The 144,179-nt window shown below is 38.5% G+C and overlaps 8 protein-coding genes and 1 long non-coding RNA gene across 21 annotated transcripts; 5 read left to right on the top strand and 4 right to left on the bottom strand.

The window, feature by feature from the left end:
* Positions 1 to 10,051: 10,051 nt before the first annotated feature.
* LOC119648904 (cell death-inducing p53-target protein 1) lies at positions 10,052 to 23,895 on the top strand. Of its 2 annotated transcripts, none has more exons than XM_038050808.1 (3): positions 10,052 to 10,423; positions 17,507 to 17,792; positions 22,890 to 23,895. In XM_038050808.1, exons 2-3 carry the CDS (start codon positions 17,512 to 17,514, stop codon positions 22,993 to 22,995), a joined length of 387 nt encoding a protein of 128 aa, XP_037906736.1. In that variant the 5' UTR covers positions 10,052 to 10,423; positions 17,507 to 17,511; the 3' UTR covers positions 22,996 to 23,895. The 2 variants fall into 2 exon arrangements, with proteins under 2 accessions (XP_037906736.1, XP_037906737.1); XM_038050809.1 differs by lacking the exon at positions 10,052 to 10,423 and adding an exon at positions 11,351 to 11,489.
* Positions 23,896 to 37,169: 13,274 nt separating this feature from the next.
* Positions 37,170 to 65,600, bottom strand: LOC119649422 (palmitoyltransferase app). Of its 6 annotated transcripts, none has more exons than XM_038051566.1 (11): positions 65,297 to 65,600; positions 60,437 to 60,542; positions 59,972 to 60,377; positions 59,753 to 59,913; positions 58,946 to 59,130; positions 58,747 to 58,858; positions 58,528 to 58,682; positions 58,351 to 58,472; positions 58,116 to 58,287; positions 58,000 to 58,054; positions 37,170 to 38,923 (listed from the first exon to the last, which is right to left on the bottom strand). In XM_038051566.1, exons 3-11 carry the CDS (start codon positions 60,151 to 60,153, stop codon positions 37,953 to 37,955), a joined length of 2,115 nt encoding a protein of 704 aa, XP_037907494.1. In that variant the 5' UTR covers positions 60,154 to 60,377; positions 60,437 to 60,542; positions 65,297 to 65,600; the 3' UTR covers positions 37,170 to 37,952. The 6 variants fall into 6 exon arrangements, with proteins under 6 accessions (XP_037907494.1, XP_037907492.1, XP_037907495.1 ...); XM_038051564.1 differs by lacking the exon at positions 65,297 to 65,600 and adding an exon at positions 64,114 to 64,361 and having other exon boundaries at positions 60,437 to 60,593; XM_038051567.1 differs by lacking the exon at positions 65,297 to 65,600 and adding an exon at positions 64,114 to 64,361.
* A 6,076-nt stretch (positions 65,601 to 71,676) lies between these two features.
* On the bottom strand, positions 71,677 to 109,397 carry LOC119648022 (augmin complex subunit dgt6-like). 4 transcript variants are annotated; one of them, XM_038049436.1, is made up of 9 exons: positions 75,468 to 75,550; positions 74,681 to 74,837; positions 74,132 to 74,272; positions 73,932 to 74,062; positions 73,744 to 73,874; positions 73,482 to 73,679; positions 73,345 to 73,422; positions 71,986 to 73,288; positions 71,677 to 71,924 (listed from the first exon to the last, which is right to left on the bottom strand). In XM_038049436.1, the coding sequence occupies exons 3-9, from the start codon at positions 74,151 to 74,153 to the stop codon at positions 71,715 to 71,717; spliced, it is 2,073 nt and encodes a 690-aa protein (XP_037905364.1). In that variant the 5' UTR covers positions 74,154 to 74,272; positions 74,681 to 74,837; positions 75,468 to 75,550; the 3' UTR covers positions 71,677 to 71,714. The 4 variants fall into 4 exon arrangements, with proteins under 4 accessions (XP_037905364.1, XP_037905363.1, XP_037905365.1 ...); XM_038049435.1 differs by lacking the exons at positions 74,681 to 74,837; positions 75,468 to 75,550 and adding an exon at positions 77,950 to 78,062; XM_038049437.1 differs by lacking the exons at positions 74,132 to 74,272; positions 74,681 to 74,837; positions 75,468 to 75,550 and adding an exon at positions 109,330 to 109,397.
* LOC119648025 (RNA-binding protein 48) lies at positions 78,196 to 86,694 on the top strand. The gene is made up of 3 exons (XM_038049443.1): positions 78,196 to 78,388; positions 86,171 to 86,330; positions 86,395 to 86,694. The coding sequence occupies exons 1-3, from the start codon at positions 78,296 to 78,298 to the stop codon at positions 86,670 to 86,672; spliced, it is 531 nt and encodes a 176-aa protein (XP_037905371.1). The 5' UTR covers positions 78,196 to 78,295; the 3' UTR covers positions 86,673 to 86,694.
* On the top strand, positions 86,771 to 89,276 carry LOC119648023 (mitosis initiation protein fs(1)Ya). 3 transcript variants are annotated; one of them, XM_038049440.1, is made up of 6 exons: positions 86,771 to 86,912; positions 86,982 to 87,206; positions 87,268 to 87,759; positions 87,832 to 88,048; positions 88,145 to 88,882; positions 88,937 to 89,276. In XM_038049440.1, the coding sequence occupies exons 1-6, from the start codon at positions 86,895 to 86,897 to the stop codon at positions 89,128 to 89,130; spliced, it is 1,884 nt and encodes a 627-aa protein (XP_037905368.1). In that variant the 5' UTR covers positions 86,771 to 86,894; the 3' UTR covers positions 89,131 to 89,276. The 3 variants fall into 3 exon arrangements, with proteins under 3 accessions (XP_037905368.1, XP_037905369.1, XP_037905366.1); XM_038049441.1 differs by having other exon boundaries at positions 87,268 to 87,785; positions 87,846 to 88,048; positions 88,145 to 88,878; XM_038049438.1 differs by having other exon boundaries at positions 87,268 to 87,785; positions 87,846 to 88,048.
* On the top strand, positions 105,611 to 107,275 carry LOC119648024. The gene is made up of 2 exons (XM_038049442.1): positions 105,611 to 105,672; positions 105,727 to 107,275. Exons 1-2 carry the CDS (start codon positions 105,622 to 105,624, stop codon positions 106,897 to 106,899), a joined length of 1,224 nt encoding a protein of 407 aa, XP_037905370.1. The 5' UTR covers positions 105,611 to 105,621; the 3' UTR covers positions 106,900 to 107,275.
* A 4,565-nt stretch (positions 109,398 to 113,962) lies between the features above and the next one.
* On the bottom strand, positions 113,963 to 114,639 carry LOC119647468. Its single transcript, XR_005248878.1, has 3 exons — positions 114,521 to 114,639; positions 114,127 to 114,203; positions 113,963 to 114,051 (listed from the first exon to the last, which is right to left on the bottom strand). It is a non-coding gene; the product is annotated as an uncharacterized LOC119647468 (long non-coding RNA).
* Positions 114,640 to 115,180: 541 nt separating this feature from the next.
* Positions 115,181 to 128,677, bottom strand: LOC119648940 (spermine synthase). 2 transcript variants are annotated; one of them, XM_038050854.1, is made up of 4 exons: positions 128,181 to 128,677; positions 117,362 to 117,473; positions 116,202 to 116,324; positions 115,181 to 115,953 (listed from the first exon to the last, which is right to left on the bottom strand). In XM_038050854.1, exons 1-4 carry the CDS (start codon positions 128,460 to 128,462, stop codon positions 115,370 to 115,372), a joined length of 1,101 nt encoding a protein of 366 aa, XP_037906782.1. In that variant the 5' UTR covers positions 128,463 to 128,677; the 3' UTR covers positions 115,181 to 115,369. The 2 variants fall into 2 exon arrangements, with proteins under 2 accessions (XP_037906782.1, XP_037906783.1); XM_038050855.1 differs by lacking the exon at positions 117,362 to 117,473 and adding an exon at positions 116,451 to 116,559 and having other exon boundaries at positions 128,181 to 128,675.
* Positions 128,678 to 133,186: 4,509 nt separating this feature from the next.
* Positions 133,187 to 143,205, top strand: LOC119649730 (inositol polyphosphate 5-phosphatase E). Its single transcript, XM_038052010.1, has 6 exons — positions 133,187 to 133,354; positions 133,445 to 134,567; positions 134,626 to 134,754; positions 141,873 to 142,530; positions 142,599 to 142,852; positions 142,911 to 143,205. Exons 2-6 carry the CDS (start codon positions 133,723 to 133,725, stop codon positions 143,017 to 143,019), a joined length of 1,995 nt encoding a protein of 664 aa, XP_037907938.1. The 5' UTR covers positions 133,187 to 133,354; positions 133,445 to 133,722; the 3' UTR covers positions 143,020 to 143,205.
* The last annotated feature ends 974 nt before the right edge of the window (positions 143,206 to 144,179 follow it).

Below are 144,179 nucleotides of genomic sequence, written 5' to 3'. Positions count from 1 at the left end.
TATACATACATAAGTCTGTTTGGAATAATTGACACTGATATACAAACAACTAAAACAAGCAAAAAAGAGAAACTAAGCTAATGGTCCTCGCCGTTCATATGGTTTCTGTTTATACGATGATGACGTCATACACATCTCAGAGTGCCTTTAAACCTTTCAGAATTAAGTCTAATATTATCACTTATACTGAGGGGGGGGCTTCTGGAAAATGTCTAAAATATGGTAATATGCTATGATTAACTTTATTTGAGCAGATATCGGAATGAAGTGTACTTTGGAGCAAAGATTTCGAATAGATACACCACTGAAATTTTTTTTCAGATTTTTCGATTGGATAGGTTCTGAGGAGAAGACGTGTTACACTTTTTGTAGATCATATTTTGAGTTCCCACTCCCCCACTCACTAGCAATTGAGCGCTGCGGATCAAAGCCGCATTTTGAACGTCTGGTTTAGATGTGTATGTTGTCGTTTTTAAAAATTTTAAAAATCGCCGTCATTTTTAAGGTTTTGTGTAAAACAAAACCTTATTAAAATCGATTCAATGTCTGTCTGTCTGTCTGTCACACGCATTTTTCTCCAAAACGGCTAAACCGATCCGAACGAAATTTGGTGGACAGATGGGAACTATGAAATCCCACGCATACAGTGAGTGGCATAAATTTAGGTTTTGGCATAAATTGCAAAGTGCGTGAGTAAGGAGTCAAAATGTAGAATCGAGACGGTGTCTGTCTGTCCGTCTGTCTGTCTGTCTGTCTGTCACACCCGATTTGTTCGGAAACGGCTAGACCGATTATCACGAAAATTGGTAGGAGTATGTAATCTGTTGTTCCCTTTACATGCAGTACGTGGCGCCATCTTGTGTTAAGTTTAAGGGGAGGCTCCCCATACATATGAAAGGAGGTTGCAAAATTTTTTTTTTACAGAATGTAGCCATGTGGGGTATCAAATGAAAGGTCTCAATTAGTACTTTTCGAAACTGGTTCAATATTTGATGTTGGGAGAGACATAGGTGAGTGAGGGCTCAAAATATGACCCCAAAGAAGTGTAACAGGTCTCGTTCTCAGAACTTATCCAGCCGAAAAATCTGAAAAAAAATCACAGTAGTGCATCTCTACGAAATCTAGGTCTCAAAATATATCCGGTTCCGATATATGCACAAATAAAATTAATAATAGTATATTTCCACATTTTAGAAATTTACCCGGCACCCCCCTTGTGTTCATCCCAGAAGTAAAAAATTTGGCATGCATATAATGAAGAACATAGTGCATAGTTTCGTCAAGTTTGAAGAAAATCCAACTGTTATTAACAAAGTTATAGGGGGTGAAACTTCACATTTTTTTGTGAATTTCGTGCACTCTACAACCTGCATGACGTCATCATCACATATCAATTCGTCAATACCACAACGAAATGAGTTCTTATGAATTGGGTCGCAGAGAATTATTTTGTTTTAGTTTTTTAGTTATTTGTCAACCAGACATGTGTGTATGTAGGTATGTAATATATGCGTGCTAATGAACTTTGCGGGTAGTGCCTAATTCAAATAGATATAAGAAGTTAATCGGAAATATGGGTACGATCCCTTTATATACGTGCATATATGTGTACAGTATTCGGAAATAGACAGTTTGTTTGTTTAGGGTGAGCGGAATATCTATGGCTGTAATATGTACGTATGTCTCGTGGTTTGGAAAAATATGAAATTATGTTGAATTTGCAGTTATACACGGACAGAAAAATGGGCGTTAAAATTTCCTACATAAGATGAACACAAAACCTTTATACCCGAAGCACGAGCTTCCGGTATTCCGACTTGTTTTTGTTTTCTCACGAATTTTTTTGATTGTTGGTTAATTTTATGCTGAATAGAATCAAATATTTCAGTGTGTGAAGCCATACACGCCGTCAATTTTTTGTTTTTAAAAAAATCTGTAGCAAACAAAAAGCAACCTGGACAATTTCATAAATCCTTTTTTTTAACTTTAAGATCATGATAACATATGTGTAAAATGTCATCAAAATATCTGCCTTTTTTTCTCAAAAAGTAAACCATTTGAAAAAAGTAAAAAAATCTAAATTTGAGCCCATTACATCCCCTTAAATAAAAGGATATTAAGTCCTGCGTCCTTTTCTATGAAGTACCGCTTGTAATCTATGGCGCATAGAATTTACCAACTTATTTATAATTTCCGCTGTTATATACTTTATGTCCCTTTTCTGATTTCTCCTGTCTAGTTGGTCCCATGAATGCTCGATTGGACTTAAATCTAGTGACTAGAGAAGACTATGAGTGAGTTTGCACATCATATAATAACCATTCACGAACGATAAGGAAAGTGTGTTCGGACCATTGTCTAGTTGGAAAATGAAATGAGATCCCATTCCCAACTTCGCCGTACAATTCCGCGAATTTCTCTTTGAAATATTTACATATTCAAACCGATCCATAGTGATATTAATTATTTCCAAATTGCCTACCCCTCCATCGACATGCAGCCCCATACCATAACATTTCCTCCATAATGTGATTGACTTTTGAAATCAAATCCCAATGACAGTTTTCTTTTAATTTAATTTCGTCACAATCGAAGATGTTGAACTTGCTTTTATCCGAAAATAATACTTTACCCCAGAAAGATTTGTTTCCTACTAATGTGCATTTAGATCAACTCGAAATGTTTTTCCGGTTAATGGCCGAATCTTTACGGCTTTTATTAGAACTCGGCCAATAGTTGTGCGATGGCAAAATTTTCCGCTGGTTTCTTTCATCTCTTCTGCCGTCAAACTCGGATTTCCCTGCACCTTTTTAATTATGAGACGTTCTTTTCGCTGCGTGAAAACCTTCGGACGAGAATACGATGTGAAGAATTGACAAAATAGTTCCAAGCAAAAATTTCTAAGTATTTTCTTGATTGTAGTTTTTTTGACAGTACTGGGTATTTCACCAAGCAATTTTCCTTCTTTGCGTAACTGGACAACGAATTTGCGTCAATAGAAGTTTCCTTCCAGCTGGACATATTTTCACTTTTAACTTAGCAAAAATTCAAATTTTCGAAACGAAATAAGGAAAATTATAATACATGGGTACTACTGTTCAGCTAAACTGGGCACTCGATCGATTATAATCAACGAATAGACAAAATGCAAAATCGCACGTAGGGATCATGAAATTGATAGTGTTTGTAGACTTCCGTCCTCAGAATTTCTCGCACATAATAATATTGCCGTTAACTTTATCCTTTTCCCGGCAACATTTAAGGGAAAAATGTATGACTTGGAAAGACTGTTCCTATGGCTAACGTAATGCTTAGGAGTTTCAGTTAATTTATAATTCCCATTGAAAACTATTTTACTACAAAGTATTTTTTTCTGGTTGTACGTAGACTTCTGCTCACAAGTGTATACAAGATGCATGTAGTATGAGAAGATCATAAGAAGTTAAATTTCACCAACTCACTCTATTTAGTTAATCTCTTCGACAATGTTCCCCTTCGTTTGAATAGAGTTGCTGGCGAACCTCATCCCACCTTCCACAAAAAAAAATGTGAAGGGCGTCGTCTACAACTCCATTGCAAAACCCACAATCCGGAGATCGCTCTTTTCCAATCTTGTGCAGGTAAGACTAAAAACACCCATGCCCACTTAAGGTAATAGTCAGTCTCACCATGCTTCCTATTCAGCCACGCACCTAAGTCGCTGATGAACCGCGCAGTCCATCTGCCTCTAGTTTCCTTTTTCCAAGGAAGCTGCCACTCGTCTAGGGTGCGTTGCCATTCTTCACGAGCAACAACCTCCTTTGCGCTTTTATATGGCTTGACGCTCCTTAGCAAAAAGGGCAACGGGGATCACTCCCCCAATCACCATTACGGCCGATTCAGAGAGAGTGCGGTACGCAGACGCCTCCTTGCCAAGAGCGTCAGCCCATACCTTTGCGCCGTAGAGCAGGACAGACTGTGCTGAACTCAACGTAGGACCTCCAATATTTGCCATTAGCTTACTTAACGCCGAAACTTCAGCTGCAGCCTTGTACGCTGCTTCTTGGATTTGCTCAAAAAAGCTCATCTTTGAGTCGAGAGTCAGCCCGAAGTACTTTGCCGCTGGTTTTGACCCGATTATCGACTCGCCGGACGATATGGGACGCAGGGTCGGAATTTTTTTTTTAGTCAGGATGACTACTTCGGTTTTTTGCTGTGCAAGGTTGAAACCATGAGTAGTCATCCATCCGCTTACCCGTCGCATCAATAAGCCGAGTCTGCTTTGCGCCTGTTCGACAATACGTCCAGCAATAAGCAACGCGACATCATCTGCATAGCCGACCAGGCGCGGCTCTTCTGGTATGTCGAGTTTAAGTAGACTATCATAGGTAGCGCTCCAGAGGTCCTGCCTTAGGATGGATCCCTGTGCCACCCCCGACGTGACCTTCATCCTCCTCTGACCTTCTAGTGTTTCATTGAGCAGGAAGCGGGTTCCTCAGATAGTCCCTCAATATCCGTAAGAGATTGTTCGGCACGTTGAAAGTGTTGTCTAGTGTGCCTAGTATGTCTTTCCGTCTTACGGAATTAAAGGCTTTTCTGAGGTCAAGCGTTACGAGGAGCACCACCCGTCGAGTTCGGCGGTTATGTATCTCTCTTCTCTTTTATAGAGAAAAGTGGACAGTTCTCTGCCCTCTCCGCGCCGACGTCATCATCTGATACGGGGTGCGCAGGGAATAATGCCCTTACAATGCGGCCTTAAGTGAAGAGGGTTTCCACAGAGCCCTGATTTTTCGGGTTACCAGTTTGTAACCGAGTCCCCACTGGTCTCCATTCACCTCGTCGACCAGATCCTGCCAGCAGCGAGCTTTGCTCTTGTTTATTGCGCTGCGGAGTCTCCTTTTGGATGATTTGTACTCCGTCACTATGGTACATGCTTCCTCTTGGTCGCTTAAACGTTGTGTTAAGCGGCGGAGCCTGTGACACTCCTTCCGGGGCTCTGCGATTTCGTTTTGCACGTCTCGATGCTCCGCAGGCCGTCGCTATCACCTGTTCCGGCGCCACCTGTTCCAAGAATTTCGGCAAACCTCCCGGTGTTCACTTTCGCGACGTTCCATGCACAAAAAGGGCGTCGGGGTGGCGCACACCGAGAAGTCTTCCAGAACTCGCCACCAATCCACCATCGACACCAATGATTCCGACGCAAAAGTTACGCCTGGAATGCTTCCCTCGCAGCTCGGGCATCGCAACGTTGGAGTGGATCCTGTGTTTAGAACTACCAGTCCTGTTCTCGTCGCCATTTGTAGAATTCGTTTCCCTCTGGAATCTGTGTGGGACATGCCCCATTCAAGTGCCCTAGCATTGAAGTCATCCCCGACCAGGATTCGTCTATCTCTGTCTAAGATAACGTCCTCCAAAGCATCAAGCCTGCGTCGAAAGTCCGGCATCCTCTTATTCGGCGTAAGATAGACACTCAAAAACGTTATTCCTGAACACCGAATCCAGACAAAGCCGTACCCTCGGCCTTAGGTAAGAACCCTAAGGGGGGGGGGCGTTGTCCCGAACCCAAATGAACGGTACCTGATATGTCAGGGTGTCATGAAACATTGCTCACTGATGAGTACTAAATCAGCTTTGGTCTCCGCAGTGGACTGCGCTAGTAACCCGTGAGCGGTTGCACTCCGATGGATATTGATTTGTAGGATGCGAATCATGTTGACCGCGTCCTAGCTCTTTCCAATTCTGCTCTGAAGACTGGGCACCACGGCCCCTGCATAGGACACAGCTTTCCTTTTCATTGCAGATGTTCGCTTTATGGCCTGCCTAACCGCATTTACGGCACGTTGCCCTTCTGTCGACAGATTGCAGATGTGTGCCCATAGTCCAAACATCTGTAACATTTGATTGGGGCAGCCCGAATTCTTATCCTACACTCTACCCAACCAATTTTTAATTTCTCGCTGTTTTGAAGCTTCCTTGCGTATTGCTCGGTAACTTCCAGCACAGCGATTTTTTGGCCCCGGGAGTTCACAGAGGTGATACCAATCTGGGCATTGGTGACCTCCGCACATTCGCGTTTGATGGCTTCTTCCATCTTGTTCTTTTCTCTAAGTCAAGGCAGCCAAGGTTTCTGATTTCCAGAGAGCACGTGTGTTCCAGGCTGGAAACCAAAGCTTTTTCTCCCAGCAGCCGCTTGACTGCTTCTCAGAATGTAACTTTATTTATTGTCTTTGGGCCTAGTTCGACTAGGAGTCCACCACCCTGGAAGACACTTCTGCTCCGTTGTCTTCGGGTTTAATCTTGTAACGGATTTCACTGAAGACTTCCGCAAAAGTCTTTCCTTCCGTCGGCTTAATAAGCAGAGCTGGCGGTCTAAACCTCCTTCGCTTCCCCACCTTTTCTTTTGCTGCTCCGTCCTTCGTGTCCGCCTTTATTTTAGGCAGAGGTTTTCCAGATGGCGCGACGAGTTGTTGTCTCTTGTTCTTCTTCGCCTTCTTCTTTTGAGTCCTGGAAAGTAATGTTCTCGTCGGGAGGCGCCGTTGTTTCTGCTTTCCTGCGGATTTTCTCTTACTCTCCATGTCCGCCTATAATATGCAATCCTGTCTAGGAGCTCCTCCAGTTTCATTAGCCCGTTTTTCACCCCTTTGCTAAAGTTTTTCTGGAGGAACGTCGCAGATCGCATGCGTTTCACAACTGCCGCGCATTTCTTAATAAGCCTTTCCTCTTCAGCTTGCGCCACAATAGTCGACAGCTCTCCCACCCGGCCTATATTCGAAACCACACAACATTTGGTTAGTTTCGGCAGTTTTCACTGTACCTCTTTCCGCAATTATAGCACTGTGTGGTATGGTCTGGGTTCGTGTCTCCGTTGCAGGTGCCGCACCACTTTGCGAGTCCGTCTCTGCGTCTGCACGTACCGATGTCTCCTCGGGTATTTCAGCCCTTGTTGCGTCCTTCGCTAGTCGCTGCGGCGAGCGGCGCATTTTCGTGGTGCGAATAAACGCAGCAGCTCACTCCACTTTCACTATCTCCTCGTTTGATTTGTTTTTGTTCGCCATTTAAATTGTTTACCAGCGCATCGTGTGGAAGGGAGCGAGCCGTAATAGTCAGGAACGGGTATACCCTCGGGAGCAAAGCCTCTACCCCAGTTCCCTGAGACCTAACCTACGATTAGCTGATCTCAGAACTCACGGACGGATCAGCGCCCGCTCGGGGCAACTCGGTCTACTAATCCCGGTTCAAACCACACTATCCGCCCAGGGTCCCGAAGGGACTGGCTCCTGATACACGCCACAACTTCCACCTTGACAGAGCTAGGCTCACATCACCCCATCGACGTCGACAAGAAATTTACAACGGCCCCGGGGACTCCCAGTGTGTCCCGGCGTGTATCGGTCATTAGCAGTTCGCTCTTCACCGAGAAACTTTCTCGAGGCTACTACCTAGGACGCAGGTATTATGCCAGCTAGGAGGTCAGAACTAATTGCTCGGGCACCTTGGGGACGCCACTCCCCGGTATCGGAAGCGGCCCGTTAAGGATCGTTGACGACCCCTGAGGGGGTAAACTCTATGTTCTAGGAAGTTAATAACTTGCACACTCTGCATTATTTAAAGGTTGTTTTCCCGAGAACCCATCTACAAATGAGCCTGCCCCAAAAAGGACGATACCGGAGGTAGATCCAAATTATCACCAGCAGTGTTGTCGTAGGCGGAAAAATTATGGCATTAAAAAATGTGCCAAAAAGGTACTAAATGGTACTTGGTATGAGCATACTTGGGTTCAAGAAAAACATATTTTTATCTCTATTGTTGTTGTATTTTGTGCCGTGTCCATGTATATCGTGCACTGTAACTCTCAAGGAGAGAGGAGCTTGCAGAATGCACAACCCAACACGGATGAGACAATGTAATTAAAAGGACAAACCATTCATCCCCAAGTAATGCAGATCACACAAGGAACGTAAAGAAAGCGAACCCAACCAAGTGCAACAAAAGTATTGGCACAACACGAAAAATGAACGGATTCTAATTAAAAATCAACGTATATAATTACGACTGTAGAACAACGCTTCATCTGATTAGAATGTATTGAATCACACCGGGGCAATTTTTTTCCCAACTTCATACAATGCCTTCATGGAATCATCTCCTGAGGAGATATGCCGTTTGTGGACCTAGAGTTCGAAGGAATTATACAAATGTTCCGCCGGATTAAGGTTTACCGATTGAGAAGGCATATAGTGTTTGCTTGCACATTATACAATAACCATTCTTGTGCCGAAAAGGAAGTGTACTTAGAGTCGTTGACCTGCTAGAAGACGAATGGTTACTGTGTGCCTAACGTAGCGTATTGTAACGATTTAAAGCACAACACATGTACTAGTCAATAAATACCAATCTACTCACTCTGGTCGCATTGAAGGCCAGCTTCTTCCCACCATGCTTGACAGTTGCATGTATGTCACGAGTTTTAAATTCCGTATTGGCTTACCTATATACATACTGTTTTCTATTACACGCAAACAGGTTGTATTTGTTTTTGCCAGATCACCGAACTAAATATCAAAAATCAAGTACTATAAGCAAGCATTATCACAAACGAAAGCCGGTTTCTTGGTTATTTTCAGAGATGAACGGTTTTGTTCTGGCTGAGCGACGATGAAACTTCGCTACTTACAATACTTTGCGCTAAATTGGAACTGTCCGTCTGTGAATGTCGTGATATATTCCTCCAATGTTATAGCGCTTTCAAAAGGACTTTTTTGTTAGTTACGACATTTTTAAATTACCTACTTCCGCGGGAGTCTGTTCCACTTTGTGTCCAATTTAGTGGACCTTTTAGGACGTGGTGTACTTCATTCGCCAAAATCGCTACTTTGTTTTTGTGATCTTACCGAAATTTTGGCCTATTTCATGCAGCGTAGCGTTACTTTTTAAACTGTTCAATCATTTTGTCATTCACAAGGCATAACATTCGCAAATATTAACTTCGAATCGGTTTCTGTTGAAAAGTATCTTTTTAACTAAAAAAGTACTCAAAAATAAGAAAAAGTACTAAGGTACTGATCAACTTTGAAAAGCATTAAATTTAGTACCTTTGGTAGTAAAAAGCCAACAACAGCCAAGTTTTCTTATAGAAAGCCTAAACAAACAGCAGATCGAAAATGTTAAGACAAATTATTATTGAATAACTTGTATTAAGCTAACATTTGTACCTAAATGCTTGCCTTGTTAGGGGGTTATTCCTGTTTGTAGCCCGTAAAAAGGGTTCTTTACGATTTTTCTGCGGTCGCATTTTTAAATTATAGTTCACAAATACTATACCAATTGATTGAGCGTAATGCTGATCACATTGCCTCCTACAGTTTTCTTGAATGAAGTGCTCTAACACACTTCAAGGCCCTGATCCAATATGGATTGTTGTGCCAACGATTATTATTAATTGATTGGGCAACTTTTTAGGAGTAAGCAAAAAATTTAAAATTTTTTATTGCGTACAAACCAAACAAAATTTGTAGAAAGTCCTCCGCTGCGTGCAATAAGCGCAATAGACAATTAAATGAAGGAGTTACAACTAAATTTTCGTGTCAGTTGGAAGAAAACTCTTAGAGTTCTACTGCTCGTCGATGGTAGTTTCGAGAGAAACGCATTTAAAGTTTGAGAACACTATAACTTTTCAAAATCATGAACCATATTTTTTTAGCTTCACTTTACTATCCCAGTATCTTACAATTGCCCTTCCACAATCATATTTTGCTCTTACAGCTTTTTGGGTACTGTAATGTTTCTCTGTTATCTTTCCAGAATTCCAAACAAATATAACCCCTTAAAAGGACGTGTAGATGCAAGGCAGAATACGAGTCGCATTCGGAAATTAAACGTAAACATATTCAAGAAATTATGCCTTTTTCTTAAGAGATTACACAGAAAAACTGTTGGTAGCAACTAAACACCTAGAACGAAGCCACTCAGAACATCACTTCCGGCTCGTTTCCAATACATTCCATTCTTGACAGTGAATGTCATGATAAGTGTTAGTTACCTCCGATGGTCGTTGTTGGCAGCACTGATTGCCATTTTGGTTTCGTAGAAGTAGAAGTTTACAGCCGCCATCACTCAACATTTGGTGGAGTCTCCTCTTTTGTTTACATCGGGTTTATAGCGCCTTAATTGCAACTCGTAGGCATACAACAATTTCAATCAACACAGAAAGATCTTGGAGTATAAATAATAAAGCAGAAGATAAGAAATTTCAAGGAGCAGCAGTGGAAAAAGATATTCTCAAGTGTTAATTGGGGGCTCTCTAAGAAAACTTGTTCGTGTCGTTTTTGACTTTCCGCCGTGACAGTCCGTTCGAGCTCAGTATTTTCGTGAAGTGAGTGAACGAGAGGTTGCCTCGCCGTCCCGCGACCTGTTTGGAGGAAACCTATCGCAAATCTTTTACAAGGTAATGTGAACACGACGATTTTTCACTTTCACGGAATCAATCTTAAAATGTGTCTGCGCTTGGTGGAGTGATCTAAAATTAGAGCGGTGAATAGTGTCGAATGCTTGATTTGGCATGGGAGTACGTCCGAACATAATGTTTTGGCAGAAGACCTTGACGGGGCGGAATCATAAATCACCGAGCATAAATGGTGGGACGGGACGCACTCTCGTGTTGTATTATGTAAATTTCGAGGTAGGTCTTCCCGTGCGGCCTTTGCAAATTGGCCAGCGGACGTCACTGCTTCCACGCCCTGCTAAAAATGCTTTATTGTAAGCAGCGAGTGAGCAGAATGTTCACGAATCAAGCAACAGTCTCTGCACATCACTTCCGATGATCCGATGTGGAAAACGTTTATTCTCCGAGAAGCTCTTAATTTATGGCTGGCCTTCAGGCCGCTAAATATTTCGGAGATCATAAAATCTTTCAGCGGAGAGTTTCCACGAACTCGTAAAGGCGGATTCGATTTCAGATCGAACTGTGCAAATGAATAGTCGAGCGCAATTCAAGTCAGCTGCGAATCGCCGACCCTTCGTCTAAAGTCCATCTTCGTCTCGAATTCAGACAGAGTAGATTGCACATGAGCCGTGCTTGTTGCCTAATTTGTTATTTGACAATTGTTTGTAGCTGAGCTACACGAAGTTTATTGCAGCCGCCTTCGCACTTAGAATTAAGCATTTCCCCGTTGGTTTGACTGTAAGCTTGCTTATGAATGGTTGCGCTCCACGAATCCGTGGAAAACGTTTGCTCGTCATCCGTTAAATGCGAAAATCGTGCAAGCGCAAGCTACAAAACGTGTTTGCAAATGCATACGACAGAAGTGCATTATGTCACTGAATACTATTGTGGTGTCGAAGTATGTGGCTGACTTGTCTTTATTGCATTCAGCTGGGCTGCTTTAAATCATACGCGTATTTTCAGCAGTTATCTAGGCATCTTTAGCACAACTAGTTGATTGTAGTTTTCAGAGATAAATTTGATGTGCTTCCTCTAGAAAACGATACCATTTTATATTGACATTAAACAGGTAGATTCTTATATTTTATCGTACTTTCCTTATCGAAGTGCTGGTCCCAAAAACAAGAAATATTTTAGCGTGAAATCAGCATCCCATCTGAACGCAGCATTTCATCACTGCACTGATTAGATTGTTATCTGTTGAGATGTGTAGAAATTTGCTGTTTTCTAAGTTGGAATTTCTGGAGCATGAAATTTACAATGCATCAACGAAAGTGCGCGAACAGATTGTGTATTCAATTTTACGCGGTAAAAAAGGGTGAGGTGCTGGGAGGTTTTCCGGTTTTAATATTTTCAAGATTACTAGTAATTTGTTCAAATAAACAGATCAGCCATTGTACCGATATTCGTGGAGGATGGTGCTAATCAATCATTAAAAAGGAAGTTGCAAGTGCCACTATTTTCTGGAAAGCTTAGAAATATCTAAAAGTAAAAGGTGCTGCATATCCGCTAATTTTGTGAACAGAAAATCACGTTTGATACCGGGAGCGTGTCCTAAGATTACCACTTTCTTTACTCTAAACTCAAAAACCACTAATATAGTAATAACAATCACATAATGCTCTTGCAAAGGGTAGGCTCCCTAGCTAGTAGAATCATTACCTTACCATGCCACAAACACTGATTTAGCCTTAATCTAACCTTAATATATGGGAAAAGCATGAAATCTAAGGGCATCACTATTGGTCTTGAAGAAAATTGTATTCTCTTCCCTAAGAAGAGAACACACAGTTGCAGGGGACAGTTGATCCAGAAACTACAGTACTTGTGAAATTGTCAATAAAAAGATTTTAGCCAACATTCTTCTGGAATGACTAGGAATCAGACACCTTTCCAATTTTAGCTAAAATTACATACTGCTTTGGACGCCGGAAATTGTAAAAAAAGTACGCAATAGACAGGTGTGCCTACTTCAGCCTCCAAAGGAACTTTAGGAGCCCATTATTGCGATTTTAATCGGCAGTCGGACGGCTATCAAGGCACTTAGGTCTAAATAGGTGAACTCTAAACGAGTTGAGGAATCTAGTAATGAATTTAATAAAAATTTGTAAGAGCTCCGTCTACTGTCTTCTACGATAAGGGTGGTTTGCAATTGTTTCTTTAAGCTAAACAAGGCAAGATCCAATTATAACTTAAGTTTGTGGCGCAGCAATGTTAATTCGACTGTCAGGTGCCACCACCGGTGTTCTCCGTTCAATCAATTCAATATATTAGTTACCATAGATATTACCACAGCCATCTTCAACACTTTTTTCTCGAAATAAATAACTTACATTTAAAACAGGCTTAATAGAGAGATGTCAAACAATATCTCTAAGTAACAATATTCGCATTGCCGGTGTCCTCGCTCGGCGTGTAACTAATGTCAATTCTCTGTATTGCCGTAATTTTAATGGAAAGTGGGAGTTGGGATATACTTGTCTTAAGTACATGAACTTCGATAATAATAATATAATAATAATAATCGTTGGCGCAACAATCCATATTGGATCAGGGCCTTGAAGTGTGTTAGAGCACTTCATTCAAGACCGTAACGGTACACCACAGTACACTGTGGGAGGCAATGTGGTCAGCATTGCGCTCGCCCGAGATTATTACCCTGATTTGACTCAGGTACTCATTCACAGCTGAGTCGACTGGTGTCCGACATCCAATCACGATAACAAATTCCTCTGCCCCCAGCGAGATTTGAACCGCGACCTTCCGCTACGACAGCCCAGCGCTCTAACCACTTGAGCCATCCGGACACACCATGAACCATGAACTTCGATGCATGCGTTAAAAGTGCTGTTCAACCTTTTTTTCTCCTCCATAAACCTGGATAATGGAACATAATACGAGTGTAATGGCATAGTGGGGAAACTCTGCCAATGCGAAGCGATGCAAATACTTCCAGCCTGTATTTCGAACTCACTTTCCTTCGGTTCACCACACTGTCCACTGCTTCCGCATGTCCTTCGGTCACTTGCTTCCTTCACTATCTCTGCGATAAGAAGCCGGCGACTATATTTTTGGCGCCCGCTGTTATATAATTCACGCTAGAGTAGGATTCTCTGCCATCTCACTAGCATCGATCATCGCCCCCAAGTACTTATTGATCGATTTGAGGCGACTTCGGAATCACCAGCTCAATCAACATTGCCTTTTTTGGTACCTAGACGCCAAGCACTCCACCGTGTATGTCATTCCCCAATACGGAGTATTGAGAAACACAAGTTGCCACAATGTAGTCTTTCGGTCCGTCTCCCTATCGGAGAAGCCTCCCTCAGACATTATTCTCGATTAAACAAGCCAGTTATCCGAAGTGCCTTTAATCCAACCCCAGTTCTTCGAATTAAAGGCATGTTCGACATTTACTGCCACCAGCCGCATTCCAAGCCAAATCCATGATCATTGCCACCGCAACGACCGTAGAGCGGGCTCATTGGAATTCATACTGTCGCTCCTCACCCGCAAACTTGATGAGTAGGGGCAGCCTATTGTATACCACGCTCCCCAACATCTTCTTCATAGTGTTTAAACAGAAAGGGTAATAAGAAAAAAAACGGCACATCAGTTGGTCTTTGCGACTTTGATACCAGAACTAACTTCTGTTTCTTTCACTCCTTTTACCAAGCACGATTCAAATGTGGCTGAACGACTCAGACGTGGCCTTCGCAACCAACTTAAGAGCCATGCTCGGAATCCCAGCAGTTCTTCCGCAGTAGCCTTGCGGATTAAGAAGACTACCCCCTCTCCTCCTACTACAGAAAAAGGCTTGTAATTATTTTCAGCCAGAACTGCGAGTACGTCACTTGCGGCGATTTTTGGGGACGAATTTTGTTCATTGCAACCCTATGGGCAGCGCTTCTCGGATTCGTATTAGCATCGAGGGCAGCTGCCGGTAGCAATCCCATTTGGTTCTTCTGATAGCTTTCTTGAGGTTACCTCGGAGCTCTCGATTTTCCGGATTTTTTCTTGTCCTTTAACAAAACCTCCTTGCAGCACTGAGATTTCGTGGTTCCACCAGTAATTTGGTTTTCTATCCTGGTGCATTGGCATTTTAGCGTCGCATGCTTCCGTTATACGTTGACACATTTGCCCCACCATTTCGCTTTTTTCTTTCGACCATGACCTCGTGGAGGTCCAGGTAGACCAGTCAATCAGTCTGGGTTTGTTTTGTGGAAAACAAATGCTTATCAGTTCCGATTTAATGTTTATGTTTCTGTCTGTTACATCCAATTTACTGCAAAACGGCTGCACCTATTGTCACGAAGTTTGAAGACAATATGCGACTTATTACGGTTTCTTACCACGACAGAGGCAAATCTTCAGACGCTGCATCACCTCTGCCCTGGGAGCAGCGTGACCGTAGCGGCTCGCAGATGTTTAGTGCTCCTGCTTCCGCAAATCCGCCTTATTGGCCAGAGCTGAAAGTATATATTTTTTTTTGAGAATGATGGGGCATTTTTGAAAAGTTTGGGTGCAAGCCCTAAGCAAAGGGTGCGTGGACCAGGAAAGAGGGAGTAAGTTGCTCCCCATTTGATCCGGTCCAGCATTAAGTTGATGCTGACTTAGGACCCCATCATTCTCAAAAAAAAATATATGCGACTTATTCTTTTATTATACATGTAATGAGAGGGATGGAGTTATTTTGAGTTTAAGGGAGGTTTCCCATACATATCAAAGCGGGGCATACATTTTCGTTGTCATATATAGTCACGTAGAGTAGAGTATTATTATTGACAGAAAACGGAAACTGGGATAAAAAAAGTGGGTACTATAAATTGCAACAGATCTCGTCCTCAGAACCTATCCAACCAACATATCTGAAAAAAATCACGAAGATATATCTATACGAAATCTAAGTATCAAAATATATCCCATTACGATATCTGCCCAAATAAAGTTAATAACAGGACAATCATCTGGGGAACGTTATTATTGATGCGACAACTAACATGCTTGGCCCCAGTTACAAAGAAAGTTGGAACGACTGGTTCCACGATGAAAATAAGCTAGCTAGGCACCATATAGTTGCAGCCTCTTGGTTTTTTTTTCAGATTTTTCGTTTAGGTGGTTTCTGAGAATGGGTCCGCGTAAGAAATTATCAATTTCGATCCCCGCACTACACACTTTTCCAATAGATGTCAAAACTAAGACCAGCCTCGGAAAGTACTAATCGAGTCCTTTCATTTGACACCCCACATGACTATATTCTTTGCAAAAAACAACTTGCGAGAAACCTAAGGCTCGAGAGTATTTTTCCTTCTTCCAATTCCTTAATATAGGACAACTTAATGGTTCTTATCAAAGGTTGGACATTGTGGTGGATATTCCGCCTCTTCTTAATGAACTCACAAAGATCATTTGTATGTTCCCCAAATGCTACTACAGTTTAGGAACTTTAGATAAATAGATTTTTAGTAGAGTTTAAATTTCTACCACTGCAATTATAAAACTAGAAAATACTGGTTTGTTCTCCATGTAATAGGCGGCGGGTGATTTTAGTATGTTAACATACCTTTCTAGTATTCTAATCATTAGCGCTTGAGAAGACTTCCCCCAAGACACTTATTCATCGGTCATTTCGGTACTGTCAACCCTCACAAATTTAATAAATATGTCGACTTTCGAGGTTTCCCCATTTATCTATACCTCAAAATGCTTGCGCTATATTCTCTCCAATATTATAGAACGATTTACTTGTTGAGAAAATGTATTTTCATGCTCAATTTTATACTTGCAGAAACTTATATAAACACAATACATTTCCAATGAGTGAATACTATAATATAATTCACAATAAGTTCTGGTGGCATTTCTGCATACATGCAACCTAGTGAAAATTCAATTTGCGTTCCTTTTTAAGGTTTTGTTTGTAGAACAAACTCTGTCTGTCTGTCACAGGCACTTTTCTCAGAAACGGCTATACCGATTGACACGAAATTTGGTGACAAGGTGGGAACTGTGGACCCCCAGACATGCAGTGAGTAATATCCTCCTACGTTGTAAAAGGGGGGTGTAAAAATTTTTTTCACCAAATATAGTCATGTGGGGTATCAAATGAAAGGTCTCGATTAGTACTTTTCGAAGCCGGTCTTAGTTTTGAGGTTAGTTAAAAAGGCGGGGAGTGGGAGGGGTGCAAAGTGATGATTTTTTTAACGGAGCCATTCTCAGAAACTATCCAACCGAAAAATCTGAAAAAAAGGCCTCAAAATAATCTCCATATCGATATCTGTTCAAATTAAGTTAATAATAGTATATTTATGTGTTTTTGGGAAAATTGAGTAAAACTCCCCTTAAGTTTATGTCAGAGTTATAAAAGTTGGTAGTAGTATAAAATATAATATGAAGCATATTATCTCCGAGTTTGATCAAAATCATACTATTAGTAACAAAGTTACAGTAGCTCAAAGTTGCCTTACCGTGTAAATTTACAACCCGAAGTACTAAATCTGATATGCTAAATGCATATTCTTAACGGGCTACGTACAAATGGGATAGGTCTACACTCAAATATACTCACAGAAGAAACAAACAAAACCTTTCATACCTGAAGCGTCCAGCTTCCGGTTTCCCGACTTGTTTTAATACCCTTTTGGAAGAAAAAAATCAGTCTTTGGTAGAATTTTTGTGGAACATTCAAAGAATGTTACAAAAAAGGAATTCACAATGGTGACATCGAGCGTCTTTAGAGCAGAGTAAACAAACACTGTAAAGAGAAACTCGACTGTCATAAGTTGTCTACCTTGGTAAAATGTGAGATCACTTTTATCAATTGCTGGCCTGACTAGGGAAAAATCCTTACTAACTCTTGTAGAAATGTCACTTGATAAATATTTGTAACATCAATTAAAAACGCTAAATGGAAATAAAATAATATCGAAAGCCACGGGAAAGATCTAAATTGTCAAATCTCCAATTGATACCATATTTAAAACGTTATAATTAAAATTTTATTAAGGAGAGCATCATTCTATACGTTCTTTTGACTAAACTATTTGATTGAATCTAAGCTTATCTAGAATTTTTTTTTAATTCCAGACAAGATGAGTAAAGCGAACAATGCACCTCCACAGTATACATTCGTGCCACCTCCGATGGCTCCACCAAGCTATTCGGAAGCAGTGGGGGGCGTTAAACCAACAAGTCCATTCACACCGCAATCACAAACTGCTACATCGACGCACATTGTAACGACGGTTGTACCGATCGGACGTCATTCAACGCACATGATTTGCCCGTCTTGCAACGCTGAAATTGAAACATCTACACGAACCGAGCCTGGCCTAATTGCCTATATGTCAGGATTTGTAATAGCTTTACTTGGGTAGGTGCTCTCGCGGAATATTGAGTACTATATTTGCTTTATTTTCGAAATTATTTAATTCTGCTGGCGAGTAGTAGTCATTTGATTTAAGTTTAATTTTCTTCAAAGCATCGGACTACCACCGGGTTACTATCATATCCTGCCTCTTGACATATCTTTAGGCTGAAGCATGAAATCACTCTTTTTCGCAGCTTCTGTGTTATTTCTCGCTTCCGACAACAATTAAATCATCGCTTTCCAGTTTGTATCGCTCCAACAATTATCTCGATTCAAATTGTGTTTTTCCGTCAGCTGTTCTAGGACCCATCTTGCAGACGGGTTCCGATTTCTAAGCGTTCCTATGATTGTTTCATGTAGCAAAGATTTGGAGATTTGCGGAGAAATCGCAGAAACTAAATCTAACGTCAATCAGCCCTCGTAACGAACGATATTCTCAAATTTGTCCACAAGTTCGTCAATCACAATTGAAGGTCGTTTTTAAATTCGCGACAGCATTTCTACTTGCTTGTACGATCCATAACTCCGTCACAATAAACAGTTTTCACTTCGTTAATTAAATCATAAGTGGAGTTTGTCCCTTGAAAACAAGGTAGCTGATGGCGGCGAGGATTTCGCATTTATTGGGAGATTGGGTCGACCTTTTTTGCGGGAGGTGCTCCTGAGTCAAGAGTTTTCAACACACTCAAAGTGTTCTCGTTTAAAAAAAAAACAGTTCCCTACCTTCCAGCAGTTCCTAGGCTCGTAAATTCCTTAAAACAATCCTCTAACATTTTAATATTAAATACGAAATGTTAAACATTGCAAAAATTACTCTCATTTTACAACTTGTGTCAAGCCTTGTTGTCTGGATCCCCCATGAAATGAATAATAATCGTTAAGGCCTTCATCCATAATATAATGACTGATATACAGCTCAATATTTTCGCTTTTGCTACGTAATCGATGACGAAGTGATGGCATCAGCGTCCGCTTGTCAACCTCGTGTTTTGGGTCTAATCCCCGTTGCGTTATGGATGTTAATGCTTTTTCTGCTGCTGTGTGTAGCTTCGGGTCTTTAGCCGCTCGGCGGGCCCTTTATTATGTTTCGAACCACACCATAATTGTCACGAATTAGCGTAAAAATTCCATTCGAATTCACCATTACACTGCTAACCCAACTAATACTCTATCTTTTCCTTTTTCCTTTCTAAACAATCGGATCTACTAATTTGCACTCCATTTGTGAATAACTTTGTAATTTAGCTATCCCACTCGCTTTAAATCTTCGATCATCCAAGATATTAAAATATTTCTTTGGATGAATCGTATACCTCCCTCCTGGACTATTGAAGTCGTTCCTTCATTTAGGCAATATTTTTCTCCATTGTCAAGTAAGGTTTAATTCAAACATTAATATATGAATATCACTTTGATAGCTATCATGTGTGAGCTAATGAATGGAATGAAATAGGCCTCATGTTTTTTTTAGTGGTTGAAGTTCATTTGGTACAGTATTTTGATTCACCTCATTGTTGTTAAGAAGGCGAACAGGCGCCAGAGGAGAGCGAATCCGTTTGAGGTGATTCTTCCGAAGAACCACTACGAGTGAACTCTATAGAAGGTGGCAACAACGGTGGAATGGTTCCGAAAAGGATTGCTGGACCAATTGACTGAAGGCACGAAGCAATGAATTACTACCTAACACAATTCCTTACGCGACACGGTAGTTCTGGAAAGTATTCACACCGCTCTGGATTGCATGAGTCTCGCGACTGCCCCGAACCCGTTGCTACGCCCGAGAATCCGAACCACGTTAAGTTCCTTTGATCGAGGTTCATAGAGGAGAGAGGAAGGTTAAATGACGCTGTCAAAGTTGATATCGAACGCTGCAACCTTGTAGAGGCGATGCTGAGGTCAGAAGCAAATTACTAATAATAATCGTTGTTGCGATAATCCAATTGGATCAAGGCCTTGAAATGTGTCAGATCACTTCATTTAAGACCGTAACCGTACACTACAAGATTACAGTAGCCAGTAGGAGCCAATGTGGTCAGCATTACGCTCGCTCAAGATTATTACCCTCGCTTGACTCAGATATTCATTCACAGCTAAGTCGACTAGTTTCCTTCGGCAAGTCACGATACAAATCCTGTACCAGTTAAATTTGAACCGCGAACTTCCCTACGGCAGCCTATTGCTCTAACCACTGAACTATCCAGACAGAGGCGAACCGGATTGCGATAAACGCCGCAATAGTCACGATTCAATAGAAATCCCCAAGGAGTGGAATCAACGCGACGTGCCCGTCGAATGTGTGAGCTGTCTCGTCTTCTTTTTCTATCATACATTTTGCTTTTTTAGGCTTTCCTGGCGCCCATCGTAGCCTATTGAGCCAGATTTTATCCACAATCAGACGGTCATGGTATCGTTTATAGATTTTGTCGTTATGTAGAGTACGGAATTGTCCATCCTCATGTAGGGGTCTAAAAATTCTTCGGATGATTCTTCTCTCGAAAGCCACCATGAGGACTGGCAAGATCATTGTCTTGTACAGTAAAAACTTTGATCCTATAGTGAAACGTTTCGAGCGGAACAATTTTTGTAAGCTGAAATAGCCTCTGTTGGCTGCCAACAACTGTGCGCAGATTTCATCGTCGCAGTTGTTATCGGTTGTGGTGATGTTGCCACCATATATTTTGTCTTGCCTTCATTATGTGCAGTCCAAAATCTTGCATCACCTACTGGATCTGGATGATGGCAGTTTGTACGTCTCGGGTCGTTCTTGCCATGATGCCGATATTGTCACCATAGACCGGTAGTCGGGTGAACTTAAAGAGGAAGGTGCCTCCCGCATTTACCTCTCCATTACGAATCACTTTTTCCCAGGGTCAGGTTAAAAAGGGTTGCACGATAGGAAATCTCTTTGTTTTAGACCGTTGTTGATATCAAATGGTCTCGAGAGTGATCCTGCTGCTTTTATCTGGCCTCGCACATTGGTCAGGGTCAGCCTAGTCAGTCTTATTAATTTCGTCGGGACGCCGAATTCTCTCATGGCCGTGTACAGTTTTACCCTGGCTGTGCTGTCATAGGCGGCTTTAAAGTCTATGAAAAGATGGTGCAACTGATGGCCATATTCCAACAGCTTCTCCATCGTTTGCCGCAGAGAGAGAATCTGATTTGTTGCTTAATCGCCTGGAGTGAAGCCTCTTAGGTATGGGCCAATGATGTTCTGGGCGTATGGGGCTATCCGACCTATCAAGATAGCGGAGAATATCTTATAGATGGTACTCAACGTGATAACTCTATAATTGATGCACTGCGTGATAGTTTCCATTTTACGTAGGGAACATATAATGCCTCGTTGCCACGTCAGGCATTGATTCGCTGCCCCACACCTTGAGCATAAGTTGATAAACCGCTTGGTGTAGCTAATCGCCCCCATATTTAACCAGTTCAGCTGTAACTCCATCGGCTCCTGGCGACTTATGATTTTCAAGCCAAAGAATTGCACGGACGGTGGTGGCAGTATTTATCCGTCGTCTTCAGTTGGCGGGACCTCCAATTCGCCGATATTTTCATAGTTGAGCAGTTCATCGATATTCTCAGCCAATCGCTCCAATATGCCCATTCTGTCGGAAATCAGATCTCCCTCTTTGTCTTGGTAGAATAAGCATCGAATTGTATAAGGCTTCCTCCTGTTGACTTGCTAGTAAAGCATCCGCGTCTAGTGTGGTTGGTCCCTATACTTTTCGAGTTCACAGACCTGTTAGTTTTCCCAAGCTTCCTTTTTTTACATGGGTGAAATCGCTTCTCCGCTTGACGGAACTCGCCATAAGTCTCTGCGCGTGCCCGTATAAGAAGACAACTTTGCTCGGTAATTCTGTTCCGTTGCTGCATTCATTTTCGAACTAGCCGTTCCGTTTTTTTCCGCGACTGGGACCAAGTATGTTTGTGGCCGCATCGATGATAATGTTCTTTAGGTGGTTGTGAAAATCATTTCTTGATACTTCATCTCGAGGACCTCTCTTGACTGCGATTATTGCGGCATCCATTTCCCTCTTATAGGTGGTACGGAGGGTTGGCTTGGCTTAAGTGTTAACTTTCACCAGATTGTCAGAGCGATGTTGTTATTCGAGCCCGGAACAACATGCCAAAGAGAGTGATCCGAGTCTATATTGGCCTCCTATATGTTCTGATATTCATCAAGGCTGGAAGGTGAGGTCGTTCAATCAACACTTGGTCAATTTTGTTAAAATTGTTCCCCCGTCTGGAAAGACCCACGCTTGTTTGTGGACTGCTTTCCGCACAAACCTGATACTTCCAACCACCATTTCGTACCACACTGCTAATTGAATAATTCGTAGTCTGTTATCATGGGAATCTTTATGTAAGCTATGGGAGCCAACGCATCGCCTGAATACGGGATCCGTCCCTACTTGGCTGGTCTGTTATATCGCTGTTACGTCAGCCCGATATTGCGACAGGGTATTGGCAGGATTCGATCTGTACAGGGAGCGCACGTTCCATGAGAAAATGCGCAAATCGTTTTCGTTGCCAGGTTTTTCACTGTAAAGTCCATCCAGTCCGAGACTCCTTTTATGGCTTCATAACAAGTTGTTTTCCATGTAGGGTTGTCAGTCCTATCCAACTCATAGCCTGGAAGACCAGTTGGTACAAATTGTCCCGTTTTAGTCGCGGGTGACTCGCCTTCATCTTTGTTCGTCTGCAGTTTTTCGTTAAGAAAGAACTCCCAGTGATCATCACGTGGAGGTGGAGATAGTGTTTGGTGTAGTAGAGCTGTTGGTGATGGTTCAGCAGGCATTTCCCCCGAAATCCCACTGTATACTGAATTTTGAGTTGTGCTCGGTATAGAAGCAAATTACTTTTATAGTCGCACATTTCCATCACCAACCTTGGAATAAGATTTCCCATTCTATTCGTATTAGACTTTTGTAGATCAATTCTGCCAATTAACGTAAGAAGTAGGTGAAAAATGTTACAGGCTGTATCGCCTTTTTGTTAAAGAATCCACTAAATCCAACTATACAATAAATTGAATGTTGTTCTTAAATTTAAAATTCAATTTCTTTATCAACGATTTCTTTTGTCTTTTTACAGATGCTGGCTAGGCTGTTGCTTAATTCCATGTTGTATTGACGAATGTATGGATGTACATCACACTTGCCCCAATTGCAAAGCGTATCTGGGCAGATATAGGCGATAGGCGCATGATTATAACGTTACGACCGAAATATTACGTATTTATTATTTCAATTTCTTTTGTCCGTGTCATTGATTGGAATTCGTAATAGACTTAGACCGCATGCTTTTCGAATAATGTGAAAGAATCTCATATACTTAAAAAAGAAAATGCTCATAATGATTTATTGGCTGCTAACGTGTGCAATGTAAGTCTTTTTTACGAAAAGGGCAGCAAATTACTTTCCTGTTTGTTGCATGTTTAAAGAAATTTCCGAGATTTTTGCTCATACTCAATCAAAAAGGTAATTTGTCAGCTTATGCCATACGTGAATCTCAAATATTGTTTATTTCTTATTTTTTTTGAAAATTCTGTAAACCAATCAAACGGGGTCCAATTATCATCTTATACATCATCTCCTAAGAAAGGAATAGACGCATTTACGTCATTGGTGATAGCTATGCATATCGGCAGCTTATCACTATTATTGATTCAAAACATATCCTACAAAAACACCGGTTGTTTTCATAGCTAGGCAGCTTGGACTAGTCCAGCAAATTTAGTTTTATTCATACTTATCATTAAGTTTTATCCTTATCGAGAATCATTGCAAACCCCGGGTTCTCCCTGAATTGACACTTACCCGCTGACCCCCTATTCCAGCTTTTCTAAAGCCGTTTATTAATAATGTACAACGAGTTCAATAGCACTTTACTTACACAAGAAGAACAATTGGTAAATAAATTTCCGTCGGGTAGAAGTAAATGTGCCTTCAAGTGACATTTTTAAAATGAATTTTCACTTTTTGAATGTGGAATAACATGAGAAACTTTCCATGTGCAAGGTTTTAACAAGATTAAACAATTCTTTTCATATTAATGTATTTGATATATCGTATGAATAATAAAAACTACTTGAAATTAATTTGAATATTTGTTTCATTTTTTTCGTAACGTGGAATGGAATGGCCCCCGAGTCTCCGTTACAACGGACTCGTCTCTTTTTCAATACTGATCTAATTTAACCCAACTACAGCAGGTCAATCGTTTAAGAAATCATTGTGTCTCCAATATGGAATTAGATAAAGTATCCAATATGAAATGTTTTGACAATAGACTCCCCGCGTTACAGCGAAATAATAGTTTCACCTGCCAAGTTACCATATCCATTAAAAAAAACCAATTCGAAAAGCTCATTTGTTAATTATCATGATCAACGGCGCAACAACCGGTATCCGGTCTAGGCCTGCCTTAATAAGGAACTCCAGACTTCCCGGTTATGCGCCGAGGTTCACCCATTCGATATCCCTAAAAGCTGTCTGGCGTCCTGACCTACGCCATCGCTCCATCTTATCTGCCTCGTCTTATTTTTCTACCATAGATATTGCCCTTATAGATTTTCCGGGTGGGATCATCCTCATCCATACGGATTAAGTGACCCGGGCACCGTAACCTATTGAGCCGGATTTTATCCACAACCGGACGGTCATGGTATCGCTCATAGATTTCGTCATTGTGTAGGCTACGGAATCGTCCATCCTCATGTCGGGGGCCAAAAATTCTTCGGAGGATTCTTCTCTCGAACGCGGCCAAGAGTTCGCAATTTTTCTTGCTAAGAACCCAAGTTACCGAGGAATACATGAGGACTGGCAAGATCATTGTCTTGTACAGTAAGAGCTTTGACCCTATGGTGAGACGTTTCGAGCGGAACAGTCTTTGTAAACTGAAATTGGCTGACAACAACCGTGCGCGGATTTCATCATCGTAGCTGTTATCGGATGTGATTTTCGACCCTAGATAGGAGAAATTGTCAACGGTCTCAAAGTTGTATTCACCTATCCTTATTCTTCTTCGTGTTTGACCAGTGCGGTTTGATGATGTTGGTTGATTCGTCTTCGGTGCTGACGTTGCCACCATATATTTTGTCTTGCCTTCATTGATGAGCAGCCCAAGATCTCGCGCCAATCGCCGCCTGCTCGATGTGGATGAAGGCGGTTTGTATTGTGTTCTTCCCATGATGTCGATATCGTCAGAATAGGCCAGTAGTTGGGTGGACTTGAATAGCATCGTACCTCTTGCATTTACCTCAGCATCACGGATCACTTTCTCGAGGACCAGGTTAAAGAGGACGCATGATAAGGCATCCCCTTGTCGTAGACCGTTGTTGATGTCTTGAGAGTGATCCTGCTGCTTTTATCTGGCCTGGCACATTGGTCAGGGTCAGCCTAGTCAGTCTTATTAATTTTGTCGGGATACCGAATTCTCTCATGGCCGTGTACAGTTTTACCCTGGCTATGCTATCATAGGCCGCTTTGAAGTCGATGAACAGATGGTGCAACTGTTGTCCATATTCCAACAGTTTTTCCATCGCTTGCCGCAGAGAGAAAATCTGATCTGTTGCTGATTTGCCTGGAGTGAAGCCTCTTTGGTATGGGCCAATGATGTTCTGGGCGTATGGGCCTATCCGGGCTATCAAGATAGAGGAGAATATCTTATAGATGGTACTCAGCAACGTGATACCTCTATAATTGCTGCACTATGTGATATCTCCCTTTTTATGTATGAGACAGATAATGCCTCGTTGCCAATCGTCAGGCATTGATTCGCTGTCCCATACCTTGAGCACAAGTTGATGAACCACTTGGTGTAACTGATCGCCTCCATATTTAACTTACTTTTCAAGTAATCAATTTTTTAATAGGAAAGTGAAAAATTGATGCGTGAAAGGAATTCTTCAAGTTACTTTACGTTTCGGCAGTAATGATAACAAGCTATATAGCAAATGCTGACATTTTTACCTGAACTTCGATAAAACGTACGTTTCTGAAACTCCCTCGGAACAGCCAAAAAGCTTTGTCTAGGGTTTTATGGAATTATTTGTACAGCAAGGCACGAAACATTTCATCGTCCTCCTTAGCATTTCACGCAGGAATTAATATTGACAGTTTTATGTCTTTATAAGTAACTGTCGGTTGCCGGACTAATGAAGTTGCTTGGATCGAATTGTGACGTCACACGACATGGCGCGGGCTTTTCAGTCTTTGAATTTGGTTGAAATTTGAAATGCTGATAATTTCAAACATAATTTTTTTTTCAAAAACGGGCTTTGAGAGTTTTGTTAGATTGTACAATAGAAGTGATTTCCGGGGTCCAAGATGAAGTGATATTCTTCAATAAATTATAGACTTACGAATTATTATACAAAAATTGCACGAATATAGTGAGTCGTATGGAAGTAATAAGTTGCCAAACGCAAAAATTACGTTTTCCTCCGCTAAAGTTTTCCACACCATGCACTTATCTTCTTATAAAACCGAATCTCTGTTTTACTGTAATAAAGTTTTGTTAACATCATTTCATCCTAAGTACTCAATTAGTAGTAGAGGTTAACCCACCCATTCAAAAGTATCCTAAATACCTAAACCCAAAAATGTAAAATAGGGAAAAACTCTCATACCCGTTAACTTTGACCCATTGGAAGACACTATTAGCACTTCAGTGTAGTTGGTTTTTGATTACTGCAGGTTCGCAAAAGCAGTTTAAATAGTTAAATTAGTAGTAGAAAAACTTCCCAATAAATTTGGCTGCCATTCTAAGTGTAACTTACTAGAATCATCGTAACCTGAAACCAGCATAACTCGCAAGCAATTTTAACAATAAAACATAAGAAAGTTTATTCATGCCATTTCAAGCCAAAGTGGGGTATCTTTTTGCGATTTGGTGCAAGCGAATTAGAGAAAATCTTAACTTCATTAAAAATATTTTATATACTAACGAATGTCTCGATTGTCGCATATTATCGAAACCAACTAAATTCAAAAGCAGGGTGGGAATTATTGGAAACCAATTTACAGGGCCTTTTATTTTTCCAAACCGATTGACAGGTGAATATTTTTTGGATATGGCCCTTCCACATAATTTCAAGAATGTTACATCCCTTCCTAACAAAGAATATGATAAACAGTGGATAGGCCTTTACGATCTAGACGTTAGTAGGAAGGCCTTCAAGGTCACTCGATTTAAATACACTGGATTAATATCTGTAGGGATATTTGAAAAAAATCGTTTACAGGAAGACTAAGGTGCTTAAAATTTTTTTTCTAAAATTACTAGCAGCAGAATCCTATTGTCAATGGAAGGTGCTCACTTAATTAATTTTTTCAGGGCGTCGGCTCTGTTTCACTTTAAATTGCGGCACAGGAGTATCTTCGTGTTTTGTTGTTCAGACAACGCTTTCTATTATATAATAATTGGAGTTCATGGTGTTAATGCTTGATTATATTTATTTTGTCCATTATAAGGGTTTTTAGTTTACATAATATACTGTTAATCTATATAAATGGATGATACTTGTTTCGTCATCGTCTGAATCACTCCTTCCTAGTGGCACTACAGAAGCTCGATACCGAATTATCATATCGCTGCCACCACTTTCATTACTACTATCATTTCCTGAATAATGGCGTCACAATCTGATAGTTTCAATAAAACCCTCTCATCCTATTTTTTTCGTTCATTGCGAAGGGTAAATTTTTTTTAGACCGTAGGAAAATGTGAGAGTTTACAAAGCAACGCAGCTAACCCAGTTGAGCAATCGACTTCAATACTAAATAACAAATTATTTCTGATATAATAATTTGTTTATCGCCATGGTAACCAATAATAAGCTATCGACAAGCCGACTAATAGGCTACCGGTCGGTAAACTGTTAAAAATTAAAATGTCGGTGGCAGTTAAAGTATTAAGAAATCGGAAAAAAATACTTCATATTGGGTTGAGAAAAAAGAAATGTCGTATTTGTGATCGAAATTTGACGCTTTATTTAACATACTTAGAATTATCCGGTTTAAATCAAATATGCGTCGTTTTGTTCGCAAACTTGTTGCCATTTAGAAGGCAGCTTCTTTTGAGGCCAACTTAGTAGCACCAAGAGCGTTTTGCATGGACCGAAAGAGATGGTAATCATTTAGTGCCAGGTCCGGATTATACGGTGGGTGCGACAGGACATCCCATCCGAGCTCCCATAGCTTCTGGCGGGTCATCAAAGATGGGTGAGGCCGAACGTTGTCCTGGTGGAACACAACATAATTCCTATTGACCAATTCTGGCCGCTTTTGGTCAATCGCCTGCTTCAAACGATCGAGTTGCTCACCGTAGATAACCGAATTGAGGGTCTGACCATAGTTGTGTAGCTCATAGTGGATGATTCCCTTCCAATCCCACCAAACAAAAAGCAAAACCTTCCCAGCCGTCAATCCGGGCTTGGCGATGGTTTGCGCCGGCTCGCCGCGCTTCGACCACGATCTTTTTCGCTTGAGGTTATCGTACGTGATCCACTTTTCATCACCAGTCACTATCCGCTTCAAAAATGGGTCAAATTCGTTCCGTTTCAGCTGTACATTGCAGGCGTTGATTCGGTTCAAGAGATTTTTTTTTGCGTCAACTCGTGTGGCACCCAAACATCCAGCTTTTTTTCGAAATCCAATCTTTTGCAAATGGTTCCAAACGGTTTTATGATTTATACCCAGTTCCTGGCCAATCGAGCGAATACTCACATGCCGGTCTACTTGGATGATTCCCACGATTTTATCGGTTTCTACGACGGTTGACCTACCAATACGGGGTGTATCTTCGACATCCACTACACCAGAACGAAATCGATCGAACCAACGCTGTGCTGCGCGAATCGTTACAGTATCGGGCCCATAAACTTCACAAATTTTTTCGGCCGCTTTCGTTGAATTTTTACCTCCCAGGTAGTAAAAACGTAAAATATGACGAATCTTGCTTGGTGGACTCCATTTTTGACGCGCTATAACTTGAGACTGAAACGTACGATCATAAAACTGTCAAAGAGACACCTGTAGCCCAGATTGTCGTCTTCAAATCGCCGTATAGTATGAGCCGATGCGATAAGTACAACACAAGATATGTTTAAGTGTCGCCATTTATTGACAAAATACATTTCTTTTTCCCCAACCCAATATATTACATGAAGAATCATCCGGCATACCGTTTGTCCGGTAGTTCTGAAAAACCCCGTATAAAAGAAGGAAACGCTTTTAAGCTACTGGAACCTGCATATACAACCGAGTTTTTTTAAGTATGCAATGTTTTTTAGTAAATTATCTCCGTTCAAAAAAAAAATGACATTGATTGACCTGATATTTCACGAAATTTAAAATGTCGGGTTCAAATCATTCTATTAATTTGTCAGACTCTTAAATCTTTTAAATACTAATACAATCTTACGCCTCACAATCTTCTGCGAGATGAGTACATTTAGAATGCTCTACATAGGTGGGACATTCCGAAGAAAGCAAAAGTTATTATCAGAATAGCATATGGCGGATGATTATGTCGCTACTGTACCAAGATAGTGTTTCAGAGGAGTTCAAGGTTCAAAGTGGAATTGGCTAATATTGCTTCTTATCACCAATACTTCTCTTTATCAGTGGCACTATTCATGCTTCTTTCGCTGGCGAGCGAGAGGGTTTAATGGGCTATGCAATTTTTCCAAAAACACCTCGACTACACTGACATCATCTGCTTACTCTTTTATCGAATCATGGATCTTGGCCAAATGACTCTGCATCTAAAAAAGGAAGCAAGCAGAGGTGGGAAAAGATAAAATCCAATAAAATCAGGTTCTCAACTTGACGAGTCATTGCACTCTTTCTATTCACATTAATGGATAACGCGTCAATGTTCTCTCTGTGCTACTTCACGAGCGTAGTGCATGGAAAGTAATGACCACTGTGTGCATGGAAAGTAATGACCACTGTGTTTCAAAAGTACCAAGCTTTCATCAATTCATGTCTGCGTCGGGTCATCGGGGTATTCTGGCCTGTAATAATAACTACTGAAGAACTTGGTTGTACGTGCTATATACCCGTGGACTTGTTGACCAGATAACGGAAGTGATAGGGTCACACAAAAAGAGCGACAACCCTGTTGCATGGCAAATTCCGCAATCCACTATCCCAGGATGGCCGACCAGAGGGTCGTCCCAGAAACATATGGCGAAGAAAAGCGGAGGACTGCAATCTTCTCGGGAAATCCTGGAGGGAAACGAAACACATTTCAACAAAGCGGCAACGATGACTCGTAGGTGCAATTGTCGTGATATACCCCATTCAGGGGTAACTGGCAAGCATATATACGTTTCCCCTCGTTTTCATTTACCTTAACGCAGCCCGACGTTTTATATTGACATTGGAAAGTTCTTGCTTCATTCTAGCGAATCTGTACCGTGTATGGTTTTGTTCAGCTGTTTCCGGCTATGAATCTTGACTTATAATTTTTTATCTTCGTTAATCAGAATTACTGGATTTGGTTTTGCTGTTGCCACTATGTACTAATTTTTGGCTTCATTAATGTGCGTTATTCAATCTCGTGCCGCTTGCTCGATCTGAATTAAGGCACCTTCGGATGTTCTTACCATTATGTTAATATCATGAGCATACGCTAGCAATTTGTTGAACTCCAAGACCATAGTGTCCTTAGCGCAAAACTCACCGCTACGGTTCGCTTTTTTTGCTTGGCTGGAGTGAAGCGTGTGGAGTGTTTAGGGTTATCCGACCTAGCAAGATATGAAGAAAATAATGCCTCATTGCCAATTATCAAGCATTAATCTACTAACCTAAACCTTGAACATGCTTGGTTCAAGTGGTTGTCTACATATTTAATTAGGCCGACTTTCATGGCAGCTCGTCGGCATTCTGGTTCTTGAGCAAGTCATCCAAATACTCATATGTCCATCAGATTTCTCTCTTTGTCTCGCAGAATGAGCACCGATCTGTATATGCATTCTGCTCCTCTTTTAGTAAAACTTTCGCGGTTGTACCCCGTTTTCATGGACTTGTTAGTTATCCTAGCTCTCCTTCATCCTGTGGCTGGGGCCAAATAAATTTGTGGCGATACCAATGACATTTTGTTTAGGTGGTTGTGGAAGTCAATTGTTGAGGCTTCATCTCAAGGGCATTTCCCTTTTGTAATTGTCATGTAAAAAGTTCGTTTTGGCGTCATTATTCTAGTTCATACCAAACAAAAGAGGTTTTGGTTCGAGTCTTGCAGTTTTCTTCTGCAAGATCTGAAAATGTATGAGGATGATGATTCAAAATTTGCTTCGGAAGCGTACAGGGCGCAGCTATTCACTCGTCACATGGAGTGGAACTTTAATGACATTGGAAAATATTTTCTGTTTTATTTACTATAATTTGCATCTCCGAGAAAATCAACGAAAAGAACATATTCCATTTCATACAAATTATTGTATTTTGTCTTAAGAATTACAAAAAATATATAAAATCTAATAACATGTTTTGCATTTTTCTCCACTATCAAACGTTACACAAAATAATCAAATACTTAGTACGTAATGGTGATAAAATATAGAATGAATCATGAATTTTGTAAAAAGGAAACAACAGTTTGCCGATCGCACTTGAATTAGAGCACTCTAATGTCTGAAACTGGAAAACAAGGATAAAACTCAACAATCTTTTCTTTTCCATAAAAAAACTGGATTTATATATTAAGTTATGGGATTGGTGGTATGTGTAAGTGTGTTAGTGTATTTAGTTGATAGTGTTTTGTTTATTTGTGTTCTCTTTCCTCCAAATGCATTCATAAATTAAGATAAGCGTATTTTATATGTATATTCATTAAAAACCAAAATGCTTTTGTAATTTTACTTATCTAGAAGTAAACAATACGTCTCCTTGTACGTACGTATTAAATGTTATTTTTCTTTGTTAAATATTACACCTTTAATAAAAACATAAATTAATTTACAATATATACATTGGTTTCATTTTTCGATACAGGCGTGGTAATTGAAGCAGAAAATTATAGGCTGTGTAATTTTTTCAGAGGATTGATCGCCGTTGTTTCCATGAAATGCACGTAAGTTGGTAGTGAATTATTGGCAATGTACGTACATGTCGTCTAATGCAAGAAACCTCTGATTAAACACCTTTAAAACGAAATGTGTGTTAGAATGTTACGTTATGTTAATCTTCAACGCAACGGTGATTCGCTCAATGTTACTGCAGTGCGTAATATTAGAGCTGCGGAAGCAGCGTTATGCACAGCGGTAAATGTTAATGGTTGTACCTTTTAAAGCGTGAATTTAAAGCGCTTGTTGAGACCAGCTCGTTTTCATCATGTCAATGACATAAATACACTTTCTTTTCATAAAAAAACAACAACAAAAAATATTATCTTTCCAAAATGTTGGCTAAAGTGGAACACCATGGGGTCAGGCATGGACCTTATGGATACAAGCAAAGAGGGGAAGATAGAAAAATAATTTATTGCGACTTTGTTTCGATAAGATAATGAAATGTGAAAAAATATATATAACTTTGCATTCATTCACTTTAATACACGGCGAAGTTTATTCACTCAAAATATTGTGAAAATTTGTTGAATCAACACGTTATTATGATATATTCTGATAGTATGGTACATTTTAAGAATTCTTTAATACTTTAAACTAATCGCCGGCATTATAAATACGTCGTATGATTTTTGACAAAAATAATACTGAATGCCCCATTGGACACCGAAGTGAATACTAAATCTTCTTTAAATTGAACCCACCCAACACTCCTCTATCCTAAATGCTGTCAAATACTATCAGTCTGTATAATTTGTGTTTCTTCTTCAGCCTTTGCCCCGTTCAGAAGCGGGGTCGGCTCGTCTTGATCGGTTGCACCATTTTTCTCCAGCAAAGGTTTGGATGCAATCGCGAACCTCTCACATTATGATCCAGCGTATCAAGCCATCGTTTTTTCGACTGGCCTTTTGGTCAATTCCCATCGGTTCGGATGTTCAAGAATTTTTATTAGTATACTATGTTCTCAATATGGCATATTTTAGTGGAAAGTGGAGAATGACTTTGAAATTGGAATTGAAGACTTTCTCTGGCTTAGTTTATGAGTCTCCTAACAATAAATTGCTCTTTTTATGTTTTGTGAGAAACTGTTTGTCAGTGGCATGAAGTTTACCCGCACAAGGATTAAAATTGTTTTAAGATTTTTCTACGTATAAAGAATCCATAAACCTGCACAAGCAACATATTGAGTCTATCATATTCTTATATAAGATGGTACCCAATAGCTCTCTGAAAGTGATTTCAATTAGGAAATTCATTAGAAACCTGGAAAGTAATAATAGTCAATGGCACAATAATCCAATTGATCGTGAAGCGTGTTGGTGCATTCCATTCATCGCAAGTCTGCAACGGTACGTTAGGAGACAATTTGGTCAGTATTGCGCTAATCATCAACAACCGGTGTCCGGCCTAGGCCTAGCTTAATATGAAACTCCAAACATCCCGGTTTTGTGCCGATATCCCCCCTGGTCTACGCCATCGCCCCATCTCAGTCAGGATCTGCCACGTCTTATTTTTCAACCACAAATATTACTCTTCGGGCATCAATCATTCTTCCCCATACGATTAAATGACCCGACAACTGCATCCTATTGATACTAATTTTATCTACAACCAAAGGGGTCATTGCTCATAAATTTCATCATTATTAGGCTCCAGAACCGTCCATTCTATTGTGAGAGCCGAAAATACATGATAAGAACCCAAATGTTCGGCGAGTACATCAGGGCTGGCAAGATCACTGTCATGTACAGTAGGAGCTTGGACCTTGTGGCGAGGTGGTTGAGTTTTTGCAGGCTGAAATTGTCCCTGTTGGCAGCCAACATTCATTCGTGGATTTCGTCGGCATAGCTTCTTTCGAGTGAAAATAACAGGTTGGATGGAAATTGAGATTGTATCCGATTGATCTTCTATTCGCTCTTTTGTGGAGTATAGGTCATCTAGATAATCTCAGTTTTCAATGAGACTCTGTTTCAGTTTCATTATCAAAACACTTATTGCTGTGCAATTGATGGAGATTGGTTAAAATATTAGATTGGACAACCGTTTTTTTCAAGAACTGTTAAACTGAAGATCCGCTGCACCTATGATGCTATGCACTACTGCTACACATAGGACTATATTTGAGTTTTTCAATTCCATATGTTCTCACACAAGAGTTACAGAATACCGATAACTCTCTGTATTCTAGCGATTCACCTCCGAGAAAAAACACTAAGACGTATTTCCGGTAAACTCAATTGGAAACAGCTTCTATTAGCGATGAAAACGGTGTTTACAATAAATCTCCCAGAGAAGGTTTATTATCTAAAACAATATGCTCAAATATACAGTAGGCAGTAGAAGTGCTAACGCGAACTTGTGAAGGTGTGAACACATGGATAATATGAACATTACATTTTTAAACATAGCATATCTCTAATGTGAACAAATTCTACATCGGTAGGGCGTTGCTTTCAAAAGCACTCCTGTGCGTTTGTTGCATCCCAATCTATTCCAAACATATTTCGTGCTTTCTATCAGTTTTGATATCATTTTTTCCTCGAATGATATAGTCCCTCCTATTTGAAAACATGATATTAAAAAAGAAAGTGGAAGATTTTCATGTTCACTTGCTACATGCTTTCAAAGCATGATGATAGAGAAAATTCTCATCGAACCCAGAGCAAGGTAGATCCATTTACAAAAAAATTAAGGGAAAACTTAGAGAGCAAAATCTAAGCAGATATAAGTTGATGCCCCCTTTTGATATCTAAGTCTCGAAATACCCCCATATCGTTATCTGTTCAAATAAAGTTAATAATAGTGTATTATTATATTTTGAAACCTTACTGGAAACCCCTCTTAAGTTCATCCAAAAAGTACAGTCACATAAGTATCACATTGAATAGTCCGACTTACTCAATATACAAATGTAACCATCGAGCAATCAAATAATCTTACAAAAAATCCACAAAACCTTTCATATCAGAAGCTTGTGGTTCCGTTTCGCTAAAGTGTTTCTATTAGCAAGTATATTTGATTAAAGATACAAACCATATTGTGTCAAACTATGTACAGACGGACAGATCGCTGAATTGGTTAAGTGACCGCCTCTCGACCTCATAACGCGTATAACGTTCGAATTCCAGTTCGTCATGGATGTTTATGTCCATCTGTGTTATCCCGCTGCTGTGCGCTTATACTTACACAACTTAATTGTGATAATAGTGAAACTAACGGCAACCCCATTTTGATTTATAAACTAAAGCAGTACAAAAGTTCTGGTTGTTGTTAATGAGTTGTTTGGTTTCACGACTTCTGGTGAACTAACAACACTATCACTGATACCGACTCACAATAACTCTCGGAAAGTGGATTGCAGACCGAATTCTTATGTTGCCAGCGTACACACGAATTTTCAATTAACAACATTTAAAAATACCGTGTAAGTCAACAAGTTCATCTAAACGAGGAAAAAACAGGTCTATCGCAATGAATCAATCATATTCAGAAAGTACCCAACATATGCAGTAAAAGCCATTTATGTTCTGTAAACACACGGCGATCCTTATGAGACTAGTTGGATTGTTAGTGCTCTGCAAATGACGCAAGGGGAAGCGAACCGTATTTCTTGCAATCGAAACGAATAAGAACTTAGCTTTAACAACCCTAAAGTGAAACACCCATTTTAGTTATGTAAGCATTGCATATTAATACCATGCGGCACTGAACACGGAACTAACCCATATACACCACTCGGCAGTAATAATACAAGACACCAGACGACCCCTTCTTTTTACCTCAGTCTACTGCATATATCGGCGGTATATCAAAAGACTCCTTTAGCCATCTCACCGTAAAAAAACCCAGATATTATTGACTCTTAGATTTTTAAAACATAGACCTTTGTTGAATTAGAGCCAAAACTACACCTGACGAAACACACCTGTAATAAATAATGCTATGCAGTTGTGTAAAGATTAGATTACATAAAGTCTGAAGACAACATCTATAAATAGAAGAACAGAATCAGTAGCCCTAATAGAAGTAACAAACACTGTATTTCGGGAACCAACCCTCCATAAGTGTGCTTTTATGAAGTTTTCATTTTTATAGAGATTCGATCGTAGAGATCAACGAAAGGAAGTGTTATGCCAAGTTTCTATGTTTTTATGAAATCTAAAAGATCGTTCAGACATGATGTAAACGTATAAGCCTAAATGTTAATAAGTCTTTCCATTTTTTTATAATAAATTACTCCGGTTTACAGCAAAATTCTGAAATATAATAAAGCCATATCATTAAACCCATTTGAGTAGGTGTGAATTCAAAATTTCACTTAGAAGTACACTTCATTGAATATTTTTCAAGATTTTAGATCTGTTAATTTTGATTTTTAATCATCAACCAATCCTAAATCCAAAATTAAAGTCCTAATTGTGGTCTTTCGTATCATATGTATGAGACGAAAGACTTTCTGCATCTCTCTTTTGTATATAAGGTGTGCAAATATGCCAGTCGCTGTAAGCGCGAAATAGGTTACTTAGTTTTAAAATAAATTGCGAGTGGTAAATAAACATGTCCGCAAATGGGCAGTGAATATATGACAACAGATTCTGTTTTATAAAACCTCGAAGAGAGCCTATACGCATGTGTTACTCTGCACATAGAAGTTGACAGATATGTTGTAGGCGCTCAAATTGAGGCACTACGTGCTTTAAAGATCCTTAATTTACTTGAAGTTTAAAATGTGAAATCATTATTGCCGAGTCTCTAGAGTCATTGCAGAGATGAACACAAAAGTAATTTAACATCTTCCTCGGACACGTTTTGCGAAATGTGGTGACAATTGATGGAACATTACGAATATATTATATTAGCGTTTAACGAAAGATATCACCGAGCGAATTGAATTTGGCTGACAATATTATGACTTGAAATCGTCCTCAGCTAATAGAAATGCAGTCATGAACTTTAGCATATAGTCAGGGTCATAAGGAGAAAAAAATGACCCCGGAGTAAAAATTACCCCCCCCCTCACTGGATAATCAATTCAATCGTGTTAAATTGGGTCAGGGCAAATCTATCCTTTCTTCAGCAATGGAGTGCGAACTTCGTCAAACTTTTTTTTTATCAAAAGAATAGTGTTGGCAGGCTTTAAGCATGACGTACTTTTAACACAGATCTCAAATTAAACGAAATCACCATCTAGGAGGTTTGACACTTTTATACCACTATCCAAATTGCATCTTACTCTATCTCACTCTACAAAAAAAGAAGAAATATATTAAAAGCAGTATAATACAATTGGGAGAGGATGTCCTTTCTTATCTAATCTTGTAAGATTTTATATTTTTTTCAAATATAGTCTATACAAATAAATCAAACCAATCGATTGCAATCATAAAGCTGTCCCAAAAAACAAAATTACAAAAGATCAATGCCTTTGAAATAAATCCTAACAAACGGCTGTACATACTGTGCTGGTTATCATTTGCGATCCAAAAGAAAGAAGCTAGCTTTGTTAATTGTATTTACATGAAGCAAATATAAATAAATATTGGAAAATCACTCCACGCTCATTATCAAACAAAAAAGTGTATAAAAATATTAAACTCGTACTTTTAGAAATGAAAAAGAAAATTGTTTTAAACCTAGAAATAAGCCGGTTTTCGTTGTAGATAATAAACAAACTTCCTTGATCATTGCAGTTAGCTGTGGTGAAATATTTGATGAACAGGATTAAAATGGTGGTTGGTAGCTACATCTTGAACAATGAACCAGTCCTATTTGTATGATACAAGGCCAACTGAAGAAAAATTACACTAACATATTGTGCGATTGAAATTGAGGCACAGAATATATCCCAAACTCAAACACCCGCATATTTCGACATCATTCAAAACATGGTCGATAAAAATTGAAAACATTCCAATTAGTCCTAGCACGCGCAATTTAATTATATAATGTATGTCCAAATGTCTATTGAAGACAATAAATTATAAACAATAAAACTGTTGAGCAGCGTACATACATGTATGTAGTCTTAAAATCGTCGATAACAACACTAAATATAAATTATACATATTGCAAGCTTGTCTTCAAACAAGCGCTGTTTTAAGGCAAGCTTGCGAATTGTTTCCAATACTGGAACCATCTAAACTATCTAAATCTAGTGCTGTGTCAATCATGGTTGTGTCCTGTAACAGTCGCAGTCGGCTCGGTGTTATAAAATTATTGGAAGATTCTCTCGTGGAAGTTGTGATTGATGTTGAAATAGTTGCAGTGGGTGTTATTGTTATCGGTGCGTTTAAATGCATTGGTATTAGTTCAGATTTTGAGTCGGGAGCTGCGCTGATGGGAGACACTATTATTGAGGAATCTTTCACACCAGTTGAAATCGATTTAGATTTGTTGTCAGTATCGAATTTCTTTCGGTTGTTCACAACAAACGCACTCACAGGATCATCTAGATCGAGATCATCACATAAAAGTGTTGATGGCATATTTGTCGTTGATTTACTTCCCACATTCTCAACATCCTTATCGCTACTTTTTCTTTTACTAACAGTATCCATTATATTGGAAGACTCCAGAGAAGGTTTACTTCTAAATGAATTCTGCTGATCTTGCTCCTCTATAAGATTTGAATATACATGCAAATTCGGATCGGTTTTACTACCTTCATGGTTAGCCGCTATCGAAAGGCCAGTATTCGGTATGTTACTATAAACATTCTCACATTCTGATGCAGACTTATTCATACGTCGAAGAGTACCCTCCTCAGGCGTTTCAGCAGACTGCGCTGATGTGTCAAGTGTGCGCAATGTGTCCGATATTTGTTTCATATCGGCATCACCACTCTGTTCGTTGTATTCATCTAAATTATCCCTGAATAAATTGTTGTAACTTCCACTTAGATTATTTGATCGTTTTGTAATTTTCTCCATGGTGTCATCATCAACACTCGTGGGGGTTATGCCGGCATTCTCGCCAGGATTTCCCACGGGGGACTCAACTGTCGACAATGGTATCTCGTTGTCGACCAGATGAGCTAGACTATTAGAATTTCCTGAAAAATAAAAATAAGAAATGATAAAATATTTCATCTACTTCGAAATCAAACAAATAATTTTCAGTATTGCAGAAATAATATTGAAAGGTTGTCATTTCTGTCGATTGCTGTGGAGTTATGGAATATTTTCTGTTCATTTATTTAAGATAACAAATTCATTGAAATAGTAGCTTTTAATAAAATGTAATATATACGTTTTTTAAATTAATAAAAGAAATTAATTGAGTGTTATTTGTAACGTTATTTGCCCCATAGAAGATATACAAGACGAGATCCCCGATTGTAATGGGCTTCCTAAAAAATAAAATATATTTTATTTGATTGCCTTGAGGATTTATTGAAGGTCGTTTCTTGACTGAAAATGATTTACATGCTTCTGAGCAAACACCTGTTTCTTTGTCGTATAAAAGAAAGAAGAAATCGTTGAGGAAAAACGTTGGTTCCAATAGTGAAAAGAGAAATAAGCTAACAGTTCGATAAATGTCAATGAATGCAAATAAATTGATAACTGAAGATTCATTCCTTTATAAGTTTCGATGTAAAAATTCACTGTAACTTTTTCATAAAAAAGACGACAGATTCTTTAGCTAATTGAAAAAGGCAGTCTTTTATGGTGGACGCCTTCAAAATATAAAATTCTCGTACATATTCCCTCTGAATTTGATTAGTTTTTTATGATCAAATAAGAACAGTTGTTAATTTTCTTTGACTCCGACTATTGCGGTTATTCAGCAAATCGTAGAAAAGACCCATATCGTGATTCTTACTGATCGACGTGCAAAGTGCAATAAATAGCAAAAATGCAGGCATATAACACGAAATGACGATCAACATTTTGCACGAGGTAAGAATGCGATGAGTACCACGGTTGTTTACTGTAAATAACGAGCGTATATTCGAAGGTGGACTTGGGATTCTTAAAGTGAAATTTTCGAATATCTTTGCGTCACATTACCACACAAGGCGAAGTCTGAATTCGTTACTGAACTCACTGAACCCTAAATATTGAACAACATTTAGAAAACTGGAATTTTCCAAACCTACTTTATCAGAAAACCCCAAAGACAATTCCATCCTCCTATTTTAATCTTTAATGAAGTTTTTGAAGAAAAAATTCAAGTGACATTACTACTGGCAACTATTGGGCCGATTGGATGATGATGATGAATTGATACAAAAAAGTTTGATATATTATACAACCGAACACTGTTTCAATACAACCCATCAGCAAACTCAGAGATCAACATAGCCCGATCGTAGCTATGCTTCCTATGACTTCTTTCCCTTTCCAACATTAAATCTTAACTAGAAAAATTATATACAATTATAAGTAGCTAGTTATTAAGTCGAAACGATTACACATAACATTAAATAAACCGGAATACCAGAAGCTAGACGCTTCGGGTATAAAGTAAAGTAACATAGTTCCACGTTGAGCTATATACGAGTATAAACGGGGGGTGTAATATTTTTTCTCACCGAATATAGTCATGTGAGGCATCAGATTAAAGGTCTCGATTAGTCATTTCCGAAGTCGGCATTAGGTTTGACATTGGTTGCAAAGGAGAGGAGTACAGGGGTTCAAAAAGGGTCACTTACTCCCGGGACCCGTTCTCAGAAACTACCCAACCCAAATATCTGAAAATAAATATGGTAATCCATGCACTCGCACCCTACGTCTCAAAATACTCTCCATACCAATAACTATTTAACTGGAGTTAATAATAGTATATTACAATATTTATTACAAGCATATTTTTTAGAAATTGCCTGAGAACCCCCCTTAAGTTTATTTGGAATCATTATGCAGTAATATAAGCTATACTATAGAGCATGATACTATCAAAGATTAAAATTATCACTTTTGCGCAAATTTCTTTCATTCTAAGACTTTAAATGTGAGGGTCGTAGTAAAGAGATTGGTCTGATAGACAAAATGCATATTGCATTTACAAACTATGTACAAATGCGACAAATAACCATTCAAATACGCTTATATAAACAATACACAAAACCTTTCATACCTGAAGCATTCAGCTTCCGGTTTCCTAACTTGTATATTATTTATTTTCAACTTTTAATGACTGTGTAAGCGATAATTCTACAGTGGCAGGACAGTCATAAACATCAATGTCGCCTCTGGATTTCAACCCCGGGACATGAGGTCGAGAGGCTGACATTCAACTTCGCATTCTGTTTGATTTATATATTCTCCTCGTCTGGACGATGGTCTCGAGGTATTCTCATTGATTCTCAAATCAATATTTTGTGACTGACCCCAGGCACAAAAAGGTTTTTTTTCTTTTTGGTATATAACGAATTATTCTATTTACGTCATTTGCGGAAACTACTAATTAAGTAGAAATGAATGGCAAACAAGTATCAAATAAAACTTTTCACTCTTTCCTAATGTTGATTGTACATATAATATTTTTCTGCCAATCACCAGAAGCACAACACTTTAGTCGTGACTGATTGGTAAAGAATTACATGGGGAAATGGACTACCTTCTTTAATTAATTCCGCCGGTATTCCATCGGTTCCTATTGCATTTCCAATAACTATTTGGATGGGTTCGATTGTTGTTTGACCGACTTCCGTATCCTATACTGCCCTTGGACTAATTTTCTATTTTCTGTGTGGTTCAACAAGCTACCGCATCCAGCATTTTAGCGGGGGTGTCTGCTGATGGATCCTTTTCGTTCGCATGCAGCTTTTCAACCGATGTGTCTCATTTTCGATCAGGCTTATAAGCTTGCCATTATTAAACATTTTGACATATTGGTCTTCAAAGGCAGACATATTCTTGTTTTTTAATGTTTTGCCTATTTCGTAAAACTCGGCCTGTCTTATAGATTTGTTCTTTGGGTTGGATGAATTTATATAATCTAAATAAATAATAATAATCGTTAGTGAAGCAATCGAATTGGATCAGGGTCTTGAAGTGTGTTAGAGTACTTGTTTCAAGACCGTAACAGTGCACTACAGGATTACAGTACCCTATAGAAGGCAATGTGGTCAGCAATGCACTCGCCCGAGATTATTACTCTGATTTGACTCAGGTACTCATTCACAGCTGAGTCGACTGGTATTCGACGTCAAAACATGATACAAATGCCACTGCCCACTGTGACCTTCCATATGACGGCCTAGTGCTCTAACCACTCAGCCTCAGTTGGTAGCCAACAGAGTCCATTTCAGCTTATAAAAATTGTTCCGATGGGAAGATCTCACCAAAGGGCAAATGCTCCTATTACACAGACATATCCCCATGTAGTAGGCGCGAGGTCTTAGTTGCATTTGTGAGGAAATAGTTATCCGTTCCCCACAGGAGGATGGGTGATTCCGAAGCATACAGAAATCGAAGAAATCTATGGGTCATAATGCGGCCGTTTGGTTCCTTATAAAATTCAGATCAATAGGCTACGCTGATCCGGTTGTCTATTAAATAAACCAGGTGCAGTGTTTTCGGTAAAAAAATGTGGCAGGTCCTGCCTTAGATGGAGCAATGTTGGATCAATAGGCTACGCTGATCCCGTTGTCTATTAAATAAACCAGGTGCAATGTTTGCGGTCAAAAAATGTGGCAGGTCCTGCCTTAGATGGAGCAATGTTGTAGACCGGCACACCAGGCGGAGCAAAACCGGATTGACTGTCGCTCCTGTCTAAGATAGAACCCTGATTTTTGCCCTATTGCTGATGATGATGCTCAAGGAATCTCAGTGTAAGTAGTTCAACTAAAGGCACAAAATTAAAGTTTTGATTGGCTAATAATGAAGAGGATCTCGAGGCAATTGAACACCACTAGAAAATCCGATCCGATCCGAGAGAAACCTATTTTCAGAAGTAAAGATATGTTTTTCGAAATTGTTTGTGATCTGTTTGTTAGACAAATATATTTGGGGCTATTCTTTTTCCTTTTCGAATGTGGATTTGTTTCCTTTCTTTACTCTCAGCCATACCCCTAGCGTCATCATGTCGGCGGGATGTTTTCGGTGACATGCTTTAAGGATAATTCCAATGTCGAGTTTTAATGGGAGTGCATTTAAATTTTCACTCTTTTTTTAAGTGCACTATTACCTAAAATTGATTGTAAATTTTATATCCATGGTGTTGTCCAGTGATAGTCATAATTTTGACATCTTCGCCTTAAAGTGTCTCAAACCAATCACGTCACGTTGTTTCACTAACACAAACTTCACCATCCATTTTTCAAACGTTCGATGTACTTGGACTTTTTACGGAATAAATAGGCAGGACATTAGAAACAGCGATAGTTTAACCTAAAAGTCTACTGTGCTTTGATAAAACTCGACGAAAGGTGCAACAATAGTGCCCCGGAAGAAATAAGTGTGGACTGATAAAGAAATATACTACAAATGCAGGTTAGTTGAAGTTTTCTTGTTTGTCCTCATGCAAATTCAAAGGATGCTTTTAACCCATTGCATCCAAAGGGTTCAACTGCTTCATTGTTAATGAAGCTGTGGATTCTTAGAGTTCCCTTCAACTGTTCAAACAGATTGCACAAGGTGACAAATGTGGGGTTCCTGGGGGATGTTCTAGCTGATCTCAACCAATTTCTATTTGATATGGATTGTATATCCACCTGAAGTCATACCTTATTCTGAAAAAAAATTCAAATGGAAAACACTGCCTTTGGTTTCGATAGCAGATTTTGTTTTGTCCAGCAATTGATAGTAATTAGAGTTTACTGGTTGACTATCCTGGTCTATCAAGAAGTGCGGAGCTATTGGCGTAGTACACGTTGCCCGGTTGATCATGGAGAAACAGGACATGGAGAAGCATTTGACCGTGTATCACCCAAAATTATATGGCATGCTCTACGACACCTAGTGCTAAAAGAACTCATGAATGCTCTACCACGATCCGAAATTAAAGTACGAAATGTAGCGACATATGAAAACCGCCTCGTGTCTCCGTTGGAGGAAGTGCCCACTGACCACTCTTCTTTGTTTTTATTATGAACATTGTCACAAGAGATATTTAACTTCGAGCACTCTATACACGACTCAATACAGATGATGTTTTCCTGGCTTGTCTCGAGTAACTTGTTCAAAAGTGGAATGATCGCGATCGCCTAATGCAACATGGTCTCAGATTCAATTTTTGTTTACCGATCCTAATGAAACAGGCACTATTACTGTCAATAGCAGTGGCCTGTCCAGAACTGAGCGATTTAAATATGTCGGGTCAATGCTATCAGCCAATGGAGAACTGCGTTATGAAATTGCTATACGCAATTTCATGGAAAAGAAGATGTTGCGTTGGACTAGTGGCGTAACACGCCATGATCCCATTCGAAATGAGGAGAGACGTCTTTGATGGTATAGTCACGTAATTAGAATTGGCATGCCAAAGTTGGTCCGAACATCGAAGAACAAAACGCCGACTGATGGTGAATTCAAACCTTCTAGGTGATTGATCATACAAAACAACTATTCAAATCTGTTATTTCGTACTGCAATTTCGATAAAATACTTAAATTTTTCTCATGAGCGATTGCAATCTGGTTTTCAAAATGCATTGGCATACATTCCATAAGCTTGTAAGTCATCATGGGCTTCAAAAGTAAACTCAAAATTCACAACTGACATTAGACATACACTGAAAGTGAAATAACAAAATAAAATATATCAGACAAAGATGACTTTTGTAGGAGAGAACGCAAAAGAAATCACAACAAACACCATCAATAAAATAGGAATATAAATAACTAGATATGACATTCGAATTACCAAAATAGTTCCACACCTAACACATACACATGAAATGACAACCTTTCTCCACAAACAATCAAGCTATGCTATTCTGGTTTTAGTTGCGAAACGCTTGATGTAAATATTAACGATTATTTAAAAATCTTCTTCATTTGGAGATTCATAACACTTGTAATTTTATTATGAAATTCAGCCGCAAACACGTATTACTGTATATAGCTAAATGAAAATATTTAAAACTGTAATGCGCGATACAAGCCATTTTCTATCTAATGCAGAAAACAAACTATGTTTATATTCACATTTTAATATAAATCATAAATGGAGGACTCACCCAATAAAACTATATGTTTATCATCAACAAAAACTCGGAAGAGTATTTGAGTTAGCAAAAAAAATTAAGAAAAAATTATTTATATTCATATTTAAAGACTGACTTTAGTGATAAATATTCTTAAGAGTGTTTCCAAATCATATAAATAAAAGATAGATTGTATTTTAATAAATAGATTTTATGGATCTAGATTTTCTATATAAATCTAAATGGACCTGGTTTCATTGCGCGGATAACAACTGGATAGTACAGTATCTATTCCATTTATCCATATAAAATTGAATAAAATTTGAATTTCAAATGAGATTCGGTGTAAACAAGAACAAAGGAACAATATAATCCGAGAGTTTATCTAAAAATATTGGATTGTATGGGATTTATTCAGAGAAAAAAAATTCTTTAAACATAAACACAACCGTATTTATTTATATCGTGTGATTTTTAATTACAAATCGCATTTTCCATTTCAAAATAGAGATTAATCTAGAGCCCTTTGGTCTTACATGCTCCACTATTTTATCTGATTCCTTAATTGATGCTTCTAACATCGGAAATCCGTTAAAGACAGAATCATATCTACTAGCAATTTTCTCGGGAGAGAAAGTAGGAATTTTCATGCACCAGGAAAATTAGTGGACATCATTAATGGCGTAAAACCATATTGGATAAAACATGGACACAACAACAGCACGCAAGTATCGGTGACAAATTTAGAGATCACAACAAAACTTTTTCTACAAACAACAAATGATCACAATTATATTGTATTGTGCTGACTACCATAGGGCGAGTATAGAGAATGGGGATGTTATTCATATATTTAGTGAGTTCAACTCTGCTAAGGTGGAATATAGTTTATGTATACCTAATTAATAATAACGATACAAGATCTCCGAATTTATGAAACCCGAACCACGGATAATTATGTCTCGTCGTGATATCAAGGGGGAAAACCACTCTAGAATTCGGGAAATCGAAAAAAAAAAAAAAATGTTTTCCTATATTTCAATAAAAAAAGTTGACTGACGGTTTCGTCCAGGGCAGAGGCGCTGCCTCACCTCGGGTCTGAGAGCAGCGTGACCGAAAGTAGCGACAGGTGGTAATCGCTCCATTTATATATGATCGCAAATACGCTGCTCCACATTACTCCATATGAGTGTAATTTAGGTGCTTAAAACTTAAAACACATTTTTCTGAAAACAACAAATTTCCAATTGGCCGGAAAGATATCTCGAACAATTTTTGTTCGATTGACTTAAAATGTTTACTGTATATTCAGAACAACTCAAACTCAACTCAATAACATTGCGTAAGACTTTTCCTTTACATCGAATGGTTCAATTTTTAATAACAATTTTCGACGAATTTTTTACTTCTTTCCATTTTTTTATTAAAAAAAACTGTCATTGCTGGAAAAATAAATAAAATGCAGGCACACTGAAGTGGATCATTTGATGAAGGGAGTTGAAGACCAAAATACACGCCGCCAGTAGGCGTTAGCGTCCTGCGCTAGAACTGTAATATCGGAATATATTTTGTAATGCACCATAACAAGGACAACAACAAATAACTTCCCGATGACCTCGTGAAGGACGTTACGATTAACGGTCATGAGCAGATTAAGAGGTGGAAAGAACCCTTCAACAAGATTTCGCTATACGTCCAGGGAAATGCAACCTCTTAGGGATTCAATGACCAAATACTGGGGTATACGAATACGGATTACTCCTTCCTTCTATCACTTAAAATAAAAATCACGGGTGTGGCTGGCTTCTTGCCGAAGCTTTTTGCACTCGTACATTTCTAAATTCTAGGATACTGGAAGTCATTTTTAACTTTAATCATTGCCATGGAATCAGGAACAGTTCTCTGATATATACTGGAAGACAATAGCGACTTGAGCGATGGAACACTCTATTAGGCCCTGGAATCTTCGAAAGCTGCACTGCATAGGAGCCAATTACTGCAAGTAACAATATAACTCGTTTACCATACATCAAAGATACCATTGATAAAATAAATAAGGTCTTTCAAAAATTGCAGAGTAAAATAAGGCTGACTTTTGTGTTCAGGACCCTTTTGACGGTCGTCTTCGTTGCCAACGCAACAAAGTAAACCTAAAAATGAGCGAACTGTAGAAAAATTAATCTAACTCATGCAATAGGATATAGCAAACGAACGTGCCAGCAATAGACCAAAAATTGATCCCTTAGCAGTAGCAGAACATGCAATCGCCGAAGATTTTTGATCTAAATATAAACAAGACTTCCAACGTTGCCAAGGTAAGTGGACAATGCGAACGAATTGTTCGAGAGGCCTTGGAAACTTGGAAGTATGTAAACCATTTTAAAATGTTGGATTTAATACGAAATAATTTATTCAAATAAGAGTTAATGTAATTTGCTAACTCTAGATGTTGGAGATATTCATAGGAGGAACTTATGTACACTGCCCAAGAAATATCTTTGGAGAAGGACGCTATTTTATTTCGGAAAGAGTAAGTGTTTGCGCGAAGGATAGGCTACAATAAGAATAATAACGGATGTTCCATCAAAATTAGCGCAAAGTTCAAGGCTTGGTAGTATCTTAACTTTTTTAATTTTATACTTTATTGGACATTTTTTCTTGATCTTGATTTCTTGATTTAACAAATATTGAAAAGAATGACTTAAAATGAAGATACCTTTTATTAACATATATATATACAATTTTTATTCCACACACATCTAATGCAGAAATTTTTTACTGTCCGATATTTTGTCGTTGACGGTATAACTAGGACTCTGCACGATATTCTGAAGTGCGATAAAAGCAATGTGCCGGTTATTCGTCATTTTGGTTATAGAGGATTCAACGATAAGCTCAGTAAAAGCGGAATGGGTACCACAAACTGTATGTACAACATATAAAAATGTTATTCCACAACAAGGAGCCCCAAAATGATTCATAAGAGGCTTAAGGACATTTAACCTTGGAATTAAGGAGCTAAAAATCAAAACACCATAAGGAGAAAAACGCGAAAGACAAAAAATAATGACTCTACAGAAGTTTTCGTGGATTCTCAGTGAGAAATCCAATCTTTTTTTGCAGTTATCGATTAACCCTATTTGTGTAAATTTCATTTATTTGATTCGTCAGCTCCTACTGTTTTCTAACAAACAAACATCTAGTTGATTCACATGGACTAAGCCTTTTTTTAAGGAAAACTCCTGATAGCATAGAGCATAGATTTTATTAAAAGAAAAAATGTCATAGAAAATAATTGAGAGCCTCTTGCAAATTGGTATTATTTTTCTTATTTATGTCAATCAAATTGTTATTATATAGTTGATCAAACTTTGTGTAGATTTTAGTGGAAAATCTGTATGTACGGCACGGTAATGAGCCCAAGATTTGTACTCGGAACAAAATTATGCAGCCGTCATCGGGGGTTAAGTAGCCAGACCACATTTGTGAAGTTTTGAAAAAGTTGCCGAAATGAATTGGTAATTTTCAAGAAAAACTAAATTTTCGTGTGTTCTTATAGGCCTAACGCAAGGTCTTATAGCACTAACGGGAGCAGGGTAGATTATAGGTTTATACATTCCGCGCAAAGTTCATACTTTCTTCTCAATCCACATTGCATACTACCATACAATCACATAGAACTAATAATACTCAGACTTCTTAGATCAGAACGACAAATTGCATTGTCAATGTTAGTCACCAATCGTTTGGATGTCTTTATGAGCAAAAGTGTGAACCAGGCGATTGATCAGCTCCTAAACAGCTGATTAAGCAGGGTATTCGAAACGATCGAAACAATCACATAAATAATACTTAGAATAATGAAGTTTATCGATTTTCTAAAATAAGACTTTATATTCTTTCTTTCAAAAATGGGTTTCCAATTCGAATCATTGAACAATGTGAAAACATTGTAAACTCAAAGATTGTAATTGATTCACGATTAGTCGATGTTTAGAGAGAATAGTTTTCATTTTGGAAATTGCCGAATGCATAAACTACAACTCAGCTGATGTTATTTTATTATTATTGATTGAGTTCCTTACGAAAACCGAACAATTGATTTCTATTGAATTTTATATACAGAACACTATTTTATGCTAACAAACTCCATAATTTTATCAACAATATGCTGATATCATTTCAACTACCACAAATCATAAATCTTCAATCTTATAATATATTTTAAATAACTCTTTGTATCGAAAAATAGTTAGGCTATATCGGTACGAATGAACTCAAAGTACTTTCAGAATGACTAACTTCTAAATTAGTACAGAAATAAATTAATTTTTGAGAAACCACTGCTTAATTTTTTATGCCTTTTCTAGAAGAAGCGTAATTAAGAAAAATATGTTGTGTGTTTAGCGTGATATTTTTATATTTTTTAGTTAGGCTAAACAACTTGATTGACATTATAGCCAAAAATTAGTGCCATTCGTAATCTCACTGGACCGGCGTTAACACAGAATTGCCTTTTTTTCACTTCGAATCAATATTTACTTTCGCATTGTAATTCAAAAAAAAAAAAAACAAATGACAAACGTAGAAATTAACTAACGCTAAAATATCGACATTCTTTAACCCATTTTCCATTTGAAAAATAGATTTCTCGTGTAAACGATAGTTCATTTCATATTTTAAATACGTGTGACGTTTTGCTCTAGTAAAGGTCACACTGATTCTAGCATATTTAATTACAACGCTATCAAAAAATATCTGATATTTGGAGTTTGAGCCTTACTATTCTAGGAAACCTAGTCTATGAATAATGTTTGATTATATTTTAATCTATAGCTAGTTTTTCAACGATTCTATTGTCATGTGAGTAGTCTATCTTCTCTGATAGAAATGATTATTAACCGCTTTTATGTGTATTAGAAGGCATTTTCAAATATTACATAACAATTGTATGAACTAATATTTCTGATTTTTTTTCAAATTTGTTAATTTTGGGCAACAAATTTAAATTTTCCATTAGACGATAAATTTGAAAAATCGATTTTATGTATTCAAAACACCAAATACCATACCAGTATTCAGTATGAAAAAATCCACCTGACCACCGTCCAACTGTTGTTTCTCCCCTCATAGATTATCATTATGAGTTTATAAACTATTAACTAGTCATAAGTTAAAACCTACCCCCAAAGCGGGTAAATATTCTGAACCTTAAAAAAGTCTTTTGTTCCAATTGACGCAATCCCGTATCGAAAATGAATAGAAAAATTTATTGCATTGCACAAAATTAGATAATTGAACTACTGCAATTTATGCATGCATGATAAAACCTTTAGAACTGACAAGAGACCACTGAGTGTACGATTTTCCTTGTTTACACAAAAATCGGAAACTGCTTATAATCAATTCAGAAAACTCACTTGCGTTTTGGACACGTTATTTGACCTTTTTAAGGAAACTTCTTGAGAATTTTTTAGATCAATGAATAAAGCTAAAGCTGGTATTGTACGAAGTATACGACGCGCTGGAATAACTTCTCAATAAAACTTTGAAAGTTCCAATTGTCGCAAGAATGGGGTCGATAATCGGAAGAGACAATTGAAATGTTAATTTATACTTGTCGAAAAAACATCAAAAAGATTGACATTGTGACGTTCTGAGCGATAGTTTGCATAGAAATTAGGCCGAACTTATGAAGTTATTAACACATTTTTTAAGAATAGAAAGACCACAAAAACTAAGTGGACGTGCAAAAAATCAAATTCTCAATGCAGCATCAAGCATAAGTTAATTGCGCGTCAGCTTCCTAATCACAAACTCGTATTTCGGGCTCTCGTCCCGGCTACGATAGTGTATGTTTATGGTTGTCTAAGAGGGATGGGCACGTGGTACAATGAGCCTATTAAAAACCTAATAGGTAGAAGTACGGTTCTCTTTTAAAAAGTCGAATTCAAATATTGGAAGTATTGTTTGATTAATACAAACAGTACAGTACGGGAACTGAATCCAACTCTCATTAGATGTCTGATAACATTCGATAGAGCGAGAGATAAAAGTTGCCCATATTGGATTTGAAAACGGTAGGATCAACACTAACTCAACGAATCATTGAATTGGGAGGAAAATATACAACTTCTTTCAGAAAAGATAAGATATCGACCAAGATAAAAAAAAATTCACAGCGAGCTTTTCAGGAATCTGCTTTTATTTTGATTGCATACAAAGGCAGCGCCATCGTCATTGTCGAGAAGGAATACATTAAAATGATGTAAACGGGCACTCAATAAGCTAAATATAAACGAAAAATAATTCTTATATATAATTACTCAAATACATGGTGCCCCATACGAACAAAAATATAGAGTGAAATTAATGCGGTACACACATGTGTCCTGAATATCCAGATCAGGAGTTCCATAAGGAAATAAAGCCCCAGCGATTAGAACAACTAAAATCTTTGTTTTTATTAGAATCGAATCGAGGTCTGTCTGTCTGTCACAGCCGATTTATTCGGAAACAGCTGAACCGATTGTCACGCAAATTGGCGAGAGTGTGTAGTCTGTTGTTCCCTTTACATATAGCAAGTGGCGCCATTTTGTGGTGTTTAAATTGGGGTTCTTCATACGTACGAATGGAGGGTGCAAAATTTTTTTTTTGGGAAGTTTGGAGGAAATCCATCTATTATTAACAAAGTTATAGAAGGTGAAACTTTTACATTTTGTGTGAATTTCGTGCATTCTAAAACGTGTATGACGTCATCGTAACATATCAAAGTGAGCTCACGTGCATGGGAGGTCGAGACAGACATATGTATGTATTTATACGTATATGTAAATGAAGCTTTGGGGTAGTGCCTAATTCAGATAGATATATTTTTACATTGGACAAGTGGTATTCAATATACGTACTTTATATGCGCATATGTATACTTTTTATGCATGAAGTAAATCGAAAATAGTTGTATTTATTTATTTAATTCAACGGACAACAGAGTAAACTCCAATTAATTATTTTCCTCAGGAGAAGAGAAAGCAAAAATCTTATCGTACGTTTAAAGCTACTTAAAGTAGAGAAGTTAAAAGGACCAAGCTGTTCTGCGTTGTAATTTCGGCAAAGCCTAGGAATCGGGGCATGAAAGTAGACTTAGAGCTCTGCGAAGGGCACGTTGAAACTGTCTGCGCTACGTGTGTTATAAGACGTAGGACGGCAGGTGATGTCGTCAGCGGCGGAGCAGTCCATCAGACCCGAGGAAAGTTTAGAAAATGTGCATAGATCCAGATACGGTCTACGCTGTTGTAGGAAGGTTGAGAAAGCGGAAGCGGGAGGGGTAGTTCACACGAGGGAAGCTTTTCTTAAAGGAGAGGGAACGGGTGAATTTACGTTGTACATTTTCAAGGGCAAGACAATCACGGTTACGGGAGGGTGACCAGATCACGGAGGAATACTCGAGGGTATTTTTCACGTGGGAATTGAAGAGATCTAAGGAGGGTTTTGCTGCTCGATTGATAAGAGAGTAGGAGAAAGAAGTGGGTGCGGATTTTAGGGAGTAGCAAATAGAGTGACATTTTCTGACGTTTAGCGCTAAACCATTAGTCGAGCACCGACGAACCAGAGTGTCCAGGTTAGATTGAAGAGAAACAGTTCATAGGCAACGATATAGCGGAAACCAGCTTAAGGTCGTCTGCATAGAGCAAACAGGGACAAGTAAGGAGGGGAGGAAACACAAACAAACAAGTGGTATGGGAATGTTTAGAGACAAGAGTTTGGATAGAAGTATCTTGTCATTTACAGTGTCTTTTTTTCAATGTTTTAATTGAAAACCATTCGGGAAACCGGAAGTTAGACGCTTCAGGTATAAAATATTTTATGTTTGCCTATGTGAGGAACAATGAGTGCATGACGATTTCGGATGTACATACTTATATTTTCAATTGTGCTATTTTTTAAAGAGCTATTTATACAAATAATTTGATCTGAAAAGCAGTGCATTGATAGTCAACATCATACACTTCACACTAATAGCTTAACATTATTAGCTCATGTGAAGAAGTTCAAATACAACAGATACAAAAATGACTAGGAAGAAGTAGATTCTTCATAAATGGAACTTTCATATTTCACTGGATCGTCAATTTGTCTTGTTAAATATAACGTCAGTATCTTATTTGTGTAGCTTAAGGTGCAGTTTATTTGCGCGAAATTGATAAGTTTGAACTTTTATAACAATAATACTAATCGCTGGCGCAACAATCCAATTGGATCAGGACTTTGAAGTGTGTTAGAGCACTTCATTCAAGACCGTAAAGGTACAATACAGTAGAGTACAGTAGGAAGCAATGTGCTCAGCATTGCGCTCGACCAAGATCATTACCCTGATTTGACTCAGGTACTCATTCAAAGCTGTGTCGACTGGTGTCCGACATCTAGTCACGATATCAAATCCCTCTGCCACCAGTGAGATTTGAACCGCGTCCTTCTGATATGATAGTCCAGCGCTCTAATCACTTAAGCCATCGGGCCAGATTTTGTTTTATACAAAACCTTATGAGGTCGACTGGGCGATTTTGAAATTTAATCCTACTTTTCAACCGACCCCGTTAGTTCCCTTCCGGGCCATAACTATATGTATTCTAAACAAAACTGTATTCACACGCAAAAGAAATTTCAAAATAAAAAGGGCAATTTCAACATCAAAGATATCCCTGTGTATAACAACTACAACTAATCATAAGTCGCCAGGAGCCGATGGAATTATAGTCGAATTAGTTAAATATGGAGGCGACCAGTTACACCAAGTGGTTCATCAGCTTGTGCTCAAGGTATAGGACAGCGAATCAAAGCCTGACGATTGGCAACGAGGCATTATCTGTTTCATTCATAAAAAGGGGGATATAACACAGTGCAGCAATTATAGAGGTATCACGTTGCTGAGTAGCATCTATAAGATATTCTCCTCTATCTTGCTAGGCCGGATAGGCCCATACCCCCAGAACATCATTGGCCCATACCAAAAAGGCTTCACTCCAGGCAAATCAGCAACAGATCAGATTTTCTCTCTGCGGCAAGCGATGGAAAAACTGTTGGAATATGGACAACAGTTGCACCATCTGTTCATCGACTTCAAAGCGGCCTATGATAGCATAGCCAGGGTAAAACTGTACACGGCCATGAGAGAATTCGGTATCCCGACAAAATTAATAAGACTGACTAGGCTGACCCTGACCAATGTGCCAGGCCAGATAAAAGCAGCAGGATCACTCTCAAGACCATTCGACATCAACAACGGTCTACTTCAAGGGGATGCCTTATCATGCGTCCTCTTTAACCTGGCCCTCGAGAAAGTGATCCGTGATGCTGAGGTTCATCTTCCATTTATACAAGGGGTACGATCCTCTTTAAGTCCACCCAACTACTGGCCTAATCTGACGATATCGACACCATGGGAAGAACCACCCGAGACGTACGAACTGCCTTCATCCACATCGAGCAGGCGGCGATTGGCGCGAGATCTTGGGCTGCACATCAATGAAGGCAAGACAAAATATATGGTGGCAACGTCAGCACAGAAGACGAACCAAACAACATCAAACCGCACTGGTCAAATAGGAAGAATAAGGATAGGAGAATACAACTTTGAAGTCGTTGACAATTTCTCCTATCTAGGGTCGAAAATCACAACCGATACCAGTTACGATGATGAAATCCGTGCACAGTTGTTGTCAGCCAACAGAGCCTATTTCAGCTTACAAAAACTGTTCCGCTCGAAACGTCTCACCATAGGGTCAAAGCTCTTACTGTACAAGACTATGATCGTGCCAGTCCTCATGTATTCCTCGGAAACTTGGATTCTTAGCAAGAAAAATTGCAAACTCTTGGCCGCGTTCGAGAGAAGAATCCTCCGAAGAATTTTTGGCCCCCGACATGAGGATGGAGGATTCCGTAGCCTACACAATGAAAATCTATGAACGATACCATGACCGTCCGGTAGTGGATAAAATCCGGCTCAATAGGTTACGGTGGGCGGGTCACTTAATCCGTATGGATGAGGATGATCCAGCCCGGAAAGACTATAAAGGCAATATATATGGTAGAAAAAGAAGACGAGGCAGACCCTGCCTAAGATGGAGCGATGGCGTAGGCCAGGACGCCAGACAGCTTTTTGGGATATCGAATTGGTGGATCTCGGCGCGAAACCGAGATGTCTGGAGTTCCTTATTAAGGCAGGCCTAGACCGGATGCCGGTTGTTGCGCCGTTGATGATGATAACAACTACAACCGGATACATTTTTTATTTTGATTTCATTCTTTATATTCAAAATTAGAAAAAGCGACAAAACAATATGTTTTTTTCTTTTTTGATAAATCACAATTTTAAAAACACTACTAATTGCGCTCTGAGTGTAAAAAGTGCCCTTAAGACTATAATCAGGTAAGATAGGTCCGAATTATATCGAACGTAAGTCCATCCACACTCCAAACCAAAGCTAAAATTATTAAGTTATCTAAGTTCATAAGAAGACAAGCGTAAAGTACACCAAACAACTAAGAATATGACGAAAGCAATCAGAGCGCTGAACAACAGGTCACAGGTCGATTGATCCTGATCGGTCGCGCCATTTTACTCTGTCAAAAGCCTTATACCCAGCTGCTAAGCTTTCCGATTACCATCCAACGTATCAAGCCACAGGTATTTCGGCCGGCTATTGGTCGTTTCCCATCGACTTCGATGTTTTGACCAATCTTGGCAAGCTAATTCTCGTTAGCGCGAATTACGTGACCTACCCCCGAAGACGCCTCTCACGTAATTTTCCACGATCGGTACAATCCCATACCGGTCATGGAATAATATTTCAAAATAGATTGAAATGGAATTACTTATTCCGAGGAAAACGAACGGATAAATCAATCTAAATAGCGTAAATAATAACTACAAGCTCTTTTAAATAAAATTATTTGATCATCATTCATAATAGCTCAAGAACACTCTCTTAAGTCATGTACAGTGTTCTGTAGTTTATTATAAGTATATTCTTATCAATCATTTACCGACGTTGGTGATAGTTGCTGCCAGCGGTAGAATTGTTCGAATAGTGTTAAAGAAATCGCTTGTTTAAACAACACTTTATACAACGTTGGAGCAATTAATAAATATGCTGATTAAAAATGCGAATTAGATTTCTTCGCAAAAGAAATGCTTTCAAAAGATCCACGTTTTTGACGACTACGACATAGATTAAAAGCAGTACAAATTCTTGTTCTCCTTTTGAATGGTATTTAGGAATACAATATTGCAAACGTATTTATTGCAGCTAATCGAAATTCGGACCTATCATCGAAAATTCTAAATTTTACCTGGATCTTTATTAATATGGAGATTTGCATTCATTGGGCCGATTGTTAACCAGCAGATTATTATAATTATTATAATATCCGAAACATAAAAGGTCGCTTTTTCATTGATATCAATCAACCAACGTCTAACATCTACCGCAATGTCATCCACACTGTCGCGTGCTGGGCGGTTTTTAAAGACAATTACGAAAATTTGCGATAGATCAGTGCATCAATTGTGATGAAATTACGGGTGTGACGTACTCAACGGTATTATCATGTAACCCGTGCTGACGGAAACTGACAAGATAAGGTAGACCTAAACATTGAAGTCGATGGGCAACGGTTCAGAAGCCGGAAATAACGATGACTTGCTATGCTAGATAGTGATTTGAGAGTCTCTCGACTTTACCCGGAGCAGATCTATAATCAGGCAAAGTTGTGAACTCGACCTAGACGAACTGGCCTAGCTATTAAGCGGGACAAGGTCAAAGAAGAAGATCTTGCCAGCCAACTCATCAACAATACCAATAAATAACAAATCAAAAAACGTTGTCAGTTGTCCTAAAACCAAGTGCAAATCTTGAGTATAATTCAAATAAATCCTAAAACCTCTTTGTTTATAGCAAACTATTTGTACCAACTTTTATAATTTAGAATTATTAATTAATTATAATAGAAATGTTTATTTTATAGTATCCTAATTTTTGAGATTCTAGTCCTACTCTTTAATGTTTTAAACACAATGCGGATAGTCGCATGGTTCACTTAAAAAGTGTTCATACAAGTGTATGTAATACTCGAAAATGCCAAATACTTTTTGAAAAAATCACAGATTGCCCTTTCAAACTGTTTACATACTTAATTTGTTAATACCGATAAGCATATACAATTTAAAACATTTCCAATGTTTTTCTCTTAATTAAATTGCTTGCAAAAAATATACGCTATAATTCAAAAATATTACGAGCGTTAAAAAAATATGGATTGAAGCAATTGTCATCGAATACGTAATGGAAATACCATCTTCTCTCAGTTAAATACGTTAAACGCGTAATACACAATCTTTCTAAGGCATACAAGATAATCATAAGGAATACAAAAACTTACGACTTATAAGATTTTAAACGTCAATATAGCACTATGAGGAGTCACTGGTAACATCCTCGATTATTGAATTCAGATCAATGTTCAAACCGTATTCATAAACGTTCGAAAACCTATTATCCCGTCGTCCCGGGCTACCGTTCTGTTCGTAAAGTGTTCGCTTACTAATACGGAATGTTTGACTGTCGCGCAACATTGTATCGAATTCCGTAGAATCACCGCCACCTCCAAAATCACATTCTCGAATCGTAAGTCGATTTGTAGGACTTTTCAACTCGAAATGAACATCGGGCCGACTATAAAGAGGTCGTTGTTTATATACCCTTTTAAAGGGTCTATTTTTCGTATCACTCAGTTCCGAATTCTGTCGAGGTACTGCACGATTCTTATGATATGGATAACGTGGCAGGTGACTATCGGAACGGTTGCGGCGTTGTGGCGAGAAAAATTTAAATTCAGACGGGACTGGTACAAGGTTAGTGTTATTATTCAAAACGGTCTTATGTAAAAGCGGAAGTGGTGAATTGCGGTCGAAAGACGGAGAGTGTGGTAATTGGAGATTTCTTGTTAGTCGGTATGCTGGAGAAAGTGACTTACCGTTTTGCAAATTGTCATAGCTTCGATGGCGATATATTCCCGTTGCAGAAATAGGCTGTAATAATATTGTTTTTCAAAATACCGTTATCCATTGCACCATTGTATCAATAACTTACTTCGTTGTACAAGTTTTGTTTAGAGCTGATAAATGCATCTCCGGCTCCCAGAATGGGTTGGTTGGTAACGAGCGATGGATGACTTGTTACGTCAGTCAGTTGGTTAAGCGCATGTTGATTACGAAGTCCCGGTTGCATCTGAAGCACAAACTCATCCGTAACTACCCCCCTTCTATGAATGAGGAAAGTATATGTTAACCTATGTTAACCAGAAAATATTGGGTTAAACATTCACCTATCAATCAGCGATGGTGTCATAGGGCCACACAATATATGAAAGCAATTCAAGCAAATATTGCCCCTAGAGTATGGATTCACCGCTCGCTGACCACCTTTTGACGAGAATGATCCCTTTAGCTGAAATTGGACGATAATTATTATAACTCCTCAAACCACCCCGTCATATACAAACATCTTCATTAGTTGTTTGATCGCTTGTTGTTAAATACGTATGGAATCCTGCTAGTCCAATTACAGACCAAATTGAAAAGAAACATATAAATGTAACAATTACGCTAGCTGGTGCTGCTTTGATAACTCGAAATACTTCTTGCTCTTTTTTCATTACTGAAAAAGTTCAATATACGCACTTGATCAGCTATGTCTAAAAAGGATCAAACGTAATACTCACATAAAACTAAATGCGTTATCGAGCATGCGAAAATAAATACAGCTAAGAATGCAAGAGAGACTAGAAACATATAAAAGAAACGATAGTTCCTTTTACCCACACAGTTCCCAACCTAAAACGAGGTAGCAAAATTAGATTATTTAATGAAATCCATAGAACTTTATACATATCTCTTAAGTCTCCGTGTTTAATCACTTACCCAAGGACAATGATGATCAAACCGGTCTACGCAATTATCACATAAACTGCAGTGTGAAGCACGTGGGGGCCTGAATATTTTACATGTAAAGCAATACTTTAATTTGACTGTTTGTCCGCGAATTAAAACCTCTTTCGTTCTCGGGGGCGGACGATATGTTGGGCTGTTTAGTGAATTTGGCACTTCTGAAAAAAGGTTTCATTAATATTTAAAACAGATAAATATCTTCAGACCGTCCCAAATTATATGTCCTTGCTCATTCCCGAATAGTTTTAACTATGTATGCAGTCATAATGAGAAATGGAACCAAGAGGTCCCTACATCATAAAATGAAAAATTTCACCGATGTTTTTTTTCTTATAAATGTTAATGAATTTACCGTAAATCATAAATTTGAAAGAACGCAGATAACTATATTTTAGAAGGATTTTCAGTTTGACGTTAACGATAGTGAATAGCTTCATCATATAAAATAAAAACTATATGTTGGTGATTCAAATGTCAGACGGTAGAGACGAAATATTAAATCCGTATTCTTGCCCTAAATACCAAATAAAGATTATAATTGGCGTTCAGGGACTAAATAACCAACATTGGAAGCGATCCAGTAAGAAGACAGCCTATGTCAGCTCAGGTTTTCAACATGCGAGTAATTTTAATCTAATCCGAAAAGGCGTGAAATTGTGGATTAACAAGAAGGCTTACGTTGCAGTAAGATAAGCCTCTCATCTCCTTGACGACAATCCAAAGGATTACAAAACAAAAACATAACATTTGGAAAGGTTCTTCTAATGCGTATATTCTAACCAATTTGCTTTTCTATATAAGCAGCCTCATCAAGGGAAGCGCGTGGTATAACTCCTGGATCTGTAAATGTTGTACGAAGTAGGGAACTCATGGTGAAGAAGTATAAAATAGCACCGATTACTGGAATAGCGGGTGTGATTTTTGTAGCTAGAAAAGGGCAACTGAAATTAAGAAATTAGATTAGTAATCAGTGGTGCACAAATTATCTAAAGGACATACTCAAATGCGAAAAATAAAGCGCTTGTTCCGGTGATAAGAAAACATGTCAAATAAAATACTCCGGTGTGCGGCGCCGACATCAAAATGCCATCACAATAAAATCTATTGCGTCCAGCGAATAATTCCCATTTGCGTGTAACGCGCGTGTTAGGAGCCATAGTACAACAACACAACAAATTCATTTAAAATAGTTTTAGGTTGGCCGATAGTCCAATATATAAAATTGCTTTCGAAAATTGGACCACTTATTGCAACCACGCATAGACATTGGAGATGATGTTTTAGCTTTAATTGTTTTCGTTCGTTGACGCTGTTGTGGCTAGATGTCGTTACCGTGTGTTCCCAATATACCAATCCTCCTTGTTGTTCTTTTTAATTATTTATCATTATTGCAACTTTTTTCTTCCTGCAAAGAGATTTTCTGTTTTCATATTATTCTTATAAAAATTTACAGCGTAATTGTACTTATTCTACCCACGGCAGTGACACGAAGCTCACACTATGCTGATTGTAATCATTTGTAGCAGACACACTGCTTGTTATTAATTTCTTGCGTCAAATCTTCGTGGATCTGTATAGTGTGTAATTAGAATAGGCTACTCATTCTAGATTCTAGATAAAACTGATCAATAGATCGACTTTAATAACAAATGTATGCTGGATAAATTTTGCATGTAATATGATTAAATGTATAACCTGAACTTCAAGCAAAAATTTCAATTTGAAATTAATTAGAGTAAAAAAATGCAAAAAGCATTTTCAAGAAGAATCCATTCATTTTTGCGCAATTTAAGACCAAGGGTGACAAACGATATATTGCAAAGTGTTGATGAAATTTCTAAATATGAGCAATCTTTACATATGCAAGTGGTTGGGAAAAGAAGAACTTATCGTAAATAGAAACATAAGTGCGCTTCTTACAGAAAAAAATCTAAAGCAATGTAGATGCATTATTCTCACATTGAGTTCAAACAGGATGGCTCGCCGGTAGTTAAAGTTTATAAAAACTACTGCCTATCTTGTAAATATCTTCGCGAAGTAACGATTTCCATTAGGTGTAACGCGTTATCTGCTTTGCTTCTGGTTATTCCTTGCCATCCAAATTGTGGAGTGCTACGCACTAGCGTATATTTCCGATATAATGGAGAAGGAAGTTCCTATAAGTGATATTTTGATCGTAATAGATGATCTGAACGTTCTGTAAATAGCTTACTTGGACATGTAATGGAACGTATGTTCTTACTGACAGTAACAACAACGGTAAAAGGTTTATAAACTTCCACCGCTTTCCATTCACGATGCTGAGCAGTTGAGGAGGAGCACTTCACCACGATTCTGAATCCTATAATATCCGATGAAGTTCCACCTCTTGAGGATGATAGACAAGCCAGCGAAACATGCGAACACGAATCACTCCTCCAAACAGAAGCGAAATTATCTTTATCAACACACTCAAATGGAGTAAGGCCAATGGCATTGATGGTCTCACTGCCAAACTTTTTCTAGTACTACAGTCTCTGCAGAGTGGTTATTTTTACTCATTTCTAAATTCTTGAAATCTGTCATCTTTTCCAGTGAATGGAAGAAGGGGATGATCGCTGAGATTTCGGAGAAGGACACTCGTTTTGGATGCAACAAGTGGACCGCTGTTTGTGAGCTTAATGCTGTCGCGAAGACATTATCAAAAACCATACTGGGCGCATCAAGAAACACTTCAAAGGCTTAATCGATAGGAAGTCGATTTGTATGACTCTCGCTCTCTTGTCGAGCCATAGACCTTGGTCAAATAACATCGGATTTAGGAGCAGGATCGAACTGAAGATAAAAAGCACCAAAATCAAGACTTTCTGGCTGGCTGCAAATCGTACTCTCCCTATCTGCATTAAAGGGCACTGTCTTTAATTTATATATCTAGTAAACTTTTCTATTGGCGACAGCATCAAACTTACTGCCACTCGGGCATTAATAGCGCAAAATCCACTTACTGTTTTACCGATAATATGGCAGTTGGCAGAAAACGAGAGAATATGACAATACTTTGTTTCTCCAATATGCAATTCTTTAATACAGTGGAATCCCAATATTTCATATTCTCGGTTAATTCGTACAAAGTTGCCTGTCCCTGGAAAAAATCCCGATAAATCATAAAAACAATGCATTTGGAGGCCTCGATATTTCGTATTATTTTTATGCTGGAGGGCACTTTAATTCTATGTTGCCAAAAAAATTTTAAGCTCCTGGGAATTACTGTTAATCTGAGACACCCTCTAAACTTTTAGGCAAATAGTGTCGCTTAGAAGTCATATTTTAATAAAAAATATTATGTTTTAATAACAAATTCTCAATGATTTTTTGGCTTCATATAATCATTCTGTTCAAATATATTAATTTTTTTCACTAAAAAACAGGATTTTTTATTACGTTAAATTAACAAATTTCTATTACAAATACTTACAGGAAACTTTTAGCAATCCTTTAAAAACATACACAAATTATTTATAGATTAACAAGATTCAGCAAGATATTACTTTTTTGACGTGATTTTTCTGAGATGTGTCCAAATAAACGTCTTATAATTCGTATCTAGAACATAAAAACCTCGGGATTCCATACTATTTTGAAAAAGGGAGAGAGGACAGTGATAAATGATTCGTAGCAAGTTATGTAATTCCTACAGTATCAAAGCATATTAGATAACTCGCCCACTGATATCTAACCTGAATGTCGGCGTAATTATTTAAGTGAAATTAAAACAGACTAGAGAGTCCGTTATAGACAAGTGTTGATGGAAGAGCCTGCTTCCATCCTGACAACAGCCCAACCAAGAACACGCAGTAAATGTCAGCTCTGCGAGAAATTCGGTGGTTTGGAGCCAGAAACTAAATCATAGAACGTGAATCTATAAACTTGCTTACTTTATTAACCCATGCATATAGTGGTTTCATTGCTATTTCTGAGTTTTCCTGATGCCACTAAATAAGGCTGCTTGATGAAGCCCTTTATTATCTCAGCTCCACACTTCAAAAGCACTACAGGCAAGACGATCCGATGCCGAGAAAGAAGAGAGTAGAAGGATGATTTCAACAGTTATGTCGGCGAAAAGGCAGAAGGGAATAAGTGCCATGGTGATCAAGGCTTTGGTACACACAATGGAGTGACCAGCATATCGTTGATTTAGCCGAGATTCAGGATCTTGTACTTGTCGAGATGATTTACTAAATGATTGCATTTTTCCTACATTTTATAGTGGCGATCTTCTTGAATTCATTAACAACAAAGCCATTTCCTAGGAAAGTTTCGCACCTTAACATCAGCCTTTGATTTCTATCCTACATACTTCTTCCTAACTCTTGCCTACAACGAATTATATTATGCATCGAAAAAAACGGGGCAAATTAAGAATAAAATACACAAAGGTCAAAGGCCAGTTCGGTAAGCAGCGCCAGCGATTCATCAACCGAGATACTTCGTTTTAAAATGATGAAATCCAAACGAAGGGCAGTAAGAAGAAACTCCCCTATCATAAATTTCTCCTCGATAGAACGCCGAGCAATTGGTAAACTGTAAAGCAAAGAAAGTTATTCACTTCACTACAAACACCTTTACCATAAACTGGACACTCAGAATGGTAAGGCAGATTTGTTTCGATTTGTCAAAAGTCGATACCAGTGCACACACGACCGCTTGTGTTAATAATAGGAAAGGCACGGCATCGAAGGAAGACAAACCAAATCGGGCAATTCAACAGGACCTGACAGCACTGCAGCTGACCTGTGGAAAGAAAAACGCCAGAACCCAACACTCCGGCTCAACCTAGGTATTGTAGAGGGCAGAACACCATCTGATTGGCCATACAGCATTACACTGCTCTATGTGGATTATGTTTTCTTAACATCTCCGTTAATTTCGTGCAATTTTATGCAACATGGTCTACAATTGAATCTGAATAAAAGTTCTTCCTAGATGATGCACAGTATCCATGTTCTATCTACATTTAGCTGGATGTAAATTGATAGCAAAATCATGATCGGAGAGTTATGCTTCGCATTCGCAACAGTGATTAGATTCTTATCAATTTAATTATCATAACCCCATGGATAATGGTCCGCACTACTCCCCCGTGAAATTATAGTTCAAAATACCTTACAAAGAATTATGGAGTAACCACAAAACTGCAGCCGGAACAGCAGCATAAATGGTGCGAATAAAAAGCTACGAATTCAAATACGATTTAACTTCGACGGAGACTTTACTACTCAAAGCACAAGTATGCCCCCACTATGTCAATCAATCAATCATCGGTGCAGGATGATTTAGAAAAAAATTCTCTCCCCATATCTCATTTTAAAAGGAAATAAATGTTCTCCTGGAAATAAATAAAACTTCACAATAATTTGACGGTTCAAAAACATCTGAAACAATTAGTGAAGATCCGATATGACAGCGAAGCACCCCCACACTCTTCCGAAACCGTTTCATCGTGAAACGTAACTTTGGTTAACAAATGTGAATCAAAGAGTCAACATCACCGACACAGAAAATAATCGAAAAAGCATTTTACCTGCCAACATTTTCTCATCTATCAGAAATTTAGCAATAAAGATATGATTTCACTCTGACTAATTGTTGGCTGCATGATAGCGCAGTTTCCACCTTATCAGCACCGCGAAGATTAACTGAATTTCTGTTTGCATAACGCAAGAAATCGGAATGATTTATTGGATGCAAGCTGCTCAGACTCTGCTGTTGGTGCCTGGCGTGTAGAGCGCTCGGCGCTGCAATAATGTGATAATCAACGCGCTAAAAGCCCAATGCACGTCATGTACTCGCAATTCGCAATTGTCTTCAATTGGAGCGATAGCGCTTTTAATAGCATTCGAATGACCTTCTCCATGACGTTGAAACGACCGTGAGAAATCTTGGGCTTCGGCTTAACAATCGAGACAATTGGCTCCGAATAAAAGACCACCCGAGTGCAGGGCTGAAGTGTGATAGGATAACGGAGTGCTTCAAGGAGCAGGCAAACACTTCAAAGCAAGTGGTTCAGAGGCTGGGCCCGACGAGACGCGCCATGACAACCTAAAAGGCTTTAAGTGCGTACAGAAGGGATTACCGAATTCGTTAGTCGCCCGACCTACGATTTAGTGGCACTTTTCACTGACCTTCCATAGTTACCTAAATTTGACCTGTTTTCTGCGTTTCTACGAATTAGCCACTGCAGATAATGTGTCATCTGTTTCTAATAGAAAAGCACATAGGGTGACATCCGACCCCGTTCCAAAAAGGTGCTCCCTCAGGGCCAACCAGTCCCATTTCGGTACTTACCCTTTTTGACATTTCACTTTTCACCAGTCGCAATCAGCAGCTTTTTGTCACTTGCTTTATCGGCACCTCTTCACTCACAATTTCAAGGTCGGCCGTTTCAAACCGTATCGTGTACACACGCAATACACTTTATCACGGCACTTGCAGATAATTTAGATCATTTTGCACAAGTATTCCTCACGCGAAATCAACTAAGCGAAATAAAAACAACAGAACTTGCCATCAACTTGTAAAACGTCAGATTCTCGTCAACTATCGTCGCCAAACCATCGATGGTAGATCTGTCTCCTTCTCGCACACGGTTTATTATGATTGCTTGATTGCTTATATGAATCACTCGCGACTTTTCAATAGAGTTGCCCAAAATTTGATGTTCTAAAATAACAATTTCAAGTAAAAAGAAATCATAGTGGTTTTCAATTGGAAAGTGGGGTGACGGTTACTGGCCTGGACAGAATATTTGTTGCTGCTAAAATTTATTCGGTTGTTTGTCTGTTTTTGTAAAAGGGGATTCGACTTTTTTACTAAAAGTATTATCGATGAAATTAAAAGAAGGTGATAAATATTGGAAAATTTAACGTTTCGTAACTGTAGGACCATTTTCAAAAGCAACAAATTTACCAATGGAAAGTTCAAATTAACGACCAATAGACACCTACTATTAATCTCCTAGTTCTCCGGGCAGTTATTAAGCTCGAAAAAGAGGTTTCCTATGATATTTCGTTAATGAGGTATTGTGGAATGTAGAGGACGGTGATATTCAACACTGCGAATGATGGCCGAAAGGCTGTCCTTTTAGTTTGTCTGCGAACAAGGGCGTCCAGGGAAACATTTACTTGTTGACGACTAGCACGAATTGGGTCATTATCTTCTTGGAATGTGAAATTAATTTGTGGACAGTGACGAATGTACATAAGTCTTTAGATTTTTTACGGAACTTTAATATATCCAATGCTAATTATATGCTACTGTTAAAGCTACCATACGATATTAAATGCTATTCAAAACATTCCCTTTGAGTAGAAAAACTATGGATCTTTTAGAAAATCGTCCTAATAACCAGCAAATCTATTTGTCCCTGCGAGGTTCACCTTTTTACACGAAAGAAGATAGAATCGGGCGTTTCCTTTACAAATCGAGAGCAAAGCTATGATTTCCTGTTCCTATTTTAAAACCGTACCAATGTGACGAAATTAGCTGTGAATGATCCCATATACATAATTAATTCGGAGTACGTTAACATTTTCTGAAAAAATCTGGACCATTGTGTTTACTCTTCTCTTCGAATTAACTTCAAATTCCAAGAAGATTATTCTCTTGCTATTCAACGAATAGGTTATTTGTATGCACCCGATTGTCCGCAGGCCTAAACTTAATGGAAACCTTTGGGCAGTCATCGTTTGACCCATTTACGAAAACAATATGCGGTTACATAATGTTAACGTTGAATGTGTAATTTAAGGCAATTCATGCATATCAGCATTTATCTAGATTTTAGGCCAAGACAATTTGCGCCCTAATTGATTGGCACTGCCGACTACATAGCAAAATGTATTTAAGTGTGAAACTTAAATGTAACCAGTGTATAAGTTCGAGGCATTTAAAATAATTCCTTAAGAAACTACCTCAAATTTGTTTAGCACAGATTTTTCTCCCCCACCCCACAAAAAAGAGATCTTCTAAAACCATTGGAGATATTATTTTTCCTCAATCTAGTAGATTAAACTACGACGATTGGCTATTAGGTTTCCACAGTAGGTGTTCATAAAAGAAGCGCCCTCTCACCAGTTCTCTTTCTTCTTGTTGTGGACACTTTCGTACGGACACCCAACGTCTAGCTCCCTGTACACTGCTCAATGCAAATGATGTTTTCCAAGTTGATCTTGAGCAACTTGTCCAAAAGCAGAATATAGCCTCATGCAACACGATCTCAGATTGAATTTGAATGAAATGGCATTTTCGACGACCGATCCGAACGAAGAAGGCACTATGACTACAACTAATACTGACCTGCCGAGAACTGAGCGTTTACAATATCTTGGATAAATGTTGTGTGCCTAGGGTAAGCGACGTTGTTGAATTTGACGTTCTTTGCGATCGACGCATCAACGAAAATGTATCACAGTGCCATGCGCCCTGTCGCCCTTTATAGTTTTGAGTGATGGACGATTATAAAAGACAATGAAAGGCATATCGTAGTAATGGAAAGAGAGATCTTGTGTTGGACCAGTAGCATAAATGCAATGGGGTTGCACTGATTGTGGAAAGATTGCGAGAGATTCGTTCGATCGATGGTATGGATATGTAATTTGCACTGATGAAAACTCACTTGCCAAGACTGGCCTAACAATAGAAGTCAATGGGAAACGGCGACGCTCGCTAGATGGTGATTTAGTGAATTTGAGCCTATTCAGTTCAGGCTTTTACCGAGCAAAATGTGTCAACCGATCAAAAGAGCAACCCGCTTCTGAACGGGACAAAAGGCTGAAGAAGAAGAGATAACGACACCACAACGCCGAAAGTGTGGCCCTTAAAGTGTCAAGCCCGTGAGAATGATTCTGCACTAAGTAGCTTATTTTGGCTCAAAACTTCACAATTGGATATTCGGATAGAGATTTTTTTCTTCCCGGAACAATTGTTTTTATGCGACATTTCTCCAAACCCAACTGCATGCCGATATCCCTATTGAACTGGATGGTGATATCCAGCAAGGAGCGAAGTTGGTTCTCGTCTTTGGCATATAATTTGTGGTCGTCAATATACATTAAATGACTTAATGTACATTTCGACAATATGCCATGGTTGACTTGGAACCCGTATTTGCTTTCATGCAAGAGATGAGATAGTGGATTCAAAGTCAAACAAAACCACAGTGGGCTTAGAAAGTCGCCTTGGAAAATGCCACGCCTGATTGGTATCTCTCCTGATGTTTGTGTTTGTACCGATAGCTTCGTTTTCCAATTCTTCATCATTGTTCTGAGGAGAAGAACGATTTTCGGGTTAGTTTTGTACAAGCGTAAAACTTGCAGTAACCATTTCCACTTGTGTTCGTCCTCCTTAACCTATTCTTGCCTTTCTTGCGGAATAAACCTCCTTAACAAATCTGTAATTCGAATTGAAGGAATTGCTGTACTGTGTTTCAGCGGCTCCCCTCCTAACACCTTCCCTACCTTTGGAGGTAACCATGGAGCATTGTAACATTGGGGCTCTGTTGCAGGGCTGACTGGTTCCCCATTACTCGTGGGAATCAATTGGGGACTTTTGTTTTTTCTTGGGTTTATTTGCGTTGACACAATTTATTTTTTTTTTTTTTTAATTTCCTATTTTTCTATCGCTTATGCTAATCTTGGTAATTTTTAGATTTTTGGCCCTCTTTTTGGATAACATGCAGAGAAGCTGTTTATACCCAACCAATTTTATCATCGAACTGGAATGATCATGATCATGATCATGCAACACGGTTTCAGATTGAATCTGAATAAAACTGAATTTTTGAAGACCGATCCCCGTGAAACAGACACAATCACTGTCAGTGGCCCAGAACTGAGTGATTTAAATATCCCGGGTCAATGCTATCAGCCAATGGGGAACTGCGTTATGAAATTCCTTCACGCATTAACGCAACCTGGATGAAGTCGTGTTCCACAATTGGTGTTCTTTGTGATCGACGAATCAACGAACATCTCAAATCTAAAATTTACCGCAATGCCGTCCAACCTATCGCTCTCTTTAGTCCTGAGTGTTGACCGACTATAAAAGACAATGAACGGGGTCTCGTGATAATGGAAACGAATATGTTACGTTGGACTAGTGGCGTAACACGCTTTTATCACATCCGAAATGAGGACATCGAAAGTGGAAAAATTGCGAGATAGGCGTCACTCGCCAAGATTAGTCTGAATATCGATGGTAAGCGACTAAAAGGTCTGCCAAAACAACGGTAGTTTGATACGCTGAATGGTGATTTGAAAGCCTCGCAACTGCATTAAAGATCAGGTAAATGACAGAGCAAAATGTGAACGGGACAACGGCTAAAAAAAAGAGAAGAGTTTGATAGAGATAGATAGGACCGGAACGATTTTAATATTCTCAAGGCTATTGAGTTATTGAAACTCCTTAAAAGGGATACTGACTAACTATTTATTAGACATCTTGTAAAAACTTTGTCATTTGTATTGAAAAACTCAATGTCTACCACGATCACATTGGGAGGTCCTTCTGGAAAAATTTTACAGAATATTTTTAGCACAATTGTGGCTCTCTTTCACGGATGACGTTTGCGATATTGGTTTTGAATTCTTGAATTATTTCCAAAGGTGTTAAAACAAATGATATTGGGTGACAATTGGCATCACCGCGGTTTGCAAAATTAGATGTCCATTAAATTTGGTTTTTGATAAATCGATTACACTGTGTCGAACTTGGTTGCGACCTGTTGAAATAACAAGTCTTTCACATTAATTTCATTTAGAATAGATAATGTAACGCATTCCATTGAAAGTAACATTTACACAAATCCAAGAAGATTACACACCAGAGAGGCATATTCTAATTAAAATCCCAGATGTAAATAAAAATTTGTCAATGCCAATAGAAAAATGCTTGCATGGTTATAGTGAACAAATTCGAAATGAATTCTAATAATTTCACCTCACTTTGACAATTGCCATGTGAATAAAGGCGTTGGCACAGGCAATGAGGGTGGCGAGCGTATCGTTGACTTTTCCAATACTCACGACTTTGTATATGACAACACATGGTTTACAAAACCGTTTGTAATCGTGTAATCTTTCTAGATTTTATAGTGGCGACAGTAAGATATCGACTATATTCCCATAAGACGTCGCCTTTTCTCACCCTCACTGATAGTAAAGCCGTTCACTTCAACATCGGTCAATTGAGTGCTGTGATGCGACCCACACAAACTCATCTGGAATGCATTGCGGCAACGCTTTGCGCCAGAGGAGATTCTGTGCCGGTTTAAAAAGGTCATCCCGTGTGAAGGCCATTTTTTCGCTATTTTTTTGTGAAGAACTGGATAAGGTAAGGAAGGTACAAATATATACATACATATATTTATTAATATCTTGAGCATCTGTAGTAATTTTTTCAGCCCGGTAGCATTGTGCATTATTGAAATACAGAGCAACTTATACACCCATATCCAAAAAAGGTGTTTTTCTGCTGCCATGCTGGAGGGTGCTGTGATCATTTTAAAGGAAAAATGAAAACGGCATTTTAACATGCGGATTTACAAACAGTCCGCAAACAAACAGTGGCAGCAGATTTTCAACATGCAGTTTCGAGAAAAACGCATTTAAAAATCAGAATGCAATTATTAGTCATAAAATCTTAACTGACCATTAATCTACTATACCTAGTCCATAAGTCTTAGGTTTCTTGAAGAAACACTGTAAAGCCTGACTTCAATTCTTATGATTTTAGCGAAGTCATTCGAACGTCATTCAGACTGATAAATACGCGACATTTCACCTGTTTAACACTGTAATTTCCAAACAACTCCGAATATCAACAAATCACTTTGCGAATATATTCTACACTATATCTAGATACAATTGATGCCAAACAAAATTTGGTTACTCGGATTCGACACATTTGATTAAATTCCTCTACTGCAATCTGAAGAGTAAAGTTCAAAGCTTTGAAGGAAGCACACTTTCGGCACTCCTCTTTTTTATCATGGGCACTGACACGCGGAGCATTCAATATTCAACGCAGTGCTCTCTTTAGATGATGTTTTTCTAGCGTCTCACAATAAAGCTGATCCCGACCAAGTCGTGGAAGTGGAATAATTGCCTTATGCAGGCAGAATGGTTTTCGACTCAGACCACTGATCTCAATGAAACAGGTATTTCCACTGTCAGGTATGGCGACCTGATGAGAACTAAACGATTTAAATATTTGGCGCCAACTGTGAAGCGCGGTATGAGATTGCTTCACTGCACATTCCTCTTATGAGGACAAAGATGTTGCGTGGGATCAGTGGTGTGACATGATTTGATTATACCCAAAATAAGGATATCCACGATTGTATGGTCATGTAATGCGTATTGATGAGAGCTCACTAGCCATGATTGTCCTAAAAAGCGAAGTCGTTGGAAAACGATCAAAAGTCTGGGCGAAACAACGCTGGCTCGAGCGCATGACGGAGAAATGCTAACCAAAGAGAGAAAAAACATTTCCTAAATCTATTACTGATCGCAACGTGTCGTAACCTAAACGATTTTTAGCCAGTGACCAAGTCTTAAAAGTCTAAAATGTTTTCATCGCCACAACGGATATGTTATCGGTTAAATTTCCAGCATATATTCAATTAGGAATTAAATAAAAAATTTACACTTTACTCAGTAGCTATTTAACTTTGAATAAATCTTTATTTAAAATAAGCAATGAGTGTTTAACAAAAAGTTTCAAAACTGATGTCTTTTAGAATACTATCACTAACATTGGATATGGACTCATTAGCAAGATTAATACCAAGTTTCTTTTGAAAATCCGCGCAAAACTCGTTCATCACATTATCAATTTGATTTTCTTTATCGTCATCTCCATTTTGACGGGTGCAATCTGATTTTTCAGTATTTTTCGGAATTGCAATCGGTTTTACCTGAAATTCATTGATAATACAATTTTTGCAGACAATTAAGAATCACTAAAAATAACCTTACCTCAATTTCATGTTCCTCAATAAGTTCAGATTTAGTGATAGGTAAGTCATTGACTAAAATTTCAGGAATACTGAAGTCCTCAAAGTTGACTCTAATCAGAGAATCTAAGCGTCCTGATGGCGACTTTGTTATGGAATTCAAATCAATCTCATGAATAGATGTTCGTTGTCGTTTCTGAAAAATAAGACTCTCTGGAGTTAATTTCATGACGCGATTTTCCACAAATTTTTCCTTAATAACGTTGTGTCGATCAATCGTTTCTTTGATGAATGAATTACTTTGCGTACTTTTAATTGGCGTTACTTCGAAATCGGTACCAATGACAGTCTGCGAGATATTTTCCTTTTCTTTTGCAAACATATTCTCGTTTTCTCTAAATTTGGATGCGAGTAAGGAAAGGTTTGATTGGTTGAAGCGTTGCTGTTGGTTTCTACGTTTAGCTGATTTGGTTACAGTTCGTAAGAGTGTGTGAGGATCGATAATTTTTGAACTGTGGCCGCCAAACGATATATTCTTAGCTTGACCAGATTTCGGGATATACACTGTAGTCTGGTTGGCAAAACTAAATGATTTATCACCGTTATCTTCTAGAAGCGGTAGTCTAGCTTTACATGCATTGTCATTTTGCACATATATAGCGGGTGTAAACAGATACTTCGACTTTATACAATTTTCGGCAACAATGTTCGAACGACTCGGAGTATTTCCCAGTTTTTCAGAATCCCCTGACTTTGTGAGATCCTCCAAATCAACTTTTATCTCATCTACAATGCTTTCGAACTTGAAAATGTCGTTATCAAGCTGCGTTGCATCGTTTTGCAACTGGGCAACCTCATTCACTTCAAATTCATACTTGTCCATTTTCTTTGTTGTTACATCGCATTGTCCGCAAGCCTCCTCCAATGCAGGGAATATGCAATTGAATGCTTCGAATAGCGATTCCAGTTGGATTTTATTGTCCACGGTAATAATACCTTTCGGACATAATCCTGGATAATCGTTTTGAATAGTTTTATATGACGACATCAGTAAGTCTTTATCGCAAGGAAACTGGTGCTTCTCACTGTGAAACTTGTCAATTTCACTGGATAATCTGTCCAAATACTTTTCTGTTGCCTCCGTTTCATTTGCTTGACTTATAATGGTTTTCTCGAACAAATTATAATTCGTAAAAGCGAATTTTTGCAAAAACGCCTCATCTAACTGCTCCGGCGTCATGCTCACCTGCTGGCAAATTTCATTTAATTTATCACCTAATATTTTCGCATTTTCTCTTAAAATCGATTTTTGAGCATCGACTTTTCTGGAATAACAAAAAGCTTAGATGGGATATCAAATAAAGTGTAAATAAGTTCTTACTCTTTATATCTCACAGCCTCACGCATAAATTTTTCGTGACTTCGGACGATTCCTTGGACCTTATCATTCGTCAATGTTCTGGGCGAAATAAACAATGAAATCTGGGTCGTATCTTTTTAAACGCAGTTTTTACTTACAGTTTTCTTTTAGTAATGTTATCAGGCAGAGACTTCTCGACTTTCTTGGTTTCCTCATCGACAACGAAGTTAATCAAATCCGACAGTAATTTCATGAATTTCATTCCGCCTGGCATTACAACTAAGAAAACCTTTATTTCTCCCCAGCCTAAATTGTGCTTTTCATTTAAGTGATTGAGATATTGTACGGTTGTTGTTCTGAAAGTGAACTGATTATAATGTGTCCTTTTTCAAATCAATAAGTTTCTGGGAAATTATGTACCGAAAAGCATTCTCCGATGTGCGGTCTAAAGGCCAGTAAAAACGCTTTTTGAACTCGATTGGATCCAAAATGTTAAACAGATAATGCATAACGTATGGGAAAGCCTTAGTATTCGGTCTCAGAAACATGTCCTAGAGTGGACACAGTAATATTTACGGAGGTTGGTGAGAAATTAGATTCGAACAAACCTGAGTGAAGCAACTATTGAATTCGAAGTTACGTGGATACATTATGTTGAGAAGTTGCAAGTTTCTATGTATTTGCTCGCTCAGATCTCGCTCTTCCGCCTTCCGCATATCTAAAACGGTTTTGTCTCCATCTGTTTGAACGAATAAAAAAATGTTATTTTGTTATGTTATCAAATTATCCAGTAGCTATCAATCTCTACATGAATAGGAAATTCTCCTCATATCGACAGCTATCTTGGTGCTCTCAAAACTCTTCAACTTGACAAATTTTTTGATATTTCGCAAAATCAACAGTTTTTCTATAAATTTTTTCGAGTCTTGATAGTTTTTTCGAAATTAATCTGAAATATTGATCAGATTCTTAATTCAAAAAAATAAAATAAACAAAAAACACAAAATCTATCAAAAAAACCATCTGTTTTGCGTTTGTATTAAATATTTTCCATAAAATGGAAAAATGTGTAATTGTGGGAGTTTTTCTGTCTTTTCATGGTTATTCACAGAAAGCCATAGGCTGTGCTTTAATCATAATCCTACAACAGTAGGTCAGGATGAAGCCGCACACAAACGGGATTCGAGATCGAGAGGTTTATACCGCCAAAATCTTACTCCTAAGAAATTTTACAGTAGGTGGTTCAAGGTGCTTAGAATTTATCTGTTAATATCGAGAAATAATGAGATTTTTTGTACATGTGAGTGGTTTCAGAGGGGTGAATGGATTCAGTACAGAAAGTTAAATTCCTGACTACCTTCAACTCGGCAAATTCCAGTACCGATCGTTGTCCATGCCTGAATCAAGTTGAGTCACACCTCTCAGCGGTAGTTCTCGATGACTAATAGACAACCGTCATGTGGTGAAAAAACGTAAGCGGCGTTCCACACTTTAATACAGAGAGATCACTGAATCTGACAAGAGATATAAATTACTGCCGTCCATATGCAATAGAACAAAACAATGGATATGATAAAGCTGCCAATTCGACCCTAAGGATTCTGGGCAGAACATTTTATTGCATTTGGTCGACCCTTTTAGTAGGAGTTCAAGGATTACAAAATCACCATCATCGATAAAAAACATAATCCAAGTACAGAAATCATCTACCAACAAAAGGAGAAAAACCTAAAGCGACCAATTAGTAATGAACTTCGAAAAAAGTTCAAAAGGCTAGAAAAAGTTACGTTACAGCTTAACTTCTAAATTAAACAACTTCAAAATAAAACGAAGAGAATAGCTCAAGCTAGCCCTGACATTTTAAACAAAAGACTTCAACAATTGATAGTAAACAAACAAAATTTTGAAAAACTTAAGCATTTAACGGTCTGGAGAAGAATTACAAGTTGTGGTGGTGTCTAGAGAAATTATATTTCTGTAAGATACTGTAAACTCAGAAGTTTTTATAGAAACTATAAAAAAGACATTTTGCCTACAACCGAGGTTTCAGCTGAGCATCTAGGAAAAGTGTTCATTTCGATGAGTCTGCACTATTCCATTGGCTGAAATTGGTGAGAACAGCGTGGGCATTTGCTTACACGGACCTTTGTATCAATTTCCACCAATACGCTAACAATATCCAGAGGCAGAACATTATATGAAGCGCAAGGACCACAGAAGTGCAATTTCCACTCCAGCGGTAAACCTACATACTGGCCGACTGATGTGATAATCCGATCGCTCGCTGGTTATGATGCTGTTTAGTGAAAAAGTGAGAAGAAAAGATTTCCTGACAAATAGAAAAAGTCAGCTGTATTTAAAAAAAGTACATTCCAGAAAACGTTTGCATAAATGACCGAATCAACATCAGGCAGGGGTACCTCATTACGAACTAAATATGTAGGAAATAAAATGTCCTACAAATGTCAACAACTAATTACAGAAAAACATAGAGCACGCAAACTGTGGCAAAGAAACCGCACAATGGAAAGGAAAAAACCTTAAAATTCCTAAACACCTAAATGAAGTAATTGGTTTTGACGTCATGTCATTCTAGGAATCGGTGTAGGTCACTTCTCCTGCAAATTTCGAAACTTGCTGAAGATCTGCGTCCCGGATACCGACCCTTCGTGTGCAACCATAACTGTCGAAATAAGGTGACGATTGTGGGAGGGTTTTTGAAATGTGTACATGATACAAAACAACGCTACCGATGTTCGTCAGACTGACCTTTTTTTCTAGTTGATGCGAGAATTTTTGCGATGTGGACTAAACCTTCTTTATTCAATCAGAGTAAAACTGTAAAACTGTAAAACTCTGACAATATAATTTCAAATAATCTGATGTCGACCACTACTTGTGTAGCTGCCATATGTTGTACTAGCAAGTTTCAGATAATATTTCAATCATGAGATTCTGGTTGATATTAAAGTGCATAAAATAGTTGACTGTTACATAGCAACATAGAAGCTTTTCAAAGGGAATATTATGGTAATAAGTTGTTTGAATGTTTAGGTACCTTTTGACAATTGATGCAAAACCATTGTCGCGATAACCAAAGTAGGAGCGACGAATGTGACGGTGGAGTCAATCGGAATTGTTCTGGTTCACGTCGTTTTCTGGTTGGTGCGTAGGTTTTTTGCCGGTAATTCGTGCGTATATTCTGGATCCCGATTTTTCGTCGAACTATTTAGTATATACGTTTTGGATCCTAATTTTTCCGAAAGTAAATTTGTATTCAGACTCACTTCTTTTGCTGGCATTGAGGATAATCTCCTTGGATTCACCTACTGAAGGTAGTTAGAGCTAACAGATATACCGAAAAATCAGTCGGCAGCGACAGCGATTCCGGGCCAGAAGACAGGAATCCGCCGTCGAAATGGGGTTACCCATTACAAGTCTTGATATAGTCTTGTAAAATCTTATCTATAGGAAGGTTAATTTCATATATTGACGAACTTGTTTCTCCCACTCAGCCTTTTTTCATCTTAACGAGCTCTTCTTCTAGGTGGCACAGTGCTTCTTTCACAGGGATGTTGGGGAGCAGAACTTTTACATCGAATTCCCAAAGATCCGTCCGACAAAGTCTTCTCTGTCTTTCAGCAAGTATTTGGTTTCGAGCCCGACAATAGCATTGGTAAACACTGGTATCAAAAATTGCAGAAGGGAAAGGGAAATAAAAAAAAAAGCTATAACACAAGTAAGATTCGAGTCAACGGCACATAATCAAGATGCGCTACTCAACCCCCTCAACCATGCCACCATCTCGATCTCGTTGGCCCGGTTTTGAATTCCGGTTCGTCGTTGATTATGTACGCTCATCGCATGCACAACATTAATTATGATGAAACTGAAACCCAGTCTCGTTGGAAATCAAATAGGAAACATTAAATAATACAAAAAGAGACGATAGGTGATATGTATTCCATAAAGAAGTCGAAAAATCTTCATGATTGCAATGTGGCCGCTCTGATTTCAGATTTGTTGTTGATCAGCAGGAGCTTGGCAGGTCAGGCAAAAATTGGTGAAGTATTTTTACCAAATTTCAAAAATATAGTTTGGTATGCTGTCACCATGCCACCACCTGAACCCATTTGTCTTCCAAAATGCATATATCGGCAGAACTAGAGCGTTATTTATGTATTAGCCGAAGCCTTAGAATAAACCCCGCCCAGTTTCTGATTATTTGCGATCAGTACGATCTAGGATTGATTTTTGCTTTAGGTAAAAGGAAATGATCATTGATATAACCATTACGGGAAGGATTAATTTGATACGCAGGTTTATATCGAATCGATTATAAATTAGCAATGTAGCCATGAAAGGAAGTCATTATGAAAAGAATTCATTGCTACACAACTGGGGAAAGACAATACAAAGTATCCACTTCCTCTTTGTTAGTCTACCATCTTATTCACAGTAACTAGTTATATCAGTACCAACGTAGTAATCCCTTAAGCATTTTCATCAGGTCCTGTAGGAAATCGAGTATTTCAAACCTTTCATCCACATTCACCAAACAGCCAAGCATCTTCTCTGAATCACTTTTATCTTTCCCCTTAATCAGCGTCGGAAAGTTACACTTACCAAAAACTCGTTTCTTCGACATTTCTTAACCTCGAGAAGAAACTTCTGGTTAAAAACCTAACTTCAGCCAAACAAATATCTTTAAATTCGAAACACGGTACCACAGTTATTTTATTTCTGTTTATGAAATGTCAAACTTCACGGGCGTTATTGGAACTATCTTCCAGTCTTTCCAATAATGAATCAGAGTTTGAAATTCAGATGTCGTTCCCGTAAATAAGATTCAAAACAAAGTTGATGACAGACCGGCAGATTATAATTGTCAGTGCAGTGGGATTTTCCGGATATTTGTGGGGTTGGTGCTTTTTCTGGCGCATTACTGTTGAGAGAATTGGTGATCCGCATAATGGAAAGTAATAATTTGGAGCATCACAAACGGTTCGAATATTGCCACAATAGATTACAGTACAGAAGCAGTAAAGTTCCCACAGCTGTGAAGGTATTTGACGCAAATATGTATTAGGGTAGTGGTGCATGAAAACGTTCAACAATGTAATTTAAAACGATTATCAGTTGCTTAAACTTTTTGATTAACAACAATTAACAATGATAATAGAGCTGGTAGAAATTGTCTTTGAGTATATTTGCATAAAAAATCTGCTTCTTTTTGTTGTGCTCCTCTTCGTTTTTCTATGACTGCTTGCTCCAATTCCTAAAATTAGGCATGAATTGGCTTTCATGGTGCTAACTGCGCCGTTTTCTCCCGTAAAACCGGAGCCACCTTTTACAGGCAGAACGTCATCTTTCTTGCTGTACCTGTTGCTTCCTCCAGTTTTTATGCAGGCGCGACCATGATAGTTGTGAAGCCAAGGGTCACTGCCTGTTCTAAGATGGCAAGCATTAGAACCTCTTTTTGCATCACATTCTACAGCAGAGGACTATTGTCCACTACTTTCGACCTCATCATTCCACTGTGAGATGGGCCTTTCCGAAAGATGATTCTCAACTAGCCTCGCCACATTATCACTATTTCAGCAAGATTTGATCTCAATAGGCGAGTTTTTCATAATTCCTATAACACGATTAAGATTATAATTCCCATCATGGATAACGGTACAATTTTTGGAGTTTTTTCCACCATCTGCATCACAGGAATAAAACATTGCTATTCACGAAATAATAAACCCAACTCCGTAAATGGGTTTTGATTCCATGTTATCTATCTCTGCCGGGATCCCAAAGCTGTAGAAATTCTTGGAGAGCCAGCGGTGGAGGCAGTAGACACTAGAAAGGAACAGGATGTGCAACAATCAAAAGATACTCTGCATGATCAATTAGAGAAGTAAGAAGCCAGTGATATGATAATAATATGGTGGAGAAAATTAAGTGAAGCGATTTAGATGGAATATATATAATTCATCAGATGTTATTATGTTTGAAATTGGCATCTCCTTGGTTGCATTTCGGGGACACGTTTTCGCTTCCTTCTCCAACAACAAAACCCAGAGGAATGGGAAAACTTATTCCTGAAAGACGGTATTTGTTTTTATAAGTGCAGTCAACAAATGAACCTTCTTTTCCCCCCGCGCGTTCCTTTTCTTTTCACGTAAAAGCCTGGCTACCAAACTTACTCCAAAAATGCCTCATTTGATATAATTGTATTATTTTCCTGACAACTGTGTTCAGATCCGTATAAATTCTCAAGACAAGTTTTTGTTTTCCATTTTACATTATACGGATATACAAAAAAACCTCAACAGGTTATGAACCCAGAACAAGGCAGTCGGCTGAAAACTGATTTCGCTAATGAACATACGCCAATCTCAGAATGGAGAAAGGCCTGTTTGCTGGGACCAACTATACCAACAACATTTTAAATGGAAATATCAATCAACTGGCAACATCCAAAGGAACTGTAACAAGTGCATCTACCGGGGGATTATAAGGGCAGAAAAGACATACGGAAAAAAGTTTAAACTGTTTTTTTTTCACCTTGAATCGACTAAGAATTGAATTGCACTCCTTGAGTCTCAGGAGTGATCTAGTCAAGGTTAACGTTTGCTTGGATACCTAGGACATTGATCATTGTCTCAAGTTGTTAGGACACTTGATTTATCGAAACGTACGGGAATTCCAAAAACAAGTTCAAGGAATAGAACCGAAGTCGATGAAACTGAACAAAAGAGTATGTTGCGGCACGTGTATCGAGGGAAAATAGACACGACAATCTGTGAGATTGAGAAGTACCGAGCGACTCTTCACAAACATTTGTTTGTTCCGATTATACCGACGTAGGTCTTGGTCCTGGCGAATGACAACAATCACTTTGCAATTGTTGCACAACGCAGTGCGAGTTAGCATTTTCAATTTTCTCAAGGCTTATGAGTGGAGCTGCTTTCGTTACAATAACGGCAGAGAATATATTTTGAAAAAAATATGAGGTTGTGGTCTTTTGTCAAAAACTTCGCTTATTTTTCAACAGTATCAAGAGATCAAATTTTACACAATACATTTTTCAAAAAGGGTGAGGGCTCTAAATTCGTTAAAATCGGTTGCCTGAAATGGAATATAACAGTTTATTACAGAATCTATATATAAACACAACTAAAAACAAACAGGCTTTTCAAGTAATTTATTATTTATTTGTTTTTGATTTATTTATTGTTTTTTCCTAATAAAATCTCATTAAAACTGGGGACCTCGATGTGATATGAACACGTGCATTGTTATTCAGTCCGATTTTTACTGATACAGAAAAGTGGCAACAAGAAAAAGAGAAGAACACGCCAGCAATGCCATCCAATCGCAAATACAAATAGTAAACACACAAAATAGCTTTTTCGGCGCGCTGATGCCTTTTCTGGATTAGATCAAACAGGACTCTGAGGAAGTGCTAATTGTGGATTCATTTCAATCTATTCTTTCAGCCTTTTGTACTCTTGGGATCATTACCGCAAGGTTTATTGGTTCAACAAAAAGGACTTTGGACCAATGGGTGGCATACTAGCATACTTCAGCCGGAAATTTACGCCATAGATAAGTGTGCCTATTTTGCCATCCAAAGGACCTATGGAAACAGAAAAATACGATCCTAGTTGACTGCCAGGCACATATCAAGTCACTTAAGTCCAACCAGTAAACTCTATACTGGTATTGAAATTCATTGATAAGTTAAATACGCCTGCTTCACATAATAACTTTGGATACTCTGACTTCCAGCCCGTATTGGGTTAGAAAATAAGGGAGCAGGAGATGAGCTGCCAAGGAGAGCAAGCTTTTCTGCAGAATCGGCAAGGGTTTTATGGCTATGACATACAGGAAGAAACTATACTGGGTGAACTTACTCGGAATGGAACAGTTCAGGCTACTTATGAAGAAATTTGAACGTAAACGCTAACAGGATTGTTTGAACCTCATCAAGAAGCCTAAGGACCACAATGGCAACACTCACAGGTTACTGCAGGCTAAACTTACACAAGTTCTGTAGGACGCTATTATTATTATAGCTAGGTGTAGTCGTCGCCATTTTAGCGTAAAAATTCGATTGTTTGCTTCAAACAGCTACAGTACCAAATTACGGCTGCGGTTATTGTCGAGGACTCCACGCGTTCCACTCATGCTTATTCACGGTATCTAATTCAAACCCTTAAACTTAAATGGACGGAAATTGCCATTAAATGATTATCGGCAAATAAGTCAGTCATTTATTGTTGGCTGATTGACATGAGATACATGAAGTAATAACGTGCCAACAATGAATACGTCGACTAAAACGGATATCAGTCGACTGGCTGAGCTTAGATAACAAATGGCGGCCACTGTCTTGGCGTATATTCCCCATTCATGCTGTCGAAAGCATTCTCGAAATCGATGAAGAGCAGGCGAAGAGAAGAGCTAAACCCTATGCACTGTTCTAAAATGATCCGCAGAGTGTTGATGTGGTCAATGGTGGAGGATAAAGAGCGAAAACCCACCTGCTCTCTATCGATCAAGCCTTCGAGGTGTTCTTTTACACTTTTCGGGATTATTTTAACTATAATCTTTACGACGGCAGGGAGCATGCAGATAATGCTCCAATTGTCACACTCAAAACACCTTTGGAATCTTAACAATCATCCCCTTCTTAGACTCTCTGGGAAAAGTCTTGGATTCCCAGATGTGTAGAAACTTCAAGTGCAGCGATAAATAATTCTCTGGGGAAACCATCCAGCCCGGCAACTTTACTTCGTTTGAGTACAATTATGGCCGATATGATTGGTCTTTTATTTGGAGGAATAGTCCATATCCGCATGTTAGGGTAACTAGCCATTTCATCAGTGGATACGTAAGACGTAAATAAGACAATTTTGAATTTCTTTTCTCATTCGAAACGAAGTGCTAAAAAGTAGTCGTCGAACGATGCATATCTTCAATTAAATAAAAGATTAGACAACTATCTAGCTTCACTGAAACGCTCTAGTTCTGCGGCGTTTATAAGGGTAACGAACGAGAAACGACGGTGATCCTTAGCCAGTTGATACAGTGCGGGGGAAACATCCCACTTTTTTGATTGAAATAATAAATTATTCATCTTTGTTGACCAGATAGATCTAGATATAATTGGTATAGAATAGTAATCTTAAATAAAAAGGAAACAAGTCGGAATACCGGAAGCTCGCGCTTCGAGTATAAAGGTTTTGTGTTCATTTTATGTAAGAAACTTCAAAGCACATTTTTCTATCCGTATATAACTGCAAATCCAACATATTCCTTCATATTTTTCCAAACTACAAGACATTCGTACCTATTACAACCATAGATATTATACTGACCCTGAACACACTAACTACTTGTTACCGAATACTGTACATACACATGCACGTATATAAATTGATCGTACCCATACTTCCAATTTACTTCGTGCACATAAGGAAGGTTCCCGGGTAAATTTCTAAAATGTGGAAATATACTATCATTAATTTTCTTTGTACAGATATCGGAACCGGATGTATTTTGAGGTCTGGATTTCATAGGGATGCACCAGTGTGATTTTTTCAGATTTTTCGGTTGGATAGGTTGTGAAAACGAGACCTGTTACACTTTTTGATGGTCGTATTTTGAGCCCTCACTCTCTCACTTCACCGGATATCAAATATAGAACCAGTTTGGAAAATTACTACTTGATCCCTTTCATTTGATATCCTCCACAATACAAAATGACGCCACTTGTTGTGTTGTATGTAAAGGGAACAACAGATCACACGCTCTCACCAATTTTCGTGACAATCGGTCTAGCCGTTTGCAAATAAATTGGGTGTGACAGACAAACTCAATTCTAATAAGGTTTTGTTTCACACAAAGCCTTAAAAAGAGTAAATATAATAAGAAGTTTAGAGCTGAGAATTTTTATCAATGAATTATGACAATGCAAAAAAAAACGGCGAAAAATTTTAAATTAAAGTTTTTTAAGAACTTTTACAAAATATTTTTTTTTTTTCTATTTGCTTATTGCATTGTTGTTCATGTCAATTATTGTAGTTGGATATATCTATCAGACATTGATAATTCAAAATTTTTGAGATTTTCATGATTTTCGAAAATTATTTTTTTGATGCCTTTGGAGTGGATTTCAATTTTGTTCTGTATCTTTAAAATGTCTTTCATCACAAACAATATTGGAGATTGATTTGAAGACGTTTTCGACTGACTTCTAGCTGACCAGGTCAAGGTATCGGCAACATTTTGATTCAATCAACCATTTTCATTCAATCAAGTAAACTTGGGAACAGAAATTCTTGCAATATCTATCAGAAATACTCAGTCAATTAAACGGGTTATTTTCCGCATCAGGTAGCAGGTATGACCAAACCATGACTGAGCCTCCCCCGAGTTGACGACAATTCCGATTGATATCAGATTCTTTATTAATTTAACGACATTAGGTATCTATTCCGTTCACACAAAATTTCTTTCGATTTGAAAAACACTGTTTTTCTTTTGACCAGTTTTACACTATCACTGCTCCCTTTATTTAATGCTATTTCGCCACAAGGACAGGATTATTTTCTCTTTATCTTCTTAAGCGAAAAATGTATCTTTCCTAGAGTTTTCTATCTATTTGATGATTTTTTTGCTCAAATCTCCTCGTATTGTGGTACTTGTTACTCGTTCTCCCGCTTTATTATTCTGATTTCTTTTAATACGTTATCTCTCTCTACAGGTGGTAGCCGATAGCTTTTCAATTGTCCTCTTTTCTTTATTTGGATCATGGATAACTAAGCTACTTTGGTAAATTTGGTATCGCTTGGCTTTGTGAGCTCTCTAAAATATATTTGAAGCACAGAAAATGATCAATTTATATACGTGCATATATATGTACAATATTCGGAAATAGACAGTTTGTTTGTTTAAGGGGAGGATAATATAGGGTTGGGGAAAAAGAAATATCGTATTTTGTCAATAGATGGAGACACATAACATATCTTGTGTTGTACTTATCGTATCGGGTCATACTATACGGCGATTTAAAGACGACCATCTGTGCTACAAGTGTCTCTTTGACAGTGTTGTGATCGTACGTTTCAGTCTCAAGTTATAGCGCGTCAAAGATGGACTCCACCAAGCAAGAAATTCGTCATATTTTATGTTTTTACTACCTGAGAGGTGAAAATGCAACCAAGGCGGCCGAAAAAATTTGTGCAGTTAATGGGCCCGATACTGTAACGATTCGCACAGCACAGCGTTGGTTCGATCGATTTCGTTGTGGTGTAGTGGATGTCGAAGATACACCCCGTACTGGTAGGCCAATCTTCGTAAAAACTGGTAAAATCGTGGAAATCATCCAAATAGACCGGCATGTGAGCATTCGCTCGATTGGCCAGGAACTGGGTATAGATCATAAAACCATTTGGAACCATTTGCAGAAGATTGGATTCCAAAAAAGCTGTTTGTTTGGGTGCCACGAGTTGACGCAAAAAAATCTCCTGGACAGAATCAACGCCTGCGATGCAGTGCTGAAACGGAACGAATTTGACCCATTTTTTAAGCGAATGATGACAGGTGATGAAAAGTGGATCACCTACGACAATTTCAAGCGAAAAAATCGTGGTCGAAACGCGGCGAGCCGGCCCAAACCAGGATTGACGGCCAGGAAGGTTTTGCTGTGTGTTGGGATTGGAAGGGAATCATCCACTATGACCTGCTCAGCTATGGCCAGACCCTAAATTCGGTCCTCTACTGTGAGCAACTCGACCGTTTGAAGCAGGCGATTGACCAGAAACCACCAGAACACCAGGACAACGCTCGGCCTCATACATCTTTGATGACCCGGATGGGATATCCTATTGCACCCACCATATAGCCCGGACCTGGCACCAAGTGATTACCATCTCTTTCGGTCGATGCAAAATGCTCTTGGTGCTACTAAGTTGGCCTCAAAAGAGGCTTGCGAAAAGTGGCTGTCTGAGTTTTTTTGCAAATAAGGAGGGGGGGAAGGAGTTATAAGGGGGGAATAATGAAGTTGCCTTCTAAATGGCAACAAGTTTGCGAACAAAACGGCGCACATTTGACTTAAATCGGATAATTCTAAGTATGTTAAATACAGCGTTAAATTTCGATCACAAATACGACATTTCTTTTTCTCCAACCTAATATATACGTATGTCTTGTAGTTTGGAAAAATATAAAGGAATATGTTGGATTTGTGGCTATATACGGATAGAAAAATGTGCGTTGAAGTTTCTTACATAAGATGAACACAAAACCTTCATACCCGAAGCGCGAGCTTCCGGTATTCAGACTTGATTTTTGGCTTAAGTTCATATTTTGACACCTGTAGATCGTTGATGCTTTCGCGGTGATCGTATTCTACCATATGCTTTGTAACCATGGTTTATGTGGCTTTCCTGGAGTTCTTAATTGTCAGTTACGCGTCTTTCATATGCAAATATTGATTACCAACTTTTTTTTTGTTTGTACAATGTAGAATTTTTTACAAGGGTAGATTTTTGATAAATATGAACTTTAGCTTTCCAGTCGAATGTAAACATAAGTCTACTATTATAGTTTTATTTGAAAATTTACTTTTGGCATAAGATCGTAATGCTTACAAAACACCCTTTAGGAGCTTTTCCCAGTTGCATTTTAATTTGTTCTATCCTGGAGCATCGTAAATAGTCAATCTCACATTAAATTGGAAACGTCATGCAACCAAAAATTGTTAAATAAGGAAATCACAAAGATTGCAACACTAACAAATGCTACCATTTATTAACATTGAAATATTCAATCATTGTTTCTTTAGGTATATACAATTGCCAACGAATCGTGCAATTTATTAATATTTGGTGTTCCGAAAATCAACCTACAAAATGAATTAAAACGTAGCCTTGAGAAATATGGGCCTTTGGAATCTCTGGAGATGATAACGCAGTCATTTGTTCGGAATGCAGCCAAAACAAATTGTAAAACACACTCTATGTATGATGTATTGCTGCTTTCAAAATGTCGCGTTTTCGTTTTTTCTAGTTGAAGTTGAGCAATTCACCGATGTATACCATGCGAAATTCCGAAAAATAGAACATGCCAGGCGTGCTAAGAAATTTTTCGATGCTCGCAATTTCTATGGTGGCATCATTCATATCTCATATGCTCCAGAATTTGAGGCTAACGATGATATAAGACGGAAATTTTCGCAACGCAAGAAAGAGGTCCAATATCGTTTAAAAGTGAATTCGAAACAAAATGAGTCTGAAAAATCTGAGGAATGTGAACAAAACGCAAAAATAATGAAATTAGACTTATGATTGATGTTGAATATTTATATGTATATATTTATTTATTAAGCGACTAATCTTGAAATAATGCAAACACAATCAACACCCTATCATTCCTTTGGAAAGGTTGACATGGAACCTTTAACGGTATCTAGGTAATAAGTAGAAATGAAACATTCCAAAACTGGTATACGCCGCTGAAATGAGTAATGAAGTGGACATTTAGAAATAACTGTTGTAATTCCAGCCAGAATGAAATATCCACCAGAGGTAATTAATAATTCAATTTTAATATTCTTACGAGAATAAGTAATAAAAATAATTCATTGAAATGAACAGAATAAATGCAAAATTTGTGGATCAATTTTTTGTTGTGTGAAATGTCGCAGCCAACATGAGCTTTCGAAACATTCAAAAGAATTGGAAAACTTACAAAGGATCACAAACAAATGTTCCATTTGCATGAAACAACCACTAGTTTCCCGTCCCGCAGCGATTACGCAGGATTTCCTCACGCATATTATGCAAAAGCATCTGCCGCTCTACTGCCAGAAATGCCGCAAGGTATTCACAGCTAGATGGAAATTTGTTTTAACAGCTTTGGTTTTGCATTAAAAAATTTCAGATGTACACATCGGAGAAGGACTTACGAGAAAATTGGAAGTGCTCAAACTCAAATTCATTATGTGCAGTAGAACCAGAAGCCTCAGCTGCGAATATAGAAGTAATACCAGTCTGTAGCTCTCCACATAACCAATTGGAATCGGCATCAGATCAACCAATAGCTGCCTCCACTCAAACGTCGCCGAGTTTATCGCGACTGGACAGAAATAAAAATGATATGATTGAAACGCCGATAGTTTCGCCACACGAAATGCAAATCAAGCAAAAGTTTATACTTGCGAGCGGAAGCATTACAGACAGTGCATCGTCTATTAAAAATTTCTATTCCTTTAGTACATCAACACAAATCCCGCCTCAGCTTATATCTGCCCACGCTAAATTAGTGAGAACAACATCGACGCCAATGCAACACATTTCAACTGTAACCAAAGAACAGCATTTCGACTCATCAGCTCAAGTATCCAGCATACATGGCTCTAGCAGTGAATCAGATGTGAGTCCTCCTTCTGAAAATTTTAAGTAAGTTTTGAATCATGTTGTTGAAATTGAATATTTGCCTACTCAGCTAATCGTACACAGCATGGCTTCGTCACCAGGCAATGTGAAACCAAACGAACCATTGCAGATAACTCGAGGCAGACGGAAGATGCCTGTGTCAGCTACTCCTTTGCGACAAGTAATGTCAAAGAGTATTCAACGAGCTATTGCTGAGCATGGAGTATTAAATTTGCAAAATAAAGGATTGCAACCAAAAAAGATATTCGATTCAGCGAGTAGTAGCTGTAAGTGTTTACAAACCGTAATTGCCAATTTCCTACAATCTTTATAGGAATTTAAATTAACTGAAATTGATTTATCTACTAAACCGAACTTAACAGGTTCTATATCTTCGCCTTTGGATCTTCGAACGTCGCCTGCTCTTCGCCGGAGTCAAAGTGAAATAGTCGATCGAAGTTCAACCTATGAAGAATTTCAAACATCGAAGACAAGCTCTCGGAAACAAATCGTGTCTACATCAAAACGTATCATTATTGAGGATTATGTAATTTCTTCAAATAGCATCTACGAGAAGCTAGAAACTGTTTTCGAAACCTGCAAGAACGTGGAATCATCGGCAGACCCCCTTCTAAAGCCTGAGAAAGAAATAGAAAAGTCGCCAAGTAAAGTAGAAAACTTGCAACCGGATACGCCTAAAAAATCGGGGGTAGTGCTTAAAAAAACTATTTCCTTCGACACTCCTAAATACAGCGATAGCAAACAAGATGGTGGCGAAGAAGATGAAGTTTTCTACACACCGAAAAGCTTATTACCGCAAACAAGCTTTCCTTCCTCATATTTGAACTCATCCCCTGCAGGTAAGTCCTCACCTCCAGGCGCCTTGAAAAAGACATTTTCGTATCCCCTGTACAATGCGTCGACGGTCAATAAAAATAGTGAAGAAAATGAAAACGATCAAGAAAATACGAAACCAGCTCAAAGAGGGAGAGTTTGGTCATTTGTTACTTCAGTCATGCGTTTAGCCTCTTTCGGTGGGAGGCCGTCCCAAGAACCAGAAACAACACACAACAAACCAGAGGAATCTATGAGCATGATCAAAAGATGTGCATCGTTCGCAGGTTGGCTAAGTTATGTTATCGGAAATCATTTAATGAGAATGTTTATGATTTCAGGCGTTATTAGTAGAAAAAAATCAAATGAGGATGACACAACTTCCCAACAAATGAAAAGGAAACGTACAAATACTTTCGATAAATTTTCATACCCTGAACCTAATTCTACCCACGGGGGACCTAGTAAGCGAGTGAAGCGGATTGAAGGTAGAAAACCAATTGAAAGAATGCGTAAGGCATCGAAAGATGTTTGAAATTGTGATGATTGGCATAAGATTATATTTTAATCCATTTCACATGTGCAAGGGAGGACTGAGCCCCACATGAACTACGCAAATAAGTTTTATACTTGGATGACGATGATTAAAGATTCCGTTAAATAAAAGGGTTTCGTTATAATGTTCGATGTTGTCATTTGCAAATCTATTCTCCTTGAAACTAGCTCGCGCTTAATAGGATTTCTAGTCAAGTGGGATTAATAATCTGCAAATATACAGAAAGAAATGACATGAAATTCTGAAGATGTTTTTCAAGACCAAAGGTAAATTGGGGCTTGAGACGATTTAGACTTGTAGTGAAGTAAATTCGCAACTAATACACTTAATCAACTCTTCGTCAGTGTAGTAGTCACACATAAGCTCTTTGTTGATGCGATTTTACTCATTAGAATGAGGGAATTAGCTTTTTCACTAACTACTGATTCATCTTCAGTTGGTTAGGTTAACTGAGTTGTCCTGTACTTTCCTAATTAACCAATTTGCCATTTTGTGTTGATTTGAAGCGTTACCGACACGTCCATGCATACCAAATGCTTATCTCGTGAATGCAACTGAAGACCACACGCTAGCAACTGTAAGGTCTATTTCATTACATTGAAGAGATAACTCTGAGCGAGCTCCACTAGGCTTTTAAAACGTCTCAGGCAGGCACAGACATTCGTCTGAACTAGACAATATAAAAATAAATAAATACATCAAGCAATTGATGCCGTTGCGAGTGTGGCTTGAAAACGTTAACGTTTGCCATCTCGTTGTCAGTATGGCTCCAAAGAGCCATTGTGTCGAGTAGTGTATCTACCGGACGACGTCCTGGATTCAATCGACGGTGTTGGGAGAGATGAAAATCGACGGTCCGAAGAGTATTGACGAACCTCTCACACAAGCAGATCATGCTAGGGGTAACGCAGATAAATCTGCACCACTCGAAGGGCGCCTCAGCTAATCTGCTTGTCTTTCTCCTAGATGAATCACCATAGTATAAAAGAAGGTAAACCTATTGGTAGGTTGCGACGCCAATGCAAGGCATACACTTTGGGGCAGGTCGAAAATTAACGAGAGAGGTGAATCATTTTTTGAGTTTATTATAAATATAAGTCTATCGGTTTGTAACAGGGGCAATACCCAGCTCGGAGAACTGTTACGGTTGGGAGGAACATCACCCTACTAACCGACAATGGGATTCTTATGGTGGAGAACTGGAGAGTGTCTGACAGGAGATGCTTCTCAGATCATGGTTGGATACTTTTCAGTCTAGATCTTGCCGCACGGGGTACTGGTCCATAGGAGACCATGCCGCCAGGCTCGGCATATTTTAGAATTTGCATTGCCGAAGCTGCGGAGGAGAGGGGGAAACCTTCAGGCATTTCCTTTGCGATTGCCCAGCTCTAGCTAGAGTCAGGTTACAGACACTGGGTAAACCACTCTGCCTCCCTGCTCTTATAACAGCAGTTACGGTGTTAGGAGTGTGTGGCATCAAAACAGCGCACCACCGCGCTAATTGGGCTCATCGGAGCTTCTACCGCTACCTACCTACCTACTATATGACAGGCGTCAACAGTAAGTATGATGTTCACGTCATTTCCAAATATGATACAAAACGAAGTCGCTTTCTTAAAAAGGAAGAAAGCTAAATTTTTCAAGACGATTCTACGAAACCTTACTATTTTGAGTTGTGTTCTTTAACTGCAGGCTGTCAAATCGGAGGAAGGGCATTATTTCTTTGGATTGGCCGGACAACATTTGAGAAAAAAGGAGCCCAGAACAATAACTCAAAGAAATGATCGAAAAAGCTTGGTGTTAAGTGGTGACTCTTTTGCAGTGGTTAAACCCTTAGTGCGGCTAAAGGACGTCCCCACAACCCCGGTTGATATCTCGGGGTGGCTTGTAAGACGTTTTCGTCAATACCTGCAAAAAGGCAGGAGAACCTCCATATTTGTACGGTACTCTTGCGCCATCAGAAAGCGTTTTGACTTTGAGCGAGATAGATCCCCGTTTTTATTTTCAGATTATTGGACTCTAATTATTCATTTTTTCTTATATATATATATAAACGAACTCTCGTCACATGTGCTTCACCTTAAATTCCTTTGCAACACCTGGGATGAGACTGAGTCAAGTTAACTTACCCCATTATATTAATATAACACGATCATACAATGAATGAATGAATGAAAGGCCTTCTTTTCTCGGAACATTTAACAATTTCTTTTTGTTTTATATTCTTCCTATCCAAATGGCCTATCAAATTGTATTTTTTAGAGTCCATTATAAGAGTCTCTAAACGCAGCAATTGTGTCACAAATCTAACTGAAGACAATTATTTCCACAGAGGTGCGTACTAAGGGTTTATTTTCTTTTTTAATTTTTGATTTTTTAACAACGGCCCATTTTTACAAAATTAAAAAAAAAAATATTATTTAAAGACGTTCGAAAAAAACTAGGGACACTTTTGGAGTTTCAATTTTATAATTTTCAGCATTGACCAAGCATGTAATACGAAGTCCTGATCGTCCGGCTTTGATGGCTCAGGCATGGTGTTTGTATTGTAATTTCACCAGCATTCTAGATCCATGCCCTGAACAAAATTCATTCATGTACTGAGATATTAATATTAATGGTTATATTGAACTGGAGTATGGCATTTATATACGCTTACAGGGAAACAAACCGGGAAACCAGTAGCTGGACGCTTCAGGTATGAAATGCGTTTTCTTATGTGAGGTGCTCAACAATTGACAATTTCATTTCCACGTACTTCAAAATCCAATTACGCACTACTTTTTAAGATCTTTTCACAAAACTAATTTGTTCTGGAAAATTCTGTATCGATAATAATCCACTTACATTAGTACTTTGTTTTAAAGTTTGAGTATTATTTAGCAAATATACATAAGCTCACTTAAATCAGATAGCGTATAAAAAAAGAATGATCCAAATTGGATTGTTGCAACATCGATTATTATTACTATTATTATCCTCATGCCATCACATAGGAGGAATGTTTAACTATGGGAATTTTCTGTATAGCGTTTATGTTGTCTACAACGAACCAGACAAAAGCCGGCAATCATCATTGAAGGCGGTAACCGGCATCCGGTCTAAGATTGCCTTATTAAGAAACTCCAGACACTCCGGCTTTGCGCCGAGGCTCATCAATTTGATATCCTTTATATCTGGCAGGCATCTTGGACTACACCATCGCTCTACCTGAGGCATGGTTAGCCATGTCTTGTTTACTACCGTAGATATTGCCCTGATAGACTTCCCATCCTGGTTCAACCTCATCTTAATCCGTATAACTGACCCGCCCACCGCAACCTATTGAGTGTTTTCATCTCATCAATTTCGTCCCTCATGTAGGAGGCCAAATTCTTCGAAGGAGTTTTCTCTCGACCGCTGTCGGATCTTATAAAGTTGAGATGGCTTTTTACCAGGCTTTTCTGTCACTGTGTCTTCCTTAAGGAAATTTTGAACCGCTCTTGTTGATATATTCATTTGAAATTCTGGTTGCACTTCCGCCCTAATCCGATTTGCATTTTTGAAACTATCTTGAAGGAGTTTAATATGGTCTTCCCTTGAATCGATGCGCTTTTTAAGGTTTTGTGTGAAACAAAATTCCTCAGGTCATGGGCAGAGGCGTGAGACAGTGTCTGATGAGATCACCTCTGCCTTGCGATCGAAACTGATCAGCTGCAAATTTTTTATCTCACTAATTGTCACGCTTAAGACGATGCTCTTTTTCGGGATATTGAAAGTTGCATTCTTAGACACCCATCATCATCATCATCAACGGTGCAACAACCGGTATCCGGTCTAGGCCTGCCTTAATAAGGAACTCCAGACATCCCGGTTTTGCGCCGAGGTCCACCAATTTGATATCCCTAAAAGCTGTCTGGCGTCCTGATCTACGCCATCCATCTCAGGCAGGGTCTGCCCCGTCTTCTTTTTCTACCATAGATATTGCCCTTATAGACTTTTCGGGGTGGATCATCCTCATCCGTAAGGATTAAGTGACACGCCCACCGTAACTTATTGAGCCGGATTTTATCCACAACCTGACGGTCATGGTATCGCTCATAGATTTCATCGTTATGTAGGCTACAGAATCGTCCATCCTCATGTAGGGGGCCAAAAATTCTTCGGAGGATTCTTCTCTCGAATGCGAAATTATCAACGGTCTCAAAGACACCCATGATTTTCAAAAAGTGGAAGTTCTTTAGAAATTCGAGGGGTTGCACAAAACAGTTCTATAAGGAGACCATCAAGATCCATGATGGCCGACCATGTGTCCGAACAATAGGACGCTAATGACGAGGTTAAGTAAGGTGCAGAAATTTATCAACCTGTTACCATTATCATTAAGGTCATCAAGATCATACTTTCCCATTACATGCTTGAGTAGGTTGTTACATATCAGAGCTTTTGACATTCAGCCAGCCATTATAATCAGGATGTCATTCTAACACCTATCCTACACGATTAGTATTTCATCGGTTCCGCATCAGTTAAAATGACAAAATTATGATCAATATTAAAATTTGAACATTTCGCAGTAAATCAGAATTCGCAAGTTTTTAGCTCATGAATTTCCATCCATCCACGAAAAGCAAGAATGATGGGAATAAATTTTAATCCTCACTTCAAAGGGTAATATCAATATTTTGGGATGCCTAGATGTTTCATGGGCATTCGGGCTATAGTGACACTTCCTTTCTCTTTTTTTTACACGAACTTAGAAATATGGGACAGTTTAGCTCGAATATTTAGAAATTAACTAGGAATTTCCATAAAAAGCAGAACCAAGCTTATATTCATCAATGAAAAGTATCAAAATCAGCGTCAACAATTCTGTCAGCGTATTTTAGAAAGGCGAAACGACCCCTAATCGATTTTTGCAAAGCAAATTTTCGATATTCGTCGGCCCGAATAGGAAGTGATCTCGTGATTATGATTTTTGTCTATCAAAGACGATTTCTGATTTGCTTTTTGCATGTGTGTACGTTTCAAGACAATGGTATGGAGAGCCCCAGGACACCTACTTTGAACTGTTGTTGACGGCTACTACAAGTGGCGCTCTCATGACCTGGGAGTCACTGTCTGATAGGATCTCGATTGCAAGATACCAGTCCAGGTTAAGAAGTATCACAATTGTGCAGTGCTACGTGCCAAAGGAAATTTCCGATAGAGGAGAAAAATGCTTTGGTGATATTGTGATCGGCATGGGTGATCTTAACGCCAAGGGCATGCGTTTCGAAAGCATAGACTTTGTGACCGTAACAACAACGGTTAAAGGTTTGTAGTCGTTAACCTTACCGTCATCGGCGATACACTATTCGAGCACATGGCCTGCCACAAGGTCAGTTTGGTTTTGACCTGGCTAATCAGATCGACTGTATCGCAATCAGCAATAGATTTAATAGTTGTCAATATGTGTAACAAAGGATGTGCTAACATGAATAATTCAGGATTTAGAATAGCAGGGAAACAGAATTGGTGTGGAAATAATCAACAACAAAATCAAGATTCTCAATCTGGCTGATCACTCTTCCTATTCCCAATAATGGGCAAAGCATTGAAACTGTTGATCAATTTGTTTGTCTAGGAAGACTTGTTTATGCTGATGATGGTGCCAAATTTGATGTCGCTAGACACATTAACAGTACTAAATCCACCTCTGGGGTTTTGTTGTTTTTGTTGAACAAAATGTGGTACTATAGTCTATCGACCGGATCCTTTTTTCACATATTCCCAGTTTTGATAAAAAATATTTATTTAAAGAACTTTATTTTCAACACTAATGATCATAAGGCTTTTTAAGGTTTTGGCTATATTCAGTAAAACAATGTATAGGGTGTGCATTTTTTTTACCGAATATAGCGATGCTACCAGATAAAAGTCTCGGATATTACTTTTCAATGGAGAAATTAGTTTTAACATTGGTTGTAAAGGGGAGGAATGTGGGGGTCCGAAGTGCTCAATTATTTCAACGACCTATTCATAGAAACAACCTAACCAAAAAATGTGAATAAAATTACGGTGGTCCACGCACATGTAGTGCATGCTTCAAAGTACTCCCAGTTACAATATCTGCTCAAATAAAGTAAATAATAGTATATTACAGTGAAAACTTTCATGGGTGGACACCGACGGTCGAGCAATTTTACGAGGAGTAATACAATTTTTCGAAAAAATTCTGTCGAAGGAGGTGTAAGCAAATGAATGCACTTTCTAAAAATATGACAAAATTTTTATTTCATTCTTTACCAGGCAAAACCTAAACTAAAGATTTATTCAATTTTTATTTACATTCCATTTTCCAAAAAACTCGGAAATTGTGAACTGAGGCAACATTTCCCTATTTTTCTTCCAAGAACAGTGTTTGAATTCGTCCCTCTAAATTTTTTAAATGTTCGAAGGCGATATAATCGTTTTTACAAAAAACCTTTAATGTTGAAATTGTTTTCAAAACAGCCTGATTTGACAGCACCTTTAATGCTTCATCAGACTGTTCAGTGTCGGAATCCTTTTCATCTAAGCAGATTTCGCTACTGGAACAGTCGATCTCAAGCTCTGGGAATGTTGATGGAGACTCAGTGGCTTATTCATTATCGATTTCGAGGAATTCTGTTGCGTCCCTAAGTGTTTCTGCCAACTGAAAAATAGAAAACAACGAGGCTAAGGGCAAGTCGCCCTCAGGGTTGAATTCTTCTGACTAAGAATCATTTTTGTCAAACCCAGCTTAGCTAAAGCAGTTTATAATTGTTACTTGCTGCATCTTAATCCAAGCTGCCTTTATGAAATGCACACCATCCAAGACGTTAATTGGTTTCTTCGCCGAAGAGTGCTAATGCTAGCCAAAGATGTATTTAACATGCATTCTTCGACATTAAACTTTAAAATTTTTAATAACGCTCTGATCTAACGGCTGACAACCTGATGTCGTGTTGCTTAGAAGAAAAATAATTTGTGTATTTTGTAATTGCAAGGCGGGAGGATGCGAAGTTGCATTGTCTAGGAAAAGTAATATTTTCCTTTTTGCTGCGTAATTTTTCAGTCAAATTCCATTAGTCACTGAGTCATTAACTCGCGGGTCATCCACGCTTTTTTATGAAAATGCCAAATTATTGGCAACAGCTTGATGTCCGTGGAGGCAAATGCTCTGGGATGTGCAGCTTTTTTAATCACGAGTGGTTTTTCTTTTTCTCTTGCTAAATTAGCGTACAGTAAAATTGTTAGCCTTTCTTTGGACAATGTTCCATCGTGACACTTATCTGATTTGAGAGCAAGCGTTTTTTGGGCAATGTTCTAAAGAAGAGACCTGTTTTTTTAAAAATTGTTCAACGTCCTCTGGATTAACAGCAGAGGCTTCACCAGACACACATCGAAATGCTTTGTTGTGTCTACTGCGAAATCTTTGCAGCCAACCGTTAGAGGCAGGGAAATCTTTAACTCCAAGGCTTAAAGCTATTTCTTTGGCTTTCTCTTGGACAATTGGTCTCGATAATGGAGTGTTTTGACTTCGGACCTCGCCAAATCAGTCATAAACCATGGCATCAATATTTTCCCCTTTTGAATTGATAAAGTTTTTTTTACTGTTGAAATTTTGTCTAGCAATCCATCTGGCCCTTAATGCCTCTTTGTTATGCACAATAAGGGACACAGGCGTTTTTCCTATGTTAAACCTGGTGGAGACAAGTCAAATTAATTTATCAATATTGAAACTGTTTTAGATTATTTGCCTTTTGGCTAGCACACATATTTCATTTTCGTATGTGTTGAGAATATCTATTTTCTCTTTTAAAGAAAGCATTTTCCTCTCTGACATTATTAATTATTTTACCTTTTAGACTTTTCACCTCAACTTGTTGCGATTGAATGAGACAATGTTGCGATCATTACCGAAATTAGCACACACACTTCTTATCAGGAGAGTCTCCAATTTAGTTTGTGGACTTTTATGTTTGAATTCCTATGCACAATTTTGTGCGTCATGTACGCTTTTAAGAGGTTCGTGTGCGTCTATGAGGTTTCTTTTAAATAAAAAGTCTACTGTCCGCGTCCGGCAAAAAGGGGTGTCCGCCCATCGGAGGCAAATTGTTCTGACATATACAAAAAAAATCATAATCCGAGAAAAATTGTCCGCCCAAAATTTATCGCCAACTCTCCTTACATTCATCCTAGATTTGGAAATTTTTGCAAAATTTTAGAAAATTTGGTTGAAATCCTACTATTATTAACAAAGTTATAGTAGGTCAAAGTTGTTTCTTTCGCGTCAAATTGCTACTCCCAACAGGAAAAAATGTCAGTATCACACGTCGAATTGAATATCGAGTATACCATATTTGACATATATTCACTAGGAGCTATACATAAGTAGAACCGTCGTGTAACCAAATATTCTTACACAATAAATCTACAAAACCTTTCATACGTGAAACACCGAGCTTCCGGTTTTCGACTTATATCTTCTATCCAAAAGATATTAAAAAAAGGAGCCAAGCATTGTAAAGCACATCAACATCTAATCCATTTCAAAAGAATAACTGTCATTTATTAGAGTTAGTTTCTTATAATTTGAGGAAAATAACAAAAAGCAATAGTTTGTTTTCAACGTTCTATCGCATTAGTTATGTCCCCATAACAAATCGCATAGACACCTAATTTCCCACAATCAAATGTAATCAAATACACCAAATGCACCTAAATTCAAATGTAATCAAATACACCAAATGCACCTAATAAAAGCAATATTGCACTTTAACAGTAATGAAATAAAATACACTCATTCCGGCTAACAAACTCTATGTAGCACATGCCGGATGTGCATTATCAAAATCAGCATAATCATGTTATAAAATATTGTAAAGAATGAAATGAAAGACACTAGTCTTTTTATCACGGGAATAAACGGTTCTTTTTCTGAACAAAATTCTGTTTCATTTATTTTTTTTCTCGACGTGTCTATCAGACACATAACTGGCGCAGTCGCAAAAGTAAGGGCGGAGGACGGTACGATTTAGGATTCCTAGTACGCAGAAACCATTCCGAAGGATTATCGGTTCGCGACGGTTGATCGCTTACGGTTCAGTGTGCTAATTTGTGCAAGTGCAAGTGACGAAGGATAATTGTTGCGCAGAGCAGGCTCAGCGAAAGCATATCGCTACTCGAGCAAACAACGCAAGGATTATGAGAGTCCTACTGATCATTATACTCAAGTAAGTTCTTGGTCATATGCCTCTCCCATCCAAATCGAAATTCCCATCCTCAAAACCCTATAACACGCTTCCTAGGCTATTTAGACGTAATAACTCTCCTACTAAATTAAGAAAATATAAATCCGATAGTGGTCATATAAAATCTCCCGCGAGTGAAAATAATCTTAGTGTTCCAAATCAATCAATCATTGGCTCAATCTCGAAATTAACCAATTTATTCAGATCACGAAGTTTGTCTATATTAGTTAGTGAAAGTGAAGAAGAAAACAAAATAGAATATAGTATAATGGCTAACCCAGGTACAAGTTCGCAACCTCAGGTTACAACCATAGATATTTTCAATTCATTACGGGTACCTGACGCAATCAAGGATCTCCCAAGATTCGAGGGTAACCCGCGATTACTGTTTGATTTCCTTGGCAACGTCGACGAAATACTTTCCCTTATCGATGTTACAAATGGAACGCCATATGGCAAGTTATTATTGAGGGCCATTCGCAACAAAATTGTTGGAGAAGCGAACGAAGTTCTCAATATGTATGGGACACCATTAGATTGGAATCTCATTAAAACCAACCTCACCCTTCACTACGCCGACAAAAGGAATGAGACCTCCTTAATAAGGAACTTGCATGTGTTAAAACAAAATAATGATTCGGTGCAAAAATTTTACAGTGAAATTATCGAAATACTTAGTAGTATGAATAATCATGTGTGTATTCATGAAAGTGACCTCAATGTGATCTCTGCAAAAAAATCACTCTTCGCAGAGATGTGCTTAAACACATTTTTATCGGGATTGAAAGAACCACTTGGGTCCACCGTTCGGGCTATGAAACCCATAACTCTAGCAGAAGCCTACGCATGCTGCATACAAGAGCAGAATATACTCTATACTAAGTCAGATTCGAACCGGAGTCTATTAAACCCAAGGCCAGTTAACCTGCTGAATTCCATCATGTTTCCCCAACAAAATAAGGATGTGTTTAAACCTAAACTTTTGTTTCCTTTAATACCCCCACAAGGGTTCTCGAATCCTCCGTTTAATCAACAATACAGACCTAACTTTTTACCTCAACAAAAACCATTTGGCATGTATCAACAACCTCAAAATCCTTTTGTCAGGCAACAACAGTTTAGACCTCCGCAGTATCCTCAGCAATTCCAACGACAAGCTCCATTTCAGAATAACTATCCTCATTTTCAACAAAGACCTTCTAAGGTAACCCAACTAGCGTACCCTATAATCTCGAACAATATTATTCCCAATATTACTATGATGATGAAGACGTTTATTTTTTTAATCCCTACAAAAACTACAACCAGAATAATTCCGAAGAAAACAATATTGATGAGGAAAATTTTCCTACGAATGCCTCCTCAACCCAATCGGATACCTAGATATTAACACACACGGTAACCTACTACCCTATGTTAGCATTTCCTCCCCTTTTGGACGTCCATTAAAATTTTTAATCGACACAGGAGCATCCTCGTCATTCATCAACCCCGAATATATCAATCCGAGTGATATAAAATCAATTAAACCTATTTCGATTAGCACTGTTATTTCTAAACACGAAGTCAAAGAAGAAGTTATCTTACCAAATTTTACTGAATTCAACCAACCCGGTAACTCGCGTTTCTTAATATTCAAATTTCACGGTTATTTTGATGGGCTACTTGGGATAGACATTTTGAGTAACCTCGGAGCTAAAGTAGACCTAGGCAACCAGGTGGTAACGACTAACAATGCCGTACTCCCTTTGAACTTCAAACCGAACTTCATGTCTAACAAATACGTAATTTCACCCGAAACAAAAGTAATCGTAAAACTTCCTGTTGACATACAAAATGGAGATATTTATATTAAATCAACTAAAATCTCCCCTAACCTAGCAATCTCGGAAGGAATTTACAGCGCGGTTAATTGGTACGCACCAATTGAGGTTTCTAACCATTCACAAAAAGAACAAATCCTTTTAATTGAACATCCCCTTATGGCGGAAAAACTCTCAAACCGATACGAAGAAATAAATAACCTAAACATCTGCTGTGACAGGGATCAGTCACTACTGGCTCTACATGAGGATATTATTAACCTTCTTCGAGTGTCACATTTAAATACCGAAGAACAGAAAGGCTTGTTCAAAGTTTGTAGAGAATTTGACGACATCTTCCTCCGAGAAGGACAAGACTTGAATTTCACTAACCAAGTGAAACATCGCATCAGAACTACCGATGAACTACCCATTTATACAAAATCCTATAGATATCCTTTCATACACAAACCTGAAGTACGTAATCAAATCTCCGATATGCTTAACCAGGGCATAATTAGACCCAGCTACTCACCATGGAGCTCTGGATAGTTCCAAAAAAACCAGATGCGAGTGGTAAGCAAAAATGGCGATTGGTTATAGACTACAGGAAATTAAATGAGAAAACAATAGGGGACAGGTACCCACTCCCAAACATTAATGACATTTTGGACAAACTAGGGAAGTCTATGTACTTTTCGACATTGGATCTCGCTAGTGGGTTCCATCAGATCGAGATGGATCCACGCGACGTTTCTAAAACGGCCTTCACGGTCGAAGGTGGCCATTACGAATATGTTCGCATGCCATTTGGGCTGAAAAATGCACCTTCGACTTTTCAACGAGTCATGGATAACGTTTTAAAGGAATTGCAAGGAACAATCTGTCTAGTGTACCTAGATGACATTATTATATTCTCTACCTCCTTGCAGGAACACGTAGAAAATCTTCGAAAGGTATTCCAGAAACTTCGTCAAGCAAACCTTAAGGTTCAACTCGATAAGTCCGAGTTTCTCAAAAAGGAAATAGCTTTTCTTGGCCACTTGGTCACAACAGAAGGTATTAAACCAAATCCTAGCAAAATCCAGGCTATCACCGACTTTCCCATTCCGAGAACCCCGAAAGAAATCAAATCATTTCTTGGGTTACTCGGCTATACCGTAAATTTATTCGGGATTTTGCAAAATTGACCAAACCACTCACAGAATGTCTAAAGAAGGGACGACGTATTGATCTAAACGATCGCTATTTGAGAACTTTTAAATCTTGTAAAGATATTCTCACCAACGATCCCCTCCTTCAACATCCGGACTTCAAAAAACCCTTTGTGCTCACAACAGATGCGAGCAACTTTGCAATTGGTGGTGTATTATCACAAGGGCCAATCGGCAGTGATAAACCAATCTGCTATGCTAGTAGGACCTTGACTGATACCGAGATCAACTATTCGACAATCGAAAAGGAGCTCTTGGCCATTGTGTGGGCCACTAAGTACTTCCGCCCATACCTCTTCGGTAGGAAGTTTACAATAGTGACAGATCACAAACCCCTTATCTGGATGATGAATCTAAAGGATCCAAATTCTAGACTGATACGTTGGAGGCTCAAGCTGGAAGAGTACGATTATGAATTGCATTATAAAAAGGGTAGCCAGAACAGTAACGCAGACGCCTTAAGTTGAATAAAAATCAATAAAGAGACGAACAATAAAAACTTAACTGAAGTTTATGTTAATGAAACTCCAGGTACATCCGCACAAAGTACTATGGGTTCCACTGTGCATTCCGCAGAAGAAAAGCTTAATACAGGAATCCCTATTTCTGAACGCCCTTTAAACGAATTCTCTCTTAAATTGGTACTTGAAAAAACTAACAATAGACCCCAAACGATTCTCGAAATGCCATTCAGAAATAAACAGCGACGTATCATTCGAATGCAAGAATATACGGAAACAAACCTTATCGACATCTTCAAAAAATTTATTCCTCCCAATAGACTAACTGCAATATATATCACCGAAGAAATTTTCAGAATAATACAGGAAACTCATTCAAACTATTTTTCTCAATCCAAAAACTTTAAGGTCGTAAGATGCATGGAAATCCTAAAAGAAATAAGTGAAAGCGAAGAACAAGATGCTTTAATTACTGAATACCATCTAAAAAGTAATGATCGAGGAATAAATGAGGCTCTTGGTCATCTCAAGAGAGAATATTACTTTCCTTTTATGAAGAACAAAATCACACAAATAATCAACAATTGCGAAAAATGCCAAACACTTAAATATGACAGAAATCCTCAAAAACCGAAGCACCAAACCCCAGATCCTCCAAAAAAACCTTTAGACGTACTCCATATGGACATATACACAATAGACAAACGCTACATACTAACCATCATTGATAAGTTCTCGAAATTCGCGGCAGCCTACACTCTCGAAACCCGAAACAGCCTAAATATTATTAAATCACTCAAACATTTCATCAGTCTACACGGTATTCCCAGAAATCTAGTCACAATCGTAACCAATCAAGGCCGAATTTACATCTTCTATCTTCAAAGACTTCTGTAAACAATATACATTAAATCATTACTTAGTTTCTTACCAGCAGACAAGCAGCAACGGACCTGTAGAAAGACTTAACTCGACTATCACTGAAACTTACAGAATAATACACGACAAACACCGATACAAGGACCCAGAAGACATACTTAATGAAGTAATCATCACTTACAACAACGCTATCCATTCAGCTACGAAATACACTCCCTTTGAATTATTCGACGGCAGAACCTACAAGTTTGACAAAGACGCGAAGTACACTAGTAATCATGAATATCTAGAAAAACTTAGACAATTTCAAACACAACTCTATCCCGAAATAGAACGTTTACTACTTGATCAAACCAATAGACGATTAACAAAACTAAATAAAAATAGAGAAAACCCAGAAAATTACAACGAAGGATCGGCAGTGTTTAGAAGAGAGTGTAGACGAAACAAATTGAATCGAAGATTTACTAAACACAAAATTAAGAAGAATAATCTTGTTACAGTTATTACAGACAAAAACCAAAAATTACATAAGTCCAAAATTAAAAGTAAACGAAATTTTCAGGGAACTCTTCCTACTGACCATGGTAACCAGCCAGACGATGAACCTGCAGGACCTGACACATAGGAATGGACTACTTCCAATAAACTTGGGAAATGCACGTTTGATAACATCCTACAAAGACTTGATACACATCGTACAACTCGATAAATACAAGGAAAATATTGACAATATACATGACTCTCTAGCAATTTTCGACAATACTACAGAATATACAGGAGTGGTAGAAATATTAAAAAGAAAGGTCGACGAAGTTAAAACTAAACTTGATACAATGATGCCGCGGACTAAAAGAGGACTAATAGACGGACTAGGTACTATCATAAAAGGTATTACGGGGAACTTGGATGCAAACGACGCGATAAGAATAAATAACGAAATAAATAAAATCTTTGATAATGAAAGACAACTCGAAACTAAATTAACTCAACAAAGCCAACTAAACGGGCAAATGATTGAACGATTCGGTAACATTACAGCACACAAAAATCAACAACAAAAAACAATAACTGACTATTTAAAACATATTAATGAAATTTCCAAAAACGAAATTCGAAATGATAATAGAAACATAAAATATTCGCAGTATATGAATCAAATTAATATTAACATTGACGTACTTGATAACCACTTAAACGGGATTTCAGAAGCAATCATTCTAGCAAAATTTAACATTATATCCAAAATGATACTGAATCCTCAAGAACTAACGGAATTATATCGCCTATTTGAAGAACAAAACATTAATATTACATCCGATGAACACATATATGAATTATTAAGTCTTCAAGCCTACTCAAATAACTCAAATATTATCTTCAACATAAGAATCCCGGTCCTCTCAAACGAATCATACTTCTTATTTCACCTTATACCCCTACCTATTAACAAAACCCGAACAATATTAACAAAACCCTATGCCATCCTTGGGCATGAACATATCCAAGAATTTGATAGTAAATGTCAGAATATCAAGGGGACATTTTATTGCCTCGAAACCACTAATTTGGAAAAAGTCTCTCATTCAAAATGCGTAGCAAGCATCCTGAATCACAAGCCTGCCGAATGTCACATCTACGATCGCGAAAACGACATCGAGATTTTCGAACCGGAGCCAAATCACTTGTTGCTGATCAGTGTTCCGGAAACGATGGTTAATACTACCTGTAGACCTAACGACTTTAAAGCGAAGGGAACCCTCCTAATCCACTTCAAGGACTACGAGATTTCGATCAACAGCATTACATACAGCTCCAAAATACAAACCTTCTGGGACGAGATCAGCATACATCCAACTGCATTTAACAACATAAACTTTACATCGCCCACTAATAATCACCTTCAACTCAAACGTCTAGGAGACTACCAGTTCACGAATTTGCGCCTAGAGAAGGACTCGATAACCGACTTCGAACTAATGGATCTGCACCTACCTCTCTCTGCAACCACAGGCATTATCCTCGTCGTTTTTATAATATATTATGCCTTTTCTAGACGAACTATCAAAAACTCAGGCCAACATACTCTACCTGTCATAGCTCCGACCAACGAACCTGCAAAGATCCAGTTTCTTTGGCCATCGCTTTCTTCTAGGGGGGGAGAAGTTATGTCCCCATAACAAATCGCATAGACACCTAATTTCCCACAATCAAATGTAATCAAATACACCAAATGCACCTAATAAAAGCAATATTGCACTTTAACAGTAATGAAATAAAATGCATTCATTCCGGCTAACAAACTCTATGTAGCACATGCCGGATGTGCATTATCAAAATCAGCATAATCATGTTATAAAATATTGTAAAGAATGAAATGAAAGACACTAGTCTTTTTATCACGGGAACGGTTCTTTTTCTGAACAAAATTCTGTTTCATTTATTTTTCTTCTCGACGTGTCTATCAGACACAACTCATTGGGCACGCATCCATTTTACCATATTGGATTTTTTGGGCTTTTACTAAAATTATACACAAAACTTTATATTTTATTTACCAAAATAATAAGTGAAAATGGTATTTAGCGCCTGAAATGAAATTTAGAAAAATTTCGTATTAGAATAATTTTATTAATTTGTGTTTTCAATGGTTACATACTTTCTCTCAGATGTATATTCATCCCCATGTTTTTGTTGTTGAAGTTGTAAATTTAGGTGAACTAACTTACTTCAGCAATCTGAGTAAAATTACATTGAATTCAAACAAAACGTCTCTAATTCTTAATGCTGCTGTAAATTAGAAGTTGAGCAATTGATTTGTACTAAAAGGTTTTGAGAATTAGCCGAGACATGTTATTGCTGTCAAAACAAAGGTTGGATGGGTTTGGACGGCTGGACCATGGCGACAGAGTCTGCAGTAATAAAAAAGGTAAGTGCGGATTTCTACTGTTTCGAGTGAGTTTATCCTTATAATTTCTTATAGTTGAAAGAGGATGTAGGCGTAGCATTCGAGGAAGTGCGTAAAGCTCTAAGTGTTCGTGAAAAACTTCTCTTGCGACAAGTCGATGTTATTGCAAGTCAATGTCAGAAGCAGAGTAATTTAAATGAGGATATTAAATTCATTCCAAATGACGAAATTGACTTGATGGAGAGCATACGGTCCTTTGGGAAATTCAATTTACCTCATTTGAATTTTACGAGCGACTTGTACGTAAGCGAAGATTACATATGTCCAAGTGTGGACCATGAAACTATGTACAAGTGTTTGAACACAAAGGACGAGGTGGATGTGTGCAGCCAGGTTGGGGACCAAACAGGACAATCCGAAGAAAATGACCCCATTGACTTTTTTAACGATAAGATACTTAAGGAAAACATCGATAACATGAATGAGTCGATAGTGAATATCACCTTGAAAGAAGCCAAAGATTTGATCGAGAAAACCAATAAAAACTTTGCAGATAAGATAGAAGGGACTGAGAAACATTACATATCTAGTGAAAACGAGGAAATCGTTAACGATTGCTTGAATGGAAACACGAAGATTGCTCAAGCGTCTCAAACAGAAGTGGTTTCTTCGGGGGACTACAAAAAACCAAATATAACGATCAATAATTGCAATGGTATCATCAATCTGAAGAATATTTCTAATTTGACCATTAATTGCTCCGGACAAACGTCCATCCAGACGGCTCAGAAGGCAGACATCACGACCATGGCACCCGGGGAGAGCACCAGCAGCGATATAGTCAGCTCAACGGTCCAGTCCGACGACGAGGAACGAAACGTGGAAACCAAAGAGGACAACGACAGCAGCTCGGTCAATTGTGAATTCTACAACCGACTAATCAAAGAAATAAAGAAGAGCATCAAGCAACATCACCAGAACTCGCAAAAGAACTTGACCGACGCCCTTGGCAATCACGTGTGCTCATCAACCTCAACCGAGTCAAACGGCAACGACTCATACAATCGCAAACTCTTGTTGAAGAACTTCGAAAATCTCAAAATTGTTCTTGAAAACAACGAAAACGACACCCATCCCGTGCAGATTGAACAATGGCTCACTGAAATCATATCGGAGACTGAAATCGAACCAATGCAGAACACTGGCATCCTAGAACACAGCAAATTCGCCGGTAGCAAGCTCTGCTAATTGAAACCACATATGCGGAATTGAAGGCGTCCTCGTGGGCCCAAAGATATCCTCATCACGACTAGAATATAAGCGCGAATCCTCGGTAGCTTGTAGATTGATGAGAGTAGGAGAGCAACGAACATTCTCTGAACCAATATTCCACTTAGGTCGAACACAAGCAACATTCAAACAATTTTAGCAGCTTTTTATATACACGGATATTTTATGATAGCTGATAAGTACTTAAAACGTTTTTAGCAAACTAAGCAAAATGTCTTCAATTGTCGATATTATACGTATATTTATTTGTTTATGTATTGCATTTACCGGAATCTGCTAAGATTTTTTTTATTTCGAATGTGAGTAGGAAATAAATTTATTATATATATATTCATCTTGGAGGTATTATTTCAAATGAAAATCTCTCTTCCTATCTATTGTCAGTGAACTCGCAATGCTGCATTTTACTGAGGGAGCAACTACAGTGGACTACTAAACCACTAAAAGCCGTCTTTTAAGAGCATTTTGCCGTCAGTCGGGCATTGATTTTGCATTTTTATTTGCAGGAAATCTTGTTATTAAACTCTAATTTGTAAAGGACCTAGTGTTAGGGTGACCTGCTCGTAGGAAGAACTTGGTAACAATGTTTTGAGTCGTGTTGGAGATAAATTAGTTAAGGTAAGGTATATTTTTAAAACTCCCTACACCGTTACAAATGTCCTCTTAAAATATTTTGGAAAAATTCGAACATTAAAGCAGAGTAAAACGGTTTTAGGAGTGGGCGTCTTTCAATTCTTATAGTCTCATGACTTTGATTGCATACCCCCTCTTTATAAAATATGTATTTCTTCTATTCAATGGCTTATATGTTATACAGGCTTACTGCTTACCAGGGACCGCAGATTAATCAATTGTACGTGATAGAATTCGATTTCAAGATTGAATAGAGTCTCTAAATGATGTTTTTTTCAATTGCCCGTTAGTTAATGTCAGGATTTATTCAACCTGGTTGGATAAATCTTAGTTCGATTTATTTGTTGACATATTCAAAAACTCGACAAAACATTTTTCGTGCAAAGAACGACTGAAAGAAGGGTTGACTTTTCGAAGTTCCGTCATTTCGTTTATTTTTGTCAATTTGCCATAAACGCTGCTGAATTCGTATATATATTTATATATGCTTTTGCTATATATGTGTGCTCTGAGATGGCCGTGATGTTCATCAATTTAGAAGGGTGCATAAATATGTATTTACGCACCTCATAATAGACAATGTCCAACGTTTGCTTCTTTAGGATGAATGTATTAATTGTATCTTGAATATGTACATATATGAATTTGGAAATTCGGAAAGAACATGAGAAATCACAAAACCTTGAATACCTGAACTCTTTAGTTTACGGTTTCCCGACTTCTTTGTTTTCGGAAATTCGTTTCTATTATTCCGCTTCTGATTAGCTTTTTCATGGTTGTTGTTGTAGTGAATCAAGTGCACGAGCTCTTGCTCAATTATACCATATTTAATTTGACCCATTGAGCTGGTGTTTAGGAATGCATTCAAAGCATTCCCAGCTTGTACAAAAATTTGTGGGATAACAACCTGCAAATTTCAAAACTTGCTTACTATTGAAATGTTAACAACGCCTTGGATTACGGTCTGACTTCCTAGCTATAACCTTTGGGTTACGAAAGTGATTTTTGATTTTTTCTGGAATATGTGTACGCTACGAGAGCAATAAGGAAGATTGCCCCTTCACTCACTTTCACTTTGAGTGAGAATTTCATAAACGAAGTAAAATGGGACTCTTGACAGCACTCCACTGCTTTTAGTGTGCTTTTGTGCTCTGAGAAAGTCTAGTGGTCGCAAACGCGAATACGGATCCAACTGTTGTGGACGGCTTTCCTAAGGCGTGCCAGTCTCTAACAGGGCTTCATGTAAAAAGTACTTAACAATTACTTTCTTTATTTAATAGCTTGCTCTTTAAGTATTTAACATTACTTATATTTATTATAATATTTAAGTTAACATTTATTATTAAATTAGTTATACATGTTATTTGACCTAATCTTAGTCGGCGGACTCAACTTCCGTTTTCCTATTTTTTTAATTCAAAAGACTTCAGTATTTATTCATATATTCGAACTTAATATTACAAATTAGAGACATTTACGAAAAACATAATTACTGCATTAGATTAATTTTTTGTGTGTGTCTACTACGTTTTAGACAACAAGTCATGGCACACTTTTCTGCGATCTTCCACTCCCGTGGCGTGCTACGCAAAGTGGATAGATCCGCGCCATCTATTCGCTCGCACTCGCAACATTCGAAATAAATTTCGAATGCTGCGAATCCTGCCGCGCCACACTCTTATATGTGAAATATTTATTGTTCATATTCAATAAAATATATTTTATGTACGTACGTATTACTTAGTACTTACGTACTTAAGTATTACTCCTCCTACACCGTTTAAATTATGTAATTCAGTGTACACCTTCCATATTCACCAATGTACACATTTATTTTGTGTTACGAGTATAGTAACATACCCGTGATAACAGATGACAGTATCAAAACCAATGCCAACGTTATGTAAATCCAATACTTTTGAGGTCTGACATTGCACTTGGCTGCGAGATTCCAGTCCAGGTTAAAGAGCGTTATAATTGATTGGATTGGTTGTTGGTTGGTTGGCTATGTCATACATTCAGGGATATGAGTTCGATTCCGTTACATTTATCCAAATTAGTTTTGAGTAAAGGAGCTGAAGCAAAAAATAGGTGTAAATGGATAAATCCATGCTTGCAAGTGAGGCATTGAATAGCTTCTTCACATTTTCGGGTACATGTTGGGATCATACGTCGCTGGAGTTACTAATTCAGTTCCACATAAATAAAAAACAAAATAAAAAAAATAAAATGTTCAAACATCTCTAAAATAGAAGTATAAAATGTATTTGCCGCGGAAGTTGCCATTGGGAGTTTCGAGGAACGAGACTTTTCAACAAACAGTACGAATTTGTTCTGCAATAATTGCTTTCCAATAAACTTGGAAAAATAGCAACTCATCATCATCAACGGCGCAACAACCGGTATCCGGTCTAGGCCTGCCTTAATAAGGAACTCCAGACATCCCGGTTTTGCGCCGAGGTCCACCAATTCGATATCCCTAAAAGCTGTCTGGCGTCCTGGCCCACGCCATCGCTCCATCTTAGGGAGGGTCTGCCTCGTCTTCTTTTCCTACCATAGATATTGCCCTTATAGACTTTCCGGGTGGGATCATCTTCATCCATACGGATTAAGTGACCCGCCCACCGTAACCTATTGAGCCGGATTTTATCCACAACCGGACGGTCATGGTATCGCTCATAGATTTCGTCACTGTGTAGGCTACGGAATCGTCCATCCTCATGTAAGGGGCCAAAAATTCTTCGGAGGATTCTTCTCTCGAACGCGGCCAAGAGTTCGCAATTTTTCTTGCTAAGAACCCAAGTTTCCGAGGAATACATGAGTACTGGCAAGATCATAGTCTTGTACAGTAAGAGCTTTGACCCTATGGTGAGACGTTTCGAGCGGAACAGTCTTTGTAAGCTGAAGTAGGCTCTGTTGGCTGACAACAACCGAGCGCGGATTTCATCATCGTAGTTGTTATCGGTTGTGATTTTCGACCCTAGATAGGAGAAATTGTCAACGGTCTCAAAGTTGTATTCCCCTATCCCTATTCTTGTTCGTGCTTGTGTTTGACCAGTGCGGTTTGATGTTGTTGGTTGATTCGTCTTCGGTGCTGACGTTGCCACCATGTATTTTGTCTTGCCTTCATTGATGTGCAGCCCAAGATCTCGCCCCAATGGCCGCCTGCTCGATCTGGATGAAGGCAGTTTGAACGTCTCGGGTGGTTCTTCCCATGATGTCGATATCGTCAGCATAGGCCAGTAGTTGGGTGGACTTGAAGAGGATCGTACCTCTTGCATTCACCTCAGCATCACGGATCACCTTCTCGAGGGCCAGGTTAAAGAGGACGCATGATAGGGCATCCCCTTGTCGTAGACCGTTGTTGATGTCGAATGGTCTTGAGAGTGATCCTGCTGCTTTTATCTGGCCTCGCACATTGGTCAGGGTCAGCCTAGTCAGTCTTATTAATTTCGTCGGGATACCGAATTCTCTCATTTCCGTGTACAGTTTTACCCTGGCCATGCTATCATAGGCGGCTTTAAAGTCGATGAACAGATGGTGTAACTGTTGTCCATATTCCAACAGTTTTTCCATCGCCTGCCGCAGAGAGAAAATCTGATCTGTTGCTGATTTGCCTGGAGTGAAGCCTCTTTGGTATGGGCCAATGATGTTCTGGGCGTATGGGGCTATCCGGCCTAGCAAGATAGTGGAGAATATCTTATAGATGGTACTCAGCAACGTGATACCTCTATAATTGCTGCACTGTGTGATATCTCCCTTTTTATGTATGAGACAGATTATGCCTCGCTGCCAATCGTCAGGCATTGATTCGCAGTCCCATACCTTGAGCACAAGTTGATGAACCACTTGGTGTAACTGGTCGCCTCCATATTTAACCAATTCGGCTGTAATTCCATCGGCTCCAGGCGACTTATGATTTTTTAGCCGATGAATTGCACGGACTGTTTCTCCTAAACTTGGTGGTGGCAGTATTTGTCCGTCGTCTTCAGTTGGCGGGACCTCCAACTCGCCGATGTTCTGGTTGTTCAGTAGCTCATCAAAGTACTCAACCCATCGCTCTAATATGCCCATTCTGTCGGAAATCAGATTTCCCTCTTTGTCTCGGCAGGATGAGCATCGAGGTGTATAAGGCTTCATCCTGCTGACTTGTTGGTAAAACTTCCGCGCCTGGTGCGGTTGCTCCCTGTACTTTTCTAGTTCACAGACTTGTTGGTTCTCCCAGGCTTCCTTTTTCCGTCTGTGAAGTCGCTTCTCCGCTCGACGGAGTTCGTGATAAGTCTCTGCGCGTGCCCGCGTTCTTTGAGAATGCAACATTACTCGGTATGCGGCATTCTTCCGTTCCGTTGCTAGCTTACATTCATCGTCAAACCAGCCGTTCCGACTCCTTTTGCGGCTGGGGCCAAGTATATTTGTGGCCGTATCCATGATAACGTTCTTCAGGTGGTTGTGAAGATCATTAGTTGATGCTTCATCTCCAGGTCCTCTATTGACTGCGGTTATTGCGGCATCCATTTCCCTCTTATAGGTGTCGCGGAGGGTTGTGTTGTGGATGGCTTCAGTGTTCACTCTCACCTGATTGTCAGAGGGGATTCTAGGTGGTATTGTTATTCGAGCTCGGAGCACCATGCCAACGAGATAGTGATCCGAGTCTATATTGGCCCCCCTATATGTTCTGACATTCATCAAGGCTGAGAGGTGGCGGCGTTCGATCAACACGTGGTCAATTTGGTTGAAACAACTGATTCCCACAAACTTCCAAAAGATGGCCATGCCGACAGATAACGACTCAGTTGAAATTGTTCTTTACAATGGTCGGTGGGAAGGCATTAAATCGGGTCTTTATGTGGTGAAATTCCAAAATTATTAATGTTGAGACTTTGCTGGTATTGAACCAAAATCCGGTTTTTGTCTCTTTACATTTCACATGTGGCTTAAATCATATGAATGTTTTTTTGTATATTAGTTATAGATTCGCTTCAGGAATGACAGGTTTTGTGTATGGCGTATGTAAGATTCCACTTGTCCTCAATTAGGACGGCTTAGTGTATATGAATTTAATGTGTCAGAGTATTCAGTTTAATGTGACACTGGCGACTACGCTGTTTTTGATCTAGTATGATCTCGATAATAATATGACCCGCTTCAAAATTTCAAATACTTTAGCCTATATTGTGCTTTATGATTCTACAGTATAATCCTTGGACGAATTTTCCAATAAAATTCGATAATATGTATATAAATATATTATCGAATTTTATTGGAAAATTCTACTAGCCTTCTCTGAACAGGGATTGGTATGAGGTGTATTTGAAGGCCTAGATTTATATCTTATTTTCTTCAGTTGGGTATGAGAATGAGCCCCCCCTCACTTCAAATTTGTACTTTTTGGCCCTTCAAATCTGAGATCTGTTTGTAAAGTACTAATCGAAACCTTTTATTTGACACCCCATACTACTATATTTGGAGAAAATAAAGTCTGCACCTCCTCTTTGTTTGTATGGTGACACCTTTTAACCACACTTTGTATTATACAGAACCCTGAAATGGAGTATGAAAAATATAAAATTAAAGATTAACTCCAAATTCAAAATGGAGCTAGGTTTGATAGTATATAAACCAAACCGAGTTATGGTTTAAACAAATGACGGTAATAGCGCCAGATATTTGTCAAAAACTGCGTTTGTTTTATGCAAATTATTCACACAAACGGCAAACAAGTTGCTTTTACTAGTATCTTCTCATCGTGATATTTGTAACCCATCATGTGAAGTATATCCGCTATCGGTGTAAAATTTATATACTTTATGTACAAACACGACGAAAATTTACATTTATTTTTGGGTGAAACCACTTTTGTTTAATCTATACCTCAATATCTTAAAAATCAAGTAGCAAAATTTCATGCACAAGAAAAAAATCAGAGCCTTGAATTGCATAACTTAGTTCAAGTGGAGCATCTGTTCTTCTCTGTCGGCGTTGTTAAATTGGTTCTTAGTCTTTATTTTGTAATAAGTACTGTATTTACACATTTATTACTAAGGTTTTTATCAATTGAATTGGACGATTAGTGAAAATAAAATGTTGTTTAGTTATCGTAATCACTGGCTCACAAATTTATTTCAAGTGGTAAAGTAATATTAGATATAGCAACGAATATCTCCATCGGTATTTTCTCTGATGGGTTAGCATCCATAATAATCAACCTGTGGGTATAAAAATCACTGATATGGTAATATTTGCTGAAACGCATAAGAAAGGCAGAAAGGTCATTATTCGACGGTGAAAAACAGGCTTTTTGCTGTGAAATTTTTCGCTATTTACCGGAATACGATGTATTTTGAGGGCTAGATTTGATATAGGCACACCATCTTCATTGTTGATGTTTCGGTTGCATAGTTTCTGAACTTCTCACTTAACATTTATAGTTTTTGACCCACTACTCCCCTATTTTGCACCCGATATAAGAACTTAGACCTGGTTGTGAATATAAAAATTGAGACCTTTTATTCGATATCGGGTTTATTTACGAAAACTTCCACACCACCTTACCACTTTGCTTGTTTAGGGCCCCCTTTAAACTTCACACAAAACCACGGCACACACTGCATGCGACAGATTTTACAGTTCTTATATATTCGTCAAATTTCGTTTCGAGGAGTGAATACATTTCCGAGAAAAGTATGTATAATAAATAAAAAAAACTTGTTTTTCCTATTCGCTAGTGTTGATATATTTGTGTTGCAACCACTTGTTCCCTTCATCAGTGCTCACAAGTCTAACAAGAGAGACTTGTTAGCTCTGATGAAGGGAACAAGTGGTTCCCGAAATATCGGAATTTGCAAGAAAAATATATCAACAGTAGCGAATAGGACAAACAAGTTTTTATTATTTCAAATAATTTAATCGCTAGAAAAACTGCGTAATTACACTCAGAATTCCACACCTTGAAAAAAACCTGGCGCAAACAAATTTTTGTAAGGCTGCCATTTCTAACATTCATTTAGAGTAGAGTAAGTAAGGCACCGATTTCCACTACTATCAAAGTGTATTCACGTTTCGGCGGCCGAATGTCACCAATAGAGCATTGAAAGTGTTCATTCGAATACATTTTAGTTTTTTGGACAAAATGTACTTCAGTAATGTGTTCATAGACTTTGTTGTCAAACTTTAATTGGACGGTTGTCAAGAACACTGGTAAACTTGATCGTCAGTGGTTACAATTGAAATGTCCAAAACTTCACTACATATACTCGATTTTCCCCATTTCCATACATATACTAACCATCGTCTCAATCAGTTGCTAAACAGTTGGCGCCATTTGTTGATGAGTGCCATCAGGTCGGAAACTTTTTAGACAACCTACGTACTATACTAGGTGGACTGTGCCTGTGCAAGTAAAGTTACATGAAATGCGCCAAAATTACAATAACACTGTGTTTTCTATGGGGCGGAAGGCTTTTCGTATGGAGTTTTCTTGCTTGTTTGGGTTCAGAGACAGGGGAACTTGAAGGCATATTTCGGATTTCCAGGCTAACAAGAGATAGACCTGAAGAAGAAAATTCCAATTCAGCTTGCCATCCTACAGCTTAAGTTGAAACACATATTTGATATTATTGCCAATTGACTTTATTTGATAAATACTGGGATTCAAAGTATTCGGTTTTATTTCAACGTCAAAGCAACATTTTAAATACTACGATACCATCTTATGGTAAAACATATTCGAACACAAAAAATAAATATCTGTGAATAGTTTTGGCTTATATTGATTAATACTATCGAATGAAGACGGTCATGCCAAGCTGACTTGATAGAAAACCCAGTGTTCCATGAACGATGGTACAAATGCAGTGGCTTTAGTAAATTTCACTGGTGGAGTTAATAGTTTCAGTTGCTCTTCAAACATCTGAAGTGCTTCTGGACAAGTGGCTCCATTAGCGTGTGTGAGATACTTCCCATCCGGCTTCAGTAGCTTAAGCGAATGTTCTAGGATTGTGCGTATAAAATCCCAAATTTCACCAGTCGGCGTATCAGAGATCGGCACGTCTGTCAAGTCACCGAAAACGTAGTCAAATTTCTTTCCTTCTTTAACATATTTTTTCATGTAAGCCATACAGTCAGCAACAACTATTTCATAGTTGGCACCTTTGCGTTTCTCTAGAACATCACCGCAAATGCTCCTTAAATGCTTATTGCATGCTTGCATAACAATTTCGTCAATCTCAAGCATGGTCACAAACTTTGGTTCTTCTTTAAGAAGTTCATAGAGGAGAGCTCCATCGCCGCCGCCCAATATGCATATCTCTTTATCTTTGTAGTTCTCGATGCCTCGTTGCATCAACGTCTCTGTGTAGATCAGATCCGATTCGGCAATATCTAAATGAAAATTTTGTTAATAATTTTAGTTGTAATCATTGCAACGCGTTTTAATGAATCTGAAGCGTTTAAATTATTGATTATCTTTAACCAGACCAAAAAACTGGGATTGAAATTTGGGCGGATTATTTTAAATGCACCGCATATACCAGTACCGATAAGGCCAGTACCGATAAGCGGTTTCACTTTCATGGCATGTGCCTTTGTAACGTTTCAGATTGTCATTAGTATCGCTTGTGTTATCATACTTTGCAATTCGTCAAGGACGAGCATGTTGCCTAATGTTTTTGAATGGACAATTTGGATCTTTTGGAACTCTGATTGCTGCTCGAACACTAACTTGTCAATGTCGTATTCCAGTAAGCGTTCATCTGAAAGAAACAGACAGTAAGGTTACCTTAAAGAATGAATGAGTATTCGAGGCAGCGTCTTTGCAAACTAACACTACGGTTATTTTCAATATATTTCAAGCAAAACATAATACAAACTGAAATTACCTGCTGAAGGAAAATATCTGGGGAGGTCGCCCCGCTTTATTGGCGGTAATACATGTCGTGACAAAACATTTAATTTCTTTGTTAAAGAGTTTTCAAGTTGTTTGGATGACTAAATAATAAAGAAAATTAAAACCAATAATGAATATACATGGATAAGAAAACAGAAGTTAAATTAAAACAGCGTAGGACTGAGTTATTTATCTTGAATAAAGATATTATATTCTAATGCGATGCTGGAGAAATGGCGAATCCGATTGGAACATATACAAAAGTGCAGAATTGTTCAGTCTTTCATAATATTTCCCACATTTTGTCATTCAACTATGAGCATGCCAGTACCATGTTCGCAAAGAGAGCTGATATAGTGACAGTTCAACATATTTGCAAATTATATGAGAGGCTGAATTATTCGTTTTGACTGGATCTGTTACAACGCCATTGGTTTAGTAAATTTTGCCAAAACAACTTCAGGGAAAGAAGCAACATGTTTGGTTTTGATTCATTACGAAGCCACTTCACAAATCCAGTCAATCTTTCTCAAGAATGTTATGGATAATCTACATGATGATTTAAACGTTTCAAATGCATTGCGATTATTATTTGAAGCCAATCTGTCCAAATTTACACAATTCATTAGTTAATTTTCCGTTCATTATTGCTTTCCCAATGATGAACTTTGGTATGAAATTTAGGTTTAGCATTCCTACAATCAAATTATTTCAAGTGCAATCAACTTTCAATTCAACAGATTTCCAAAATAAAGATAATAACCTGATGGAATGGAATGAAACAATGAAGGTACACGTCGGTCGGGGTTTATCAATGTTACTCATTAGATAACAAAAATTTAATAAATTCAAATTCAGATATTAACAAGGTAAAAATTCTATAAAATTGCATTTGGTGCTGACCTGTGCTAGTTAAATATATGTCGAGTATTCCACCACGTTTTATCGATGGTAGGAGTTTAGATCGTTTGGCTGGAAGTTTCTTTTTTAGAATGTTCTCGATTGAAATGTATTTCTGCAAAATCGTTTTAGAGCGTATTAACACTTCTGCAATTTTCTCGTTATATGAAATGATACAGTTTTTAATTTTATGTTTGCGATTTATGGTACCACGCGAAAAACGTTTTCTCTGATTCGAGAAATTAACATTTGAAATATTATATCTTTATTCATATATCTGAGTAGAAATAATCTATTATGAAGAACAGCCTTTTATTGGTATGGATGAAGCAGCAGCAATTTAAATACTGATTAGAAGAAAGAATATAACACCAATAACAGAACAGACTATCAATGCGAAATATCTGATCAGGAAGTATATATTTTTGAATTTGAAGCAGCTTTAGCCAAACTAAATTCTCATTGGGCCTCATGAAACCTGCTTCCATTCGTAGACTTTCTTTTCTATTAAGATCTACATACTCGTACAGGTTTTCTTTAAATTATAATCAATATGCTGGGATTTTTACAAAAATGGACTTAAGTATGGCATATAGTAAGTCATCCCTCCAGTTGTTGCACTCAAAACGGGTGCCCCTCTTTAAAATCTTAACGATCATACACTTCTTCCACTTGCTAGGGAAGGTCCCTGATTGCCAGGATTTCCGTACGAGTGGAAGAAGGTGATTTGCCGGAACTGCAGGTGCAGCAATAAGTAGCTGTGACAGGACCATCAAACTCAGTGGCTCGGTTGGTTGACTTCACTGCTATTTAGAAGAGCAGTCTTTATTTGCATGTTACGGTGACTAACCGTTTTATGCACAAACGATGGAACTTAACCGGATATGATATGATTAAGAACCGTTGTAAAATGTTCCGTCCACCTCTTCAGATTTTCATGATTGAGAATGAGAAATTAATCGTAACATCCCTCACAGGATCAAGTGTATTGATGGCTTTAATTGCTCTAATAATAGTTCTTAGAATCTGCAGGACGTCCCTTTCCGTAGATCACTGCCAATGTATTTATTGTCGGCCCTGTCGCAAGCTTTCACGACGTTGATCAAAATTACGTGAACTGGAGATCTAAACTCTGGCCGTTGATCTAAAAGAACCCATCAGATGTGGAGTATTCTGAACCGAAAAAAAACCTGCTCTTTGTCGGCCAAATTTTCGGGAGTCAACCAGATTTTAAAGAATCACGTACAAAGATAGAAGCAGTTTGATATTTAGCAATACTGGAGGACAGTTAGATCATGTGTTTAGCTTGAAAGGTCAAAGCTGCAGTGAGTGATTCAAGATTGCTAATAAACTATGCACACCAGAGCATTCGTAGCAGGAAAACTAGCAACACGAATGCTACAGGTGGGCTTTTCCGGTGTGAACCGTTGTGCATATGCAGCAGACAAGAAGTCCGATATGACAAAATTACGTAATTTAATAGAATTTGATGATCGATTTGACCGAAAGCTTTGTTTAAATCTAAACAACACGTATAGGTCAATGTGATTTCCTTATTCCAACTCGTAAAGAATGTTAGAAAGTAGGACAATGAGGTTAGTGGAAATCGATCCGCCTTTTCGAATTCCATGTTCTTGTTCGTTTACAGGAGTGAGTTCTTAACAGAGTAATATTTTGCGGAGTTCAGGGATTGCTGACAAAATAGTAATACCGCTGTAATTTTGAACTGTCCTTCTGCCACCACTCTTATAGATATGAATGAAAAGATTTCCATAAGGATAGAGAGATATCTGCTGAAAGTGATTTGATAAAAATCACATGCAGGTGTTGTCGATTGGTCCATACACTGCACTAAAAGTGCGGAGTGGAGGGAGGAATCGGGGCAGGAGAATTGCTGACGATGAGCTAACGAATAACTTTCCGGACCTCATTATGTTTCCAAATTATTCCATCAATAAGCGAAGATGGGATAAGAGGCGCTCAGAATGCAGTCTAAAAATTATCAAGAAATAAATTAATATCTCCCGTGGGCTTGCTTTCTAACGACCATCTTTTTGCTGTATAACCTGCGGTCGAGGGAAATATTTGGAAAAAACCGCGCTTTGAATGTTTAACAAAAGTTCTCGCCGTATAGATCTAGAAGTGATTTAGATGTGTACATACTGACACATATATATTTAAACGCACGTTTGAAATATTACATTTTTTAATTCAATTTTTAAATATTATAAAAAATAAGGGTTAGTTATTTTTTACTTCAAATTTAACTATTTTCTTTAACAAAAAAAAAATTATATTTTTTGTAACAGTTTTGTAAATTTTTGCATTAAATTGGACACATATACGTTTAAACGCACCTTTAAAAAACTATTAAAACCAAGTTTTTAATAATGAATAGCGCTATAGGTTTCTAGGATGATTTTGGCAATTTGGTTTGACATGGAGAGTTCCCCAAAGTTTGGAGCAAACTTGAATTTATTTGTTTTGTTACAGTATTGTGTGATTTTCGGTTTTATTTTCATAAATATTGGGTGTCATATGACGCCAAAGATTTTCTGTGGGGTTCGAATCCGGACAAGAACCCTGACAGCTCCAATATTGGCATTTTGTATTCTTTGAACCACAAAATTGACATTCTGGAGTCATATAAGGTGTTGCGCGCTCACAAACCCAGTTTTTCATCCATGAAAACGATAGGAGCACCTCCCAGCATTTCATTGAACATAATGGAATTCATTTTGGGAGAAATGAAGCCGTGAGATGCTTTTCCAGTCGCTAGTAATAGTAATAAAACCTCCCCCTCCATAATTGCTTTTCGACGTACGAAAGCATGTGCAATTAGTTCGTTGTATTTGAGTTGCATTCAAATCATTGTGATTGCCTTGATATATGACATTTGCTTATTTAGCAACTTTCGTTTATTTTTTTAGTTATTTTTACCATCACAGTTAGCTTTTTCTCATATAATTTACTGTTTCTATAGTATATTAACCCTCGTTATTTTGTCATAATGAGGAATACTATATTGAAGTAATAAAAACTTGTTTTTTTTTTCGTTGGTGTGGGTATTTATTCTTGCAAATACCGATATTTCGGGAACCACTTGTTCCCTTCATCAGTGCAAACAAGTTGTTTTCACTTGCTAAGCTAAGCTTTTACACGTCATGGATTTACCAAGATTGCACTTTGGTGCATTTAAACGAATATGTATCCTTTTTAACGATAATCGCAACTTCGCTGTTGTAAAACAAAAAAAAATTGTTATTTGCATACAAATAATAGTTCTCGGTAGCTCAACGATCATTTTGAGCCATAATATCCTGCACTTTCAATTTTTTTTCGGTGTAATGGAATAGATAAAAAAAATATTACAGTGACTTGTAAATGTATGCAGTGTATATCTACTTAGACAATATGCGATAACGACGCCTACGCCTGTTCGCAATATGCTTATACTCCGCCCATCCACTGTTCTATTCCACGTAATTTTAGGGCAATCACCGGCCACTCTATATTTCATTGTATGACATAACAAGTAATTGATTTGTCGCCCTTTCTCAATGCGTGACTTATCCACTGCCGCTTCTGCTTTTTGATCCACACGTCTACGAGGACGACCAAATTTTTCGCTTGTTAAGTTCGAGGCCAGAACATGGTCGCAGACATGAACCCTGGAGTGGAATAGTTGCAATTTGATCTGTGGCGGTGAAATATTTGAACAGATTAGTGAAAATGGATTTAGTCTACTTCGGGGTCGGTGCCCATACAGGCAAGAGGGGTGTACATTTCCTTCTCAGCAAATATGGTCATGTGAGGTATCAAAAAAAAAAGGTCTTGGTAAGTACTTTCCGAAGCCGGTCTTAGTTTTGATATTTGTTCGAAAAATGGGATCCCGGAGGTCGAAAGTTATCATTTCTTTCACGCACCCATTCTCAAAGACCACCTAACCGAAAAATCTGAAAATAAAAAGGAGGCTGCCACTATATGATGCCTAGGTTCCGAAATAACCTACAAACCGATATCTGTTATAATAAAGTTAATAATAATATATTACTATAGTTTTTATGAATAGACTGCAAAATCCCCTTTAAGTTCATCATAAAATCCCGCAACAATATAGGCTATAGCATAGAGCATTATCCTACCAAGTTTGAGGGAAATCGCACCATTACTAACAAATTTATAGTAGATCAAAGTTGTAGCTTCTGTGCAAATTCAAGACTTTGAATGTCAGTATTACGCGAAAGTGGTTATTCTCATATAACATATGCATATGTTATGTGCTAGGTTCTAATGGGACAAATGTCCACCTAAATGTTTTTATAAAATAAATACACAAAGCCTTTCATACCTGAAGCGTTCAGCTTCCAGTTTCCTGACTTGTTTATGGATAGGATGAAAGATTCAGAGGGTACTGATAGAATCAGAGTACTTGACCTTAATTATATTATTAAAATTACAATTACTATAACTACAGAATCATGAAGCAATAAAAATATAATCATGATAATAGTCAACCTCGTAGTAAATGAGAAGAACTTAACCTACTACAGATGCAAACAAGTCGGAATACCGGAAGCTTGCGTTTCGGGTATAAAGATTTTTGTGTTCATCTTATCTAAGAAACTTCCAACGCACATTTTTCTATCCGTATATAACTACAAATCCAACCTATTCCTTCATATTTTTCCAAACTACAAAACATACAGTCATAGATATTATCCTCACCCTAAACAAGCTGCCTATTTCCGAATACTGTACATTTATACGCACGTATATAAACTCGTACCCATGTTTCCGATTTACTTCGTGCACAAAAGCATACATATGTACATATATAGCATGTATAATCAATACGGCTGGCTTAGTGTACAAATATATTCATCTGAATTAGACACTACCCGCAAACTTCATTGGCACGTATATACTATATGCCTACATACACACATGTCTGGCTGGAGTAATTGATATTGATATAGAAATGACTAATAAATAAAATAAAAAAATAATTCATTGCGACCCCATTCATAAGGACTCATTTCATTGTGGTATTGATGAATTGATATGTGATGATGACGTCATGCAGGTTGTAGGATGCACGAAATTCACAAAAAATGGCAAAGTTTCACCCCTTATAACTTTGTTAATAAAAGTTGGATCTTTTTCAAACTTGACCAAATAGTGCATTATGTTCTTCATTACACCCATGCCAAATTGCAATTCTGGGATGAACATAAGGGGGGTTGCCGAGTAGATTTCTAAAATGTGGAAATATACTATTATTAAGTTTATTTGTACAGATATCGGAACCGGATGTATTTTGGGACCTAGATTTCGTAGAGATGCTCCACCGTGATTTTGATGTGACAGACACCGACTCGATTCTAATAAGGTTTTGTTTCACACAAAACCTTAAAAAGGGCTGAGGAGAAGTAGATTCTTCAGGAATGGATTTGTAATATTTCATTCGAATGATAATTATTCTCGTTAATTATAACGTCAGCATCTTATTTGTATGGCTTAAGGGGGTCATCCCGTGTGTCGAGTTGGAGAAATCGATTTTTTTTGCATGAATTGTATCTATATACAGTGGAGAATATGTGGGCAAAGGGATTTTCCGATATTCCGAGTCCTTCCGAAATTACAGGGTTAAACAGGTAAGGAGTTTGCAGCCGCGGCTAGAGTACTCGATGAGAAAGAGCATCGAGTCTTTTTTTACCTGTTAGTTTTTTACCTGAGCCTTATAAATTCGAACACAGGTATAAATATAAAAAGATGGAAAACCAATCAATTGTCTAAACTTATTTGCTGTGTGGAATAAAAAGGATAATCCAGTCTAGAGTGAGCAGTAAGTATTGTGCTGTTTGTGTGTTCAGTCATTTTTTTAAATGGATCGTACGAAGGGAGATCGCTTTAAAGTTCAACGTCATGCTCGCACTAAAAAATGAGTATTTCATGGGAATCGATACTTATCAGAGAAGAAAAAGAACTTCGCATCAACATCAGCAAAGAAACTTTTAGCAAGCATGAACATGGGTGTTCCAATTGCGACAAGTTTTGTATATTGGATTTTGCTGGAGTTTTCTCCGGTATTTCTGCAAATAATAAAATATACGTAGTAGTAAAAAAGGAATACGTAGGACATGTCGAGAAAAGAATGGGAACGCGGCTTAGAAATGCAAAGAAGAATCACAAAAGCATTGGTGGAAAAGGGACTGAAAAACTTACTGATAAGGACCTCACTACATTTTCTGGGCTGGCTATTCGTCGACACGCAAATTCGATAGAAGGAACGAAGCAAGAAATTTGGGCAACTTTCTTCCATAAATGTTCTACAGACGAAAATCCTCAGCATCAAAATTGTCCAGCAGGCGAGGACAGTTGGTGCAAATGGCGTAAAGCGAAAGCTAAAGGATAACTGGATAGTTTTCACCACGAGAAGGCACTTTTGAGTGAAGAAGTTCAAGCAGTCATCAAACCAATCTACGAAGATTTGTCACGAGATGATCTCTTGAACAGATGTTTAGGAGCAGAGACCCAGAATAACAATGAGTCGTTAAATGCATTGATCTGGACTTTCGCTCCTAAGCACCTTCATTCTGGGGCCAAGGTCGTAGAAATAGCCACTTTTCTAGCTGTAATTATTTTCAATGAAGGATTCAATGGCATTCTCAAAATCCTAGTGACAATGGGATGTCAAATTGGTCACATATGTCAGGTTTATGCCGACCGCCGTAATGAAGCGCGAATTTGGCGGTCCGAACGACGATCGACTGACCTCGCTAAAAGAGCCACAATTGACACCAGAGAGCAACAATCGGCCTTACAAGACTTTTTTGAAGAAACGGAGGCTGCTCTCTATAGACCAGGTATAGCAAATTAATGGTGAGCTAAAATTTTTCGGTTGATAATGACATTTAAATTTTCAAATGCGTTTTTCTCGAAACTGCATCTTGAAAATCGGTTGCCACCATAGCTCAAAATCTTTCCAACCAAATTCTTTGAAATTTTCACGACTTCTTCGATAATTGCAATCGGAAGGTGGTTTTTTTTATTCATAAAAAAACCGTAAAAAAACACCAAAATCCAAAAAATTAAGTTTAAAAGCCCACCAAAAATTTACTTTTTAATATTTTCTAATTATCCTAGTTTGCGGACCGTAGAATATTGTCCACATTAAAATACCGTTTAGTTTTTTTTCCTCAGATGAACACAGCGCCCTCCAGCGTGGCAGCAGAAAAACACCTTTTTTTGGAGATGGGTGCATAAATTGACACGTAATCCGAAAACTAGCTAAGATATTAAGTTACCACATATACTAGAGATATCAATAAACATATGCTGAAAAAATCACGTTTCTATCTTTATCCAGTCCTCCACAATAATTTTTCAAAAAAACGCAAAAAAGCGGCCTTCACACGGGATGACCCCCTTAAGATGCGGTAAATTTAACCGAAATTGATAAGTTTCAACTGCTATAACTTTGACACTAAGAGCCGCATTTTCATGAAACTTGACATGCATATGCACGATACTGTCTTCTATGCTGATGCAAGTACTGCTAGGATGAACTTAAGGAGTGTTTTCAGTCAATTTCTAAAAGTTGGTAATATACTATTGTGTGTCCGGATGGCTTAAGTGGTTAGAGCGCTGGGCTGTCGTAGCGGAAGGTCGCGGTTCAAATCTCGCTGGGGGCAGAGGAATTTGTTATCGTGATTGGATGTCGGACACCAGTCGACTCAGCTGTGAATGAGTACCTGAGTCAAATCAGGGTAATAATCTCGGGCGAACGCAATGCTGACCACATTGCCTCCCACAGTATACTGTGGTGTACCGTTACGGTCTTGAATGAAGTGCTCTAACACACTTCAAGGCCTAGATCCAATATGGATTGTTGCGCCAACGATTATTATTATTATAATATACTATTAGTAAGTTTATTTGAGCAGATATCGAAATGACACATATTTTGAGGCCTAGATTTCATTTAATCGCACCACCCTTTTTTTTCCGATCTTTGGGTGGGGAACTTCCATTCCAACTTTTCATTTGATACCCCAGACGCCTATACCTAGTGAAAAAAAAAATGTTAAAATGACCGTGTTTTTCAACACACAAGCGACAATCAGATGATGATCCCTTTCGAGGTCAATGTCTCCTTTGTTACATATATCCAGAACACAACTCCTAAATCTACTACTAATTGGAATGTGGTCAATCTGTTTGCTTGTCTATTGTTGGTCAGTTGGAACTGACCCAATGACAATAATGACGAGGCGGTGGAAGCTGCAGGGAAATGAACGGCTCAAAAATCGATTAGTGTGAAAAGGTGCATGTCAAATGAAAGTTCATAGAATTTCTGGAAAAGGAAGAGAAAATGCTTCAAGGAATTCTGTGAAAAGCGGACGTAAGTCCTTGGAGATGCCTATAAAATTATGATAAAACGACTCAAAGGCTGATCATTTCTGGTGATCACGTACTCTATTCTCCAGCTGAACATTATTCAAGGATTATTCTACCAGCAAGAGGCGTACCGACGACTTCTGAAGACTTATGGATACGACGGCAACTCCCCCGCCTAACAAACTCTAAACCTGGATGAGATATGGACAAGTCGATAAGTTCAGAGTCAGACTAGGCGTGTTCGTTGAGTTGTTCGGAGGGAATATTACTCCCATCATGAAAGCGGCAGAGGCTGCCTAAAGTTTATATACCCTCAGGAGTGCCATGCTCGTAAATATTAGAACAAATAATTGATTGTACTCCATATTGATCCCAGATTGGTAGTATGGATTTTTTAAAGCCAGCTCAATCATTGTGATTTCAAATTGGTTTCTGGCTGCGCCGATAGTACAATTCACGGAACGGAGATGGGTTGGGTCGACGACGTAGGGTAAAGAATATGTGATGCAATTAAGTGCTGATTAGAGAGCGCTAGACTGATACTTCCGGGAAAAAAGAAAAGGGAACGCCTCGCATCGTGATTTTTAAGTGGAGTTGATAGCAGAAGAAATGGAAGAACATACAATTAGGAACAATCACTGGCTTTAATGCTCTGAAAATAGCTTAACCCTTAACGATTTGCCGGTATAATTTTCAGGAAAATTTGGAGAAATTATCCCGTATCGAATTCGAGGAAAAACTATTCTATTGGATCTTCTTAAATTGGCCATGATCAATTTTCTAGTGGCAAAAATCCCACACTCCCCAGCAGAATATCGGGTGTTTTTTTCAAAGTACTTTCTTCTCCAATAAAAAAATTACAAATGATTTTGGAGTGCTTCCTTTTTTTCGTTCATTCATTAATGTCGGTCTTTCACAGTGACGAGTGATAATAGTTCACATGAAGGCCACAGAATGAACAAATACTTTTTCTGAATTCCGAATTATGTGTTTTAACCCTTCAGCACTTTACTATTTTTCAGTTGTTGGATTTTCGATTCCAAAATTACTTGCAACGATGAAAAGCGGCTTTCGATGGGACAAGTTATTAAGCTAATTTAATGACGTCTGCCGAATATTTGAAATATAAACAAATGCGCTGCACAACTGAAAATTGTCTCTTTTAGCATTTTCTATCAAATACACCCCCTTTTTCACGTAACTACGTATTACCCCTACAAAAAAGCCAACTTCAAGAATTTTTCCTTGAATGAAACGGGATTCTAGCCGCAAATGTTTTGTTTAAAATCAAAAACTAATCGGTCTGGGAATTTCAGGATATCCTTTAAGGACGACTTGGCATTAGAAGAAAACTTCTTAGATCCTCAAGCTCGCGGGAACGGATAAACAGTAACAAAATCGCCGAATAAATCTGGAATCAATCTTTGTTTTGGTTTATGAAACTAACGTTTTAACATACTTTCGATTTTTTTCTTCACATTGGATAGAATGTTTCTGAGGAATCCGATTTTAAATCACAAAAGTTTAACAATATTTTGTTTCCTTTGTTTAAAGCTGTGCGAACCATATGATAAGCGCCCACCCAATTTGCGTGTCAATCCCCACAGTTTTGTCCTTTGCCATCAACGCCGGAAACCCATTACTTTCAAACATTCGCTTACACCATTTAAATGTTTTAGAATATTCACCCGAAGCCAGCGAATATACTTAACAATTGGTGCCCCCATAAATTGGTCGCTTGATGCAATGTATTTCGAAGCGTTTCAGTGGGCAGACATCCTCTCACCAGCTTCGCTGCAACTATTCGTTGCTAAATGTGGCCGGCAGCACGTTCATTTTCAGACAGTGCAAAGCGAAGGCATTAGCACGTTCACGCCTCGCGTATTCAAACATGCACGGGCACAAGTTAGCATAGCACTCTTCGCAAGCGTGTAATGTTTGGTTGTACATAGCATGCGGGGAATAACAAATAAATGTCGCAACTCTAATTCCCTTCCAGATAGTTCTAAATGCTGAACCATGACAGCCAAAAAACAATCAAATTTCACGGCGCATGCAGCCAACATAAAAGTCGTTAGGAAAGGTTGGAACAGCTCGTGTGTTATAAGCGCAACTGAGGACCTTTGCAACTGTTAACGAACATTTCAACTAGTGGAAAAATTAGTCTGGGGATTTAATAGAAACTGTTGATAAGCAACTCTGGAAATGTTAATGAAAATTTGCGCGGCGCATGCGCTCCGATTGCGGCCGCACATATGAGGTTATTATCGATTACCTAGACCTTGAATAGGCGACTGCATTCCAAGGAGTTGCGAAAAACAGCCAACTAAAGGGCAAAGCCTCCCTAACCGAGCTCCTAGCCAATGTTCCAATCGCACATACTCTGAACGGTTAAAGCAACTAAATAAAAACTTCATACAGTATAATTGAGTTTCGGCTCTTGTCCTTCGTCCTGATAGAACTCGACATTGATGGTTATCACTCCTTGGTTGAAGAACCGCAACGTAATGATCAGGACGTTGTTGTGGGCCAAAACGTACAAATAGCCATCTTCAGTGGCCATCTCGTAGACAGTCTTCAGCTGAGGGAAGACATTCTCCAATTCGCCGAAAATTGTTTTAAAAATCACGTTGCGTTGATTATCGTCCGCGAATCGCGTCGGATCCATCAGGAAATCCAGCAAAATTGAATGTGCGCACATTTTTCCACTTGCCAGCGAGAGAAATTGATAACAAATAGTCAAAGAATCACAAGGAAATGCAAATAGCTGTAGTGATGCTTTTTCCTATCCGCGACTAGATAAAACCTCCCAGAACGTCTGTTCAATGCGACGAAAATAACACCGACCGAGCACCGCACCGGGTAGCGAATCACGAGACGAGTATTGAGTTTAAACTCTCGTCTCGTGCACACGGAAAATATTGAGCAAAACCAATTGGTACCGGGAACAGCTGATAAGGCATTGCCAGGTTAGAGGCTTCATGATAAGCAAATTATTACGGAGATGACGTTTTGAGTTATTTTTCTAATTTCCGTTGCATCACGAACGTTGTTTTTAACCAAATGTTTGTCACTCTGTCAGATGAATTGTGGCTGGTAAACAGTTAGTAATAGCAAAAAATCCATGTTTGTACCTACCACAACGGAGGTTTGTTTCTAATCGCATTCTTTTTCTAACGAAGAAATTTTCCTTTGAATACGAAGCCCACTTAACGAAGTGATTTCTCGATTTGGCAGTCTTTTTTATCCTTCCGGGTGCGGAGTTTTCTCGAGGGCTAGGGAATGAAGAAACTTTAAGGGAGACGTTTGTGTCTGCATCCATTGTGGTATCTATATGGTCGATGTACCAAGAGAAAAATACTAAGAGACACTGGTCGTCTCGACACTAGCCTAAAAAGGCAGGAAAAGGATTGCCCGGGGGAACTCCGGGAGAAAGAAAGAGGAACAGCCCTGCAACCCGGATACAGTAAAAGTCTCAGAAAACTTCTGATTTGGAAGAGTCACTCATATCTCATTCTGCTTACAACTAAAATTGTTGATTTTCCTAAAGCTATCAAATACAAACACCACATACACCGTGGAAAGGAAAAGGATAGAACCGCAGTGAATACAGGTAAGGTAAGCTAATCCATAGAGAGGTTTAGAACAAAGGTAGAGGAACCTTCATGCAGCCAAATATGAATAATTAACTAACCGATATTTTCTTACTTCGAAGTAATAGTAGTTTTCTTTCATTGTCATTCACCTAGGGAAGCTAGGAATATTTACGGACACTACCTGCAGGTTTTGTGAGGAGGAAGATAAAACCTCTATACACGTCCTGGGACAGTGTCCGGCATTTGTGCAAAGTAGGTCGAGGCTTCTGGGAGAACACTTAATACCAGATGCAAAGCTGAAAGATCTGGAAGTAGGGAACATACTAAAGTTCCTAAAGGTTATAGGCCTGCTTGAGATAATATTATCAATACGTACACTATAATCAGTAAAAGGGGCACAATAGTTTTTCAAGGACGCGGTGCGACTTTCCCTTAACAGAATAATGCTTCATACGCGATCATGTAGAGCTCAAAAACTCTTGTTATATCAAATATTTTATGAAAAAGGATTCTAAAATGTGGTTGCGTACCTTGGTTTTACTACCAGTAGCTACTCTTCTGTTGGTTCGAATTTGAACCACCAAACCGATTACTGTTGCTCCTATGTACATAAGTATAATTACAAGCACTTAATTATCACTCCTGTCTGCCTGCTACATCTCTAATTAAAGAAAAACGAACGAATTCTAATAAAATTCAATTAAACTAGACACCTGTAAGACAACGATGCATCGAACTGGGAAGGTATTGAATCACATGGGGAGATTTCGCTCCCAGCTTTTTACAATGCCTTCGGGAAATTATATTTTGAGGAGATTTGTTTTTCATGGAGCTAGAATTCGTGCAAATACTACAGATGTTCAACCAGGTTAAGGTTTATCGATTAGAGAAGCGTATAGAGTCAGTGCGACATTATACAATAACTATCCTGGTGCCGAGAAGGAAGTGTACTTAGGTTTGATGTTCTACTGGAAGTCAAATTGTTGTTCTATTTGCTCTGGTCGCATTAAAGCCCAAGTTAACTTCCCGGCCTCCCCTCATAGATATCCTTCTTTCTATAAAACCTAAAACGTCATTTCCGAACTGCCAGCTTCCACAGGAGGCCGTTTCATGTATATGCAACTTGGTGGGTTAGTTTATACCTTTTATGATGTGGTGGACAGTATTTACCGAAACTTCTACTTTGTTCCTGCGATCTTAGGGAAATAGTGATCTATTTCACGAAGTAATAATAGGAAGTGTAATATTACCAGTTCAATTTTTTGATCATTTTGTCATTCACGAAACATGATATCGTAAAATATTAATTTCGTTTCCGTTTTGAAAGAATTGAACAATACTTAACTAAAAAAGAACTGAAAAATGAGCCGCAGTAATATTGTTGTTGTATATTTTAGTTGTCCCACGACGTCTCGGCAAGCTAATAGAGAGAGCTAAGTTCTCTGGTCCGGCCCACGAAGGTCGTACGTGTGGATGAAAATTGGCTAGGCCTTCGGCCTCTGCATCCCAGCTGTTGTTACTAGGCTCGTTGCAGGTTGATTTTGTCGGAGCTTATCCGAACAGGCAGAACACGTGTTACAAGCTTAGCCACAGACATCGTTTTTAAAAGTTTGTGGTTAGGTTATTTGCAAATCGGACATACGGTCGTTTCGATGGAGCCTTACAGCCTCCCAGCAGGAATAGCAAGGAAATTAGTGGACCATTAATAATTTACTATTTGAAACAAAAACCAGCACTAGTTCTTTTCTAAAGTCAGAAAAATTACAAATGTGATACCCGATAAATATGCCAAGCAAGATGACAAGACTTTACCTTTGGAATTACGAAAAGGTTGATTGCTGTGAATGAGTGTCTACAGGTAACTAAAAGCCTACACCTTTGTATGCTCACCAACGGGTATTAAGTCTCTAAACTTGATCACATTTTCAATCAATCCGAAGACATAAAAATCTTTTGTTCTAGATATCAAACATGGCTACACTTATCTGCTAATCGAAAAGGATTTCGCTTATGCATTAATGCTGAACACCAAGATACGAGAATTGGACAGCTATAAATGCTGATGGATGAAGGGATTTTCTGTTGGTACAGGGAGGTCATTGACGACCTGAAACTTTTACTTCTTTGAGTACTAACACGAGGAAGATGGGTCTCAGTTCCGACTATTGTTGTAATCAACAAGGTTTTACAAAGGTGAAGCAAATTCAGCGCAAAAGGGGCACGGAATCTCATCGAGCACTTTTTAGGTAGGGACGCCGTTGGTAAGTGGTATTGGTGTGCCGATGTCGCCTAGATGTTTTTTTGTGTACTTCTTCATCTTATTCTGGTAGGAAACGGATGCATCCGAAAGATTGATCTTGGATGCATCTACTCATTATCTCTTCTTGGGAGAGCAAATTTATTACCGAGAATGTTGGGTGTGTTTGCTTCCACCAAGCTTACCATAGGAGAATTTTGAAGCACCATTCGCTGTTATTTCATTAAGATGCGTTACCGTTAGTCAGAAATGAATTTTTAAGGAAGCTCTCTCTTTGGTTCCTGCTGAGATGTGGGAAGCCACATACAATTGTGCAATGTCAGTTGTTATAACAGATGCGGTAATGTGCTCGTAGTAATTCGCAGCCATGTGCTTGCACTCCAATCCAGTGCATTATATACACCGCAATAACAACAACCCTTGGAACGCGTGCAAGATTTTTCTGTCTCCATAATATTTCAAAGGGTGTGCTGGGAGTTGAATCTTCTGTGTATAATCTTCCTGGTTGCAGTATAACCTTGCCAACGAAGATCAACAAAGTTCACGTGCATGCATCACAGAAACCATCCGAAAGGGGAGAGAAAGAGGCAGATGAATTGGAATTCAACCAACACCACTAGGAATAACCTAGGGAGAATATGCTTCTGATCATTTGCGATGTTTAGAGTAAATGTTGCGAAGTGAAACAAATGACGTCCACCACCGTAGTTGATATAACCGAAATTCTGGGCTAGATATTTGCGACCTTCGTATTTTCCATTACTCTAGTTTCCAACAATGGACAGCTGTCGAACTTAATTCCTATAGAAAGTTGGATTCAAATATCACAATTCCACGGCGCCTTATCAGTCCGCCATAAAGGAGCATTCGTCTTGATGATTTTCATTATTCGATAAACTACGCCGCATTATCAAATGCGAGAACGACTAGGAGAAGCCGATGAGAAAGAGTTACATATTCCTGTACGAGAAGTTCCACTGGCGTTAAAAGATGCCAATTTTCAATATCGAATCAAGCGTTACGAAACATATCAAGCAGTGAGAGGCAGAAGGATCCGATCCGGTCACGAGTGGTGGCGCTATGTTAAGTCAGGGTACTGTTGGTTGGTAGACGCCCTGTTAAGACTTCGATGAACCAGCTAGACCGAGGGTGGAGAAAGAGGATTCCCGGAAATTTGGAAGGAGGCAGGATAACCAACAGCAAGAATAAGTTTATTGTTAGTATTCCGGTCGGTGGCTGCGCCATCACTTTAAAACCGGTTATCAAAAATTACTAAAGGATCTTCGCAACGATTGTATTAGATTTAGTGGCAACAGGGGGATGCGTCCGATTGGAAGCATCTGCACCGATTCAGGTTGGATGATTGTCCCTATTGCCCTGAATTCAGGGCGTTAAAGTAATAGAAAAATCTATCACATATCGCGTATTTTTACTTTTCTTAATATATCATATTTGAAAAAGTTGAAGTTGATATGTTTATTTTATTTCGAACAACTTAAGTTGCTCATTATTGCCCAGAGATTGTTTCTCCCTTAAAAAGAAGAAAGCCGTCACGTTGTCGGTTGACTTCCACACAGCTGTTGAGTCTGACAGTGCATGCTGTCAGAATGATTTGTGATTAGTTTGTGTCTTATTAGAAGTTTAATTTTAGTGCATTATCATTACATAAACTTAAGAAATGTAATTAATCAGACGCAAGAACTCATTCGTAGGTGGTTGTACTTCTTCGCCGTTCAGTTGGTAAGAGAGGACAGAACCGACAAAAGAGAGGAAAATGTCGTACAATGAACTTCGGATTGAAAATCGATTTTTATTCTGTATTCATTTCAGCGTGAAGTACAGTCAAGAGAATTGAATGACCCCAAGCGACAGATAATTGCAAATCTCACTTTCAGACGCAAACACTCTCAGACATGATACTCGTTTTGATGGCAGATAGGGACGAGCACTTGTTTACCATTACTTCGGAGAAGTGTGTTTACGATTGGGGATAATACTCAGAGTTCTGCCCTCAAATATTGTAGCTACTTTATAGAAACAAATTCTAGTCAATTCGTGATATTTAATGCTAATTAAGTAGTGTGCTTTGGAGCAAGTTGCGCCGACAAATGGATACCGAAAGCGAGGGCACGCCAACCAGATATAAATCACGCCACGGTTTCTTCAGTTTCTTCGGTAAGCGATCTATTCGCGTCGAACCGGTTGGAGACTTGCCCAATTCGAATAGCCATGAAATCGCAGAAATGAATGGGAAGACACACACAAAAGAGGCGGCCTCTTCGCCTATCAAGCGAGTACGGAAAAAGCACACGAATCAATCTAGTCGACAAGAAAGCGATCAATTCTCATCTTCTAGTCTTAAGGTCAATAATAATCGTCTAAGCCACCAATTTTCTTTATGTTGCACGAACCATAAAAAGCCCAGTACGCCGCCAGTGAGTGTTCGCTACAATTCGTTGCCCAACTGTAATATCAGTACGCAACCGAAACCGCGTGTTGAAGAGATCCCGCTAGCACCATTGGCATCAATGGACGATACGAACAGCGCTCCGACAACCCCGCTACATAGTGTCGGGGATCATTTCGCCAACAGTAACAGTTCTCCGTCAGCGCGGTCTGTGCAAAGCACTCAAAGTGAAACGCAGCCGCGGTCGATTGCGATGTCGGCGTGCCGGTCACGTCTACGTCTTAAACTTCTCCCACCTGGAAAATCTTTATTGGACGTGGATACGGGGGCAGGTGGTGACGCCAGAGAACAGCACTCGTCCTCACCCAACATTTCCAATCAACCCGAATCTCAGTTTCTTATTCCCAACAATATTCGTTCGAATTCGCACGAAGGAATTCAGTGCATTCACCGATCCGAGGTGGCGAGCATGGACTCTCTGGCAAGGCAGTCCTTAGTCGCTGCTCATGTATTACATCTGATACCGACTGAGAAGGCTAGAGAAAGGTATTTGGGGAATGACGTTGGTTTGTTTCCGGATTTGTATAAGCAGGTTTATTCACAGGAATTATCTTGCTGGGAGGTTGGCCGTTAACTCCCTTCTCGGACCTGGAGAGCTCAACAGAATTCTTCCGACGAAAGAAGTGAAAATTTTCGTGGGAACGTGGAATATGAACGGTCAAGTCCCACCAAAGTGAGTTGTTATCGAAATATTACTTTTAGGACGATTATTTTTTATTCCATTCAATTCAACATTCAGTTTTAGCCTCTGACATAAGTTTTCTTCAGAGTTCTACTACAATAAGCACGAAAATTCCAGCTAGGGTTGTTCATTGCAAGGCGAACTACTTTATCCGAAGGCGGAAGTTGAGTTTTTTGATATCGGAGGGCACTTTGGTCTGAGTTTTGCGCTTCAGCTGAGGTCAACTGAATCGTTAATCCAAAAATTTTAAATATTGGTGTTTATTGGAAAATTAGTTGTGATGCTGGAGGTGTTGCTCATGAAGTTGAATGGCCAGTAAATTTCTTGCCGCCGTGAAAGATCGTTTCACGCTGTAGGACTTTTGATCGAGGGTGTTTCTATTGAAACGTGAATTTTCATTGGATACTCGACTTGGTTATAGATTTTGTGTGCATGAAAATTGTAAGAAAATAGTTAAATTAGTATTTTTTAAAAACGTGGGTTTCCTTATATGTGTTGAGAGTATTCCCGGTGATCATAAATGCGCATTTTGGTCAGGTGTAGAAGTCCAACCCTTATGCTTATCAAAATGCATCTAATAAAGCAAATGAATGTCAGGAGTGGGTAGGTAGGGACAGTTGCATTTTAGCTGATTATTGCCTCTACGGGTAGCTAACAACGTTGACATTTTTTCCATCATTTCATAGGCAATTTACACTTGGTGTTGAAAGCTTTCAGCTTCGGATGGAAATCCTTCAATGTTTCGAATATTCGGTGTAGGGGAGGACGGATAGTTGATTGAGAATCTTCGATATAGTGAAAGGGCAAGGGGATACGCTCTATTTATGGATATTATCTACTACAATTGGCTCACAGTATCCAGTTCAGAAAATTAATGTAGTTTTTAGCCAGCCATAAATGTGGAATCTTCGAAAAATTTCAGCGGAACGTTGATGTGTACATTTCGGATCGAAGGTCAGCGGCTACGTTCTAAACCACTTACCTCCCGGGGCCGGTTAGCAATTATGCTGCTATTCTTGTGTAGTTATCGCCCGCCTCTCCTCTCTTCTATCGAGAAGCGTCTGCAAAAAATTTCGCATGCTCTGCGTCTTCTTTCTGGCATGGTCAAGTTGGACATTCAAAAGACTCCTTGTGTCCAAATCTGTATAGGTACTTACGGTAGCCGCCGTGGCCAACGTAACTGGCTTTTTCTGATTTCTTTGGTCAATAATGCTGTAGCCTAAAACGGTGGCATGGAGCAAGACCGAGCTATATAATGAGTTGACAGAGCAATTCTTTGCTGACGTGTCTAAGACCACCGATATTTTATGAGAGTGATGCCTTTTTCTCCTTTCTTATGGTCGAGCTTCCAACTTTTATTTCGATGTATTTCTGGTTCTTTCGGCTTGTTATTAGAACAGCTTTTATTTTGTGATAGGCTAATATTAGTCCGAATTTTCAAACCAACTTTGGATATTTCCGATTGCTTTATTCCCTGCTGTCTCGGTTTCTTGTATGTGCTTTGCCACAACAACCATGACAATATCGTCCGGAAAACTAACCGTTTTTATTCCCTCCGGTAAGGACCCGAGTAAGAGTCTATCGTACCTGATATTCCAAATCAATGGGCCTACTATTGATAGCTGAGGAACCTCTGATGACACACGGCTGTAATTTGTGCCTTGGTCGGTGCCACTAGCCACTATAATTTAAAAATTTCCTTTATTATAAAATCGTTTAATTATATTCCCTTTTTATTGTTCATACAATACATTAAATAATAAATACTCACTTCATTAAAATGATAGTATACAACAACAAAAACGATAATTATCAAACAAGTCGAACGAAATAAATATACCGCAAAAGTATAAAATTTTTCAAATAAATTAATTTAGAATTCAAAAGTTTTTATTTTATCAGTTTCTTTCTATAATAATTTCCATTGCACGTCCTCACACTGGATTTACTAGGGCATTGAGAAGCATGCTCTTCTTTTCCTATAGAGTCTCACACTTGCGCCCTCCTGCATAAATAGAGTTAGGTAAAGTCAAATATAAATTGTTATAGGGCTTAGATCGGAACTTGCAACCGACCATTCCAACATAGCGATATTTTTTAACGGCAAAAAATTTATAGTTTGGTTCAAGATGTGGATTGCTGTATTATTTATTTATTTAATTTAACGGGCAACAAACAGAGTAAACTCCAATTAATTATTGTCCTCAGGAGGAGGAGAAAGCAAAAATCTTATCGTACGTTTAAAACTACTTAAAGTAGAGAAGTTAAAAGGACCAAGCTGTTCTGCGTTGTAATTTCGGCAAAGCCTAGGAATCGGGGAATGAAAGTAGACTTTGAGCTCTGTGAAGGGCACGTTGGAAATGTCTGCGCTACGTGTGTTATAAGACGGCAGGTGATATCGTCAGCGGCGGAGCAGTTCATCAGACCCGAGAAAAGTTTAAAAAAGTGCATAGATTCAGATACGATCTACGTTGTTGTAGGAAGGGAAGGTTCAGAAAGCGGAGGCAGGAGGGGTAGTCCACACGAGCGAAGCTTTTCTTAAAGAAGAGGGAACGGGTGAACGGGTGAGTTGCGGGAGAGTGACCAGATCACGGAGCAATACTCGCGGGTATTCCTAGATAAGGAGGGTTCGATGGAGTCAAAATCAGAGGAGGGGCGAAGTATAAAGCCTGACAATTTTGCAGCTCGGTTGATGACATCGAGGCAATAGGTGTCAAAGTGGAGCTTATTGTCGAAAGTGACTCCGAAGTTTTGAGTAGAATTTAAGCAGGATAAGGAATGCCCGTTAAGAGATTAGAAGAAAGAGTGGTTGAGGATTTTAGGGAGTACCAAATAGAGTGACACTTTCTGACGTTTAGCGCTAAATCATTAGTCGAGCACCAACGAACCAGAGTGCCCAGATTAGATTGAAGGGAAACACAGTCCATAGGCAACGATATAGCGGAAAACAGCTTAAAGTCGTCTGCATAGAGTAAACAGGGACAAGTAAGGAGGGGAGAAAGGTCGTTAATAAAAATAACAAAGGACCCAGAATAGATCCTTGTGGGACGCCAGAGAAGGGGGAGAAGGAGCGGGAAGTATAGCAGTCAAAAGAGGCAGGATCGGTTGGAAAGGTAAGAGGCAAGCCATAAAACAAGTGGTATGAGAATGTTTAGAGACGAGAGTTTGGATAGAAGTATCTTGTGATTTACAGTGTCGAAGGCTTTAGCGAAGTCAGTGTAAATGGTTTGCACTTCTTGCCGTGAATTTAGACATTTGCTGACAAACTTGGTAAAGTCAAGCAGGTTGGAGGCAGTGGACCTACGTTTAACGAAGCCGTGTTGCTCTTCCACTATGTGTTGGCCAAAGTGGGCGGACAACCAGTCGCTGACATATCTTTCCAGGATTTTGGAACAAGAGGAGAGGAGGGAAATGGGATGGTAATTCTCGGCAAGCATACGACCGCCACTTTTGTGGATGGGGATGATGAGAGCCTCAAACTTTTCAGAATTATGCCCTAAATTACACTGGTGCCAAATTTTGTATTTCTAGCATGAACTTAAGGGGTTTTCGGATAAATTATTAACTTTATTTAAGCAGATATTGGGATAGGATATATTTTGAGGATGATGATGATAGATTTCGTTCCGGTACACCATTGCGATTTCTTTCAGATTATTCGGCTAGATAGGTTCTTAAAGTGAGATCTGTTATACTTTTCGAGGCCACATTTTGACCGGCACTTTCCTATGTTTCACGCACTATCAAAAATAGGACCAGTTTCGAAAAGTACTAATTGAGCCCTTCCATTTGATACCACTTGACTATAATAATAATCGTTGGCGCAACAATCCATATTGGATCAGGGCCTTGAAGTGTGTTGGATCACTTCATTCAAGATCGTTACGGTACACTAAAGTACACTGTAGGAGGCAATGTGGTCAGCATTGCGCTCGCCCGAGATTATTACCCTGATTTGACTCACAGCTGAGTCGACTGGTATCCGACATACAGCCACGATAATAAATCCACTGCCACCAGTTAGATTTTAACAGCCTTCTGCTACGACAGCCAAGCGCTCTAACCACTTGGCTATATTCTGTGAAAAAAAAATTATACACCATCTTTCCTACACATCCGGAGCAATCGCCTCCCCCTTAACTCAAGAGAAAATGTCGTATGTAAACGAATTCACACCAAATTGGCCGTGACTATAGGTTTAGCCGTTTCCCAGTAAATTGGATGTGACAGTCAGACAGACACTGAAGCGATGATAGTAAGGTTTCGCTTCACATGAAACTTTAAAAAGCCAAAAATTGTGTTAGTTTATCAAAAATTTACCCTTTGTCCGATACAATTATTTCGCACAGCATCACGAACTCCATGCAAACAGTTGACGTGTGCTACAAAATGTGACATTGCCATCACATGTTCCTAAGTATCGTTATTCATCGGTAAGTTGGAAGAGTGCATTTTTCAGAGATATTCACTTTTTTACCAATAAAGAACGAAGTAACTGACCAAATAATAAAAAATGATCCAATATAATATATATATAATATATAAGAAGTAACTGACCAAATAATAAAAAATGATCCAATATAATCATTTCACGCACTGTAGTTTCTCAGCCAGCGCGAACTATTCATGTTGATGAGGGAAATTTGTTGTAGTTTTGATGAATTGATATGTTATGATGATGTCATACACGTTTTAGAATGCACAAAATTCACACAAAATGTAAAAGTGTCACCTTCTATAACTTTGTTAATAATAGTTAGATTTTCTTCAAACTTCCCAAAGTTATGCCGTATGTTATCCCTTATGCATGTGTCAAATTATAGTTCTAGCATGAACGTAAGGGGAGTTCCGGCTAAATTTCTAAAATATGCTAATATACTATCATTAAATTTATTTGTGGAGATATCGGAACGGGATGTATTTTGAGGCCTAGATTACGGTTACATACATCATTGTGAGACCTGTTATACTTTTAGGTGGTCATATTTTGAGCCATCACTCTCCTAAGCTGTACCCGATATCAAATATGGGACCAGTTTCGAAAAGTACTAATTGAGCTCTTTCAATTGATACCCCACATGGCCACAATCTGTGAAAACAAATTTACACCCTCCATTCACATGTATGGGGAGCCCTCCTTAGACTTAACACAAAATGACGCCACTTACTGTATGTAAAGGGAACAACAGACTACATGCCCTCACCAATTGGTCTAGCCGTTTCCGAACAAATCGGGTGTGACAGAGACAGACAGACATCGAATCGATTCTAATAAGGTTTTGTTTGACACAAAACCTGAAATCTTATGTAGTATTGAGGAGCAAGTTGTTCTATATATACAGCAAAAATTTCAATTCAGTCGAGGTATCGATTCGAGCAACTCGAAATTTGTTGTTTTGAGAAAAACGAAAGTTTTAAGCATTTAAGTTGCACTCATATGGAGCAATGAAAGAGACCGCACAATTCGAGATTTTAACTTAGCTTTGTGATTCTTTAAATACACCTAATTCCCTTTTTACACGATAGATACGTTCCCATTGAGACTAAGTGAAAAATAGTAGGTTAATAATGCGGTGCGTAGGTGCAACAATTCATGTTGGATCAGGGCCTTGAAGTGTCAAGACCGTAACGGTACACTACATCACTATGTTGCATTGTAGTAGCCAATGTGGTCAGCATTGCGCTCGCCCGAGATTATTACCCTGACTTGACTCAGGTACTCATTCACAGCTGAGTCGACTGGTATCCGACATACAGTCACGATAACAAACCCCTTTGCCACCAGTGAGATTTGAGCCACGATCTTCCGCTACGACAGCCCAGCGTTCTAACCACTTGAGCCATCCGGACACGACACAAAATGATGGGTTGGTTCCGATAATACGATATTAAATTATATAATTTGTGAGAAGTAGAATAAAAGAGTTCAGTAAAACATTCAATTTTAGTGAAATTAGTGTAAAAATAATTCGTGTAAACAGAGAACTATGTGTCTTAAAGTATAGTTTAAACGAAAAAAAATCGAGTTCCTGAAAGTTCTAGAGTGATTTTCCTCCTTAAGTCATCTAAAAAGGTTTCGCTGAACCTTCACGGTAAAGAAGAGTCGCGTGAGCATATTATGGGAAACGCTTGACACATTATTAGTTCAATAAGCAAAAGATGTTCTATCTGCTCGCCCCGTTTTCAAAGTGGGAGCGGAGGATTAACGATTTCCACGCCACGCTGTCCATTACGAGAATCTAATCGGCCATCCAAGTCCTGTTATCCTTTGAATCAAGCATACCGCGCACCTCCAGCTCATCACGAGAAGCTTGCACTGACACTCTGGAATAGTGGGTTCCATCGTAAGCCACTTTCTTTGTGCTACTCCAATATAGAAGCACATTATCGTAGAACAACCCTATGTTGGTGTTGAAGCGTCTGTTTTTCCAAGTTTTAAACAAAACAGCGCAGGTGGATCTAGCACTGTGAATTCGTCGAGTAACATCGAGTTCGATGGGGCGCTTTTCCTATTACTCATTATAATGGACGTTGAAAGGTGGAAGGAGATTCAACACACTGAATTTTCATTTGAATTTGTGACTAACTACGTTATTATCATTTACTCAAGATTTGTTCCTCGAAATTTATGGTTTGGTTGTGTGACAGTGACACGTATCAGACACACAAATGGCTTTCATTTAATTGGTTGAATTCCATTTGCTTTAGTACCCTTCTAAGGGCAGCGAAACGATAATGTGCATTTGGCGATTCCTCCTTTTGTATTGAGAATCGCACGAGCTTTCAAACCGGCTTCGGAGTTAATTTCATTTAAAGGTCGTGCACTTTATACCTAACAGCTAGGTGCTGTGATAACTTCTTCAGTCAGTAATCTGCAAAGTTCTTCCTCTCTTACTTCTTGGGAAGCCGCGTGTTGAATTTTCAGAGTGAAACTATTCATACCTTCTTCTTCCACAACCACACAACGTAAATATTCCCTATACGACCCTCTCCAGAACGGACAATTTCTAGAACCTTAGCTATTTTTTTTCCTTTTTTTCCATTGTATTACACTACAATAGAAAACAGTGTTTAATGTTTTTCTTTTATTCTCTTCCATACCTATACAGAGAAATGAACGACTTTGTCCTGCCAACCGGTGTTGAGCACGTTCCCGATCTAGTTGTTATCGGTACTCAAGAATCGTGCTCTGAACGATTTGAATGGGAGGTAACCCTCCAGGAAACACTTGGTCCATCGCACATTCTTTTTCATTCTACCAGTTTGGGTACATTACATTTAGCAGTATTTATTCGACGCGATCTAATTTGGTTTTGTTCGGTGCCAGAAGAAGCTAGTATGTCTGTGCGTCCAGGAACAGCGTTCCGAACGAAGGGCGCGGTGGCGATATCATTCTGTCTGTTTGGCACATCAATGCTTTTTGTGACATCGCATTTGACCGCTCATCAGCAGAAAGTTAAAGAGAGAGTTCACGACGTCAAGCGGATCATACATGCTCTAGATTTGCCTAGAAATTTAGCTATGAAACACAAAAATAAGGATGTGACTCAAAACTTTGATTGTGTTTATTGGTGTGGTGATTTGAATTTCCGGATTGGTGAGCCTCGAGAAAATATTATGAAGTGGATTCAGAATACTAAGTTTCCATTGCCACCACACCTACCGCATGGCTATATGCACAAGGATCAGCTATCGTCGGTTCTTTCGGATGGCGCAGCGTTTAAAGGCTTCATGGAAGCTAATATTACATTTCCGCCTACGTATAAGGTAAGTTTCCAAATATTTTTGTAGATTTTGGTACCAATGAAAAAAATATCATGAAATCACAATTCCAGTATGATCCCGGTACCCAGCAATTTGATACGTCTAGCAAACAGAGAGCTCCCGCCTATACAGATCGCATATTGTACAAATATAGACAACCAATGTCGGCAATAAGACGTGGAAGTGCCATTGCAGGTACATTATTTTCGCAATGTCCTCCGCCAATAGTATGTCTCGCATATGATTCCGTCCCAAGTATTACTTCATCTGATCATAAGCCTGTGTGGGCTTTGTTTCGCAATGCAATACGTCCTGGAGTTGATTCGTAAGTTTTTTTTTCGTAATATTTCAATTAGCACTTTATATATGTCTATCTTCCACAGAATACCTCTGGCAGCTGGGCTGTTTAATCGCGACGTGTACTTAGAGGGTATGCGACGTAGATTGAATAGTTTTCGACCCGGTTCATCTGCTGTATGTTCAATACAATAAAAGGACGCTAAAGTTGCCTAGTTTTAGATTTATTTTTACATCCCTAACAATACGATTGGTTTTACTTTAACTGGATTTGTGATTTTTTAAGCGTTGCAATATTTGAAGTGATTGGCCTTGATTTTTTTCTTAAGACAATTTATATTTAAAAGACATTTCTTCGAATAAAATTCATGAAAGAGCATGCATGAACTTGTTTTTTCTTATTTTCTTTTCACATCACATCACCCGTGATGCCCGTGCCACGTGATGATGCTGAATTTAACTTGGACAATCAAGCTACACAGTCTATAGGAGCAAGGCCGAATTCCGAAAATGAGGTGTTTAGGAAAAACGAAACGCGTTTAGGGGGTACACGGAGCCTTTCCATAACATGTTCCGTAGCGTCCTGTCCGGGATGTCTTTCAACACTTTGACATAAGTTAAACGAATCGGATTCATTTGGACAAACATTATAGCTAATTAAACTGTGCTTGTAAGATTGCCGTTCTGTTTCGGGGTTTTTCATGTAGTCCTTAACTGTCCATTTTGCCTTTGGGTTGCCTGACAATTCTTCTGCCGCACATACAACCGATATAGCATGCTCATGGGAACTTTCGAATCTTAATATGGATGGCACCGTCTGGCTCGCTTTATACTATGTAAAACTAAATATTGTACCTCCTACCCACACTGGTCCCAAGATTTTTCTGAGGGCTCCATGTTCGAAAGCCTTAATCTTTTGCTCTCCGGGTTGGTTCATCGTCTACGTCCCTGTGCGTATTTTTAAGGTTTTGTGTGAAACAAAACCTTATTAGAATTGATTCGATGTCTGTCTGTCTGTCACACCCGATTTATTCGGAAATGGCTAGACCGATTCTCACTCACTGTCAAATTTATGAGAGCGTGTGGTCTGATGTTCCCTTTACATATAGCAAGTGGCGCCATTTTAAGTTTATATGAATGGAGGGTGACATTTTTTTTGACAGAATGTAGTCATTTGGCGTATCAAATGAAAGGGTTTAATTAGTACTTTTCGAAACTGGCCCACATTTGATATCGGGTGAAACGTAGAGGTGTGAGAGCTCAAAATATGGCCTACAAAAAGTGTAATAGGTCTCGTTCTTAGAACCTGTCCAACAGGAAAATCTGAAAACAATCAAAGTGGTGTATCTAATCGA

Source organism: Hermetia illucens, chromosome 2, assembly GCF_905115235.1.
Source record: "Hermetia illucens chromosome 2, iHerIll2.2.curated.20191125, whole genome shotgun sequence".
In the NCBI taxonomy this organism is placed as follows: Eukaryota; Metazoa; Arthropoda; class Insecta; order Diptera; family Stratiomyidae; genus Hermetia; species Hermetia illucens.
Note: the sequence above shows the minus strand (reverse complement) of the source record. Positions and strands in the feature narration are given on the sequence as shown.

Bases quoted from the DNA above. Each gene is read 5' to 3' on its own strand.
- LOC119648904 (XM_038050808.1), top strand. From the start codon at position 17,512: ATGAGTAAAGCGAACAATGCACCTCCACAGTATACATTCGTGCCACCT. The intron at 17,793-22,889 runs GTAGGTGCTCTC...GTCTTTTTACAG, and splicing joins TTTGTAATAGCTTTACTTGG to ATGCTGGCTAGGCTGTTGCT.
- LOC119649422 (XM_038051566.1), bottom strand. From the start codon at position 60,153: ATGAATTTGTTGTGTTGTTGTACTATGGCTCCTAACACGCGCGTTACA. The intron at 58,288-58,350 runs GTGAATGTTTAA...CCTCATTCATAG, and splicing joins ACACCATCGCTGATTGATAG to AAGGGGGGTAGTTACGGATG. The intron at 58,055-58,115 runs GTAAGTTATTGA...ATATTATTACAG, and splicing joins AACAAAACTTGTACAACGAA to CCTATTTCTGCAACGGGAAT.
- LOC119648022 (XM_038049434.1), bottom strand. From the start codon at position 77,971: ATGTCGAAGAAACGAGTTTTTG. The intron at 73,875-73,931 runs GTTTGTTCGAAT...TGTCCACTCTAG, and splicing joins TCAATAGTTGCTTCACTCAG to GACATGTTTCTGAGACCGAA. The intron at 73,680-73,743 runs GTACATAATTTC...GTTCACTTTCAG, and splicing joins ACATCGGAGAATGCTTTTCG to AACAACAACCGTACAATATC.
- LOC119648025 (XM_038049443.1), top strand. From the start codon at position 78,296: ATGGAAAGTAATAATTTGGAGCATCACAAACGGTTCGAATATTGCCAC. The intron at 78,389-86,170 runs GTATTTGACGCA...TTGTTTCTTTAG, and splicing joins AAGTTCCCACAGCTGTGAAG to GTATATACAATTGCCAACGA. The intron at 86,331-86,394 runs GTAAAACACACT...CGTTTTTTCTAG, and splicing joins GAATGCAGCCAAAACAAATT to TTGAAGTTGAGCAATTCACC.
- LOC119648023 (XM_038049438.1), top strand. The intron at 87,786-87,845 runs GTAAGTTTTGAA...AATCGTACACAG, and splicing joins CCTCCTTCTGAAAATTTTAA to CATGGCTTCGTCACCAGGCA. The intron at 88,049-88,144 runs GTAAGTGTTTAC...CGAACTTAACAG, and splicing joins CGATTCAGCGAGTAGTAGCT to GTTCTATATCTTCGCCTTTG.
- LOC119648024 (XM_038049442.1), top strand. From the start codon at position 105,622: ATGGGTTTGGACGGCTGGACCATGGCGACAGAGTCTGCAGTAATAAAA. The intron at 105,673-105,726 runs GTAAGTGCGGAT...AATTTCTTATAG, and splicing joins AGTCTGCAGTAATAAAAAAG to TTGAAAGAGGATGTAGGCGT.
- LOC119648940 (XM_038050854.1), bottom strand. From the start codon at position 128,462: ATGTGCGCACATTCAATTTTGCTGGATTTCCTGATGGATCCGACGCGA. The intron at 117,474-128,180 runs GTATGAAGTTTT...ACGATTTTGCAG, and splicing joins AGCCGAAACTCAATTATACT to AAATACATTTCAATCGAGAA. The intron at 115,954-116,201 runs GTATGATAACAC...ATTTTCATTTAG, and splicing joins CGTCCTTGACGAATTGCAAA to ATATTGCCGAATCGGATCTG.
- LOC119649730 (XM_038052010.1), top strand. From the start codon at position 133,723: ATGGATACCGAAAGCGAGGGCACGCCAACCAGATATAAATCACGCCAC. The intron at 134,755-141,872 runs GTGAGTTGTTAT...ATACCTATACAG, and splicing joins AACGGTCAAGTCCCACCAAA to AGAAATGAACGACTTTGTCC. The intron at 142,531-142,598 runs GTAAGTTTCCAA...TCACAATTCCAG, and splicing joins CATTTCCGCCTACGTATAAG to TATGATCCCGGTACCCAGCA.